This window comes from Strix uralensis, chromosome 3 (genome assembly GCF_047716275.1).
Source record: "Strix uralensis isolate ZFMK-TIS-50842 chromosome 3, bStrUra1, whole genome shotgun sequence".
Classification (NCBI taxonomy): Eukaryota; Metazoa; Chordata; class Aves; order Strigiformes; family Strigidae; genus Strix; species Strix uralensis.
In genome coordinates, this window is record NC_133974.1 from 46,191,701 (window position 1) to 46,335,879 (window position 144,179).

The window sequence follows — 144,179 nt, forward strand, 5'->3', positions numbered from 1 at the left end:
AAAGTGGCACTCATCCATTGACATGATCCAAAGACGCCATCACACATAATCACACTTTTAATGTATAATAAAACAATACTTCACACATTTATGGAGTGGAATAAAATCAATCTATTACTGGTACCTTTTAGTTTGGTTTAGTTTGCTCAAGAAATGATGACTTAATAAGAGCCCTCCTCACAGAAAGCATGCAGGTCTGAATTAGAAGTGTGAAACTGAATTTATGAAATAACCTTGGCAGTAAATAATAGCAGACCTCAAACTGGGATTCATCACACACCTGTGTGGCAGGGAATGGAAGTCAGCTTCATCACACATAGAATATCAATCACTCCCAGGATGCAAATTCCATGAGATACAGAAAGATTACTTTACATAACCTGCAGAAAGTAGTTGAATCAATGTAATAAAAGCTTCAGCACAGCATTGTACAGCCTACGAGTGTCCTTAAGAACACGCTTTTTTCATCATTTTACGTATGAACGGAAGTATGGTATGTAGATGGATGTACTAGCTCATAGCTGTGGAAATATTAGGCTTCATTCAAAAATTTATTTAAAGGCTTCAGTAATGAGTGTTGACTCTTCTGGTCAGAAGCCTCTCCTTCCTTCAAATTAGCAGTAAAAATCCCATGGCCTTCACTAAGGGTGGGTCTTCCACCATATGTGTATTTTTAGTGCTCTGCTTCTTTCCGACAACCTCTGGCATTCCTGAAGCGGTGCCCAAAGGAGGCTCAGCCAGCAGGACATGCAGCCCCTTCCATGTGTGTCTACCATGCTGGTGGGACTGCTGCTTTGGAAGTGTCCCCCAGAGCTGGAGACCACTTCATGGACTGCAGCTCTCCATAGCCCTGCCCCTGTCTGTTCCTGCATAGGCACCCAAAGGAAACATCTGCATTTCCAATCAGCCCAGCCTAAACTCTTCTGAAAATCCAGTCCCTGGATGAGGTATATACATAAAAGTCAAACTCTTTTAAAACATCTGTTCCAAGAGGTTGGCCAAACCCTTCTGAACTGCTGGCCTCGGTGGCTGTGCTGGGTGCTGGAGCAGGTGGAGCCGGCATGGCACGGTCAGCCCAGACGCCCACCACTCAGTGCGGTCTGTGCAGCAGGCAGAACAGCAACCAGGTGTTCTGCTGTGGAAGGCAAACACCACAAGCCAGAAGGAGACAGACTGTCTTTTTTCCTTCTACTACATAATATTATACTTAGGTTCCATTTACTGTAGGTACAATCTCCTATTTACTCTGTTATTTGGTAAAACTGTGTATCACAGTAAAACCCTGTATCATGTATATTGCAAGTGATTTTTGACACCAGGATACCTTAGAAAAAAAGATGCATAGAAAATGCGTAGGAGAAAAAAATGAAGATCTCTTTTTCATTCTCATATTTTTTACTGTCATCAAAGAAGTATAAACATGTATACATAAAAACATAAATCTTAAAGCTCATTTTATATGCTTTTTATATATTAAACAGAACTGGTTACCTTCAGTTTCTTATTTTATTCCTTTCGAAAGAGATTAATATAAAAAAGTTTTAAAATGAGGCATTCCACTGCCACTTCTTTTCTATTGCACTATTTATTACTGGTTTGAGACTGCAGAAAAGAAAAAGGATGCAAATGGCATTTATTTCATGAGTCTTTGGGTCTAACTCAGCTGCCTACCATGCTGATCAGATTTCCTTTTTTTAATTTTGGCAAGGGCTAGATGTAACCCATCTTCATATTAGATTTTGTAATATAATCCTTGCTATCTAAGCCCATCTACACCTGTCAGCATACAGCTTTTGATTTTTCTTTTCTTGTCATTTCTTTCGTTCTTTTTTTTTTTTTTAGATTCACACATACAATCCCCACCCTAACTGATGTATAAAACATCAGGGTAAAAGATAATAAACTTGTTTTGCCTGTATAAGCATTTCAAAGTGAACTGATTCTTATAGGGGTATCTTTTTACTAAAAGAAAAAACATTGGAAACAGTTAAAATGTTATGTTTAACACTGACTTACTATTTAGCTTTTTATAACTTCAAATCCTAAACAGCATGCTGAAGAATTACTGGAGAGGAACAAGAGCTCTTCCAGCCCGAGAGCAATCAGATTCAGGCAGCAGTTCTGCAAAGCCTGTGAGGGAGCACGGGGCCGGAGAGCTGGGGAGATTCAGGTCCTGCAGTCACATCCAGAGCTAATTGAAGTCACTGCCAGCCTCAGTATAACACAACTGGAGGTCTCAATTCAGCAAAAAAAACCCTTACAGACGTGCTTAATTCAGGGCACATCAGATCACCGGCATCATCCACCTGCTGGAAATTAGGCACATATCTAAATCTTGAGAGGAGCGTAGCATTCGTTGCTATTACATTTCCACTGGAGCAGGGTGCCGGGGGAGGACGTGGGGGCTGCATTCCGGAGCACAACGGCAACATTCATAACAGCCTTCATTCCTCCGCAATAATTCTTCCTCCTATGTTATACAGAACAGTCATTTAATATTTGTTTCTAGGTAATTAATTTGGGAAATGCTCTTCATTAAAATTGAACGGATTGCCGTGCATTTTGCATGTACTGCAAGAACCTGGGTAACATGGGGCTTATGCTGTGCAAAGATGGAGATAAAGAAGCTATAAGTAGGATGGAGAGAATGCAGATTTATAAGATTATTTTTAAAATGTGAATGAACTGACAAACCTAATTTTCCTCGGTGCAGCAATGGTTTGTCTCTACTTAAGAATTAGTAGATGCAGAACAGTCTGTTGAATATTCAGTATGCAACAAACACTTCTGCCTTTGCTTGCCCTCACTGAAAATTATGAAGCTTATAAGGCCAGAAAAATAATAAAACTCTGTTCCCAAGAGTTGCACTCACTCTACCCACCTCAAATTGTCATTTTGCATCTTTATTGGAAAGCGATTGAGAAGGAGGAGGAAAACAGCAGCCAAACCAGGGCCCTGGCTATAAGGCTGCTGCAGCTGCATTGTGCCCATTTACACGGACAATCATAGAATCATAGAATACCAGACTGGAAGGGACCTCAAAGATCATCTGGTCTGACCTTTCTTGACAAAAGCAGGGTCTAGACAATATGGCCCAGCACTCTGTGCAGCTGAATCTTAAAAGTGTCCAATGCTGGGGAATCTGCCACTTCCCTGGAGATTATTCCAATAGCTGATTCTCATTGTGAAAAATTGGGCCACCAGAAACTTCTCCAACCTATTCCAGCAACCTCATGTCTCAGAGAGCCAGGAAGGTCAGGATGAGCACCAGCCATCATGACAGGGAAAAATATAACACTAACTGGTGTCCATGGCTCATCTACACTGAGAAGTTTTGGGGCACCCAGTGAGGAAAACTCAGCATTGCATTGCACAATGCTGTTCTCTATTCTCTCCCACAAAATAAAAAGGTAATGGTTTCTTTCACTTCCAACCAGAAGACTGAGGGTAATAAACTTGTGTTCCAGCAAATAACAGGACAGATTTCCTACCCTGGTGAGGGCTAATTTTCAATGACGAATGAAGTGTTCCACCCACATTATGAGGGAGGCTTTGGGATGAAAATAATGCACACACAATGTGGTTATTATCTATCATTGCCATATGCAATTAAAACCTTTTTAAAAGCATTTGGTCATTTGATCAAACCCTGCGCGTGGGATCACTCAACTTTGGATGTCCAGTCTTAGTCAACTGAAGCCAGATATGTGATCACACAAGCACATTTTAATTTAGATGCACAACAGAAGAAACTTAATTCTGGCATGCTGTAACTTTTGAAGGCTCCATTATTCAACCTTCATACCCCTCAGACAGATGGAATTCAGGAGGAGGAAAACTTTATTACTTGTTTTAAAATAAATGTATCACTGGGTAGGAGAATTACGTCCTCCACTCACAATTAGCTCTGTGGCACCATTCCTTGTTTGAAATAATGGCAGTAAGAGGCTGTTGTCTTTTATGTGGTGCTCACCAGAGGCTTATGGGAGCACATGCAAGGCTAGCACGTCCACTGTTACTTGCAAGTCAGAGCACGAAAGCTGAGAGGTGGCACTCTCGGATCCTGCCCTGGGTCCCTTAAGGAGCTACAAGCCCTTTGGCCTCTCTCCCTTTATCCCCTTTCAACCTCATATTCCATCCTACTTTGGGCCCTGATGCTTCCCTTGTCCCCTTAATCTCACCTTGTTCCTGCTCTGCTTTTCCCTTTCTCCTCTTTTCCGTTGTCCGAAGCCCCATCCTCCCTCCATCCTTCCACACTGCTAGTAGTTTTCCCCTCTCTGTACTCCGTCCTCATCCCATGAGATGTAACATGTAAGATCACAAAAGAGTGACCCTTACTCGCAGTTCCCCTACCCAGAAACACAGTAACATAAAGTCACCACAAAGAGAAGTTGCAGGGAAATCCTTCTCCACCCCACTCCACCCCAATCTCTTTCTCCATCCACAATCTGTTAAATGCATATGGAGCCTGCAAGGACTGTATCTGGCCCGGGCTAAACAGGCAGCTGTAAACTGACATTTTCAGAAATATCAGAGTTTGGTTAAAGCCGCTTCCCTGTCCTACAAAATTTTGAGTTTCTGTACCAAAGCATGTTGTGCTAGATCTTCCCAATGAAATAATTGCAATAATTCTTTAGGATGTTCAAATATATCATTTTCCCTTAATTTCATTCACTGGAATAATTGAACCATGAAACTGACTGCTTCCAGGATAGTTTGCCTTGAGTCAGAGACTAGCCAGAAAAAAACCTCTTTCATTGTTATAAGTTTGGCAAAGCTATAAACAGTACTGCCAGTCCTGAGCATTAAGAAACTACAAATCAGGCCATGCACAAAAAGCCTCATAGATTATCTGTAAAACCACATTTTTTTCAAATAGCAGTAAAAGCAGGCACCTGCAGTTGAGGTGGTTTAGCTTTCTTACTGCATTTACAAGGTTTCACTTGCAAACTTTGCAACTTTGCAAACTCAACAAGCCTTTCATTTGAAATGGAAGATGGGCTGCTTATATTTTCACTTGTCTCCTGGATCTTGATCTGGATGAAAACATCAAGCACTGAAACACTCAAATCAAGACAGATGGCAAAACGATATAAGCAAGAGGAAGCAGCATCTTATGATGAAAAGCATCAAGGAACGTATCTATAGGTGATAGCACCAGTGTGTCTATCATGCTCCTTGTATCTTTTACAATAAAATTCCAGCCAATGAATCTCAACTCCATGGTAAGTTATGTGCTGCTTTCCACTGCTTCAGATAAGATTTCATGGCATGACAAAGCACACTATTTAGGGGTAGTAGTACTCAGTAGAGCAAGTATAAAGTTCTGCTCCTTGCCCTGATCTTCTTCCTCCCTTGGAGTGTGTTTATTTTCTTACCTAAAGGTATAATAAAAAAGTTGTAACATTTCCAAACAAGCAGCTCCCCTAACAAGTCCTAGTGAAGTTTGTAAGTGTGCACATAAACACAGGGATCAAGGTTGAGTCAGGAGCTTACATGAGCAACCACTGGGAGGGGTCACACCTTCTTGGGGCCAGGCTCCGTGGAGATGCAAACAGCAGCAAATGCACCTATGTGCAGGCCCGAGCACACCAGGGGCTCTCTGGCAGCTCCAGGCTGCAGCAGGGACAAGAAGTGCACTACTGTCTACCATGTTTGCAAGAAAGGATGCTGAGGAGCTTGCCAACGAGCTGCCTCCAGCAATGCCACACCTGGCTGCCCCAGGGAGCAGGGTGAAACTCCCTGGAAGACAGGTCACAAAGGGATGTCTCCCAGGTACGTTCCCCTCCAGTCCCACACTCTTGCTCTCCAGGGCCATCACACTAGCTGCTATGGGCACTTTTGCCTCTGCTGACTCTTTTCCCAGAAAGTGAACGTAATATGTGCTGACTTTATATCCAGAGGAGTTGTTAATGAAAAAGACAATTAGACAGATACTTGTTCCTGTACTCCCATATTCCTGCAGCTTCCAGAAGAGTTTCCTGAATGTGTGTACCTAATCCCCTCCTGGCCCACTTTCTAAATGGCACACCAACTTTGGCAACAGCAATGCAAGGATGCTCCTAATGCATCTGAAACTTCCCAGAGCGTATATTGCATGGACCTGCTATCACTACCAGCAGGATATAGGGCAGAGGTCTGATAATAATAAACTGAGCTATATGGGCATAGAGATGGAAAGAGAGATGCAAAATGTACAGGGCAAGAATCCCAAAACTTCTTTTTTAAAAAAAGAGGAACATTTCAAAGCAAGTATCAGGCACCTGTTGTTACATGCTAAAGGGGAAATCTTTCCACCAAATCCACAGGGCAGGTCTGAGATAAGCAGCTGGAATGATAAGTTATCTCTGTTGCAATTCAGGAAATATAGATGCTTCAGGTGCTAATGGTGTGTCAGCAGGGAAACAGACACACAGCGGACTGGGGTTAAGTAATCCTAGGAAGGTGTTTATTCATGTATAACATTTGCAGAGAAGGTGACTCCCTACCTCGCTCCTGGCTGCCCAGAGGAACTGCTTATAACCAAAAATATGCTTGGAGAAGTCAAGCGGAAAGGTTAGGCGGGGCGGGGGGCAAATCCCAGCCGTGACAGCCCTCCCATCAGCGCTGGCGCTCCCCGCCGCCACGCGCGTCCCGGGAAGGACGGCAGCCTGGCCATCTGCGCCTGCCGACCACTGCACCTCGGCATAACCCAGCCAGGCTCCTGCGCTGGCGCCGGCGGAGGGGGACCACTGCCAGCTTTCAGAGAGCATAACGCGCTGCAGCTCAGAAGAATTAGAGGTCAGTTGTGCATCCCGCATCCTTTTGCACTGGGCTGGATCGACTGTAGCTGAACCATTCCCGGCAGACATTTGTCCAATCTATTTTCAAAATCCTCCCACTGCCACTCTAGGCAATCTATTCTTGTGCTTTCCAACTGAAAGTTAGAAAGCTGTTCTTAATGTCTAATCTAAATCATAAGTCAGCTTTAAAAATGACAAGTACGGTTAAAAGTTTCAAGATTTTTCCTAATAATAAATGTGGTTTTCATTTTATTTCTCTGTTGGTTGCTGCACATTCAGGGTACTTTCAAATCACTTTTTAAAGCTTCCCTCTAGAATCATGATGTATAGAAACCGTATTTTTTATTTTTCACAAGAGCTGAGATTGTCATTTAATTACATAAATCCAGGAGTAGGAGATTTAAGGAGAAAAAAAATTGTGAGAAAGTCCTGTGAGAGATGCCAACACTTAATTTAGCTGTAAAAGCCTTTTTTTTTTTATCCGTATGCCTCACAGACCCATTGCCCAAAAATGTTCTGAAGTGACAGCAATGTCAAGCAGAAAAGACATCTCACCCATAACTAATAGAGAAAAATATCTCAGGTGTGGGAGACACGTATTCCTGTGTATATGCATACATATTCCTTCATTTACCTCTCATCAAAATCCACTTTAACTATCCCAATCATGTGAACACTGCCTTTCAGCAGACATTTCGCAAGATCCCATTCAAGTAAGTTAATAGCAAGAGAGGTAGTTTCCTCCTGCCTCACCAAAGATGAACCCATTGAAAACTGCCACTTTGCTCTGGTGCTTGAATTCAAAAATTCAATTAAATAAATAAAAAATAACTGGACTAACTTTCTGCTTCAAGATTTTTGAAAGAGCAGCCTAGGGTTGCTTACCAACCCCAATGCAAATGCAGAAACGCAATGAAAACACAAATAGGAGCTCTGATCTTTTATGTCAACAGAACCAGATATGAAGGAAAACCACACTGCCTCAACTTTTAGATACACATGGCTGGGCACTGAGTTGTCCCTGGAGACAACCACATTCAAAATTTACGTCCTCAAAGCTTGTTATTTATCAGTGGAAATGCCTAGCTCTTTAACCCGGGTGTCACATTAATTTTGCTTAACTTTAGCATCCATGGTGTAGTCAGCTATATCTGAGTTACCCTAGGCACTGCATTTCATCCCAGAGCAGACACATGAACACAGCAGATGAGCTGTGCCTCCTGTTGACTGCAAAAGGCCCCTGCATGTGAAGTTAGGTGACATGATCCTCACCCTCGCCGCCTGTGCTCTTCTCTCACAAACTACTCAGGGAAGAGACGAGAAGAGAACAACTCTTGGTAAGAGAAGAGCAACTGCCTCTGCTTACCATTTTCTATCAGCAGCTTGAGGCCAGCCAGCATGCTCCTTCTGAGGTGCCCATTTAGCAGATTGTAAATAGATAATCTGGAGTCTAGTTCCAAGCTGAGGATTCCCTTGGAAAGTGGGGTATCTAAAAACCAGGCATTGCAACACTGAGCTTCAGCCCCCTTCTGGGTATCTGGCCTAAACTGCATTTCTAGTCTTTTTTCTGTACGTTCAGCAAACATGAAGGAAAGAAGAGGGTTTGTGGCTATCCACTCTCCTAGGCAATTTAACTAGTATTTTTACCACACCACATCTAACCCCTGGCATGCAGCTACCATATTTGCATGTCTCTGAATAAATAAATATATATATTTTTATATATGTATCATGTGTCTTTTTCTTTATGGACATAATAGCAAGTTACACTAAAATCAAAATGCCCTATCTATGGTCTTGTCTTTTGTAGTACTAACCTAAGACAATAAATATGGTCCAATGCGAGGTCCAGGAGAGTTATGTTTCCAGAAAAGAGGAATAATCATTTCTATTCATTGCATTAACAACGCACTTACAATCTGAAGGTATGTAATTTCCCAATGGCCCCCATTTCTACCCTCAGCATGTCTGCAGGACATATAGCGTCATACTGAAAGACCTCAGCTATGTCTGGAAGAGCTAGTTCTCCATCTGAAGTACTTACTCCATCTGAAGCCAGTCCCTCTTAATCCGTTCCCCACTCCTTGGACTTTTCTCTTTGCTCCACCATAGATGAAAATTCTGCCTGTGCCTGCTTCCACATCGTGTCCCAGTCCTCCCTGCATGGCTCAAGAAGTCTGAGACTCTTTTACCCACTCAGCCCTAGGTACTCCAGCTCTCCACACAGCTTTCTGCTTACTCGGAGTGCCCTCAGTAAGCTTCCCTTTTGTCTTTCAGACAGGTTCCTTCTTCACCCAGCTCTAATTTCTTTGTCAAACCATTCCTACCCCACTTTTCTCATTTTCAGCTCTCACTCCTAACCTGAAGGCTGAGTCATAGTTTCTCTCCCCCTTCCAACTTCAGAGGTGAACCCAAATCTGTGTCACCAACTTCTTTTCTCCCTTCTTTTTCACCCCGTCCTTCCCCTCCAGCTCTGTGCCAGGGGCTTTACACCTGGCCCGTGAGCCTGACAATAACGAGTCTCTCAGGAAGCAGCGCAGAGCAGCCAGGAGGGGAAGATGCAGCCTGCGTGTACCTCCTTGCGTTGCACTCAGTTACTGAGGGTGCGTGCATGCATGCAGAGAGGTGAGCAAATCCAGGCTTTTCAGGGAGGAGAGAACCTCCAAAGATGCCTGCTGCTGCTTTGCTGCATATCTACAAGCTGTTTTTTCCAAACTCGTTTTAACTTGACCAAATCAGCATAACAGCTTTTCTTTGCACCCTGGAACTTGAATGCCCTGATCTTTGTTCTGATTCCCAAAGCTCAGGTGACAACAGGAAATGTTGGCCTCGTTGATACAATCTAGCAACATTATAACTGAGATTTTTTAACTGGAAGTATCAGGCAACTATAACAAGAGGCAGCTCTCCCATTCCCACCTGTAAGGACCAGGATGAATCCAGATAGGAGGCAAAGAAAAGGGCGAGGTCTTCATCTCCTACCCTTAAAATCAAAGTATGCAGATTTTTAAACTTACTTATTTTTTCAGCAGCCATGAATATGGACATCTTCCAAAATCATGTATGAACACTGGATGTTGACCAGACTTTTCTGGATGTTCACTGGATAAATATGTTGGTTTAGTGTAAAAGATGGCTATAAGAAAAAGGAAGAAAGGAAGTAATGGGGGAGGAGCACAAGAAGCCCCACAAAAAATATTTGAGAGCTGATAGAAGTCACTAAAGCCACCAAATTCCCCTTGAGTAGTCCAACCTAACTGTGATGCACCAGACCAAGACGTTTGAACCAGCAATGCCAAAACTCTGGAGCAAAAGGACTAACTCAGAGACCCTTTTGGCCGTATAAAGACCTTCTCTTTCAAGAGGAGAGTGAGTTGTTAGTGGAGCCATGGCAGGGAAAGCAGACTGTCACAGGGTCCCCCAGGATTATCAACGACAAATGCAAAAGCTACTGTCAGCTCAGAAAATGCCTTACTGACACGTCAAAGATAAAAACTGTGTATTGCCAACCACCCTCACCACACATCCCAAAATGTGCCATATGGCAGAAAGTACTACAACTGATTTTTGCCATTCCTCAGGTTCTGGTGTGAATTGACAATGAGTCTAACGTATAAATTACATCATCTTTTAACTTTTTGTGATGTATAACATCAGACAGCTTTGTCTGGGACAATCCATCATGAACTAGTCTTGTTGACATTTTGGATTCTCTCTTCTGACCTTGTCCTTTCAGCACAGGCATAATTGTGCTTATGATAATTTTATTCCCAGTTAGGCAGTCATTTTGCACACCTTTGAGTTACAGAATAACTAAGAAGCCAGTTCTCTGTACGACTGCTGAAACGAGGCACCTTGAACCAATTTATGCTGAAGCGCAGTCCGGTGGTGTAACAGTAAATAAAAGTGGGTAAACTCACCTCTCTCGGTGCACATAAGTAGGTTAACTCTCTTTAGTCATATTTACTGTTGACTATACCACAGGTGCAATCTCAGCTGGGGGCTCCCTACTGAGGAAACACCAACCATATGTTTGTGCAGCAGTTAACAGGGCAGGGAGGGGAGTTGTACAAAGCAGTCCTCACGATATGAAGGGTCTAGCAGGCAAAGAGGAGGGATCTAAGCTCATTTCTGCCACCCAGCTCACGTGAAGAAAGCCTCACATTTCAGTCAGGGAGCTCTAGGTTCAGGAATTATCACTGATTTGTCCATATTTACATACCATCTTGGGGTTTTAGGGAATTTTTTTAGATATGTAACACTTTAGCAATCATCTAGGGTGACGGGCAAAGTTTTTTCTCGAAGAACTGACTGTTCAGTGTCATTTTAGTGGGAATATACAATTATTATGGTACATGAATTATTTGAGCTGTTCCCTGCAAAGACTGATTGCCTTTCCTGGCCTGTGTGTGGGAGCAGCAGAGAAATCCTTGCTGTTCTAACTGATGTCAGCACCCCCAGACAGTCAAGCATAGCTGCAGAAGTGTGACTATCATTTCACCTGTAGCAGTGCTCGAGCCAAAGTCCCTGCCCACCTTGCTCTCAAAACAAGAGAGTTGTTTAGCTCGTTTCAAACCACCAGATTTACACAGATGTGAGAAAATGTGATGGACCACAAATATTTAGAATTAAACTTTGAGCTGTCACTCACCACAGCAAAGAGAAAGGGACATCCCACCACATCCATGTCTGCGTTTTCAGGGAAGAAACAGTTATGTCAGCTGTAGTCTCCTTGCAATATAAAACTTCTAGGCTTATTAGTTTATCATAACGAATAGATTATTACACTCCCAGTCTGATGACTGGGTAACTAGACAAGTGCAGATGTGTTTTAGTTGAAGACCACAACATTGCCCACTCACTTCTGCCCACTTCAACACATTTTTCAGCCCCTTCGTTTCTGCCACTAAAGCCAATGGGAGGAGATGGAGGGACAGACATTGATTTGACCTGGGGAAAAAGTAACCTCCTACAGAAACGGTTGTAAAGCTGGAAGAAGTGATGAGCAGTGGGAGCTCTGCAGGCTGCTACAGGTTTTTGTTGCTTGCTACAATATTCTTTTGTGTTGTTCCTGGATCTGCTTCCTTTACATATGTTTTTGAACTGTTTCTGGCTGGAGGTTGTTGTTACTGGAGCGCGGATGTGTTGCTGGAGATGCTATTCAAGTTCACAGACTTCTTGCATGCTGCTAACTTCCACTGCCCTCGGCACTCTTGCCTCCTGTCAACCAGACTTTATTTGCCATCAAATTTAAAATAAAAGGTATTGGTTATTTAAAATACAAGCTATTTGTTGCTTATCAGAAAGACTAGCTCCCTGGGGAATAGTGACCTGGTTTTAGCATTGGTCTGACTGCATGGCCGAGGCTTCATACCTGAAGGTGAGGTGCTTCTGGAGCTCAGGGAGGCAGCCCAGGAACAAGACAATTTCCTCTTATCTGCTTCACAGCCTCCTCACCTACTCCGTTTCTGGAAGCTGTTACTTAACATAGTATTAAACATAATTGGTTATCAATCCAGTCCAGAAAGCGAGCAAGAGACGCTAATAGACAAGACATGGATGTTTTAGACAAATGCTGAAGCTCATGGAGGAGCAGTAACATCGCAATAACAGAAACTGAGTTTCAATTGAGTTGAAAAAGCAATTATGTGGTACTATGGAATGAAGTGAGAACAAGGTAAAATTTTATGATATTATGATTCCTCTTTCTCACAGCTTTCTTCAGGTGGGGAGGGGGTTACCATGACCTTTGCCTTTAACCCTGAGGCCACCAAAGGCCACCCCAGCTCTGCTGCACTCCTCCTCTCCCAAAACGCCTCTGGATGGTAACACTTGGTTTAATCCTGGCTCCCTCGGACTTTTCTTCGGGAGCTGTTCTGAAGGCTCAGCACAAACTCAGACCCGAGGAAGGACCGTCGAGGTGCCGCCAGCTTCCCCCCTCCCCCCAGGATGGGGACACCGGGGCCGCCTCAAGTGGGGCCATGCCCGCTCCGCTGCCGCGGCCGGCAGACCCCAGCATCCTCCGCCCCGCGGGTGCGCACCCACGCATCACCCTCCCACTCTCCCGCCTCTCCTTCTTTTTTAAAAAAAATATATTTATTTATTTATTTTCCCCCTGCAGAAGTCGAGGTTAAAACCCTGAAACCCGAAGCCCTGAAACCGAGCTGCTTTGGCCCCGCCGGTGGCACGGCCCCGCCACTCACACCCGTGTCCGCTCCGTGGCGCCGTCGGGATTCGGGAGGGGCAGGTGGGGGGGTGGTCGGGCGAGCGCCAGCAGCAGGCGGCTGCCTGGGGTGACCGTGGCCCGTGGGTTACGCGTGGGTGACCGCGGCGCTGGAGGAGTGACGGAGCAGGGGAGAGGGGGGTTCTCAGCGATTCCCTCGCGGGCAGGAAAAGGCAGAAACCCGTGTGTCTGCGTGGGGGAGGGACGGAGGGGGAACCGCTGAGGTTTTATCCTTGAAAGAAGCGATTAAATAGAAATTAGTTTCACTCACGCGGAGGGAAGACAGCCCTGTCTCTCCGTCCCTACCCCTTCGGGGCGAGCGGCGGAGGCAGCCCGTGGGCCCGCGTGGGTGCCCGGGCCCCGCCTCAGAGCAGCTCCCGCATCCCCACCCGCACCCGCGCACCCTCCGCGCTCTGCCGCCACGACCGGCCTCGCCGCCACGACCGGGGCGCTGGGTGAGCGAAAGGCGAGTTACAGGAGAGGCTGACCCGGAGCTGCTCCCCGGCCCCGCTTCCAGCCCCCGGTGAGCCCCGGGGGCCGGGAGGAGCGAGACGGGGCCGGGAGTTTTCCGTGGGGCCGGCGGGCACCCACGACCGAGCGAGCCTGGTCTCCCCAGCCTGCATTTTAATCCTGAAATCTGGAAATGGAAATTGTTTGATGTATGAGGAGACGTTATCTAATTAGGGCGTAAGAAATTTAATCTTTCCAGCAGGCAGGTCATATAATTAATGTTAATTTAACGCTCAAATTCTCAGTCATTAATTTTTATTCTCTTAAATGTAGTTTGGCAGGGCCCCCTGATCCATGGCAATGGATTTTACTGAATGTAAGAGCACACTTGGTCTTTGGAGTGAATTACTGCAGCCCTTCCTATCCCAATAACAAGATCACATCATGTATGCATTATTAAGCCATGTAATTGAATGGTCCATAGTTTGCATATCAGACTATTAAAGTAATGTGTTTTGCTTTTCTTCTAACACGTAATGTTAAAGCCTTTGCGAATATTTGGTGATTCTGATAATTATCACCAAATTACTACAAATGTTCTCTTCATTAACGTGATTTCTTTCAAGCATTTTTTAAAAATGTGAATAATGCATTAAGTGGTGGCTCGTAAAGTGGTTTTTTTTAAATAAAACTTGTCAACTACAATTCGAAAATGAGACCAAAAAAAGAGAGAGAGGGGGAAAATTAACAGTTGCACGGGGAGAGAACAATTCTCCTATAAGGTTGGAAAAGACGACTTGCCTTTTTTCCCTATTTCAGATAAGTGACTGTGCACCTTTAAAGTTTCACTTCATCGGGAGCAAAAGTGCATGCAATCTAAAGAACTGTCGATTGCAGATGATACAGAACAGATGGAGGAACAAAGTTGGAGCTTTTCCCTTTACAGGGAATAGATGGGGACATAGGCAGACAGACAGAGAGATTGATTTGAAAAGATACTGACCTCTCTCCTTCAGCTGCAATTTAACTTGTCCTGGGGAAAAAAAAAAAAAAAAAAAAAAAGTGAAATCTGCCTCCTCCCCTGCCTGCCTGCCTGCCTCCTGCCTCCCCCCGCCCCAAGTTCGCACTGTCATCTGAACAAACTGCTGCGCCGATCTCAGAAGGTGAATAATTCTCAATTAACTAAGTAACTAACTTTCTTCTTGCCATCTTGAGTCACTCACTTAACTAAATCTTAAGCCTTCGAGACCCTTCATTACAGCCTTCCCCCGCCACACTATTTTCAAAGTTCAATAGCAAGCCAACAGAAAACACTGCTGCAAAATAAGAGTCTCTTTTAACATTAAAGAGCTGATCATTTGCATCGGAAAAAGTTATTTCCCCCCCCCCCCCTCTAAATTATTTAGGGACAAAAAAAAAAAGAAAAAAAAAGAAAAAAAAAGAAAACAGCCCCAAACAACCCCCAAACCCCCACGCAGCTCGTGTCAGGACCAGTGTCACGGATGCTCTGCAGGGTGCGAAGCCACCGTGACCAAGGGAGCGGGCGCTGGCTCAGGTGTGCGTGGGGCTGTGGGACTCGGGGCATCCCGCAGCGCTGCGGCTTCGCTGCTTCGCCGCCAGAAGCGCCCGGGTTCCGCCGGGCCGGTCCCACCGCTCCGCTACCCGCGGGCAGTCGGCGGAGGATGCGCGGGCGCGGGGGCGGGGCGGGGGGCGCGCACGGCCGCTCCGCGGGGCCGGGGCCGGGGCCGGGGCCGGGGCCGGGGCTGGGGCTGCCGAGGCTCCTCGCCCCGCCGGGAGCCCGGGACGGCCCGCGGCGCGCTCTTATTTTGGTTGGGAGCGGGCAGCGCTGCCGGCTGCAGCCGGGAGAGCGGAGGGAGGCGAACTGTGCTTCTCTGTTTGGTTTGGGGTTGGGTGTTTTTTTCTTTCCCTTTCCCTCCTCTCTCTCTCTCCCCTTCCCTCCTCACTATAGCAACCAACGCCAGCCTGACAAAAATGCACCCTCTGTGGACAATGGCCCAGCCTTCCTGCTCGCCTCGCTCCTCTTCTTCCTCGCCGAGCGAAAGAAAGTTTCCAGCCCGCCCCCCACCCCCCCGCCCCTTCTCGCCTCTGTCCCCCGGGGCAGGCTCCTGCGCAAATCCCGAGACGCGCTGAGCCCCGCCGGGACCGGGCCGACCCCACGTGGGAGCCGGGGACACACACACACACAAGTCGCCCCCCAGCCGGGGACCCCGCTTGCCCCAGCCGCCCCGCCAGCGGGACGCCGATTTCTGCCCTGCCGAGGGAGGGGGGAGGGGGGGGAGAGGGGCTGCCTCCCGTTGCGTTGGGCTGCAGGGGTTTGGGGGGGCGATGCCGGGGCGGGGGGGCCAGCAGGACGCCCCTGGGCCGCCCCCAGCCCCGTGTCGGTGTGCGGGGCGGCCCTGCGCGGCGGGGGCCGGAGCGGCGCCACCCGCAGCCCCGGCGGGCCTCAGCCCCCGGCCGGCTCCCGGCTCCCGGGCTCGCCTCTTCGGTGGCGAAAAATCGCAGCCCCAGCCCGGAACGGCCCTTGCTTCGCCCCGCGAGGGACGGAGAGGGGCAGCGGCGGCTGAGAGCCCTCTGAGACGGCGCCTCGGGAGGGGAGCGGGAGTTGTACCCAAAAGCTGGAGGGGGGGAGGGAGGATCACGTCCCCCGGTGAAGCAGAGACACGATTTCTCTGAACTCTTCCCGGGGTGTCTGCTCGTCTTCATCAGACGCGATCACTGAACGAAACAAATAAAAAAGCAACTGTTAGGTTTGTCGGAGAAGACTGGGCTCTTTTCCCTCTCTCTTCTTTTCTTTTCCCCCTTTATTTTTTTTTCTTACTTTTTTCTTTCTTTCTTTTTTTTTTTTTTTTTTTAAATCTGTTGCTGTGTTTCGTCCTGCACAATTCTTCGGCCAGCGCAGGCTTTGGAAAGTCCCGGCTGAAACCGCTTTCCCGTGCCTGAGAGGCTGGCTCGCCGCCCCTCTCCTACCAATTCACCTGCTTTTCACGCCAGAAGAAACGCCCTTCCAGCTCCGTCGCGGGGCGGTCAGTTCCCAGCCAGGCTTTTGAACACTAAATTGCAAACTCCGCAGCACCAATTGCATCTGGGTCTGTCTCCGAGAATTCAATAAACAAGCTGTATTAACTCCAAACAGAATTTATCTCGTAGACTGATGGAATTTGTCTTTTTTTCTTCTGCTTCTTCTGCTTCTTTTCCCCCCAAGGCCTCATATTCACCACTCAAAATTTAGCAGCCTGCCTTTGATAAATTACTCAAAGTAATCCCTGCAACAGCTAAGTCTGACTGGTTGACGTTGTGTTAGAAGTCTTCATAGCGGTATCTGTCTATAAAATATTCACTTGCGGACTACAAAGGGTGGATCATTTTTAATGACAAGATTCAGAACTGGAGGATGAAGGGAAAAGATTAATATCCGTGAATTCAAATAATTTAATTTCAAATACTGAACTTAGAACATTATATCCGACTAGTTTAAACAGTGATGCAGATAAAATAGCAGTCTCAAATGAATGAAGGGGCCGGAAGAATAGAGTTGTGGGGAATGTTGGAAATGAACATTAATACAAACTTTACAGGAACTTTTTTTTTTTTTTTTTTAATTCTACACGTTTCTATCTTCTGGGATAATCAGTATTCTAGCAGGGCAAAAATGTATATGATATTACACATACGTGTGTGTATATCTATATATGCAGAGAGAGAGGTTTTCTTTCCCCTAGAGATAGGTGGAGAAATCTATTTAGATGGCGGATTTTAATTTCAATGGGTAATGTGAGCTTGTGCAATCAAAGTTATCAATTTCTGTCCTTTTTGTTTAGATTTCTTAGTTAAATGTGTTTGTTATATCTACCCCGAGGAGAAGCAACTTGAAAGTGTAGCTTTTGAGTCATCTTATAAATACATCCCTGAGGCTGCGGTTCTTGCAGCTTTAAGCAGTTTTCATTAAAGCAGCCAGCTGCCTCTTTGTGTAGATTGGATTTTTTTAAAGCAATCACTTGTGAAGCCCCGGCCTCAGTTTTGTCTCTCCGCAGGCCCTTAAAGTTGAAGTTTCATTCATGTCTTGGGTCTCTCCACCGAATCAGACTCCTTGGAGCAACACTGGAAAGAGCCACACGAAAGTGCAGGCTTGAATACCTCATAGAGAAAGGTTAAAAAGGAAGCAGAGATCAAAACAATCCCATCTCACAAAAGGTGCATTAAATGCGCCCCAGCAATAAGCACAAATCTTCCAAGTTGGCCTTTAAAGGGAGCACCAGGAGCCTCACGTTTATTGCACCCAGCAATTCTCTGAGCAACTCGCCGCGTCTTTGCACTCCTGGCGCATTTCCTCCTAAAACAACATCTAATGGGAAGATAATAGCGAAGCAGAAAGGAGGCGCGGGGGTTTCCCCCACACACCCCCTCCCCTTTCCTTTTAGCTGCGTGAGTCTATCTCAAGGCTTCGAGACCAGAGTTTAAACTAAGCTTGTCACCCCTAGACAGAAGGGGCATATGCAGTATGTGTTACCCGCCCCGCCAAGGCTCGCACCCGAAGGCAGGCAAGAGCGCCTGTTTGGAGAGCGCTCCCCCGGCCCCCAGAGCCGGGGAGGCTGCTGAGCTGCGCCTGGGAGCCGAAACGAGCCGTGCTCGTGTTTTGCTGCTGGAAATGCAGCTTTCCTCTCCGGCACGCACGGAGTTGAACCGCCAAGGGAACCCGACATCTCGCAAGCCGGAGCCCGCTGCAGCAGCCCGAGGCGGGTGGCGGGCAGGGAACCCCCGGGAGAGGGGGTGACGGGGCGTGGGGCGGCCGGAGGGCTCCCGGGGCCCGCCAGCGTCCCTCTGCATGCACCTGATGTGTATGCAGCACCTCGCCTCCCAGCCAGGAGAGAGCTCCAGTTAAGTGGCGCTCTATGTATTTTATAGGGAATATTCTCGAGTAGCTGCACTGCAATGAAGGAGATATCAAGGAGGCCTGTCAGTTCAAAGCTTTTGGGGTTGTTTGAAAATCTTCTTCACGTCAAAGTAAGCAGCCCTAGTATTTGAACAGCTGCTTTGAACAGTGAAAAGGGCTGAGCTGAATCAAAACACCGCAGTGTCTGCCCAAGACACCGCATCACCTTCAACCTGCTTTTATACGAGCAGAGAAAAGGAAAGAAAGGCTGGTGAGACCTCTAATCCCGCGGGGTCAGCTCCGCCAGAAAGGGGCCACATGACTGTCTCTTTCACATCCCGAGCGCCTCGGACCCGAGCGGCGGCCGGAGCCGGAGCCGGAGCCCGCGGGGCAGCGGCGGAGCGCGGCGGCCGGGCGCTCGCTCCCCGCTCCCCGGCGCTCCCCTCCACGGGGGCGGACGGGAGCGAAGGACGCTTAAGGAGCGGTATTAATGACAGGGCTAACAATGATGGGGAGGACGAGGAGGTGGAGTCTGCGGCGGCTCTGAATGCACCGGCCGCGCTCCTCGCCGCTCCCAGCTGCGCCTCCACAGGCGTGCGCTCAGCCGGGGAGGGGGCGGGAGGGACGGCAAGGGGCTCTGCTGCCGGGCTCGGGTTTTGTCCGCCTCCTAACGCCGTGCTGCTACTTCGGTAATTGTGTGATTACCGTTAGCCTTTGAGATCTGCCGCTGGGGCGGCAGGGGTAAGAGGCACGCAGGATAGAGACCGCAGGCATCACCTGCCAGGCGGCCGGGCAGGACCGAGGGCTGAGGGGGGGGGGGACGGGGGGGGGGGGGGGGGGGGGCAGTTGCACGACCGGGGCAGAGATGGGGAGTTCCCCCCCCCCAAAAAAGCGATGGCTGGAGCTCGCTGACCCCCGCCGCGTCCCGTCTCCTAGTCGTGGCGAGCGGCGGGGAGCGCGGTGCTGCCGGCACCCCCCGGGGACAGGCTGTCCGTGGGACGCGCGCACGCCGTGGGGCCGGGGCACAAGGGAGTTCCCACGGCCGGTCACGGGGGTAGGTCCGTGCTGGACGAGCACCGCGGGCTGGAGGCACCCGCGGGAACATCTAGCCCCGATAATGACGCGTGGCGTGGCCCCTCGCGTCGCGTCCACGCATGAACTTTTGGCAGCGGACCTGGGGGCGGGCTGGAGGGGAAGCCGCCCCCGGCAGAACCCCGACGGCCCCGGGAGCGGGGTGGGAGGGCTGGCCCGGGCGAGGGGAGCAGGGCGGCTCTCCCAGGACGGTCCCCGCGATGCTCTGGCAGAAGCCTGCTGCGGACTTGCCCTCTTGTTTTAACTCACTGGTCTACACCGAATCGGGAGAGAGACGAGAAAATGAGCATCAAACTCTAAAATTCCTGGGTGCCCAGTTGCTTCCACATGGGAAACAAAAGGCAGAGGTTCACTTCAGAGGCACTGACTTCCCTCCCCGCGACGCCCGCAGAACAGGCAGTATTGTTCTTCCCTTCGCCTGCACCTCGAAGAAAGGGGGAAAAAATTCTTCTTAAGAAGAGTCTCCACTCTTTCATGGACAAAGTTTGGTTTCCCCCCCCCCTCCTCCTCCTCCCTCCCTCCCTCCCTCCCTCCCCACCCCCGACAGAAGGAGCTCTTGATACGCCGCTAAACTAACGAAACGAGGTAACTCCTGCTGCGCCCCTTGTCTCAGGGCACTGGATATCCTGTTTATGCTGCTTCTGTGTATATGTTTATGTGCAGGAGCCCATCCCCCCGCTCCTCCACACCCCCACGCAGAGGAATATTTCCAGGCAAGGAGCCTTTCCAGCGCTCACGTTAAATACGATGATTTATAAACAACTCGCAGAAGAAAGCTGTTTCTTGTTAGTAGTAATAAATTCCCCGGTCCGCCCTATTGTATTATTTCGATGAAGATAGCGGGAGCCTGCGACGCGCACCTACCCCCGTGAGCAGTTTATTTTCGAGACAAAGCTATGGCTTCCAGCTCAAAAACGGGCAGTGAACTCTTTTCGCGGCGGCCAGCCCGGGCGCTGCTCACTCCTAGGAAATCCGGATCCACTTCCAGGGTCTCTTTCCTTCCTGTCCGGGCCGCAACTTCTTTTTTTTGTTTGTTTTTTCCCCTATCCCCCTTTTTTTTCTAATTTTTAGTCCTTCTCCATCCGCCCCCCTCCCGGCCCCCCAAATCTTCCGTACCCATGCAGACCCGCCAGCGCCGCCGGGGCGGACCCGCAGGCACCCCGAACCCTTGGGACGGGACAAGCCGAGCACTACCCGCCCCCCACCCCGCAGTGCCGAGGTGCGAAGCCCCGACACTCCCGGCGGAGCGGCATGCTCCGGGGAGCCCCGGGGGCTGGCGGGCAGGGAGGGGGCGGCCCGCTCCCCGCCCCCGGGGGCGCGGCGCTCCCCGGCCCCTCAGGCGGGGCTGGCTGCGGGGCGGCGCTGCCTGCGCTCGGCCCGGTTGAGAAAGTTGGGGGCGGGCGAGCGGAGGGGCCTCCCCCGCCCCGCGGCGGCCGCCCCGGGGCAGCACGGCTGGGCTCCGCGCAGAGACCCGCGGCGGGCCGCGAGCAACAGGAGCCGGCGGGCAGAGCGGCGGCGGAGGCGGCCTCCCGCCGGCGGGGCGGGGCGGGGCGGGGCGGGGCCGGCGGCGGAGCCCCCCCCCCCCCCCCCCCCGCTCCACACCTCCCTTCCCCTCCCCTCCCCTCCCCTCCCCTGCCGCCGCCGCCACCGCCCCCCGCCCCGCGACCGCCGCTCCCCCGCGCCCTGTTCCCCCTCGGAGTTGGGTTCCAGAGGGCGGTCGGGGGCGGGGCGGGGGGCGGGGCGCCGCCGGCGGGGCGCGCCAATAGTGGGCGGCGGCGGCGGCGGTCGCCAGGGGCGCCCGCGTCCGTCAGGGCGCGGGGAGCCAATGGTGTGCGGCGGCGGGGCGGGGCGGCCGCGCGTGCCTTCGCAGTGGGCCCCGCCGCGCGGGCCGGGGGGGCGCGGGCGCCGCGCGGCGCCCGAGGCGAAAAAGTAGCTGTCAAATGCGCGGCGCCTTTAACCGGCGCGATCAGTGCGGCTCGGCGAGTCATGGCGACCGCAGCCTCCAACCACTACAGCCTGCTCGCCTCCGGCTCCCCCATGGTGCACGCCGAGCCGCCCGGCGGCATGCAGCCCGGCGGCGGCTACCGCGACGCCGGCGCCCTGGTGCAGGCGGACTACGCGCTGCAGAGCAACGGGCACCCGCTGAGCCACGCTCACCAGTGGATCGCGGCGCTGTCCCACGGCGGCCCCGGCGGCGGCGGCGGCGGCGGCGGCGGCGGCGGGGGCGGCGGCGGCGGCGGCGAGGCGCCCTGGTCGGCGGGCGCGCTGGGCCAGCCCGACATCAAGCCGGCGGTGGTGCAGGCGGGCGGGCGCGGCGACGAGCTGCCGCCGCCGCCGCCGCCGCCGCCGCCGCAGCACCCGCCGCCGGGGCGGGCGCCGCACCTGGTGCACCACGGCGGCGGCGGCGGGCACCACGCGGCGGCGGCGGCGGCGGCGGCGGCGGCGGCGGCGTGGCGGGCGGGCGGCGCGGCGCACCTGCCGCCCGGCATGGCCGCGGCCAACGGCGCGCAGGCGGGGCTGCTCTACTCCCAGCCGCCCGGCTTCACCGTCAACGGGATGCTGGGCGCCGCGCAGCCGGCGCTGCACCACCACGGCCTGCGCGACGCCCACGAGGAGCCGCCGCCGGGGCCGCCCGGGCCGCCGCACCACGGCCCCGAGCACCCGCCGCCGCCCCACGGCCCCCACCCCGGGGCGGCCGGGCCGGCGCCCCCCGCCGCCGCCGCCGCCGCGCCCCCCGGGCCGCCGCCGCACCACGACCCGCACTCGGACGAGGACACGCCGACCTCGGACGACCTGGAGCAGTTCGCCAAGCAGTTCAAGCAGCGGCGCATCAAACTGGGATTTACCCAAGCGGACGTGGGGCTGGCGCTGGGCACCCTCTACGGCAACGTCTTCTCGCAGACCACCATCTGCCGCTTCGAGGCCCTGCAGCTCAGCTTCAAGAACATGTGCAAGCTGAAGCCTTTGTTGAACAAGTGGTTGGAGGAGGCGGACTCCTCCTCGGGCAGCCCCACCAGCATAGACAAGATCGCGGCGCAGGGCCGCAAGCGGAAAAAGCGCACCTCCATCGAGGTGAGCGTCAAGGGCGCGCTGGAGAGCCACTTCCTCAAGTGCCCCAAGCCCTCCGCCCAGGAGATCACCTCGCTCGCGGACAGCCTACAGCTGGAGAAGGAGGTGGTGAGAGTGTGGTTTTGTAACAGGAGACAGAAAGAGAAGCGCATGACTCCCCCGGGAGGGACGCTGCCGGGCGCCGAGGACGTGTACGGGGCCAGCAGGGACACGCCGCCGCACCACGGGGTGCAGACCCCCGTGCAGTGAACTCGCGGCGGGGGCGCCCGGCCCCTCCTCCTCCTCCTCCTCTTCCTCCTCCTCCTCCTCCTCCTCTCCTTCCCCCAACTTTTGATTGTCCTCCTTTTTTTCTTTTTTGTTTTTCTTTTTTTTTTAATTTTCTCCTATCTTTAAAAAAAAAAAAGACAAAAAAACAAAAAACAAAAAAACCGCGCAAAAAAAAAAAAAAAGAAAACAAAACAAAAAGCGAGCGAGCGAGAGGGCGAGCGCGAATCACAGCAGACAGACAGACAGACAAAGCACCTGCACCGGACTGTCCCTTAGACGGTAGCAGGTGCGATGCTGTATTTTGACCCTTACAGGCGAGTGCCCCTGCACCGGAGTGGAGTGAGTACGGCGCGCAGGCAGGCAGGCAGGCGGGCAGGCAGGCACCGGCAGGGCAGGCGCAGGGCGAAGCGGTTCGCACAAAACTCCCTTCCTCGCTGGCGAAAAAATACGGCGCTGCCCGGCCGGAGAGGGGGCGGGAGGGGAGGTGGGGGGAGGTGGGGGGGCCGCAGCCACTTCGGGTCCCCTCCGCAGCCCCCTCCCGCCACACAAAGGCAGATTGCATTGTGGAATGTCGCTCGGTGTTGGCACATGCTGCTGTGTTTATTTTCTGTGGATCCCCTGTAGGAATATATGAAAAAAGAAAAAAAAAAAAAAAAAGAAGAGAAAGGAAAAGCTATCCCTTTTGATGTAGACAGTATTTAACCGTACCAATTTGCACTGCAAGAAAATCGAAGTTTACATAAACAAATTCTTTTTTTTTTTCCTTCCTTTCCGACCTTAATTTTGCAAATGACTTGCATTTTCCACGGTGAGCGTTAGTCAACCAGTGACCGGTCTACAATATGTTACTGTGTTTTAGCCTTTGCTTTATGTGTATATGTGAACTTTTGTTATAAACGAGTCTTCTTAAATATGTGTAACGCTTATTTTCTCCTTTTACCGTAGCAAAAAGGATGCGTATATCTGTATGTATGTATACATATGCATGCGTGCATAGACGTACATATATACACATATATATAATCTCTATATATACACATATATATGCACCACCAGCTTCCATTCTCCAGAGACGTGACTCTCGTAATTGCTTAATATACGCCTTCAACGGCAAGAGTCGAGTTTGGAGAAGGGAGAATAATGCAAATCGACAAAGTAAACTTCATTTTCAGGCAGTGTGTCCGGGGGCCGAGGCGCAGCCAGAGGGGGAGGAAAAAAATATGTGCAGCCCTTCCAGATTGTGTCAGTGCGGGCGAGCAAGGCCCAGTGTGGGAAAGGCGGAGACGAAACAACAGATTTCCCGGAGAAAGTGGCACTTCCTTGAGAGGGAAAGGGGATTATTTAGCTTCACCCACCCCCCCACAACCCTCCCAGCCCCCTTCCCTTCCCCTCCTCCCCCCGAGGCTCCCCGTGCGTGCCTTTGGCATCCCCGGTTCCACTGCCCGGGCAGCCCGTGCCGATGTCAGCCCCCAAAACTTTCTTTCATTGAGCAGTTTCGCGTCAAGGCAGAGCCAGGGAGAGCCCGAGGAGCTGCTGGGCCCGAGGGGGGGGGTGCCCGGGCGCCTACACCTGCGTGTAAACCCACGCTGCCCCCTCCTCTCCGCAGAGACCGTGTGCGTTTGTTTTTCGCTTTTACTTTTCGTATTTATTATTTTTCTATTCGTATCTAGCCCCCCCCCCCCCCCCCCCCCCCCCCCCCGCCCTCCACCCCTTTGGTCAGACTGCGGTATAATTTATTGAAGGAAAGGACCAGTTTTAACTTGGGCAGCCTTGTGTCTTTCACTGGGGAATGAAATGAAGTGGGAAAAAAAATATGCCATTTTTCAATCCGTCTTTTTTCCCCCCTTTGTTAATAGTTTTAAAGTGCATTTCGTGACATTATCTTGATGGGAAACGGTTAACTTTCCAAAAAAAAAAAAAGAGAAAAACCCACGGGGACAAAAAAAAAAAAGAAAAAAAAAGCAAAACAAAAAGCTCTAAAGGGAAGCAGAGGAGCGGGACCTCGGAGCAGCGCATGTATGTGCGTGTGTCTGCGTGCGTGTGTTTGTGTACTTATGCACACACACAGCTATGCATATACATTAGAGGAACTTTAAACTATGATAGTTATAAATTCATAAAGGGATCATTTAGTCAGCACAAAGGGGTGCTATAGACAAAGCATTTTTATAATCTAAAAGTTTACTTAGTTGAGTGTTGGACAATTATGGAGAAAAAACAGTGAAGCATTCTCTCGCAGAACTCTCCTATAAATATTGCATTCAGTAGCTAAGGCTTTAGAGTATGTTTCTCATTGTCTTTTAAAGCGCCTGTGACATTGGGTTTTCTTTCCTTCTTTCTTTCTCTCTCCCTTTCTTTCTTTCTCTCTTTCTTCTTGGTAAGACAGATGATGATTTCTAAGAGGCACATGCATTAGCCTTTTTCCTAGTTTTCCAACAATTGTTACAAAGATACGGGCACCAAGCTTTTCTCTTTTCTTTTTTTTTTTTTTTTTTTTTTTTTTGATGTATTGAGCTGCTTGTTATTTAAAGTGTTGAGGACTAGCGCCTAGTGAAGTGAATCAGATCAGGGCAGATCCAGTGGTAAAGGGAGGAAATGAACTTTCAGACACTTATTAATACGTGCGTAAGGTCAGAAAACGGAGTCGAGAGGATGTTTGAGAAAAGCCTCAAACTCCAAATAGGTTTACTAAAAAAAAAAAAAAAAAGTTACCACGCAAACCTTACCACTATGTATATATGTTTAATATTTGTCCTTTGAAATGCAGAAATAGTTTCAATGTTTTCTTTGTCTATTTTTCTTTTTTTTTTTTTTTTTTTAATGCTACCCAGGGAAATATTTTCATATCATTTTTAAGTGGCCTGCCTCAATGTATATTTATTTCTTTTAAAGCAAACAGGTTCTGGAAACTGTTTTTCTGTAGCTTTAAATGAGTAGGTGAACAAAATCTATATGGGATGTAATTTTTTTTTGGTTCAGTCTCTTTAAAAATACTTTGTTTTGGTACATTTGGATGTGCTTGTGGGGAAAAATAAAAACGCAGAGATCCTTATATATTTATGTTAAAGTAATATTTTATTATCTACATAAAACAGAAATGCACAATACCTTCATAGTTTGTTCTAATTATTGAAATATCTTTATTTTATTTTTAAAGATAGCACAGATTTGCATAGTTCTTGAGATTTGGAGGGAGAACACCCCAGTACTTATACTGAGTTGAGTTCTGTGTAAAAGCACCGCCATTCCTTTATATTTCATTGAATTTTTGGAATAAATTTGATGCCTATACCGAGAGGTTCCACGCTCATAACTTCCAGGGTCTTGAAGGGGAGCCTCAGGAGCTGCGTTCATTGTGTCTCTCCGCAGATGAACCGCAGCCGTGTGTTTTGAAGCATTGATTTCTGTGCGGGTAGGGGTGTCCTGCTTTTGATACTGGTGGGGAGATCTGCTCCTCAAGTTAGTTGCATGTTCTGGCGGAAGGCATGGGGGAGAGGAGACTCTCCCTCTCCTCGTTCCCTTTTGATAATTTAAGGTCTGACTTCTAAAAAAAAAAAAAAAAAAAGAAAGAAAACAAAAAGGCGGGGCTTAATTATGGGGAGTACTGTTAAAAATAGGGAGGAAGGATCCGGCTGCTCCGCGGGGTGCGCACCCCTGGGGCGGGCGGGGGCTCCCCGGGCCGGGCCGGGCCCCGGGCCCGCGGCGGCGGCACCCAACCGGCAGGGCCGGGGCTTTCACGTTGGGCGTCTGCGGCTCCGTGTGTAGAAGGACCCGATCGGTTTTACCCAGAGGGGGTCCCGGCTGGGGATCAGCGGGGCTGGCGCGCTGGCGAGCGCCATCAGACTGAGCGGTGCTCGCAGATGCGGCGGTGTGCTCGAGTCCTTTCCGGCTGGCTCCGTTTCCTAAGTGCAATGTCCTGCTCTTCTCCCACACACCCCCCCACCCCCCACCTCCTCCTTCACCATAGTTTCTAGGCTTATTAGATTTAATCATCTTTTCTAACTCCTAGTCAATATTACACTCATCCCGAACAGATTCAGCTAAATGATCTTATCAATAGTTTCGAAGAGAAGTGACAGAAAGAAGAAGTGTTTTGTGACCGCAGACGTGCTGACGGGTAAAATGTTGAAGCCGGGTATGGATTTAAAAGTCCTTGGTCAATAGCCCGCGGAGCCGGCTGCGGAAAGCGGGCAGCCTCTGCCCTCTGCAGGACACTCGGGTGGGCGCCGGGGGAATATCGCGCCTTTGGCGACAGGGCCCTGCTATCGGCGAGCGCTCCCGTTGTCGGGTGGACAGGAGGTGACTCGGGTGGCCGGTGTCTTGCTCGGCGGCGGGGCAGGCCCGGCACCGCGGGGATGGCCGCCGGGAACCGGTGGCGGGGCGGCGCTCCCCGCCGCTGCTCGGGGCTGGGCCGCCCGCTGCGGAGGCCCCCGGGGCTGCTCCCCCGGGGCTCTTCGCCCAGCGAGAGGCTGACCGGAGAGGAGACACTTCGCTCCTCCTCCCCGGTCGGTGGCGGGGAGGCCGGCCGGCTGGGGCGTCGTTTTCCCTCTTTCCTTCTATCTCTTTTTTAAGAGAAAGAGGCGGGGGGAAAGGAGCATCCGTAGGGTGCGCTTTCTGCAGGTGGCTGTCGGGGTGCGCGGCAGCTCCATGGGGTCCCCCACCCTGACTCCCAGCAGGGAGTCCCTGTCGTAGATCAGATGTCAACAACAAAAGCTCTATTTCCTCTGCTCGGTCCCTCTGATGGAGGCCGAAACTGGAAGGCGGGAGGACACTGCGTATCCCGGGGCCCTTGAGTCGTGATTGCTTCCCCCGTGTCCCCGGCTCCGCGGGGGTGAGAGGCCCGGGCAGCTCCCGCCGCCGCCCAGCCCCGCCAGCTCTTCCGAGGGCGGGCAAGGGCCGCCGAGGCTCGGACAGAGAGGAGCGGCGGAAAGGGGAAATAATGCGGCAAACGCCGCAGGCTGCGGGGCAGGCCGGGGTGCAGGACCTCGCCGCGTGATGTTCTCGGGCAGGGCAACTTGCGAGAGCCCCGACGGGGGCAGAGGCCCCGCTCGCCCGCTGCTCCGCCTCGTCGTCTCTCTCCCTCTCCCTCGGGTGTTGTTGGCGGGAGATCGGGGTTCTCCCCTCCGTGACCACAGCCCGCTCCCCCGGGCGACCTTCCGGCCCGCGGGGGTACGGAGGGACGGGCCCGGCTGCTTGCGCCTTCCCGGCCTCCTGCCCCCCCTCGACCCCCCCCCCCCCTCGGCCCCGACCCCCAGCGTGAGCCCGGGCCCCCCCTCCTCCTCCGGCTGCTGCACCGGAGGAAACCGCCCTCACCCGGCTGCCTGACCCTGTCCGCCGGGGCGGCCCCGGGCCCCGAAGCTGTCCCGAGCCGCGTGGTTGAGGGTTTGATGGCTCTTTGTTCCGGTGCCGTCGGTGCGGGGTTTCTCCGGTGCGGGAGGAAGAGGCCGGAGTGACCCCACCCGGCCAGGGGGACGACGGCCCCCGGTGGGCGCTGGGCCTCGGCGGCGGCGGGGAAAGCGGCCACCGGCGGGCGGGCGGCCTGGGGCTTAGTCCGGCTTAAACCTCTGTGTTCAAAGCCACGGGGAGGGTCGCGTAGACGGGGCGTGGGTCCCCCCCAGCCCGAGCCGAGCAGCGCCTTGCGGGGCCGGGGCGTGGGAGCTGGGGGGAAACTGTCTGCGGCTTCTCGGCGGGCGGACAGGGCAGCGGCGGCCTTCTGCCGCCTCCAAAACGGAGGCTGGGCGTTGTGGTCCCCCCTGGAAAACGTGGCTCTGCCGCTCCCTCTGCTCCTGCGGGGGTTGTCTGTTTATTTCGTGTTTCGGAAGGGACGGGGGTCTGGGCTGCTGCTCCGGCTTTTACCTCGAGACGGAAAAGATTTTTAAAAAACGCATTTTTTTTTTTCAGAGTTGCGTGCTCTAAGTTGGTACTTTGCGCTCGGGGCATGGCCAGGTTGTCGTCGGGGATGCAGGAAGATGCTCCGGAGAGGGCGAGTTTCACCCTGGCTCGGCCGGGCGGTCGGGGCACGTGGAGGAGCGGGTACCTTTCCGGGGGAAATTAGTTACAGCAAAACCAAAGCGTGCTTTAGCAGGAACGGTAAAACGAGAAGCAAGAGCTCCTTCTCAGACCCAACTTCTCATCAAATTATAAAATAAATAAGTGGGCTTTCCGGCAGGCGAGTCCGAGCCGCAGCGCGTGGATTTCCACGCCGCACCCGGCCTCAGCCCGTGGCCTGACCCCACGCTGCAGGTCTCTTTCCTCGAACCGCAAATCCCTCCCTGAAAAGTCCGTGTCTATACCTCCGAAACTCCGCCAAGCGTCCCGGGTGTGCCGGGGTTTCACGGGGCCAGGGAGGCCGCCTGTGCCGGCGCGGAGCCCCTTCCCCTCGCACCCCCTCCCTCCGCCGGCGCCGCGAGGCCCGGACCCCCCCGCGGGGCGCAGGGGTCGGATCCCGCCCTCCCGTCGGCGGGCGAAGGATGCGCCGAGGGCGGCGGCCGAAAGTCTTTGCCGGTGCTGCCGGGAGGCGCGGCGGGGCGGCGGCGGGCGCTGCTCCCTTGCCCGGGGGGGCGGGCGGCTGGGACCGGGGGCGCCGGATCCCTTCGCCCCGGGGAAGGGGGCGAGTTTGGCGGGTGTGCGGCTGGCCCCGTCCGCGCACAGGGTCAGTGCCTGCGCCGGGGCAGAGCCGCTGCCGGGCCGGGACGGGCGGGCTGCCTCCCCCCCGCGGGGGGCGGCGGGGCCGGCCCGGGGGACCCCACGGCTCCCACGGCGGGGCCGGGGCGGTACGGGCTGGCCCGAGCAGCCGCCGGGGAAGGGAGGCGTCCCCGGCCCCGGCGCCGGGCTCCGGCTCCGGCCAGGCTGCGGCTCTGCCGGCGGCCCCGTAACATCCAGCCCGGCCGGGCTCAGCTGTGCCGCTCCGTGCACCCCCGGGCATGTCCGCACAGATGTCACTTTTAAGGATTAAAGAGAGAGTAGGCCGGTAGGAAGTTGGCGGCCGGTTTTTCTTCCCCTCCTCCTCGAAGGGCGGTAAATCCTGGCAGGAAAACCCGGGCAGAGGCAGCTCGTAAAAGTGATGGCGAGACCGCTCTCCCCCTCCTCTTCCCCGTCCCGTCCCCTCCCGTCCACGGAGTTGTAAGAGGCGCTCGTCTAAAAGTTAGGACTTGTTTTTAGCCAGCCTGACTCATTCATTAATTCCCTTTCCCTCCTTGATTCATTCATGTCTACAGTCATTCATTGCCAAGTCCATGGAGGCATCAGCTCCTTGGTCAGTAGGGGAGACGTACAAACAAGGATGGTGCTATTTATTTCCCTCTGCCTGTGGATTTCTAAGACGTTCAAGCAGGCACAATCATTAAACTAATTTGTATTTGATTGTTTGGGCGGACGGGGGTGAATTTTATTGCACTAAGCATTCAAGCACGCACGCATCGCTGATTACCAGTATACATTAAATAAAGTTGTTTGTACACATTGTCTTACCACATATAGGCAGTCTTATTATTCTAATTACTCTAATTAGTGCATTGAAATGTTTTCTACTTGATTTGAGGAGACAGTGATTAGTTCTATTACTTCTTTTAACTCTTATTTCATGGAAAACTGTTGATGCATGTTCCAATTACCTTGTTTTTCTCTTTAATATAGCGCAGGCCAAAAATATGATGAAATGATACCGTTGGCGGGTAGAAACATTCATCTATTTTCTCTTTTTAAAAGAGCTTCCATTTTTTATAGATCCCACCACCAGATAGACATTCCTCCCCCCCCCGCCCCCCCCCCCCCCCCCCCCCGCGTTCGCAAATAATTATTTCTAGCCAAAGCAGCACGTTTCTTCTTTACAATTTCTTCTGCTAGTGCTTTGGTACTTTATGGGTGTAGCATTTACCTTTTTTTTTTTCCCTTTTTTTTAAAAAAAAGAAGTCTGAGACATACTTGGTGCGAATCTATTTCATAAGTTTTAAATTAAGGTTACTATTAATGGATAAGATCGGTTCATCAAATATGTTACTTCGATAGGGAATTGTAATTAAAACCTTAATCCCGTTTGAGACTTATTTTTTTTCTTAAACAGTTTCTTGAGGGATTTTTTTTTTTCCCTTTTCCGTGGCGGTTGCCGTTTTAAGCACGGCGGAGGTACGAAGCGGCTTCCAGACCCCACCAGAGCAGAGAGGTTATTTCGTTATCAAAATACCCATCTTCACTATTGAGCCAATAGAGGTTTTGTGTCGAGTTTTGGGATGTGTGTGTGTGTGTGTGTGTTTTGCCTTTTGTGTTGATGTGCCGGCCACTTAAACCCAGCCGGTGACAAAGCAGGCGGCGGGGACGGAATCTCGCCTTCCTCTCACGTTACAGACAGGGAGACTGGCTACTTCTCGGTCATAAAAACACTGCTTTTATTGTTGGTGTCTCCCCCTTTCTCTTCCCGCTAGTTTGTTAAATAAATAGGAAGGGCTGGGGGGAAAAAAAAAAAAAAAAAAGGAAAGAAAAAAAAAAGAAAACGAAAAAAGAAACGCAAACCGTCCCGTAAATTCTTAGAAGTCCACGTCTGGAGGGAAATCTATGGAGTTACATAGGTAAATACTGGGCCTAGGCTGCTTATACTTTTAATATTTAAACTGGGATTATAGGGGATCTAAAGACGCCTTCCTAACCTTTGCCAATTGCCTATGCAAGGAGAGATCCCGCAAGGTGCACAAAGGGGCGAGACGGCTTCCCATGGCCTCTGACAAACGACTGGTGTGGCTGGGGACAGAGTTTCCCCCAGGGCCGAGGTGGGAGGGGGTGGGGGCCAGACGGGGACAGCAGTGGGATTTGCAAGGGTGCGGTTTTTTGGGGGGGAGGGGTGGGGGGTGTCCTGTTTCTCCTTCCCGCAAAGCTTCGTCTCGCCTCGCTGCGTGGATCGGCCTCAGCGCCCGCAGCGCTGAGGCCCAGGGAAGACGCTTCCAGCTCCGGCTCCTGCTCCGGCTCCAGCCCCGGTCCCGGCCCTGGCGTGTCCCCCCCCGCCCCCCGCCGGGAACCGGGACCGGGACCGGAGCCGGAGCCGGGGCCACGCGTGGAGTGCGGGCGCCCCCCAGCGGCCGCCGCCGCCGCGGCGGGGACACCCCGGGGAAGGGCAGGGGAGCACTACACACCCCCCCAACCCCCCCGCCCCGCTCCGAGACCCCTCGCCTCTCCTTGGCCGCAAGGACGACGGGGCTGGGCTCCGGGGCACCCGGCGGAGAGGTCGCGGTGCCTCCGCGGGGGGAAGAAAGTCCCGAGCAGGCTTGTTGTCTTCCCTTCGGTTTTTCCTGGTTTTTTGGTGGTTGTTTTGGGGTTTGTTTGTTTGTTGTGTTTGTTTTTTTTTTTTTTTTTTTAATATACACACAGCAGCATCAAAATCCCGCGTTAAACGTGCTGCTTCTCCCGCCGTCTGTCTGGGATTAAAAAAAAAAAAACAACAAAACCAACAAAAAATAACCAACAAAACCAGCGGAAAACCCTGGTTCATTCGCAAGCTCCCGAAGGCTGGGCGGGAGGATGCGATTCGCCTCCCCCCCGCAGGCGCCGGGCTGGGGAGATGTCCTGTTCCCCCTCTTCCAGCTCCGCAGTGCCGTGCTGGATAACAGGACAAACCCGTGCCCCGTCCCCTCCGCAGCGTGGAAGGGGCCCCGCGTGGTGCCCGCGCCCGCGGAGCCTCGCTCCGCCCCGCCACCCGTGGAGGGGGACACCCGTGGGGCTCGGCTGTTCCGACCGCGGTGCGTGGGGGCGGTGTCACTCCTTCTGCTGCCCTCAAGTTTGCTGCGAGGTCTAAGCGCAGGGCCAGGCACACCGCGGCCCGTGGGAGCCCCCCCCGCGCACCCACCCGCGCTCCATCCCGCTCGGCAAAGGGACGAGGGCTGCACACCTCTGTCAGCGCCTTCCCCACCCGGCTCCCTTCTTCTGGAGGGGGGGGCGGGGGGGGCGGGTCTCTAATCCCACCATTTCACCAAATGGCTTCTGTTCTTGCTGAAGGCAAATCATCCCAGATGCCAGACCATCACCAAAGGCCTCCAAAAGAAAAAGAGCAGCAAACAAAACAAAACCACCCATCCCAAAACCCCTTCCCCTTTCGGTGAAACCCCCATTTCCCAGGAATAGAGACCCGGAGACAGCCCCAGTCTCCCGCGAGGCCGTTTGGTGCTGGCTGGGTGCTCTCTCTTTTTTCACCCAACGCTACAACTCCCTCCCCAAACCGCCTGACAGCTGTTGGGGGTTCAGATCTTTACGGGACCCAGACCCCAGCAGCAGCACTGCCTGTTAAACCATACAGGTTTACATCTTGTGTTTATTTCAGTGCTACAGGTTTCGTAACTACCGCTTGCCACGCTGTGTAAGTAGGTGCTGAAAATGTTAAAATATTGTGAATATCAAGAAGCCAAACCATTCAGGCATTCTGCTACAGCAGACTTTAGTGCACTGAAAACAGATAAGTGACATATCACGATCTCAGAGTCTCTTGCTAACTCAACAAGCAAATTGAGCTGAAACAAAACAAAACAAAACAAAAAACCCAAGAAAGATTAAGTTTTAGAAGGAAATGAGCGTTCTGCACAGAGCTAATCACACTACAGCCAGCCAGTACTGTAGCACTGGGCAGACATGGGAGAAAATAACCTGTTTTCCAGCTGAACATCAATTGTGGACCTGCTCAGATAACGGAAATAAGATGCTATGTGTACGGCTGCAACTGGAAAGGTAAGCAGTGGCTACAACCTTCCACTACAGCCCGAGCCTGCGTCAGTCCTAACTGTGGGGGTAGCTCTGTTCACAGTGGGCAGAAAGCCACAATGAAGGTTCAGCCTCTAAAGGGAAAAGCTGGCTTTGTTTCAGGAACCCTTCCTAAACCCGCAGATAAGTAAGGATTGATTTATTTGCTAATAGGTCTGGGGAGCGGGATAACATCGACCTTTTGCATACTAATTTTGCTAAACAGCCTCAGTGTATAAATCATATCCCAAACCAGACAGTTTTAATTTTGGGTGGAATCTAGGCTCTTAAGTAGTCCCTTATTAAAATTGTGCACGTCTGGCCCCTTGAATTGGGCAAGGAAGAGGATGGACAACCCAGCCTGCCCGCATGCCTTGTGTAGCCGACTGAGGAGGGTGTTTCAGAGGACCCATGGAGGGGCAGCTGGTCCATTCGGCTTCGGTGCTGCCACACCTCCAGCTGACTAGTCAGAAATACTGGCCCACCTGCAGCAGGGGCCAGGCCACTTTAAGTCACCTGTCTAGAGGTGTTTAGATTTCACCTCCCTTCACTTCCCACAGACTCTACCCACAAGGCTGAAAACAATCTCCCTCTCCCCTGCCTAGCCCAGCACTGTGACTCCTCCACAGTGAAAGGGCCGAAGGGGGATCACCCAGGGTACCAACGCATAACCCAGTGGCTAAGCCTCAACTGCACCTTCAATCATCCCCCTCGGCTTGAATCCAAGGCTTCCCACATCCTAGTGATGCTCTACCACCAGACTCGGACCTAGCACTTACAGGTCAAATAAGGTTAGCTGCAGTAGATGTTCAGCACCTACTAGTCCTAAACACATGGCCCAAACACGTGGCCACAGGCTGTTACAGGCAGTGGGAAGCCCTGTCATTTAGATGTCCCAAACATTTTCTATTCAAGATTAAGTTTAGCAGTGTCCAGAGAGTCTGGGGTAAGAAGCACATGCTGTGGAGTTTGCAGGAGTCCTTAGAGGCAGCGGCTGTGACAGCAGCAGGCATTTTAAAACATGAGTAACAGCCTTATCGAAATGTCACAATCCCAACCTGTTACCTAATACAAAAAAGCATCCTGAGTGAATATGAGCCCTTTTCTTATTTCTGTTAGTTCTGAGGCAAAATCTAGCACTGCTATTTCTCAACCAGACGGAACAGCCCCTCTGCCTTCCCTGGACAGATTCTGCTGTTCTGTGAGAGCGGGGCCATGACAGGCACTAACTGTCCAGCAGACAGAAAGATGGCAAGAAGGAGCTGTGGTTCCCCCACTCTTTCAAATTTAAACTCATCAATCTGTAGGAGACATCCAGGAAGAAGAGTTTTTATAAGAAGACAATGTTATTCTGAGTGAAAAAAAAAACAAAAAAACCCCAAAAAAACCCGGTAGGGAGCAAGGTAGTATGTTTGCTTTCTTCCAAAGAGGAGAGTGTGCATGTGGTCACTTAGTCTCTTACAGCGTTTAGGAAAAAAACCTCTTTATTGATAAAACTGTGTTCAACATTTTTAGATGATAAATTGCAGTAACACTGAAAGTATGGTATGATACTTGCCACAGATCAAGTGCATGCATGAAGGTGATCCATCTGCTGGTGCATGGCACTAAACTCCTCCAACTAAACTCCTCCAGTCTGGAGCTACAGTTGAATACCGCAGCTCTAGCTGACAGAGTTCAGGTTTAGTTCCTGCCAACTGAAAGATGTAAAAACTGCTTAAGGACTGTATATTTAGGAAAAGGCAAAAAGGTGGGTTGTCACCCCACCCCCTTGCAACTGACTTCTTGCTATCAGGTGACATATAGCACCTGATCATTAGCTGGAGATCATTACTCTTGATCTGCGCCTCCTTTCTGAAGATCTGCCACTTTGAGCAGTGGAGGCACAGATGTGAAAGCCTCTGCACATTTTGGAGAGCAGCAGAACACCCATGGATCAATACTTTAACTTGAAAGCTGCTGTCATTCTCTGAAAAGACTGAATTATTTAAAAGCAAATAAAAAAAAAATTAGAGCAGCATTGTAGATCTCTAGGTTTGATCAGTACCCATTGTACTTTTCTCTTACAAATCCTTTCGCTTAGTCAATTCAAAGATAAAGATTTACTCTTGCATAACATTTAAGTTCTCCATGAATCTTATTAGTATGACATACAGTAAATATAACCGGATCATACACAGATGGAAAGTGAGTTACAAGTTTAGTAACTCGTCCCCAGGTCAATTGGCAGGGACAGCACTGACAACAACAGTTCAGGGTGCCTAACTAAAGGCTCCGTACCTACCCACCACTTTTTTTCCCTTCCCCAATCACTTAAAAAAGATGAGTATCTTATGCTCAGCACTAGGTAGTGGTTGCAGACCTTAAAGAAAAGATGTTTGCCAGAGGAATGAAAGTTACTGCAAAGTATCCTATCAAGTCTATCAATGCATTGCATGGAAAAAAATAAATATACAAATGCTGAAAATAGCACATCATCACCTTCAATGAACTCTCCATATGGGTCAGATAATTTGCACACAAACCCTTTGCAATTACTAAACAGAAGTGACTGCAAAAACGCAGCAAAGATTTCTCTGAACAGAGATAGTAAGGTCTCTAAAGTTCATCCCAAAGCGCACTCATTTTACGTATTTTCAAAATGCCCAATTAAGCAGTTTAGCACGCTGACATTTTGCTGTAGTCACTGCAAGGGAACAGCTGCTCCCAGCAGCAGCAGCATCCCAGGAACAGGTGTTGGGAAGTGATAGCAGGCACCAGACCCAACCATCTTCAGCAGTATCTTGAAGCAAGGATGAGAATTGCTTACATCAATCACACTTTCTTAGATGTAATGCAACTTTCTATTTTAATTCCCATTCCAGTTTTCATTAGCTCCAAGCTGCTTTTGATAATTTTTAGCAACTGTTAAAATGACTAATTTAGGTAAGGTGCTCTTGATCCTTCTATGAGAGGCCTCCTGTGCTAAACTAAGAGCTGCCCAAATTGTTATGTTTACTATCAGATACAAGTATTAGAAAAAATAACCTAAGTGGAATTGTCAATCGCATCTGTGGCATTCAGTGTAGTTTATTTAAACAGACTATTTTGTTCAAGCCCTGAGCTTGTAGCCAGTTAACAAAGCTAATTCTAAACATAATTTATCCTTTTTACAAAGGAACTGTGTGGAGTGTACCACTGGTCTCCAAAAGTACTTGGAGACCTACTGGTCTGAAGCTTGAACTTAAATTGTTTGTGTATTTACATCCAGAGAGATGGACATGACCTTGCTACAAAAACGCTGCTGCACTTATTTTAACTCCTAAAGACAATTGGCAGTTCAAAAATGCACGGTAACTGTGTCAGAGCATTATTTCTAGCTCTTTAAAACTGTGAGGGAAAGTATTACTTTAAAATGTTTGTAATAATAAATAGCTGCATTCTATATAATGACATTTGATTTTACCAGTGAATAAACAATTGCAGCATGCATGGTATCAGATCTACAGTGTTCTGTTTAAATTCAATTCAGATTGCCAATCGCATCTTAAAGTAAGAGACAAGTTCACATTTCTGAACGCTCTCACAGAACACTAAACTTCCCTCCCTCCCTCTGGACATATAAGACGTAAAATTATGGGAGTATGGAAAACATGTAACTGCTTTCACTTCCCCAAATAATAATGCACTCCTGCCAAATAATAATGTAATAAAGTGTATTAGAGGCTCTCAGACATTAAAGTCTGGAAATCAGAAATATTTTGAAATCTGGCTTTATCTGTGTGTTTTTTTAAACTGTTTGCATGATCAGAAGTGTCACACAGAGGAACAGAGATACCTGACAATTTTCAGTTATATGTGTGAATTTTCAATACTGTGAAAGCAGCACTGAGAAACAGTTATCTGTCAGAAACAGGGCAGTCAGAAGCGACGTCTGAAACTGTACTCAGCACACGTCGAAAGTCAGCTGCGTTTTGTCCAAGATGCTCAGAAGCCAGGTCCAGTCTTGTCCTTATGCTTCTCCATAATCAGAAGCACCAGCAGCTGTAAATTGGTGCTAGAAGGTAGTTTTAGCACGTTTGAAATGATACTGGCCTGAGGCAAAGTTGTGATACAAAAGCTGAACACTTAGGTAGGTGCTGAAGATTAAAAGTCTTAATAAAAGTTTCCTTAGAGATGCAAGAGAACAACTCAAAGCTTTGTATTTGTTTCAGGAGTGTTGTCTTGAACAATTAACAGTATCAGGCAAATCTATACTTAATAAACTTTGTCTAGAAGAAAATGGGCACTGATCAGGCTAACACCAACTTCTGAACCAGTAAACACTTTTAAAATAATTCACAAAAAAGGAGGACAAAGTCTGGCATTTCCAATTCAATACTGGGTTGTTCTGGACAAGTTGAGTCCAACCGATCACCTGTCCCCTTCTGGTTTCCATTTTGAAAGCTGCAGCACTCCGTAACATCTTTGCTAGATTTAGAGTTTATTACTTAAATTCCACAACATTTAAACACATCTATATTGCTACCTATATAATTAAAGGGATTAATAAATATGTTATGGTAACATAATTTGTGCTAGAGTAAGAAATTATTTTCAAAAGAAATTCAACAATTATTTTTTTCTTGGAGGTCTCTCTTGGGACATTGTAATCTCCATATTCCACTTTATATCCTGTCTGTGTATACACATCTGTTGTCTCTTGCTCTGTACATAGATCACAAACCATTTCAGGCAGTGAAGCATCTATTTTGTGTAATGCACCTAGTTCCATATGCTTTCACAGAGCTACAGTAAGCTAAATATTAAACAATAATACACTTTTCTAAAAAAAGAAAAGTTAGCTCACAAATTTGTATCTAAAAACATCCAGGGTGGCTTATTTCAAAATGAACAGTGATAAAAATATGATCAAATCATTCCTCTGAATGCACCATATTTTGTGTTTTATATCACTGGTTTTTAAAATGAATGCACAAAAGGTCAATGAATGTAGACAAATCATTTATTTTTGTTTTATTTATTCATTATTTTATGTACACTTGGTATTTTGCAACATAGTCAAGGGGAAACAAATTAAGTACAAAGCAAGATAAATATTATAGGTTGAATATATTTTAACACATTTCTGTCATCTCTGAATTAGCAGACACTGACAACTCAGTGAGAACATTAATTTCAACTTCTTTATACTGGCAGTAACAGAATAAAACTGTACAACACATTATGATGACATTTTAAGTGATCCAATGTGTCAGAATAAAACAGGCTTATTTTACTAAATAGAAATATTTGGTGTGTAAATATGTAATTAACTTTTTAAGATAAAAAGAAACTACCTTTGAGTTAGCAATATAAGGCATTAGATGATTCCTCCATAATAAATTCAATCGTTTATAAATATAGGGCTAATATCTCTGTTTTGTGTGTGTTCAAGGAAACCCTTACCTTGTACCACAAAAACACATTAAGTGGTATGAGTCAAAGGTATTCAAACGAGAAGGAGCCAGGTATCCATGCCTGAGCTGTGTCTGCATATGCAGAGACCTTTGGGTTTACACAGAGAGAGAAGATGGTAGTCAAATCTGAACAGAAGTTATACACTACTAACATACCTCCTGTTTCTACTGGTCAAGCAGAATACCGAAAGGTATATCCCATAATTTTGAAATGTAATCAAGTACTTGCATAAGTATTAAAAAAAAGTGCACAAGCCTCTGAGGGGAATATTAAAAACAAATACACAGAAGATGCTAAGGTAAACACTGCTAGTATACTAAGAGGAGCACAAAACAAAAAATGGGGTTAATGCTGAATGTGTATGGCATTGAAATGACCACACAGAGAACAGATTTCGGATCTAAGATTGTACATACAGACACAGCTCTTGGAATACTGACTCTGTTTAGGACTGCAACTGTGCAAAGTAGTGGATGTTAGCTTCATGGGCCCATGTAGCTTAACATCACGAGACAGTCCTGAAAAACGCATCCATGAACTGCTGGCCCCACCGCCCAGTTTTGGTTTTGCTAACCACTGCCTTCACCATGCTTTAAATATGCTCTTATTAGACTTTCTAATCTAAATCTTCCAATGTCCAATTCTCAAAGGACCTTAGGAAATTTGTTGAAGCCAGTTAGGACTTGCATGTTCTTGTATGTTCACAGTAGCATTCTATACTCTAGGGCTTGAACCACTATTATGAGGTGAAAATAAACAACCTTGGTTTGGACATCTTGCAACACAGTACTGCGATGAAGTATCTAAAAGTTAAGGAGCCCTGGAACACAATCAAGAGTGGCTATCCTCGTTTATGCTAATTTGAATTAAAACATTTGCACAACCAGCATGTTGCCACCTGCTACTTGTTAATTCTTTTCACTGAAGTTAAATGCCCCCTTCCTTCTGCTGGCTTTAATGCCCAACTTGGGAGAGTAAATAAACAAACTTCAAATTCTCAACTACTAGAAAACAAAAGGTTTTCTCATTTTAGCCAAGATGTTTTGTACGGAGCAATCAGATACAGTTCAACCAACAGAGCAAAGAAAGTGGTGGCCTCTGGCGGAAGCAAGAGAAGCTAGGGGACTAGTAGGGAGCACCCAGGGGTAAGCAACCTCTTACTCTGAATCCGCACATGCGAGGATAGCACATGTAGTTCAGGAAGCTAGTTTCCAATAGAAGTTTTCTGTGGTCTGCGTGGACCTCAGCTGCTCCAGAGCCCAATTCAAGACCTAAACTTAAGATTGATCTCCTGATCTGAATTATCCTGTGGAAGAACCTATCTACCCAGAGTGAAGGCATCCTAGGAGACTAGTTTCCTAACTGTAGTACCTACCCTAGATATTTAAAATTAGATGATACAAATACCTTGAGCTATAGACAATGTGCTTAGAGGCAATTATCCCTTTTGCCCTTCTCAACTTGTTACTAAAAAGGCCTAACTCGCTTCTGGTGCTTACTGGCATAGCATGCCTAGCAGAGCTATTTACAGGTAGTGTCTGGAACTGTTCCCTCAACTGCTGCTCTTCCAACTTTCACAGAAATTAGTCCCTTTAAAAAGTAACGCAGTAGGAGTTTGTTGTAATATTACAGAAGATGGAGCATACTATTAAATCATAAATACAGCACAAGTATTTTGTTGCTGGTTATTTGAGGGAGGGCAGGGAGAGACCTATTATTTTTAAAGGAATCCAGGTGCTGCGTTCAGCTATTCAAATTTGAAGGCCTGGAGATGCCATTCCTTCTCATCTGCACGTAGGAATAAATGTGAGCAGGAAATTTCTCCAGGCAATTCACGCATCTCACTTGCGGAGGTCAGGCCAGTCTCGACACACCCCAACTCCACTATCTGCCTGGTAAGGAGATGAATGCAAAACGCCACAAGATGCTAAAGAGCTGTAGTGGCTTTATGCTCACTAGGAAGAGCCAGAATGAGACCGTCACATCGATTTCACTAAGATGGCTCAAGGGACAGCTGGTAATTAGGACTTGTCTGTATGTGAAAGTTAAATCAGAAAGTGCAAGGTCCCCCTGAGAACACACCAATTCCTGGTTGTTTTAATTCACTTTCAGTAACTACTCCAAAATAACTCCAATATAGACTAACCATTAGTTTCCAAATCACAACCAAAACAGCTGTTTTTCATTTGCCTCTATTAATTTCAGAACAGTGTGTATGTGCAGAAATCTGTGGCACCGCCCTGAAGAAAACAAATCTAAAGAGACCAAGGTCTGATGGAGAGAACCCATCCCCTGACGGTAAACAGAGGACTGTACTATCCAACAGCTCCTGACAATGGTATAGTAAATAATACACAAAAGATGGGAATTCAGCACAAGTATACACAGTATCTCCCCAAAATGCTCAGACAATTCAGTGTTTCATAAACTTTGTCCTCTTTTTCACCTGAATTCAAATTTTCATGTTTTTACACTATGAACAGTTGACCACTATACTTGGTTTCCAATAGAGTAAGCAGAAAAAACTGGCACCTAAACCAGGGTAATCCCAATTAAAATCTATGTAAACAAATACTAAAAATATGCAAACTAACCCGTTCCTAATGTATTACTGAGAACTCAATTTCTAAACAGAAACTATTGTCAGTACCCAAAAATGGGGGTATTTGTCTTAGTCTTTGGTCTAGCTTTCAGGCTTCAGAGTGACAATAATACTCCTGTAAACTAATTGTGTGTTTTGTACATTACAGAACTGTATGTCAAAAACACTACCAAAATTTAATTTTAATAAGTTACATTTAGATTCTCCTACTAACCTAAGCCAAGAAAAATTTTAATCCTCTTAAGATAAAAAAAGCAAATGAACAAGATTGTTGTTACTGTTCTCAGCACTGCACATTTCTTAAAATAGGTATTATTTCTTCTTCCCTCCCTACTATCCTCTTCAATCAGTACACTGAGGCAAACAGAACCAAAGGGCAAGCCTCAGATCACAGAACCACAGCATGGTTGAGGTTGGAAGGGACCTCTGGAGGTCATCTACTCCAGCCCTCCATTGCTCAAGCAGGGTCACCTAGAGCTTGTTGCCCACAACCATGTCCAGACAGCTTTTGAATATCTCCAAGGATGGAAACTCCACAGCCTCTGTGAACAAACTGTGCTAGGGCTTCGTTACCCTTACCATAAAATGTGTCATCGCATGTTCAGATGGAGTCTCCTGTGTTTCAGTTTGTGCCCCCTGCCTCCTGTCCTTGTCCATGGGCATCACTGAGAAGAGAATCTGTCTCACTCTTCTTCATTCCCTGCCTCCATCAGGTATTCCTATACATTGATAAGACTTCCCCTGAGCCTTCTCTTCTCCAGAGCCTTCTCTTTAATGTTTTAACCCCCAAAACTGCAGTTTGTCCTCAAAAAAGGACCAATTGCAAAAATCCTAAGTAATTAAGTCTCACATGAATCTGTGTGTGCATGTACAAAATCGTTTCAGAGTTTAACAAAAAATGCAGCTGGGCAGTGATAGGTGAAGAAAAAAATATTTCTATGTAGTTCATAAAAGTGAAACAAAGAGACATCAGGAATTACTGCACAAGCTTGTATACGAAAGGTCAATATTAAGAGCATCTAAATGCTAAATCTTGACTTAGAAGTATGAGCATGTGAAATTGTATGGTAAACTAAATTTCTGGGAAAGATAACAGCTGATCTAGAACAATGCACTTACTTTCCTCATGTCTATAAATAGCTCTGGCTACCCTTTCATGAGTTTCCAGATAAATCTGGGTAAGTGCCCTTTCTTTCTTTTCTCAACTTTCTTTACATTTGCATTTCTTCAGTATCCAAGGAAAAAGGGAGAGCTTTCAAATAGTTGAGGCGTTTTTTATTTGCCTGTTTTTGGAAAAGGGGAACAAAACATGCAAGAGAAAATCCTCATTCCTCACAAAGGATCCCCTCCAATTTAGGATGTCTGTCCTAACTGTGCCACTTATCATTCTTAAATGAAAATGAGACAGGGAGAGACTAGAGCTACGTAAGTCAAACTAAAATAACAGTACTTAGTCCCGTGCTAAAAAGGAAAATCTTGCCACTACCTGCTATTACTGGGGCTGAATCTTGCTGAGGGCCTTCTTTGAATATCGTGAGGATCTAAAACACACAAGACTTGTGCCTCAGCCCTTCCTAATGTCAGTTATCACAACCTGTCCCATGCCTGGTAATATTTAATAAAGAGCCCTTCTTGGATTTCATTATTAAGTCAGAAATCTAAAATCACAAAAATCATCTCGGTGAAGGACAAATGCCTTCATTTGGGAAAAATGTTAACTGTGTCTAACACAGCATGTACAGATGCATTAACCAGAAATTTCTAGCCTAGTAATTTCAAAAGCTACAACTTCTGAAATCATTGCAAAAGAGTAATAATGAACATGTAAATCAATATATAAAGTCACCCCTGTACTCCATATAATAAAATGCTACATTTCATCTAGTTTTTGTAAATTTAGTAGTCCTGCAGATGTGACGTGGGAAACATATCCCATCAGATGGAGTAAGTACACACGGTAAGAACCAGGACTAAACACACGATTTTTGCAAAAGCACAGTGGGTAACATTTCTGATGACAGGAGAGCAGTTAAACTAGTCATAGTCTTAATTATAGCAATATGAAAGATTATCAGAATAGCTGCAATACATTAATTACATCTGCCCATTAATTTCATGCATTTACACAACTACACATATAGCCACATGAGATTTCAGAACAGGGAAAGGGGATGCATTTCCACTAAAAAAAAAAAAAAACCCACAGGCATTGGCTACTGGCATGGGACTCAGGGGCAGAAGTAGATCCTGGCATTTAAAACACTGATTTTTCAAGTTGTCAGCATCTCTTTAATTTGCTTCTTTCTGGATGAATTTTGGAGGGTTTTGAGGTTTGGGGATGGATGTTGTTCTGGTCTTCTTGTTTGCTATTCCAAGACAGGTAGTACAGCGCTGGATGGAATTAATCTCAGTTTAGTATTCTAAAGCCAAGTATCTGACCTGGGCTAAATCACAGCTTCCACAGTCTCCAGAGAGGCTCTCCAAAATATGATTCATTCCACCTTCCTTAAATATCTATCTTAGGAGGAGATTAATAGCTCTCTAGAGGTGCCCAGGTTCCTCCCTTAAACTAGATGTCTAACTTTCAGAGAGCTAACATTCAGTGAGATGAATTCTACTCACTGTGTACCATGATTACTGGACATCTTGTATCTGGAAATGTTGGCATGAGAGCTCCAAGGAAAGAATCAGGCAGTAAATACAAGGGTCATGGTTCTTCTTTTTTTTCGGTCTGAAATTTGGACCTCCACGTACGTGGGGATTATAAGGTCCAAAATCCTATGCAAGACTGTTCTTCCATGTATGTCCTGCTCACTAATGTACTTAACCATGTGCATAATTTAAACAGAAACCCCATCCATTTCCATAGAGCTATCTAGCCAGACAGCTCAGAATTATGAATACAAGTTAAGCACACTATTGAAGCCTTCAAGAGTTGGGAAGATGCTTTAAATGGTGAAGTTATCATAGCAATTTTTTTGAATGACCAAAAGAATGACATATCTACCTACACACCACCCCACACCAATTTCATACAGATAGTACAGAAGCCCTCCTTTAATTTAAAAACAGGAACACTTCAGAGCAAGTCTATTTTTTTTGCACGTTAGCAATGTTTTTTTAACATCTGTTGCCAAAGCACATCTTTTACAATGCCTATGACAGACAAGATCAAAGGACAAGATAAAAAAATGGAATATCCTTAAAAGCAGAATTTAGATAACATGACTGAGGGATGGTTTAGTGTTGGAAATAATGACCAATTCCAGAATAATTAAATTCCTCTAACTGAGGAATTGCTATTGTTCATTTTGGATTAAATGAAATGAGAATAAGTTTCCCTCTATATGACTGCTTCACAAGGAGACAGTCCACAGTAGTTATCGGACTTTGCAGTCACACTCTACCATACCCTGTAATACCGTTCACGTGTAGACAGACCAGAAGGCACTTCGGCAGAGCAACACAGGAAATCAGCACAACTCCTGCCCAGGCTTTTCCTGTCGCACTCAGTCTCCAGTTACAGTAGAACAACAGCTGAAAACAGAACTGCTATGAAACATCTTTTGCTATTACATTCTCTTCACAAAAGTAATTCCTACATGAAAAACTTTGAGATTTATACATATAAGTATGTACACACATACAAAGAATTTTCATATATACACACAAAGACACGTGCATATATATAATTTATACATACATATGTATAAATAGATATACACACATATGTATAAAATAGCGGAACTAAAAAACCAGTGACCTATTCTTGCTTCTTTGTGATGTATAAGGAAGGTCTAAAAGCATGTAGTTTTCTTTATCCTGGAAATACTAGAAATGTCAAGTCTGATCTATCCTCTCTTTGCTGGAAGACTTCTTGGACATAAAAACCCATAGCTAACAGAGCTTCTTACACACTGATTGAAGGTTAAAGTTTACAACTCTAGATGGAAGTCCTTCCCAATTATCTCAGCTATATGAATTATGTGTTAGCAACAGCTAAGTTTTAAATAGTCCAAATAAAAAGTAGACTTCAATTTATCTTTCAAGTGACAATACAGAATTCCTGACAAAAACAATTTCAAACAGAATGCACAACATAAGAAAAATAAATCCTTTAGTATGAACAAAATGTCAATTTAAACCTCCTTTATACTACCTAAAAAACAATAGAGAATGAAATCCTTTACACATACATGATTACAAAAACACTTATTTGATTCGCTGATGTTGTATAAGTGAAACTGTATTATTTACCGAGTTTACCAGTTTGAAGGCACAATGGCTATCACTTCATCCACATCCCATTCTATTTACAGTGAAAAATAAACAAGGATCTCTAAGAAAAAAAAGGAGATAAACACAGATGCACCCTGAGAAGTGAAATTTCATAACAAAAAACATGTTTTGAAATACTGTTCTTTGTAAACTCCCATTATCTGAACCTGTGTTCTCCTATAACTAGAACAATAGTGTTTAATACTCAATTACAATGAAAAATTATTACTTGTAGATTAAAAACTTAAAAGTTCCCAAAAAAATAAATCAACCCAAACCCAATTGAAAGAAATGAGGTCTCACACAGAATCACACCATAGCTGACATCTGTCAGTGTGGAAAAATAAAGTAAATCAATCTAGATTGTCCAGTTTTCTGGAGGAAAAAAAAATTAAAAATGGAATGGCATAATCTATTTGGAAATCCCATAGTGCCACCTGTGTCGAGGAAAAATCAAAAAGCCAACTGTGCATACACATCTTTGGATCTGGAATTCCCAAAAGATTCTGTAAAATTTTAAAATCTGAAGTAAAAGGTCTTTCTATAAAATCAGATAAATGTTCTGTAGCTGTTTCATGACACAGTTTATAAAGTATTGGCACCAGCACAAAGAGTTCAAAGCGTTCATTCAGGAGTCACAGAGATCGTCAAATTTTTAATGATTCGTAGCAGTCCTCTAGTAGCAGTTGGTTATTTACTACATAAACTGAAGTATTCCTTGCCAGTGATCTTCAGTGCAATAATGTACTTCTGCCAGACAAAATATTTTTCTTCTTATTCCAGTAGGTAGTAAGTGCCATCAGTACAAGAATAGTGGAACCAATATCAAATGACAGGCTATATTTCATGGTCCATACTCATCAACAATGGCTAAAAAGGTAACATTCTAAACTCAAGCTGTACTAGCAACATACACTAGCAGTGCTATTCAAGGAAAAAGAAAAAAGAACAACTTCATCCAAGGAAGTGCAAAAGAAATAAACCTCTAGAATTTGTCCATTGACACAGTTTTTCTTCTCCAGAGGCTAAACAGTGTTAAAGAGAGAGAGTGCAATAGTAGTTTGAGCAATCACCTCTGGGAAAAACAAAAAAAAACCCGCAAAACCAAAACCAATCCAAAACTAAGGTTTGGTGACTATTAAATCACCAAATCATATTGCCCTTGTTTTAAATCCACTGTATTTTCCTTGATGTTTTACTGAACAAAGATGTTTGTACACTTGACAGTAGATTTGATGCCAGTGTAAGGTACAGTTGCTAATGCATTACCATTCTTTATGGTACTCTGCATGATAACCAGATGTTATCATGTCATCTTGGCCATGTCAGAAATTTGAAAAGAAAACTGCTCTGGAGTTTTCTACACATTACCAGTTACGACACTAAGTACCTGTCTCAAACTTTAATATCAAGAAGCAGCTGGCAATTTTCTCTTTTGTTTCTGCTCTAAGTTCAGGCGGAAGGTTCTTGCATTTATTTGTTGCTTAGGCTGGACTGTAAAATATCACTACATCTATTTCAGGTGGAGGAAGGGTGAAAAATGTATCAGACAATTCATTGCCAAAAAAATGAAGACAACAAAGTGTCTTTTCAATTCATTCTTATACAAGCTTAAACAGGTTTTCAAACAACTAATTATAGGCCAGATCATAACAGCTTATGCCTGCAGGCCGAACTAGAATGCTACAGTATCTGTGTATGTATATACAAATATATCTGTATACATTTATATATACATACATAGACATAAAAAGGAAGCACCCATCTTTTCCTTACTGCTAAATATTGAACTTCTGCTTTCACCTGGATATTAACATAGTTTATTGTCTGTAACACCCTATAAAAGGGCATTTAAGAAGACATTATTCATTTTCTTCTCATTAAAGCCACACATATGGCTGGTATCTGAAAACATGCAGTGTGACCAATTAACACAGAGTAAAACAATTCTTAGGTACAATATCAACTCTTTAAGAAATGCATAATATATTTAAATGTGTTTTACCCATTTGTGTAGGTAATTAATACTTTCCACTATTTCATAGGAGATTTATATTCTTCTTCAAAAAAGTCAGCACAAATTCACAGGAAACAACTCTGTCAGACAAATTCCACAGCAGCATATGTACTGAGTCACTGGGTGAAACTCTTTTTTATGAACACATTAGGAAAGTTGGCATTCAGTTCTAGGACAACTCTATTATCAATCTGTGAACAGAAGGACACATCCAGTAAAGAAAGATCTTTACAAGACTCCAGCAATTTTCTTAAAGATGCAGGGCTTACCATCCTCGTCCCTGTTCAAAAACAACAAAAAAAACAAATTGTAAAGTTACTGAGAACAGTATTTATTTTTTTATTAAAACTGCTAATACTGTCATGAAAAATGCTACTATAATACATTTTTTATTTAGATTATTTCAATTAGATTTCAAATTAAAAGTTTCTCAGAGGCAGTGCAAAAATTTTACCTTTAAGGTGCTTATTGTATTTTCTTAACTCAAGTGCATAAATAACTCCATCATTTTCTACTGGGGGGCAACTTTACAACTTCAAGGTGAGTCTCTAACTACAGAAGCCAAGTACCCAAAGCCAGCAGACCTCCCAGTGACCAGATGCAGGGCTTTGGCAGCAAGCAATACAATATGCTACACTCATGCTCTCATGACTCCTGCTGACTGCACTGACCAGCACAGCACACAAGCTGTTGTGGGCTACTCCAATTCCAAACATATTAGCAAGGCTTCTAGGACTTTAGAGTGAGCATGGGTATTATGCACATGCAGGGGAAATTGTTCAAGAGACTACGAAACATACCTATATATATGCTAACAGTAACAGAAAACACACTATTTATCCCTGCCAAAAAAGTGACCACAGTGACTGAACTCTTAAGTGTCACACAAGGTCAGATCAAGTATGGGATTCAGTCAGAAATCAAATAAATAGGTGTTTATAAGCATGCATCCACAGACCCATTATAGCTGATTGAAATCTAGTCAGTATAGTCAATGGTGTGTAGCACATGATTCAGCTGACTGGGCTGCCTGAAGTGTCTAGTGCCCCTTCGGGTTCCTTCCACCATGTAGAACATCCACACAGAGCTGGCAGACAGGACACTGGAGCCAGAGGAGGAGACCCATGCCTTACTAGAATGGCTGGAAGCCAGACAGGTTACTCTGGGCACGTGAACCAAGCCTGGATGCCTACAGTGGGCTAAAATTGCTCATCAAGCTCTCCTGGCTCTAAAAAGAGTTTATACATCCAACATGACTGCAGACACCTCCTGGTAGACACCTCAACTTACACAGTTCCATCTTGAGCTGAACTGCACCCCAAAACGTCAGCTAGTCCAGGATTTTGTCTATGGCCAGGGACAGTCATGCTTACCAAAACAAAAAAAAAAAGCAAGACCAGATTTTTAAAGCAGCTTTTCACTGGTGGATCTTCTCAACTGCCAAAAATTATCAGTTTAGGGATTTCTGAAGCTACCTTTCATGAATGCTACTACTTCTTCAAGCTTCTTTATACTTATGGCCCATTCACATGAACTTCTACAGTTTAAATATATGTTAAAAAAAAAGAAAAAAACCAGCCTCAAACCCACTATCTATTAATTGCAATAACTAAGGGGCAATGAATCATAAAGAAGCAGTGAGAGATCATTCCCAGTTCACTATTTCCATATCATTCATAATCCTATGGACATCTCTCCTGTTCCCTCAAGACTGTCTGTTTTGCAGACTCTTCTGCATCTCAGATGATCCTTGTTGTCTTGCTTCTGCACTAATTTAGTACCTTCGAAATTGGATGACCATAACTCTACAGCACACTGAGGACAAAGTCATTAACTGTATAACAAGGTCTTACGGTGTTTTCTCCATTTCTCTCCTAAGGAATCCTAACTTCTTCTTTGTCCATTAGAATGATGTTGAGAAATGAGCTGATGTTTTCCAAAAATTGTCCACAGGATCTCTCTCCTACAAAATAGTAACTAATATAAAGCCACCCCCCCACCCCCACCCCCATATGCTTAGTTAATGTTATTTTGCCTCATGAGATTACTTAGCACTTCATGGTACAGTTTTCCTCCTGCTTTATCATCTGTTTACTAAGTATCATAAGATCATTCTATGATTTTTCACTGTTAAATTCTTCAGCTTAAGATTCTTCTACCCTGAACACCTGGGCATTATCCTCTGGTACAATATTATTCACCCCTTTGCCTGGATTACTCATAAACAGATCAGTACAGACTCTTGGTGACCACAGTAGTGACGTAACTTCATTGTGAAAAGAGACAATACGTTCTTGTCCTCTGTTGTCTTTGAAACACTCATAATCCGGAAAGACAACAGCTAGATTACAAAAGCAGAACCTCCTTGGCTAAAGCTTTTGAAAAGCCAAGCCTCTATGGACCAGATCAATGCTCACCTTCACCAAGAACTCCAACGAATTCTAAAAGACTATCCTCACAGGGATGCAGTTCTCCTTCAAAATATCATAATGGCGTTCATGCTGACCGACTTTCTTACAGTTGCAACTGGTTTACACAGAGTAAAAGACAATCGTACTGGTTTGTAACTTCTAACCTGCACCCTCTACAGAAAATTGTGCCATGTTTGTAACCCTTCATTCCTCTAGTGCTGAGGCTGATTTAAGTGACAGATCACAACAGCAGAAATAGGATTTCCACAGCCCTGTATTTGAGCTCATTTACAACCGCTGCATAAATACCATTTAGTCCTAACAATTTATTATAGTTCAATGTATTGATTTGTTCAAAAGCTTTCTGTATTGGCATTCCAATTTAAGGCAGCTTTCCAGGCTAATCTCCCGGAAAGAATGGCTCTGATGTAGCAGCCTATTTGATATCCCTCTTGCCACAAACACTAATGGCCAGACAACAGTCGTCCTGCAATGGCATTCTTGAATCTGAGTGATCCTTTACATCTGGAGTATCTACCAATCTCACTAGCTCTCCTGTAAACTTCTAACATATCTGAAAAACAGTTTTAGCATTTACCTTTAGCCAATGATTCCTTAAAATCACATATTGCTTTACTATGATTCTGTTTTACTTTCTGGAGTTCCTCTTCCTATTTTCCTTCTGTGAACAGGATTCATTTCCAGAAAGATGCCTCTGTTTTTAGCAGTCTCCTGTACTCTTCTGCATAAGCAAGGGTGTATCCAAGCGTGGTCTTCACTTCTTCCATGGTATGCTCTCAGATTAGTTGATTTGAGACATCATCGAACATCACCCCAAAACAGTCTTTGCTATCATGCCCCCAGATCTTACCTCACCTACTCAGAGGTAATCGAAGCTTGTCATTATTATTGTGATTTTTAACTCCATTATTCTTGTATGATCACTGTCACCACAACTATCTGGTGGTTGATGTAACAGTCCCTATGGCCAGACACAGAAATTCTGTAATACGCTTTAGTTATTCACTTCACTTGACCACAAATTTTACCAGAGTACCACTGTCCTACCATCATGATCTGCTCTACCATTCCAACCGAAACTCTAGGAACAAAACATTATGCTATCTTTTTTTCCACCAAGCCTTAAAATTGCTACTGCATCAGCACCTTCATTTAAAACCAGTCTCATTTACGCATCACAGCTTTTACGCTTCAAGATCCAAATGTGTGTTTCTACAAAAATGCTAGATCTAGATGCCTAGCCACAGATTTTTTTGTGTAGGATGTTCTTCATTCCTTCCTACCTGAACTTCAACAGTTCTCCTACCGTTTCATCTAAGACTAAGATTTTTAATGGATTTGTAACTAAGTAGGCCATCTTAAATTGCATGTTTTACCACACCTGTTTCCTTTTTCCTCCTCAGACTTAAAAATTTGTGTTAGGAAATACCTTTTCCTAAAAGCTAAAAGGGCCAGCAATCTGGTTGGGGTTTGCTTATTCACACCACAGGATAAGTAAACATCACCCACCATCTTACTTTCATTTATACAATGTACAATTAGTGATGTATCTTTCTTAAAAGCACATTCAAAAGCATTTCAGAAGTGTAATACAGCACATTTCCTTTGCTTTTGGAAGGCTGACAACTTATCCTGCTAGTTACCTATATAGTGCATTATTCTACAGTTTGCAGGCTTTTGAACCTTTGTTATTTACTGCAACTTTTTCTACATGAACTAATCGGCCATTTCTCAGAATATATACATAACCAGTATATTAAAATCTGCTCTTTAATTTTTGTTCAGTTTATTCTCTGGTATCGCCTTTGTAAAAGGCACTTTTGAGTAATGATTTCTTTGTTAGAATAATCATGTTTATCAGCTGTAAATTATTTGAATTATATCATATATCCAAGTCTTCAAATTCTAGAGCTGTTCAGGAGACCTGTGTATGATGGCTATATAAATTGCCAGAGCCCAGATTTCTAAGGCAAGAGATACTACTATACACCAAATAATATTTAAGAGTAGAGACCCTGAAAATAACTATCACTATTCCCTCAAATGTTCTTACTTTTCCTTCCCTCCCCTAGACCAGACAGATTAGCCTTTTATTCTTTACATTTTATTCAATCTATTGCACACAACTCAAATTCAGAATTTTAACGTGCTACACATTTTCATGTTTGAATTGACTAACTACGTGTTGATGCTCTCAAGATAAAGCTGAAAATTTTGACAGCTGGCAAGGGGGCAGTTGGGTTTTCTGTTGCTCAGGAAGGTGTGGGAGGTGTTGGTATGTAGATAGGAATACATGAATTTTGTGGTAACAAGGGTGTCTACTTTTCATTACTCTTTTTGTGCAGGACAGAGGCAGTCAGGACTTTTGGGAAGCGAGGTTAAGATGATTTATTCTTCATCCTTGACAGCAGTTGGTAGACCCACAGCAATAGAACTAAGCAGCTGATATGATGTACAAGAAAAGCTTTTGGCACTGCCAATTCAGGTTATCATCTGACTCGGCACATTGCTCAACGCAGATTTCAGTTTGAAGACTAGTTTTTAACTATAGGTCTAGAGGTGTCCACTTTTTTGATAGCACTGGATGATGTACTCCATTACAAAACTGTCAGATGATCACAGCCGGATCATTCCACTGCAGGGTGGAAACCTGCCACGTCAGTCAGTGGAAAAGATGTGGGCAGAGAAGGAAACGATACTTGTAAACAGGCAGCTCAGTATGTAATGGGTAAAAGAAATCTCAGAACTCAAACTTCAAGAAACACACCCTCATATACTCAGTGACACACTTACATCATGTTTCCTCTTCCAAATTGTGTTATAATACAGCAGATATGGATCCAACCCATGATTTCGGTATTTAAACATAAATTTACTTTCTGAAGTATGTTTTACACACTGCAAACACAGCTACCCATCAAACAATGCTTTACATGGGCTAATAAGTTTATGGAGCCCTTGAAAACTGGCAATTTTCATCTTCTGTGGAGTCCTCTGATTCTGTAACGAGGGAATTGCCAAATGATAGTGGAGAGGTTAAGTAAAGGACACATGGGTATCACGTTGCAGGATCTACCACCTGAAGACAGCATCCAGGGTATATATAACATTCATTTTGTAATACTTAAAACGAATGACACACAGTTCAACAAGATTTCTTTCAGAGGCTTGGACCCTCCAGTCCTGAAATTATTGCGATGATAAATAATTTATAACTGAAACAAGAAGTTTTCCCTGACAAGTTTATAAGTTCTAACAATTGCAGAGAGAAACCAGCATTGTCAGTGCTGGTACCTACAGTGCAAGACATTCTGATCCCTACTTAGGTAAGTGCCTATTTACAGCAAAAAACATCAAGCTTTTACACAGCTTTGTTGAAGCAAAGTAAGTTCCCTTACAGCATGCACTGCTAACCCAGCAGCAATACTTCTACACCCTTCACAATGCATGTACAAGCCAGACATTTCTGTACTTGGGAGATGATAAAGGATATAATGAGAGTACCTCTCATTCATTCATATCACAGAGAAGACCCACTGTTCAAGGTTACTCTTGCAAAGCTGAGCACTGACCTCAGGCCTCTAACAGCTTCAGACCTGTTGTCACACTTCTTCAAAAGGACAAAAACATATTAAGCATTTATGTAGCTTATAGTAACAGGATGGCCCTACATCAGCTGCCAAAAGTTAGAGCACATACAGAGATTTATGACTTTCTTGGTACTCCTGCACTGTGAGAGACTAGCTCTTTAGTTCAGACAACAGAGACTTCTGCACTTATGTGGGAACACCTGGCAACTCTACCTCCAGATGACCTGATGTGGTTCTACTTGACTATTCTTTCTTTTAACCACAGACTGTAATGGTTCCCATAGTCAGACAAATAAACAGTTTCCTTGCTGTTGCCAAAAAAGCTGGGTAACTCCTTCACATATATCATATCACCTCATACTGACTTGTTTACAGCAGACGACAACCTTTTTTCCACCCTACTAAGTATTCCTCTGAAGGAAGAAAACGAGGTCTGGAAGGTTGATATTAAGGTTTTTGGTAACATCTTGCAGATAATTCAACTGGATATCCCCTGGAGAGCATTTATCTAAACCCAACATGCAGTCTCACTAAGAAAGGTTTACTACAAATCCACTTGACTCAGGAATACTGTTAAGCACGCAGGGAAGAGGACAGATTCCTTTTCCACATTCACCTGTTATTTTTCCACAAACACATCAATAAGATCTCAAACTGAATTCAAACACAGATTCAAATGCTAAAGAAGTGTGGCAACAAACCTCTACTGCTGGCAGAGGGGCAACAGAAGTAGCAGACTATCTGTAGGCTTAACACAGCTGAAGTATTCATTGGGCAGCCTCTGGTGTAGTGAAAAGGTCAGACCACTTTGTGGGCAGACACAATGCCATTGTAATAGAAATGCATGGAAGTGGGTGGTCAGGAGACCATACGAGCTTATGAAAGACTTCATTCACTATGCCATTTGGAAATTTTTCATGTCCAAATAGGGAAATGTGCCCTTGATAATCTAGCTACAAAATAGATTCCTTTAAGGATACACAAAACACATTACCTCCCATGGACATATACATCAAGTCTCTACAATTTGTACTAGGTGGAGTTAAGTTTGTATCTGTCCATCCTCCTTTCCCGTGTTGGTCAGGAGGCAACTTTCTCAGTCAGAGATGAGTAAAACAGTATTTCACGATAGAAGAGTGTACTAGCTATACTGGAGTGACAATCTGAAGCCATATGGTAAATTTTTTGTAATGAGAAGTGCTGATAGCCTTAAACTTGCTTGGAACATTATTTGAGTTGAGGGCTTTCAGTTCTTTCCAGCATCTCTCTCAACCTAATTGTAGTATTTTCCTTAAAATTATTAAATATTAAAAATAGACAGTGCAGCTACTTTATTCCATTTCATTTAAATCTTCCTTTTTCAACTAACCCTGTCAAAATAAGTCAGTAAAAGCATGAAGAATTTTCTCCCACATTGATGTCAAATATCCCTCCTGTCCTACATTATTTTAAAAAGAGAACCTCATATTTCACTATAAAAAGAGTAAATTCAGTATCATGCAAAACTACATTTTTCAAAGTCCTTACTCAAGAGTCCAAAGTATATTTACTTTAGATTTCTAAAAATATTTTTAGCTACAGAAGCTGCAGAGGACTAGAAATTTAAGATTTGCTATGCTTTTTGCCCCTCATCACTGCCTTCCCACCTTACTAGAAAGTCCATTTTAAGTTTTTGCTGTTAATTACCTTTTCCTCTTTAAAGAGTCCAATTCACTTCCTTGTAAAAGTGACAAAGAAATTCAGTATTTTTTGGTGTATGTGTATTGCACAAAAGCAGGAATCTGTTTATTGATCACAGACTCACACTATAAATATACTGTCACACTTCATAGAAATAAAACAACAAAGGCAAAAGAAGGATAAGAAATTGGATCTTCTGATAGTCAAAAGAGAAAGATTTCAGTTAAAAAAACCCTAATGATCATGAAACTAAGAGTTACTGGAAAAATCTTGTACTTAAATCTCAGTTTAAGCAACTCCTACTAAGCAGTCAAATTACACAGTTGGTATAAATCCACTGAATCCTGAGTCAGAAACTCACTGCAGTGAGTAAAACTTCCCTCCATGGTTTTTTTATATGCTAAATCATAATTTTAATAAATATTTATTTTAAAGTATGTCTATAAGACAGTTATGTCTTAAGGACTCCTTTTTAACCATAAGACGTTTGAGACACAGTAAAATAAACACCAATATTCCTGCATTTTCTTACCCAATATATCCAGCTGCCGTAAATGCGTACAGTTAGCAGCAAGCTCCTCAATGTCGGTGTCACACACAGACCTGTTGGCTGTAAGAAAGAGCTTTTGCAAGTTTGGGAGTTTACGTGCAAGGTTTGTGAAACAGCCTGTACTGCTCTGTAACGTAGGGCACCAGCCAAGATCAAGTTCTTCCAAAAGCTGGCAGCCTGAAGCCAGTTCTGCTATTCCACTTTCAGTTATGTTTTTGCATCTCCACAAATCCAGACTGCGAAGCTTTTTGCATTTTGCTCCCATCATGCTTGCTATAAGATCATAGTCTTCAATCTGCAAGGAAAGCAAACACTTTGTCATGTATACCATCTTTCCAGACATACATAGGTGTTTCAAGGTTTGCTTGCTAACACACCTACAGATCTGTCTTAAGCATTTGGCATTTCTAAAGACCTCTGAAAAATATTCATTGTAGAGTACAATGAGGTCTACTTTTACAAAAGACAAAAGTAAAATAAATTTCCTATCAACCCCCAGATACAGGTGCTCTTTAAATTCACTTAATACTAAGGATCAGTGAAAATGCAGTGAGTTTCTTTTCTTTGAAAAGCCTTTTTTTTTTTCAGAGTTGTTTTTCCTTTAAAAGATTACTAAAACTGTTTTTATGACCATAGGCACTGCAACCATAAGCACATGCAGATTGAAGAATGTGCCTATTTCCATTCTAGTTCGATCAGTTGCTGCATCTCTTTATGGAGGTCTTATTAGTTACCTTGGGCAAGCCAAAGGGACTGAAACAGGGTCCCACTATACAGGCAGAAGGAATGAAATCGACTGTCAAAAACCACAGGAAGACAAGGACTGTTGGAGAAACAGTCACACTGCCTTCCTCTTCTACCCATGAGTCAAAGCAGGGAAGGCTGAGCCAATTCTGCTTTGTCACTTGCTTCTTGAACTACAAGGACGGTCAGTTAAGTCTCCCTGATGAGTGATCTGGCATGTCTACCACCAGGGACAGCAGCAAGCCAGGATCCCTCCACACACAGCTCTGGCACGCATATGCAATACAGCTCAGGTGAGTGCCCTGCTGCTGTCCCTGTGTTCACTTTCTTTAAATCCATGGGTGCACCCAGCAAGTCTATGACTCAAATGGCTTTTGCTGAAAGTATTTCTCCCATGGTTATCACTGTAGGGTCAGACAAGCGTTAATCTGCTAGGAACAATGATTTGGTCTGAATAAAACTAAGTAAGTCTTGATCATTAGTTTTGGAAAGAGAAAGTGATCATACATGTAAAGAATGACCAAAAATTTAGGAAGAGGCTGAAGAACTATGAGAAAGCCTACAAGCTATGTTTTAGGCCTACTAAACTAGTACGTAACCCTTAAGTGTATGACTAAGCTGCATTAATCTTGGACCTTTCAAGAGAGTATAGTATAATATCAACCTAGCATTTAACACATCTCTGTGAAACATAAACCCGGACTGAGTTCCAAAGCAAGCATGTGCACACAGACATACAACCCCCAACGAGTGGTGTACGTACTCACCATGACGCAGCTGCCCAGGCTGAGGTGCTGCAGCTCCGAGCAGAAGTTCAGAATACTGAGCAGGGCTGTTTGCTGCCACAGGGGAACACATCAGAAGGAAATATGGAAAGTGAGACAAAGAGAAGAGGTCAATTAGACATTAAAGGCTGTCACCACATTTCCTGAAATACAGCTCAAAACTCTGTTACAGACACCACAAATGCCACTTAATGAGTCCCTGGGTACTCTACCCATTGATTGGCTTAAAGCAACGGTAATCGTTACAAACCTTTATACAAGTCACTTTGGATGTGGTTTTGCATTGCCCTGAAGATACCTACATACCCACGACCTATCCGCTCATTTCCCACAGGAAAGCTGCTGAAGAAGTGTGGCAAGTTCAAATAACAGGGAAGGCCAGCCTGAAAACACAGAGGGCTGGTGACATACCAGAACAATAGCAGAGGCTCTGACATTCTCTGATCAACTGCAGCCTGATGGAACTGCCAATAGAGCTGTGCAGCATCAGGACCGGGCTGGTGACTTTAATGTCAAAGGAGTCTCCATGCTGACAAGGATGCTGACAACCATTGAGCACCTGTCACTACTAGCATGCAGACTGAAACAGATATAATGTGTATTTTACAGTCATGTTCCTGCCATTTAACATGGCCATTCTTTTCAGAAAGTACTGCACATTGCTCAGCCTGAAATTGGACTGGAACATCAGATGCATCTTACAAAATGTAAAGTACGCGGCTGTTCTGTTCCACAACACAGGAAACTTCACAGGTTTGAATTTCTGTTTCTAAGATACAAAAAAGACTCTTCTGCATTGTGTGTAGCCATATTTTGTTTTGCAGTTAGAAATACACACAGTGCAGAAAAGAACGTAGTCTAGGATTCACATTGCAAATAGCTGTGCATCATACTTCAAACATTCATCACTTCGTTAGGACTTTGTAATCTGTGTGAGCTTGAAAACAGGAGTAGGTTTCACAACGTATTAATGATAAAAGTCTCGATTTCTACAGGATATACAACAGTTTCTAGCAAAAAAAACCCCAAGCAATATACAAGGGACAAAATAATCTACTGCTAATAAGTAGAATTCCTACAAGAATACTAGTCAACAGTATTTGTACACATGGGTAGTATAATTTATACAGTTTTTTAAAAATATAAATTTACATGTTTTCAGAAAGTTTACAGTGAAATGCTTTACTTAGTTTCCTCAGTTTGTTCTAGTGTAATGAAACTTGGCAGGAACATGATCCTTTGTCATAGCACCGTGAAGAAATATTTGATCCCTTGCACTGAAAGGCTGGCAGACACAGAACAAGGACATAGCATGGGGTATTCATGGAGACCACTTCAGACATCTAATTTAGGTGTCTCCAGGGAGCAATTAGAAACACCCAACACTTGACATGTATGGAACCTCAGCTTCCAACTTGGCCTTCCAAGATTTGATTTCCCAAAGGCAGCCTAAAAGTAGATGCTATGAGTAAGCCTTCCTCACATATATCTTTGCAGAGGTCTTACAAGCCACTGTCTGCTTGCTTGCTTGACTTTCATTCATGTTTTTAAAGAAAAAGGTAGCTAGGGAATTAAACACAAAAGCATTAAAAAGTCATTATTAAAGACGTAACACTTAAGAACACTTTAAAGCTAGTAAACGTGTAAATATCCAATACGTTTTAAATAACATACTTATTAAGCAAATGCTTCATTTGGATCATTAAACCTGAATAAATAACTCTTAAGAGAATGAGCCATAATCTTTACTATTTAACACAGTGAAAGCTGTGAGCTTTAGAACCTACTCAGGTGCACAAATTAAAAGCAAAATCCCAAACCCCTCTCTACAAACCTTACATATCAGAGCTAAATAAATCAGTCTGACTGCACACAGAGTTCTACACAGGGTTTCTGCAGGTATTCAGGTGACTCCACAGGGAAGCTGAATACTTTGCTGCATTCCACCATGTTTTTTAGCAGTGGTTTCCAGACTAGAATTTAAACACTGGCCTGAAAGGACAAGAAGCAGAAATATCTTTCCTTAACTGACACAAATAGTGCAGAAGTGAACAGTCACTCTGAACAGCTTGTAGGATGTGATATCAATTCCATACTACTACTTCTTCAGAGAGGAGTGAAATAGGTAGACAGACTAATATTCATAGTTATCTTGATTAGAAAACTGAGCTACTTTTGTTAACTTAAACAGGAATTTGATGCATCTCTCAAAACACTTTTTTAGTCCCTCTCTAATCTGAGACAGTCCTTCCTGTATTGATGAGCAGAGTTCACAACGTATAAAACCTAAACTATTATTTCAAACAATTATCTAAAAAACCCAAACCATTTTAAAAAAGCACTAGGAATGGGGGTAATAGAAGGGAGCTTGGTAGAACACCATGTCATACAATCACAAATCATGCCAAATCAAGCCCAAGAGTAAACAACTACTTACTCAACATTAATTATACCAGCTATATTAATTCCTCTTCTGGGGCACATACATGCCCACACACACCAAATCAGATTTCTTTCAGAAGCAGTGTCTGTTCTTCTGGAACTGAGGTGGGGTTTGCATATGTCAAGAAAGAAGAAAAAACCCTTTGTGCATGCCTAGTTGTGCCTCAGTCAATTGAGAATCCAGGTGGCAAAGGACATGAAAATAGCAGGAGAGAATGGCAGCTCACAGAATCCATATGCACTACATATAGAAGGACTATCATTGTAATAACCTGTCTGTTTCAAACCATCTGTCTGTACAACTCATCTCTCTCTGACTTGCAATACAAAATGAGTGATAACACTCCTGTTTAAGCAAAGGAGAAGAGCAAGGCAATCACCCGACCCTGAAGCTGTAACACAGGCCAAACTTCAGATGTTAGAGTGCTTTATAAGAGGAGCTAAGGGGCCACCTAAATCCTGGATCAGCAAGCTTTAACCTGGAGAGAGTCTAATTTCACTTTCCCAGCCAAGCAGAGACAGTCAAATGAAAGACTACCCATGTAATACCATTCTTGAGCCTAGTAGCCAAGACATGTATAGTTTGGAGATTTTTTGAGTTTTCCCTGAACCAAAGGCAAGGTTTGGCTTAGCATCTGCTCCACTTCACAGAGACTGAGAAAAGAAAAAAGTGGATGATTAAAAAAACAAAACAACAAAACAAAACAAATACTCTGGAAACAAGAATTACTTTTCCTTTGTAGAGTAATGTATGGCATGGCTTCAGTGGTCTAAATTTCTACTGCCATCCATGCCAAAACAAAACCTACCAAAATAATTAATTTTTATAAGATGGCACAGACAACAGGAAGAGTCCAAACGGGCCAAATAGAATGGTCTACCCTATCCCTCCATTCCCAGGAAAGGTGTTTTCAGATGAGAAAAACATACAGTGCAGGAGTTGCTTTAAGAGAGAAGTCTCTGACATAAAACTGATCAGAAGGATATGATACTGCCACTAAACACAACCTTAGGGCACGGCAGTTAATCCTACACCTCAGAAAAAGGAAGCAGACTGCCTGAAGCTCTGAAGTCTTTTTGAGCAGGTCAGACAAATGTCTGCCAGAAAGGACAGAGCTGATCCTGTCTTGGACAAGAGAAGAGATGAGATTATCACTTGAAATCCTAACTTACTCCACATGAGACAGGTGAGAGGTCTGCCCAAACATGAAAGTGCTCCACTGTAATACAGGACAGCCTGGAAGACATTTATGTGCTGTGCATACTTCAACTAAATAGCTGATACTGGACTAACCTGTATCCTATATGTCTTTGTAAAGACATCACACTTACGTTGTTTTGACTTAGATGTTGCAAGAGTGTTGCTGGTTTGAACAGACAACCCATCAGTGGAGAAACCAAATACTGGTGCCAGGGTAATACACTTGGCAAGACTGCATCTTGCTTGACTTTTTTCAGGATTTTTTTCATTCATGATCCAGCAGGAAGTGCAAATCATTTCTGATGTTAGTATAAGGAAAGCATCCAACAGATAGCCTGAGCTCAAACGGAAAAACAGAAAAACCTTCTGTCTGTGGCAGATGTCACTTACCTGTGAAAGATGCACTTTGAATATTTGACCATTTACTCATTGCAGTTTCATTGTCAAGTAGTTCAAGATAAAAAAAAAAAAAACAACAAAAGGTTTAAAAACATACAAATGATGCACTATAATATGGCTATCACATAATGGCTGTGCTACAATAAAAGACATGAAAATAAGTGCCCCACAGTGTGCCTCTGGAAGATTAAAGGAAGAGCTTAAGAAAAACAGCAAAGTTTTACTTTTAGGGTTGAGATAGGGAAGAAACAGTCCGCACCTTTTCATAAACTTTCTTTTTATAGAGAAATCTTAAAAACTACTTTTAAATTGTTACTTTTTATGCTGGGAACAAACAACAGGCTGTTTTTTACCCTTCTCAGAAGAACTGTGTCTGACATAAGTTGGGAATTCTTCCAGACCCTCAATGAAACAACTTGAGAGCCTAAATCTTTTACACGACTTTTATTCTCCTGCAATTTTTTCTTCAAATTTTTCAATGAAGTCAATGCTAAAAGTAATCTTAAAGTCTCATTAAAAACTGCTTCCTCCCTTTTTGCTTGCTGCGCTTTTAATCACAGTTATTAATTCTCCAATGTCTTTGTTCAAGAAAAAATTGAATTATGCAGGACTTAAATTTTTAAAGCTAAAAAAATAAAATTTAAGGGTAGAAAAAAATTCCTTTAATACCCACCGACCCCCCCAACTGCATTGTATGAGAGGACAACCAAAGTTGTATTATTTTTTCTTATCATTTCCAAATGACGACCTCATCTCTAGCCCTCCCTGCCCTATTCCTGCCAAACCCTGTTGTCTCCACTTACATTCAAATACTTATATAACATTAGTTGCAGGCAGATATCAGATAACATGCCTACATTTGCAAGCTCGCCACAACAAGAATATTGCGTTTTCCCACAGTATCAAAGAATTAATATAACAACATTCCTAAAGACCACAATTTCTTTTTCATTTCAGTTACTTATCTCTCCATCAAAAAATGCATCTTGAAGAGTCTTTGCAGTGAGTTGCATTTGCATATAATTTTATGAGGTTGTTACGTTTAATAACAGGTTCTATCACAGTATTTACCCATGCTTCTAGGTAGCATTTTCATCTTACTCCACAGATCTATGTTAAAATATTGTAAGAAATATTTGCTTTTACGCTAGAATCAGGATCTTTAGAACTATATTAACCAAGTGTACTGGATAACATATTTAGACAAGCTTATTCCACAAACAATCACCTTTTCATAAGACACATAGGAAAAGCATCAAAAGATTTGATCAGCCAGCTAGTAAAGAATTGTGGAACCCTGAATATCCAGCACCCAATCACCAGCTGTCACATGGTGTTTGTGCATAAATCAAATTTATGCTTCTCAACACATTTAGCTAAAAGTTGATACAGCAATTAGGCAATTATTATAGGACATCAAACAGTCAGTATACATTTGATACTATGCGGTTATATTTTGGGAGCCTATTTATCTGACACAACACCTGACAATATTATTCCATTTAGTAACAACTAATAATCTGAGTGAAAACCCAAGACAGAAAATTCAACCTTGCCTGAATGAGGGACAAATGTGGCAATGAGGTGGTAACTCTGCAGGGTACTCTATTCTGTCCTCCTAATAAAGGTCATAATCAATGACTTCTGAATTAATTCCTTAAAATTCTTGGAACCCGAGAAGCAGACAGAAAGGAGAACTGGAAAACTACAGACTAAGGCCAGGCCAATGAAACCTTCAATGTCTCTGTTGGCCCATCAATCACATCCATATTTTCAGAAGCTGATCCTTCAGCAAAAAAGTCAGAATATTCTCAGAACTGCACAGAAAGGTTCCTCTGTTCATGATCTGGGCAGGAGCTTCCCTTTTGTTCCCAAAAGGTTTAAATTTACAGCAATGGGGGTTGGGACCAGCTGACTCAGCCAAACACACAACTGTGGGAACAGATTAGATCAAAACATCTCAAACTTCAGCACACACATCATGAGTGCTACTTCTACCACTACAGAGACAAACCCCTCCCTGCACAACTGCCTTGTCGTGCACACACATTACTGTGTACAAAATGACTTTGGGAATTCTCCTTATAGGTAATGCAAGGCCTGCAGCACACCAGACTAGAATTATCCTGTTGGAGAACCAAGTGAGACAAACCACACATACAAAAAGACATGAGAAGTCTGCATCGCGCCTTTCTACATGCAATCATAAAGATGATACAGAAATTAAGTTAACATGCCAAACAGGTTAAGAACTCCTTGCTTAAAATAATAATAAAAAAGATCTGCCAAGTTATCACAAGTAAAGCCAAACCTCTTAATGCTGAACATACATGCAAGAACCACCCCATGGTGAAACAAAAAGCTGACTATCAAGTCGATGGGAAAGCAGAGAGGAAGGAAACCACCACTTCCTTTAAGAAAACTACAAACAAGCTCTTGCCAAATCAAGAAGAGAAATTACGTGTGTGGTACTTACCACTTCACATTGAGATAATCATCTCACATAGGTCGTTTATTGGGATCAAATAATCTGAATCAAAAGGGGAAGTTTTTACAGAATGGACTGACAGAATTAAGGTCAAACTTTTTGGAATGGCAGAGTAGTGACTACAAATTTATCCCCTTCCCATTTTCACACCAACAGTTCAAACCTCCTTTGGTAAGATCCATCCTACTTAGCAGCTGTATCCTGCTTTTCACCAAGGACACGTTTCTGAAGAGTGCAATGGTTAGTGATTCTGTGGGCAGCAAAGTAGTTTTCCCCCATAAGAATTAACATTAACAGAAGGGGCACATGCAGGGACCTAAGAAATACATGCTGGTTTAATACAGACAGGTCGCCCATATGATGTGATCATCACCCGAGAGATGCGATGGCTTTTAAACTGGCTTTTAAACATCATCTATGTCATATGTGGTCACTGGGTATTTCAATGGTGTGTGTTAAGTCCCTACACACACATCCACTCTGAATTCTTACAAGAAATACTGCTTTATCACCAACCAAATTCAGGTGCTTCATTTGCAAGACTGAACACCTGACAGAAACCTCCTAAGGGGAACAACCTTGATGCCTCTTTCGGGGCAGTTACATCTCCATCATTATCACTATCCTCCTCAGATTACTCAAAGTCAGAAAAATCAATCAAAGGTGAAGGATGGAAAAACAGGGTAATAATGATGGCTAGCAAAGCAAAATATCAGGTGACTGGCAGCAGAGCTCAAGCAATAGCCAGAAAAGCGACAGACAGCAGAGCACTGCTGTAGCTGGGCATGACCCCACCACCCAGAAAAAGCAAGCCTTCCTGAAGCCCACTCACCTCCCTCGGGCAGGCACTCTCACACAACAGCTGGCAGGAAGAGTTTTCCTGCCAAGCCGCACATCTCTCAACACAAACCCTTCAGACAGAAAAAGGCTGCTGTGGTCTACTGCTGAGCCTCTGGAGAAAGAGCCCCTCCTCAAAACGCCAGCCAAAGGAAACATCCTGAACTGTTCTCTTTCATATGGCAGCTTCCCCTTTCTTTACTACAAATTGACGTATACAACTTTTGCCAAAATATTTCAGAAAATGAACCAAATTACATCTAATTTCAGGGAAAATAACTGAGACACTTGACTAAATGTTAATTCTGCTTTACCACTTCCAGAAAAACCTTAGTGAATAGCAACTGCTATGTGTTCCTATGTCATGTATTACTATATGTGACTAAGGTACCTTTGGAATGACAGTTGATTTCCATATGTAAAATGGCTAAAAGGAGGTTCTAGTAAGACTCCTTGAAAACTAAAAAAAACCAACAATCCTCTCCCCAATCACACAGCTCAGCAACAGAAAGTTCTTCCTTCCAATTTTGGCTTCTAGTAGCAAAAATACCGCAGAAACATTGTTATTGGTGATTTCCATCAACTATTTGAAAATATATAATTATAATTTATCACAGTCTTTATCTTAAGCCAGTGAAGTTCTATTTCATAGGTACTGCACTGAAAAGAGTTTTACCATATTAGAACTACCTGTGGTAAAAAAACAAGGAAAACCTCAGATGAAAGCAGGCGATTTTATTTCAATCTGACGGCTACTATTGCTATAAGTATTTTTAATTACAAACGCCTCATGCAAATGGAAAAGGTAATCTTGTTACGATTGTCAAAAGTAATTAAAAATCTATATAAATTCAGAATACTTATTTTTCTTCCCTTTGGCATTATGTAGCACAAGACGAAAGCCAAAAATCAACTGTTTGGGTGTGGGGCTTTTTTTTTGGCACAGTCTGTGAAAGAACTATGTCAGAAATTACATGGCATCTGCTATTCTAATACAATCATTAAAAAACACATCAGATGTAAAGCCAGAATTTTGTAAACTTCTGTTAAACCGTTCATTTTGAAAGGTACAACCGGGCAAATCAATTGCCTATAAAAAGGTAACAAAAAAATCTACTTCGTGAATTTCAAGGTATTGCACTTTGTCATCTAAAAACCAACCTACAATAATCCAAAAAAGCAATTATTCTCACAGAAAGAATATAATACAATAATAATGCAGGAAAAAAGGTATAGTAATGGTGAAATACAATTATTATCTAAATCTGCTCCAGCAAAGAAACTGTAAAATATGCTTCTGGTCATATTTTTTTTTTTTTTAATATCCCCTTCTCCAACAATATTTTAAGGCATCAAGATAATTTCAGTTATGTACTTGTTGATACTATGATACTTTGAAACAACTATGTTAAGGATAAAAGGGAATTTGGGAGGTTTAGAGAGATTAGATGATATGTGTGCTTATAAACATGAGAATTATTGGTTTAACCAGTTAAAGAACACAAAATTAATTTTAGATACTTATACAGCGCTAGCTTTAGTTTTCAGGGAAAGTTTTCATACCTATTGGCTTCCCAGAAAGCACTAATTTTCAGACTACTGCTAAGATTTTGAGTTTCAAGGAGAAATACTCATCTTCAGTATCTTATTTTTGACAGAAAGAATATGTCTTGGGATAATACACGAACATTCAGTAACACACAAAATACGTAACATACTGGTTTTGGAAACTAAAATTGGATCTAGAGGTCTACAAAGCTGTTCAAGTAGTTCACCTTTTGGTTTCATTCATTTTCACTTCTCTGTATGTTAGTTTTCAGTTAAATGAAAAGTTACAGAAAATGCCAAATTAGAACTAAATGGTAGCCAAACTTGTTTTACGCTTAAGTCCTTTGGTTTCCTGAGCTAAGCGGTGCCATTTCGTGAGGAAGCAAATAGAAGAGGTCACCTCATCCTTCACAAGGTAGTTTTTGCGGCCTTTAGGAAGAACAAGATACCCATGTAGTCCCAGAGATGACCACTGAAAGTCTCTGATCATTTACTTCACAGAAATACTTATACTCTTAAACCAGCTTTCTTTAGCAACTCTTTTCTCATTTTTCCCAGAGGAAAAAGGCTGAGCTTTTAACTAACTGTACTTCCTGCAACTTAGAAAAGCATGTCATCAAGGTACAGTATTTCAAGTCCTTATACACACCCCTCTGTAGAGTACCCTATACAGTACCATACGTACCAGCAAATCTCAAAGTCTTCTGTATAACTATCCTCATACCACAGCTACAAAATGAGAAAGTTGCTATTATGCAAATTTTACTGATGGGAAAAGTGTGGCATACAGAAACAGTGCATCTCACAACTGGCCATTGTCCTGGTCACAGATCAGGGGAACAAAGCTCATGAGTTAAGTCCTCAATTAGTGCCATCAGCACCAAGTCACAGATTCACAGAAGATCTGAGTGTTGGAAGGAAATTCTGGAGACTGTTTAGCCCAGCCCACCTGGCTCCAGCTCAGCTGGCCTCTCCAACCAGACTGAAAAAAGCTGTCAACAGATGTAGGAGCCAGACCCCTTCACACTTTCTCAACTGACTTTTGCAGATGGGGATAGCACCCCCACTCTGCCCTTTATTACCACAAGTGTATTTAAGTGATGTCTTCTGGATAAATTAACACAGACAATTTTCACTGACAGATTCAAAACAAATATGGCAACAAAAACGATTTACTCTACAATATAAACTGGCATTAGAACAGAAAGTCTCTTCTCCCTTGAGCACCCATCAGCTATCACCTTGGAAGATATAACATTGACAGAAACATCATGAAAAGGGTGAGAATTGGAATATATTTGTTAAACATCAGCTTCCCCCTCCTTACTTCCCCACCACACCCACACCATGTACGTGGATTATTGGACCATTTTTGAGATGAAGGACTGGACAGTGATAAAGCTTTTGCCTCCAAAACTTTTAAGACACGTGTTTAAAAACAGATGTAATATGAACAGTGTAGGAGCATCAGGTAAAAGAAGAATGAGAGTACATGGAAATGAAGGTGGAATGAACCTTAGTACTGAGTGCAGATGTAGCCTTTCAAAAATCAAAACACTTGCCTCCTTACAAGCAGGCACAACGTAATTTGCAAGCTGGGATTCAGGATGGACAGGGGCACCTTTTTGTTCTCTACAACTACTTGGCAGTGCCAGGGACACAGCAGGGACTGGGACACAGCAACACGGCAATTACTGAATTAATTCAATGAAAGTAATAGTCTCTGTAGCTAATTCAATTACTGTACTTTGGTTTTGCTTCATTTGGTCAAATTATGCCCTCCCTTATGTCTGCAAATCTGTTTTACACCTTCATTCTTCACCCCCACTCTTCACATTACAGGCTCAAATGACCACATTCAGACCTATGAGCCTGACACAGGATCAGAAGGCACCATCAAGGCCCTGTATTGCGTGATTATTTGTCTCCAGCTCAACCTCCTTCCAAGAACCAACTTTCTAGCTAGAGGCTTTCACTTTTTTCCACTATTTGTTTGCAACTCTTAATCCTAAAGATTTGTACCCAAGCCAATGAAATTTCGTCCAAGCTGAAAAACCTCAGACAATAGCTCTCAGAAGTATAACATGACCCATAACAACTTATTTCTAAAACCTCCGTAGAACAATTTTACGGCAACATTAACTCTTTCATTGCTGATGGCATAAGAAAATATGAGCTGTTACATTTACTGCTAAGATTCTTCTGCATCTAAAATTGCCAGTGTCCTCTCTTACAGCTGCCCAAGTTCCGAATTTGCTCTTGGTCAAAGGTATCAGAGGGAAAATACATAAATACAACACTTGCTTTAAAATGTGTGCAAAAAAAGTCCTTTGTCCATTGTAATTCCATTTAAATTTAGTTCATTTTGTATTATAACTTAAAAACTTCTTCACACATTACAAAGAATCCAGAATATCATGCAACATGAAATATATATTCTTACATTAAAATTTACACCCAGCAATAAAGAGACTGTCAAGTTCTCCTACTGTAATTGTGGCTTTGGTTTCTTTAAAATACAATTTTAGCAGCATTATTTATATGGATGAAATACTTCATGATACACACTAAATCAAGATAATATTCGTACTGAAACCATAAAGATGTGCATTGCCAATTACTGTATACAATAATACCTCTATTGTTCATTGTATTCCTCAAATGTATCATGACCAGCAAGTACTTAAATTATGCTGTGAACACACTCTCAATGAATAAATATTAAGGAGTCATGTATCAGTAAACACAAAATGACCAGCACAAAAATCCCGCAGGTACAATAGGGGTCTTGAGCAAGCAGAAGTTACAAGTATAAAATGCTGAGGTTAGTTTCTCAACACAAGTTACAAATTATTTCAAGCACATACATAATCAAACAACCTTTAAGAATGAAACCTTTAATAGTGAACTTAAAGCACTAGAAAAGAGAGCTGCATTTAGTGGGGAGGAGTACAGTGATGCAGGACAATTTTTTTTTTTTTTCCGCTTGTTTGGCCTGAAACAAGTTACTGAAAGCCAATGGACTTTCCTTCTTGTAACAGAGAGGTTGGAATAATTGTAGGATGTTGGAAGCTTCAATTCAGAGTTTTGAAACCAATTTTGTATGCAGAAACTTGTGCTCAATAAAGTCAAGGAAATAACATTATATATGGTCTTAAGAATCAGCAGGGTTAGGACCAAAGACCATAAACTCCTCCAGATAGTACAGCTATCTTCCAAAATAGCAATGCAGTGCAGTAAGTAGCAGAACATCAGAACTGCCCATTTCACTAAAAACATACACTTAAAAATTGGAGTTTTAATTACAGAGACAATAGGAATATTTTTAAATACAAAACCTATTCAAAGAAAACAACTAAAATAACAAGACTGTCATAGCAATTGCTCAGATGATTACATAATGTTGTCAATTTTATTGTTTCTGTTTTCTGCAAAATCTGTTTCCCTGTACCTAACACAAAAATCATTAACAGTAGTCAATTTTCTGCAGTGCATTTTCTCAGAATTCATCCATTAGTGTCACAGTAATCATATACACAGAAAAAGTACCACAAATACTTTAAATTTAAATGTTAAAAACAATTTTTCCTCTTTTTTTAGCATTAAAAACCAAACCAAAAAGGTATGAGTACTGCAATACACAGTCTGAGTAAGGAAATCCTACACCTGGGCAGGTACATGGGAGTTTGTTTTAATATAATCAAAATACCATTTCTTTTATTAAAATGTTTATATTGTACTTTTTATAAAGCATCATGCAAAACCAGAAACAGCTTTATCACGTACTGACAAAAAGAATGGAGAATCTTCATCCCATATCCTGTTATTTAATCACACACCCAAATTCACAACCAAAAGAACAAGTTATGCTATTTACCCGGATGTGCTCTAACACAATACTGCATTTTCAACAGAGATTGACAAGTGTGGAGTAGGAAAATGATCCCTTTTTCACCGGTATCACAAATAATATGCAGAGAGAAGCCCTCCTCTAAAAGTCAATTAGAGCATTAAGTCCTATTTTGCTTTTCTTGTTCTCTTTAGTGTTGCCCCTTTTTAAAAAAAACAAACATCACTTCACTTGAATTATTCAACTTAAGTGTTTACCTTGATCAGCTTTAACAATGAATTCATCAGACTGTTTACAAGCATAAAAGGCAGTCTCCCTCCTCATTTGACCTAATTCTACTATGCTTCAATTCCAGTGACTGCCTCAAATTGTGCTGTAAGATACACACAAAGACAATTATGATATCCCATTGAGAAACTCATTTTGGTGAACTTTTTACCTACTTGTTCTCTGCATATTCATTCCCTCTTCACATTTTGGCAATTACATCAAAATCTCCAGTAATATTAGAAGCATATCACCCCAATTTTACATCAAGGTGGTTAACAACAGATGAACAGGGATGCCATCCTTCTGTCACAAAAAATGACAACACACCGATAATTATGATAGGACCTGTACTTTTGCCATTCTAGAACAGGATGTGAGAAGAAAATTTAGATCAAGTGACTCGGTGCTTTATTTTGTTTGTTCTCTGGGCTTTTTTAAAGAAAAAAAGCAAACCAGTGGTTTATTTAGGAAAATGGTGGACTAAATGGAATGAACAGATTTTTCTTTTGGATTCTTTCTTTTTGATTTTGAGACAGAACTTTTACAGAGGACCATAACACACACATCAGCTCTATTCTTCTCACCTTCTTTCTTATTTTCTCTTAACAGTCAGACACTTGTTATCAGTTAGAAGTTTTCCTTAGTGGATTCACAGCCTCAGACTCTTTTCTCCAAGCAGGTCCAGTTGTCAACAATACAATGCCAAACTCTTGATTAAACATTAGCATTGTTCGGTTGTTTGCTCCTTAGAAGCTCCAACAATGAAGACACAGTAGTAGCAGAAATTTCATAAAGATCAAGAACACTATTACAGTTCTTTGACAAGTTTTATAGAAGTCTAAATCACTTCAGAGCGTGCTTGATCAATCTAGCCTGTCTTTGCATCTAGACACCAGTTACTACCTAGCAGCTCCATACCAGCTGAAGAGTACAGAAGGAATGGCAGCCTATTTTGTACAGAAAACCAAAGATTTGCATTAAGAGAAGCTAACGTTGAGAATGGTAATGTTATTTCTACGAATCTGTGACTTTTGTAACTAATATTCTAATTCAAATCCTGTGCTACATCTTCACTCTTCCCCTTTTACTTTTCCACCTGTGATGCACAACGTATATTAAGTGACTTCGTATTAACAAGTAACACAAAGGCATCCTCTCCAATTTACCTATTTAAATTTCTAGAAATTTCTCTTCCATGGTTTGTTAGGAACAGTGCCTTTTCTTTATACTTACATATAAAGTGGAAGCACAATCTTAAGTAAGCTTGATTATGAATGAATGTTCTTGTCAGCTACAAGCAGATGCATGTCCATACACATGAAAGGCACAAATGAATCTTCCCAATTTAAGGACTTCAAAGTCAGAAAATCTTTACCACTTACATTCAATCTAATTTCAAGCTCTGTTCAGCAAAGTGATAGCTGAGAAATGACAGTTACCAATAATTTTCAGAGTATACCTCAGCTGCTGCACTATTACAAGCATGAAGTCTCAAACTTTAGACGTTACCTGAGTAATGTAGCTAGTGAGAAAGAATGAAATCGCTTCTGATTCAAACTGCTGCATTTACTGGATACAATATTTGTAAAACGTAGTAAGCTACAACAGTCTTCTCAACTGTAGCATGTAAAACCATTCCATTTAAAATTCGAAATGTGTTGCAGCAAACAATAACAACCCTGATTTGGGAAGCTGAGTAATTGTATAAAGAAGTAATTTTTACACTGTAAATGAAAAGTATTTTCAAAAATTTGTGTTCCACATCTCAAATACTGCTAACGTACAAAGACAGTAGGAATCTAGTAATTAGTAAGTCATTCAAAAGGAGAGAATGCTGAGAATTACAGTAAGTTACTAAACATAGTAATTTCCAAATCATATTGATAAATACAGTCTGTCTGGAGTACACTTCAAAATAAGAGAAAAGCTTTCACAATTGTGATTTCACTACATTGCTTAAAACAGCTGGCGAAAAGTCACCAATCTTCCATGCAAGTTAAAACATGCAGGCTTTCTATTTATTTTTGTTAAATCTAGAAGCTATTTTGAAAATAATAAAAAAAGTATCTATGGTTTCTGAAACTACCTTTGAGTTTCCTGAATTCACCTTTGAATTTACATGCAAAATTCTAATTCACTTCATTAATGCAGAAAAAAATACAAATTTACCAGGATTGAAAGTATTTCTTGCAAAGGTTAAAAATACTTGTTCCTACCTCCACTTTTGTTCGGTAGAGAATGAGACGCTTTAGGCTGCCCACTTTGGCTATGTGGTTGAAAGCCTGAGGTGGTATTTTATCACATGATGAGAGATTTAATTCCTGAAGATGTGGACACATTTCAGTAATGACCTCCAAGCATGTTTCATTGAGGAAATGGCCACAAGACAACTCAAGACGTACTAGTTCAGAGCCACAAACTTTCAAGAACCTGTAAAAAACCCACATTTTAAGTGAAAAATAAACATACTTTCAGGTCAAAGTCTGAATACTGTCAAAACCTTAAGCATGTAAACCAGGAAATAGTTCCTTCCAACAACGAAAAGGCTACAGACCACAGTTCCTACATCACCTCAGTTAACTAACAGAAAACATTGGTTAGGTTAAAGAAAATTAATTATAATCACTCTGAAGAAGTTACTCCTGGATCAAATCTGTACCAATCCAGAAGAGACCAAACCAATTAGGTGTTGCATTAGAAAGCAATATTACAAAACCAAAGGTAGCCTGAGAGTCAAGACTGTTTCATCAATGTTAACTTGATACTGTACATAACCTAGATATTATACAATGTTTTGTACAAAGGAATATTTGACTACATTTTAAGAAGGCTATATAATGCTGTACATGGCATAAGAAGGCTAATGTCACTAAAGGAGTTTTAAAAAACAACTTTAGCTTGAAAACAAATTGCAAAAGAATCACTGGGGGTGAGAACAGTATAGAGAGAGCTTTTTATTAAATTAACATTAGTCTTGAAAACTCTGTTTCAGTTTAGAAAGTTGGAACATGCTTCATTCTTGCCGTTTACTCTGAGACAACGGAGCAGAGTACAACACAGATAATGTTTGAAATGCTTTTAAACAATCCTCAAAGCCAATTTTGACAACGGCCTGCAAGTTTCCACCAATAATTTCATATTTCTCTATCTTAGAAAAATCTGCAAATGTAAAAATGAGGTTAAACAAATACTTTTAAATGGATGAAATATTCAGGAGAAGTATTTTAAGACTTCTAAGAAAAACATCTCATTCCTTTCATTAACAAACAAGTCAAAATCAACACTTCATAGCTGTTCTAGAACACAGAGAGTCCTAAGGACTATTTCACATGACTTTAATTGAAATTATAAAAATTTAATACGTTAGAAGACAAAATATCCAAATTTAGAAACTCTGATGGTCTCTGCATGAATTACACGTTCTATCAGGGATACTGTGTCAGAAATTCAAGCTCTAATATATCTAATCCAAGCTTTAATTAAAAACACATAAGCTTTTGTCCAATTTTATTGCAATGATAACCTTCAAACTGTAAATCAATCTCTAGGCTTCTTCTTCTTCTTAACAGGGAAGAAAACCCCAATGTTTGCCATAATTGTTGTACTTTATTTTAATAGTTTTTTCAGTAAAAAAACTAAGTTCCTACCCTATGGGCTGCAATGAGTTCCCCTTGTTACTTCCCAGAAAAATGAAATACTTGTGAGAGAGCATGAATTAGTTTCTCATAATAAATATTCTGATATGCTCTATTACCAGTTCTATCCTACAAAAACCTTCACGTAGACAAAGCAGCTTTAGGTTCTGACACTTTCACTGCAAAGTTAGTATTACTTCTTGGGTTTAACTGATACAATAGAAATGCCAGAGAGACATGAGGCTTCTGCTTGCACAAAAACTCCTATTGCTACAACTAAACATGTATTGGCCTTCCCAAGACTTTGCTCCTGCTGAAATTTAGGATGAAATGGCTGCTGGTCTTAAAAGCAGACACGTTCAGGGATGCATTCCTCAGACACTAACAGTAGGACAGGACCTGAGTCTGTCTTTCAAGATCCAAGTTTTCAAACCTTCTCCTTTCCTTATTTTTTCATTACTCACTCAAGTCATACTTGTCATTCATCATCACCTTTCTGTATTCCTTTCATCTTGCACATTATGTGGCCTTAGTTTGATTATGCAGGTCCCATGCAATATGGAGCAGAAAGGAGATTCCAGGGTGGCATCTCCATCCCTGAAGGTTTCCAAGAGTCACCCAAAACCTTGACTGACCTGATCTAGCGTTGGGAACACTGGCACTTCAAGTGGGAGCTTGGAGTAGACCACCTTCAGAGGTCCCTAACATCCAACATTTCTATGAGCCTATGCAAACAGAAACAAAGAGAGGGTCTGAGACATGAAAGGGGAGACATAAGCCCCAGAGCCACAGGGGTTCTGCCAAGTATGGCCTTCAAATCTACTCTTCCACTATTTTTGTCTAACAGCAGTCTCTCTTTAGAATCTATTTTAGCCTGTAAAATCAGAGTTTAATCAAACACCAAGCACTTCTTTGCTGTTTTCATACTGGATACAGAGAATTTGCCTAGACTGGTAAGCCTTCTTATGGGAGTGTCAGAGCTGAAGTAACATGACCGTTCACAACAATTAACATCAGGTATTAAAACATTAACTGCTATTTTAGACTAGCAATAGAGTTCAACACTGCCATGGAGAAACACAGGATGGAAGTCCCCTGGAAATTAGAGTAGATACATATGGATTCATTGCTGATTACCAATTACCCAATTCCTCTATTTAATGAGTGCTTTAACAATACATTCACACAGCTTCTTTCAACAACAAATTATAACATTTGTTTGAATGGTGATATTTTCCATAAAATGTTGTCAATCGCCACTTATACCTCCAGCTTTTAATTTGCTAACAGATAAATATTTAATGAATTACTCCATTACAATAATGGATGTTAGGTTAACTGCCATATAATCTAACAGAGCTTGGCTATTACAAATATTGGTACAGATCAACGCTTTTCTCGTTCTAGGACTATTATATACTACCAGGTCAGGGAAACACTCCGTTAACCCCCTAGACTTGGAGAACTCCAGGCTTACCAGCTTGAGGAGTTGTTCTCCTCATAACATTTTATTTAAATTCGTTACACTTGAAACACACAAGCAGAGCAAGCACAGCAACAGCAGTGAGAATTGCACTTAATGGCTTTGCTGCCTTTTTGGAAAAGCTTATTTAGGAGACATTAAACAGAAAGGTAAGGGAAATAAGGGACATGCAGCAGAGTACAAGAATGAGCTGACAGGCCTGAAGTGATGAACAGAAAGTGGAGGAATTTGAGGAAATCACCAACCAGCACAGGGCAGAGAACATTAGGCAGAACTGCAGAGTTCTCTGAATGATTAAGACACCCCAATCTTTGTTGCACTTAACAGGCTGCTCAGGACAGAGGTTTTTGCTAACGTCTTCTTACATGGATCTCCAAAGCCACATGGCAAGGTAGAAAATGGGTTCTCATGGTTTCAGAACAAACGTAGCATGGCCTTCATACTTCTGAAACTTAACAGACACTGGATGCCTGGCTATGACTTAGCTCATGTGAAAATAAACAAATCCAAAAAAAGCACCTTCTACCCAAATCAACATTTCTTCACATACCTGTCCTTTAATCAGTGAGGACTGACTGGTTCCTGTTTTTAGTCTCTCCTCCTTTCTGCACAGTCATCCATCCCTTTAGCTTTGCTTTTATTATCAATATTTTATACGCACAATTTCTGAAGTGATTTCCCTTCATCCCTTCATGTTTGTTATGAAATTTGACTAAAGCTAGAATAATGTGAACATGTACATTTATTTTGCTAGACAATGGATTGGGCCTTTCTTTCTATATTTATCCTCATTCTAGACTACAGCATTTCAGGCTTTTTTTTTTTGGTTGTTTTTTTGAGTTTTGTTTTGGGTTTTTTTGGGGTGGGATTTTTTTTTTTGGTTGGTTGGGGTTTCTTTTTTTTGGAGGGGGGGTGGGGGGGTGTGTTGGGTTAGTGGTTTTTTTAATGAAAAAAGCAATCTCATTTTCCGTCACCTTCTCCTGCTCTCAAGAACTGCTGCTCATTTCACCCCACTTCAGCTTCAGGGAAGTAAGTTAGTCCTAGTGAAATCCTTCTGAAACACCAAATATTTCTATTAGCAGTTAGGACACCATTTGCCCATGCGGATGTTAAACCCATCATGATCATGGCATCACTTAGTCTATTAACAACTTCCAATCTTGTAATTCATGTCTGTATCGTAAGCATATCCCATGAGCCAAAGATGATCCAAAATTAAAATATCAAGGTACAAGAAACAGCAATCTTCATGTCAGAACTGGTTGCGTAAGATCTCCCAAACAAAATTCTCAAAATACCTTTAAATATATGCTTATGCAGGTACTGAACGCATCACATCTGCTCCAGTGGTTTCTAACGGAACTGCAATGGATCCAAAGCCTACACTTCACTGTTAGCATAATTATCCTCACTTACTCGATATCCCATGGTTCAGAGTTACTGAAAACTCTACAACAAGCAAGGATCACAGTCCAGTTCTCTCTCATCTACTCACCCGTCCTAAACAAATAGCTACTTACCTTTAGTACAACTATCCCAACAGGTTTTAATCATGCTGATTTTACCAAAAAGATTTTCAATGAAAATCTTAGTTACTCATTTTGTAGTCATTGACATATAAACCACTGAATCTGGTGTCCAAAAGTGGGGAGTGGGGAAGCAACTTCCATTTATGAACAACATAGGGCTGGATAGATTTTTTTTTTTCTTTAGCACTTTCTCATGCAGTGTTACCTTATGCTAGCATCCAAATCCATTACTTGACAGAAATAACATTGCCCCATTTGTCTAGCCTTCCTTGGTAGATCCCTCCTAGAATCAGTATTTCAAGCTACTCAGGTGTCCTGCTTTCCAGAGCCTGCCACCAGACAAGAATAATGTAAAAAAAACCACTTGGATTTCATTCTTCCTCATCTTACTTCTACGATCTTGAGTCTTCTCTTTCTTACTGTAGTTCTATCTATATGACTACTCACACAAACTCAGCAAAGAACTTCATAATCTCAACCTGTCTTGCAGTTACAGTCTTGTATTTAATCCAGTGGTTTGAGGAATTACATTTTAATGTAATTCTTAAGGTCACATTCAGGTATTTTTATATTCACGGTGATCCTTTTCCTTTCAGGACTGCTGTGTTACACAACAGCAGCAGCATCTAGTAGAGATAATTGTAATAAAAGTGTTAAGATTGGTATGACTGGAGAACAAATGGGTACATACAGGTCTAGAAGCACGAGAAAGAACAAATGGCAATACAAGGGCTGGTAGAGCAGGGTGTATTGGTGTAAGTCAGATTAGCAGGTCATCAAGATCCTTGAATATATGTATGTGCAGTTTCTCACGACACGCGGATTAGGAGATGAAGGACAGGCGGCACAGGATGGTGAGACCACACGCTAGACAAATCACTTTGGACACACATCTCAGTTGTCTTGGTGCATGCAAGTATGCATGCTTGAGAGAGAGACTGAGCAAAATAATTTTGCTTTTAAAATGACATCACCTTCCCTTCCTCTAAACTATTATAATTGTTACAATGTTAATTTCTACTCCAGCATGTATTACGCCTTTTTCCATTAGCAAACCTTAAAACACTGCATGCAAGTAGCGAGAATATTAAGTACCTGATCTCAGGCTTTTCTCAACATAGCTTAAACTATTTCAATAAAAACATGCACAACAAACATTACTACTTAATCTCAATTTTTCCTAAAAAACTGTAGAAATTAAAGTGAGAGACATGATTTTTAAATTGAGAATCCCTATAAAGTCACACATTACTCCTATTTTCTGTGACTGAGTATTTGATGTGTGTTTCAGTAATTTCTCTGACCTTCCTGCTAGTTTGATTTGTAGCAAAGTCTCACCAAGGTAAATGTTGTCAAAATACACCTCTATTAACAGCAACTAAAGCCCTCAAACATTAATAACAAAATTGTTTAAAGAAATATTCCTGGATGTGCTTGACATGCAAACACTGTGCCACTAACCTGAAAATAAAACACTGTTAATTCATTTTCACAGTATAAAATGTTAGAAGTAAATAAAAATCCTAATCGCTCAGATATTTCGAGCAGAAGAGTTTAACCAAGCTAATGACATTATCTGTGATAAAAAGAAATCTGCATGCAGAACTCTGTTTTTAAACTGTCATTGTCCTTGAGCTGTTCAAGCTTCAGAGCATTTATTCAGCATCTCGATATTTAGTATACATCCAGCCAACTTGCCTCACTGTTCCTATATAGGTCTTACCCTCCCACACTGATATTCCTCTGGCATGAAGAAACCCACCATACCTCTAATGCCAAGAGAAATGCAGCACTGCTTATATAATGCTTGCTGTGAAATCTTTGTTTATTCCCTGCCACTTTGCATTCCAGACACTTGAGACTGCACAGATACTCATTTCATTTGTCTTTCACTTTTCCGTATACTTCTAGTTCAATCTAAACGATAAAGTTTAGTTAATTTATATTATATGCTGAAATGAAAAATTTATGATAGTCATTTTTAGCCCTAAGGAGTAGATGCTATCAATAAGTTAAAATACCTTCAGCTTTGCCTCGGGATGTTCATATGCCTGAAGCATTTTATCTTCTCATGATAATACAGTATTTGCTTCAGTCACATTTCTTAAAATGACTCTTTTTAAAAATTTCCTACTTTAATACACTTTTGCAAGAAAATATATATTTTCAATTATTTCTTACAATCATGTCTATACGAACCTTTTAAAGCAACACACAAATTTACACAAGCTACTTCTTTTAAGACTGTCGTAAGAAACCACAGATAAAACATTTTTGAAAGATTTTTTCCAAAATAATATTCAAGCATGAGTAGCATTTAAACATGCCCTGACTTGCAAAAATCATAATCTAAACTGCATAGTTGTAAGAATGAAACTACCAGTTTTGAATTCAACAGTGCCAACTGTAACGCCAAATGCTGAGAAAAGTGCAAAAATAAAGAAAACAAAATAAAAACAAGGCCCTGTAAAAGTGAAATTCTGTTATCTATGAGAATAAGGTATTTTGGTTTTAGCATTTTGCCATTTCTATATTGCAGCAATTTGTAGTGTTTGTGAAGTTATTTACAAATTTCATTTAGCCAATGTTTTTTCTCCTTGAATTGGCAAATATAGGTTGACCTTTCAAAAACAATACAACAGAGTCCTTCAAATTGTTATAAATTATAGGCAGAATTCTCTACACCTCCAAGCAGTTGGCTTGACAGCCACTCCTGGTCTCTTATGCATCAACTTTCACAAAATTTATAAATCTGAAGTATTGGAACAAGCAGTTGAGGGTCATTTCAACTCAACCTCAAGTTACAAGTTTTCACCAATTAAATCCAAAATAAAACATGCACAGCTTGGTGTTCTACAGGCACACCGCATTGCCTTATTTTAAGATTTCCTTTGCAGAAAGAAATAGAGAATATCAAGACCAGAGAGGGAGCCAAAGAGAGCAGGATAAAGAGAAATCAACAAACTGATTCAGAAACATTCATGCAGTAGGCAGCAAGAGAAGATTTTACACTAATAAATGCAGTGGCATACATCATCTGTTAGGTATAGAAACAGACAGGAATACTTAAGTATTTAATTTCTGCAAAGGACAATTACAGTCTGAAAAGGTGATTAAGCTTTCAGTAACAGTAAACATCCACAGGTAACTGATAAAAGCAGTAATGCACTCTCCCCAGCCAAGTGAGAACCTCCACTGCAATACTCATTCTGAAAAATAAACTGGAAAGAAAATTTAAGTGTGAAACAGAATTCCTAGGAAAATCAAAGTACCTCCATGCTTTGGAAACTCTGTTTTGGGTATTATCACCCAAAAGTTCCTCCTGGCTGAGGAACATCTAGAAGTTCAACAGAAAAAATTATGGGAGTTCATGACTACATGTCCTGGATGCTGCAATATCCACATGGTGGTGGTATCTTAACAACAGCCAGGGCAACAGAACCAAAACATTAGTTGACAGATTTCTCCTTCGAGGAGCAGTATCGCTTACCAGGAAGCTATTTTTTGGAAGAAAGTTACTTTAATGCTTTTGAAAAGCAAGTGTTGTTCTAATAAGACTCCTGTATTAATAGATACTTCCATAGAAAATAAGCAGCAAAATTTCCTTTCCTGAAGGCTAGCAAATTTGACAAACCAGCTGATGAAGAATGTCAAAAGGAAAATTTCTGTTTGGAAATTTTGCTAGAAAACACACTACTACAAAACAAGGAGTTGCAAAATTATTTCTATATTAGGAAAAAGAGAACTTCCAAAACCAGACCTAGTTACAGTGGAGATTTTTGATTCAGAGTCAGAATTCTGAGCAGAAGTCACACCTGAAAATTATTTAGCTTACCACTTTGTTTCAAAAATTTACGACTGAACTGCATCTCCCATTCCCAGACTGCATATATTTCTTCCAAGAAATTTTTTTCTAGAAATACAGGTAACTTCACAATTGTATCAATGTCCAAGAACACTTTTCCCCCTTGTTACAAATAATTATCACCTGCTATAATGAACATAAATTGACCCTGTTTATTCACAGATTATTAATAGTCAAACAATGAATATTTATTATTTTAGAAATGCTGACTACATGTAAGTGCTGCTATCAGATCAGCACAGAAGTAAAAAAAAAAAGTCATTAGCAATAAAGACATTTTCAACTAACTGGAAGTCAGAAATGCCAGAACTGCAAGTTTGTAATTCTCTGGATTTGGACATTCACTTCATTAAAGACTACAAAAATTTTTAGCAGCACTGCATGTTAAGAAAAAAAAATCACGAACATTAAAAAGAATTACCATGAAGATGCACATACTTTAAGTTTTAAAAAGACAGATTTAATGGCTAAGCATCAGAAAGCAAGCACTTCACGATTTGAGAGTTGAATTCTTAATTAAAGCTGGCATATTTATCCTCCGCATAATGTATCTAATATGAAATCCAAATTTAGGAGGAATGTTTGTATCCCATCCAACAACTAGCTGATGTCTATCTCCTTTTTCTACCAAACAGCACAGAAGAGCATAGGGTGCTTGGATTATACTGGAAGGTCAGGAAAAAAGGAAGTGACATTCTCGTCTTGACAAAGTATTTCTTCAAATTATTTCACTTCCCCAGGGAAGGCACCCAGGCACCAAAGGAAAGAAAATGTTTGAATATTTGATTTAACCTTTCTATTCCAAAAACAAATGAGAGTTAGGACAATTTTTTTTAGACATAGTAAACATTTCTGTTTCTTATCAATCAAGTTCTGCTTTCACCTGTCATTGCTGATTACCTTAGTTGAAGCAGCAATTTTTGCTTAAATGAAATGCATTGATAGATGCTGTTTAACTAATGCAAACGAGCAAAGAAGCAAGAAACGATATGTTAAAAAAGCAGAGAACATGACTGTTATACAGAGAAGAATCCCTGTGAATTTGCTATTTTAATGACCTACTGCACAGTCATATTTTCAGCTTAGTGGAAGATGCACACGCAAACCCCCTGTTTCCCAACAGGGCTAATGTTCTAAATAATTTTTATGAAAATATTTGCATTTACATTGCACTCCAGTGATTACTTAGGGCCCATACCTTGTAAGCATGCACTGTAATCAGTTTATTACTGCAGCCTCTCTAATACAGTCCTATTGATGACTCATCTGTACAAAGAACAACCGCAAACATTTTCTTCGTGAGACAGACTTTTGACAGCTTGGTTCTAGTGGAGTCTTTTAGAAGCCCGGGAGAAAGCAAAACACTGGTCTCCCTGGAAGAAGTCTTTCAGCCATAAGCAGTTTGGCACACGCAGACTCCACATACTGAAATGGACTTCCACTGCTGTATCCAGTATCTCTTGCTGGTTTAACTGTTGTTTTCTTTCTACATCAATCACACACTTTTTATAGTAAATCAAAGACATTTCTTGTCTTTTGATAAAGTTTCAAATACTTAATGAAACTATTGTGCAGCAGCTCTGCAAACAGAGCTTGTCAAAATACTTCTGTATGTTTAGCACTGACCTGCTAAATCCAGAAACAGAGATGGCTCCCCTGTTTCCAGTCCAAGATAAATTCAGCCACTGGATGAGAGTGCAGCGAGACTGTAGGTATTCCAGAGATGTGTCATTAATCCTTGCCCAGTAAGGTTGTAAACTGAGATGAATGTACTGTAGAGGATCACAGCAATGTTGATATAGTAGCTTACAAGTTTGCGCTAGTCTACACAGGTCTGGTACTGTAAGGTGACTCAAAATCAACTGGATGAGCTATATTAAAAACAAAAAAAAGTCACAAATGGTCATATAGCACTTGAAATGTTAAGGAAAAACTGCAAAGGAATAAGAAAGATGTTCTAACTTCAAAGAAAAGTAAATCCTTTCACTTAAAAGTAACTTCTCAAATAAATCATTGATTAACTATTAAATAGGACTGCACTGCCTTCTCAATTTGACAACATATTAAACAAGAAAGGAAAAAGCAGATCAGCATATGAAAGTGACAGGAAGCTTTCGTATTAGAAGTTTCTTTACCCATGCTAATTTAAACAGTGATATATATGTAAACACTATGTTTACATATATCACTTCACAATGTCTACACTGTCGTTGATCAGAACACTGAATTGGCATTCTCTTTCTTTGGATTTGTTTTTTAAAATGGTAGCATTTTTGCACAGTACATGGAAACACCATACCATGTTCCAGTTTCCCCACACCTTGAACTGATTTCAGATTTATTCCTCTCTACCCCCTTGCTTTAAAAATCAGTGTTTCGGCTTCTACCTTATATCCTCTCTCATCCATGCTGGACTCTGCAACTAGGTAAAAATTCCAACATATTCAGACCTTCTTTTACAAAGTAATCTCCTTGCTGCTGTAATACTTTGAGAACATTTCTGTTCTATGCCAGAATCAAATCTGAAAGGCAAAACCCCCTTCTTCCTTTATCAGACTGAATCATCTCAGCTTCAGAATAATCACCAGTCCTTCTGATGATGAAACCACTATACGTGTTTTTGTAATGACTTATCTCACTCAGAAATTAAGAAATATACCCCATTTCCTATCATGCTGTGTTTTCCTTTCTAAAGGAAGATCACCACACAGACACATAAATGCTCGCTTTAGAAAATACAAAAATGCTCCATAAAAAAATCTCCTTTAGCTTAGAAACTGAGAGGAAAATGCACTTGAAAAATGAAATCTAAAAATTAATGTTTACCAGGGCAGTCTTTAACAGGTATAAGCACCTGCCCTCAAATTATGTAACCAAAATTGACTAAGTATTTTCAAGCAGAGTGGGACACAATAACTTGCTGAAATGAATCAGTGTAAATTAAAAAAAAAAACAACAAAAAAACCCACAAATCATCTTAAACTGAAGAGTCCTGTGGCCCTTTCAAAATACCATAATGTTTCATTTTAACGTTTTATAAGGATTCGTAAGACAAACCCGCCAAAAATCAGAATAAAATGCTTGACATAAAATGAAAACGAAGCTTTTCGTGAGATCCAAACAGATTGCACTTCCAATGTACCAGTTTATTATGCAGCTAGCTTCCGCCTCCCCTCCTCCCCCCTTCATTTTTGAAAGAGAAGAAATAAGAAAACAATCCAACTTCCTGCAAAATGAAAAATGTTACTTCCTACTCAGCTCCAGATTTAGTATTTGGATTTCAAACACGATTTACGACTCTTCAAAAAATTCAACTTCAACTCCAGTGCCAAAATACAGTGTTTGCATATACTCCAGTTTCTCTCAAGCTTGATTTCAAGCCTTCCCTCTTCCCTTCTCCTTGCTCCTCCTTTCCCCTAAAAACAGCCCAGGCTTTTTGTCTCTGCAGGTGCCTGGAACTCTCACCTCAGTTTGATGAAGAGAATCTGTGTAGACATTGCAATGAGACAGCAATATATATGAAAATATATATGCATATATAATAACTGCAGTTAATATATTATAATCAACAAAATTTCCTCCCAACTGACATTAAGGTTGTTGGCATTTTAGTATCTGAGAAAGAGCAAAATAGCTAGGAGCTAACATAGATATAATCCCAACTTAGTTATCTTGATTTTTGTTTGGCTCAGACCCACACTTCAGCTTAAAAGTTGCTTAACACAGTTTTGTTATTCTAATAGTAGATACCTAAACATATACCTATTTTTCTAAGACCATCAATTAACTTCAAATAATTTTAAATATTCTGAAAGACAGCTTCAAACTATTTTGCAGTCTTTCAGCTATTCCACACTATGTAAGCCACCTAAATACCTATTTTATGAATGTCTCTTTCCTCAGATTTTTCCCATGCTTATTTAGTAAGTCTTCTAGAGCAGAGAGCTCAGCAACAAAGGCTGCACAGCTAGCTAAATTTATGTCTACAATTAATGTGGTGTAATAATGTCTGATAAAAACAAAGTAACACAAATTTTGTTCAATGGAAAAAAAAGTTATTTTGTAACTTCTGAGCGGTAAAGATAATGGTGAATGACACTATAAATGCCTTGCCAGTGTCCCTCTGCACTAAATGATGACTTCAATGAGTATTTCATAACATATAGGATGCTGCAATCTTTCCACACCTGAGATGAAATCTCTTACTACATGAACATCTTAATCATAAAAAATAATCCTTCTTTATTTTTTACTGAAATTATACTACTTCATCTAGAATGAAAAAAATACAATGAAATGTCACTACTGTGACATTAAGATATAAAGTACTTTTTTTCTGGCTTTTGATTAAACAAAGATAACAGGTTCCAAACCTACAGGCTAATAGCCATTAATCACCGTTAATCTGGAGTCTGGTGTCTGTCAGAAATTTGTTTTTTATGTATGTGTATCCTAGCATAAAGTACAATTTGATACCATAATAAGTATGTGACATGATGTGCTGTATTGTGCTACATTGTGTTCATGGTGATTCCAAGAATGCTGCAGAATTATCTGCTTTGAAAACTAATTTTATAACACGGTTTCTCGCAAACAGCTGTTTTTACTCTGCATTTATGAAAAATTATGCAACCATTATTGTTTCACACTTTCTTATAACATCAGTAAAAAACACCCCAGATTATTGGAAAAGCAATACAAAAGAGTATAAAGAGGAAAACAAAATGTAATTTATACGACACTGATTGCCTTTTTAGGTTATGATGGACCAAAAGTACAAAAGTACCTTCCTCTCCTATTTCCAGGGCAAACATGGCACATAATAGCAGTAGAGGTGCAGTGAGATCAACATCCACTACACTGAGAACTTCCAAAAACTGGAGGTTTCCAAATCATAATTCTCCACAATTCAACAAATGGCAGTATACAAATTCATTGTGTGCTGTTTGAGCACAAAAATGATCCTGATTCATAACTGATCCACGTGTGTTTTATCATCATCATACTCCCTGATTGTAGCATCTTATATATACGCATATATTGTGAATTATCAATTAAAAAATGTAACATCTTAAAAAACCCCAGACATCTCACCCACTGCAAAGTTCACTTATTAGCTCAGACAGGATCTCCATCACACTCTTCAATACATGTGGTAAAACTTTACCAATGGCATAGCTCCTAATAGTACTTACGTACCCAAAAGCTTCTCTAGCTTTTTTTAAGCTTTTTTGCTGACTAAAAGCAAGCAATAACCATTTGTACCAAATAAAATACTTTCTGTGGCTAGAACACAATAATGCAGAACTTGCTTTGGTCAGAAAATAATGCTTGGACGCTGATCAAACCTAGAATATCTGCACTTTCTACAGATTTCCTCTTTCGGTTCTTCAACATGAGTCCCTTCAATATGAAAATATGTTGGCCTATACAAACCACTCATTCAGAAATATGCAAATGAATGACGTGCAATTTTTTTTCATTCTGCAGCTAGAGCTGCCACAGCTTGGACTCTAATTAGAATTGATACTAAGACATGTTCAGATAGGATATGCGCGCAAAAAGGCAAAGAGAGAAGGCAGGAAGGAGAAGATGGTATTCTTGGGCTTTTGACATTCCTCAACGTAGTTTAAGAGAACAGAATCCCTAGCTCCATGATCCTATAGCTTGCAGCAGCAAATACATACACATTTAATAGCCCACATGAACACAAGGGGATCTTGCAACTGTTTCACAAAACACAACTATTTAAAGTCTCTCTTATCTATATTCCACTCTGCTTTGGCAGAGTAGGCTTTACATCACCAGGCTATAGGTTCTGATCCTCTCAGCAATGGAAGGCTATAAAGGCTTTAAGCCCCTTCTTGAATCAACGAACAGAAAAGGATCCTACTGACACTGCACGATCAAATAACTGAAACTCCAGGAGGGCTAAAGCTGGAGAGATCTTCTCCATGTGTCATTGCTCAGAGTCTAGTCTGCTGTAGCAACTGGAAGTGTATTGGCCATTATCTGAAGGAAATCTTGTGCCATGTAGTTATTAGCTGTTAAGACAGCTTTTAAGACCCTCATGAGTTTCTCTTTCCAAAGAGAGGCATAAAATCTTGCTGATTATCTGGAAGCCTACAAATATTTGTTCTGTAAGAAGTTTACTGTTGAGGGAAAAAAAGTGTATGACACTTAAAAAATGCTCATGCTTATTGCTCCAACTCTTTTAAGTATCGTTTAAGGGATGCAGATCTTACATTCAAGACCCATTTTCCCAGAACATAGTTGCCAAATCCACATTTAGCGGTGAAATTCACTTCCCCAGTAGACATGAACAGCTCATAAATCTTGTAGGCAGCCTTAGGAAAAATTGGCTTCAAGGAATGACAAAGATGTCATTTATATCTTTTTATATCAAAATTTATATTAAAAAAAATCTTTTGGACTGCAGCATGCAGTATTTCTCCTGACTCTTCTCTATGAAGAACAAAAGTTAGGTTCTTGGTACCTGGCACATCTTGGTGAGTCTCAAACTGCGCAACAGGTACGTTGTGGCAGGTATTCTTCATCTTTCTCACAGGCTTTTAACTTGTTCATGCCTTCAGGTCTCAAACATTCCTGCAAAGTCTGCTAGGACTAAGGCCTTCCTCCTTCCACTTTACAAGCAGTACAAGTTAGTCAAAGGTAACTGGGAAGACACACAAGGATATGAAGTGTCTCCTAGAAAATCCTTCCTCAATTTTAAGGTAATTCTGGAGAACAGATGATAGTATAAGTACTTCACAGCTACTAACTGCTGGTTAACACTGTCCAGGAGCAGGGAAGCAAAATTCTCTCACCTAGTTCATCCAAGATTCCACTTCTAAGGAAATCTGTGCCCCATCAGTTGAGCATTTTTCTCTTTTGCTGGCAGGAGCACTCTGAACTCTTACAATGTTTTTAGAGCTCACACTGCAGCAAGCCATTCCTAATGTCATTCTGAAGAACAACACAAGTCTATGAAAGGATAGTCTACGGAAGTTTCAGAAAGACGACGAAGGCAAAACAAAGGCTGGAGGAACTGCTGCTTACTTTAAGATTAGCACAGAAGACCATTCAGCCTGTGTATTTTGTGAATTATGGAGGGTAGTATGAAAAAGCCTGAAACAGCTCAAAGAATAGGCATATGTATGAAGACTAAGGCCAGTTAAACGTTCACAGTCAACATGAACGTATAAAAAGATACAATTTTTCATGTAATGTATCAATCAAAACTGGAAGGAATCAGCGGTTGCCTTACTTCACCATTACAAGGTTCGAACACTTCCCAGAAAATCTGACACTTGTCAGTCTTGAAGACAGTATGCACAGTACTGTTCCCATATCTGATGTAGTAAAAAAAAGTCTTACTGCAAAGTACAACATTTTTGTTGTTCTGATACCCAAACCTTCCAGCTGGACCAAGAAAGTAGGAGACAGGGATTTCTGCTGTTACAAAAACAGTCCAGAAATAATATTTTGTAGTTTTCTGATAAATATTCCACCCATATTTTCAATTTCTTTAAATCAAAGCAGAAGAAAAAAAATGTGCTTGGTATTGATAGACCAATTAAATGCATTCATGAAACCAAGCATGTTAAAGAATGGATAAAAAAGGAAGCTGGTACACAAACAGGAAAGCAGAAAAGCACAATAAAGTACGTGGAGGCAGAAGTTCATAGGAGTAACAGGACTACACAAATACTTTCTAAATTATACCTTAATACATATAATCATGGAACAGAAAAGAGATTAATTAATCTCTCTGGTAGTCTACTGTACTACAAATCAATTTATCCAGCCTTTTCAAACAACACTTCCTAGATTTAAATCAAGTTTTCTCTATAATTAATTTATTTGAATGACTAAAACCAACACATTTTCAAAGTTTCAAACAGTTATACGTTTTAAGATGTTCTGGAATCAACTGCACCTTTGCATATGCAAAGTGCTTTCTTTACTTCAGCACTGACATACAAGCACTGACAGTAAAATATATTAAACACTATATTGACTCTGGGGAAAAAAAAACCACTAGAGCTAACGCAGGATGAAGTTAGTATCCTCATTTATTATTCCACTTCCAAAGAGAAGATAAATACACAGGAGGAAGATGGAGAGAGTTGTTACATTCTCTTCCTCTCTTTCCTCTTTCCAAGCACAGCAAACTTCTGCAGGTTACTAGGGCACATGGTCACTCAACCATGGCCTTCACATGCCAAATTGGGGTAGAGACAGAAGATGTGACAAAACCAAAATACTATTTGATTAAATCACGTATTTCTGAAAATGCCCTGAAATCCGTGACAGCATCTCTCACCATCCTCCCTTTGCTTTCAAAATCGAGTTTGAATTAAGCCTTTAAGCATTTGACGAGTTACCGCAGTAAACAAACACTTGCTTCTTTTGCCAGACCGCAGTACACTGAAGAGCAGGAACAGTCATGTCTCTGTCCAAGTCCAGAGGTCTGACAGGCAAGTAAAGGCTCCCTTTCACTATGTGCAAACCCAGTTTATTTCAGGAGAGAAGATGATTATTTCATGTCTCAAATCTTACTCTAGCTAGGGTACTACCCTCCATAAATGGCTACACCCCACTGAGAATTTTCTGGCCTGCACACAATATTCAGCAATCATACTTCACAAGCTCATTATACTGGAAATTACAGGAAAGAAAATATTTATCTACACAGACTCTGAGCACACTTGCAACTGCCCCACTGCCAGGGGATATGAAAGTAGTTTCTTCACAACTGTTTTCTGTGCTAATGATAGAACAAAAAGTAGCAAACATCAGATCAAGACAGAAGTCCAGCTATAACACTTTTCACCCGCACTATGAATCAGAACTTAGATGGAAGAAGCTTACTTCATAATGAGATGAAAATTTTATGGCAGTTTCAAGAACAAAGTTGTGGGTTTTTGTAAGAGAGATAACAGAAAAAGTAACTTTTAGCCTGTTACAAACTATTTCCACTCCCAGATCTTGGTTCTATCTTTTCATATCTCTTTTACACATCATCTTCATCAAGCACAAGGACTAAAACTGCTGGAAAACTGCCAGAAACTTCTAAATTCAACAGCTAGAAATCCAAGGCTAGAATAACTGGTGTAAAAACTGTTGTGTGAGTGGACAGATTCTTGAGAAATAAAAGTGCAATAACTATGCAAATACCAGCTAAGCAGCTTGCTAATATCCATCCATGGAAGTAGTCAGATTCACGTAATTCAGGCATAACTACAGTAACCACAGAAGATTCACAAAAGAATGCAGAACTCTTAACTGGAAAAAAAAAAAACAATCTTGACCAGTACCCTATAAAGCACCTTTGCACCCTTAACGATCAAGGCAAATACATTGAGTATAAACATGCTTTTCATACCTCGTAAGGCAGTTTATCAAAATATCCGTTAGTTGGCCATTCCCTGAGGGTAACAATGCTGAACTGTTTATTAAGGGTGTCCATTCCACAGCCATATTTCTCTTCATCCTCATCTTCATCAATATCATTCATGTCAATCATCGAAGTCTTAAGTGAAAGCACAGGTCTCTCTTTCACACCATGTAGTACTACAGCATCCAATTCAGTATAATAGTCCAGAAGAGAGCTGTTCACTTCCAGTCGGATTAAGTTTGTGGGAAAGTTTATCTGTTTGATACAAGGTGTGAATTGCCGAGCCTGAGGACCATTCACCTTTGTAGGTGCCTCGGACCAAAGGATTTCCCATCTGTGAAAGAAAAATTGCACACACAGACAGTATAAAGATGAAAATCAAAGTTGCTAAAGCAATTCCTGAACACAGTAAGAGTGGTTCTGTCAGAAGTATTAAACAAGTGAGAAAAGTGGTTGAAAAGACAATGAAAATTATGTTTTTCCTAGACTGGGTCAATATCCTAAGGATGAATTTAACAGGGCACCCTAATGCATGACCTCTGCATATTTTCTCTGCATTCCTAACAAAACAAGCTGTATACTCATAGTCACACACTTGTGTTAGAGTACTGTTATTTATGCACAAGTTGTTCTAACATCTCACAGGTAAGGCAATCATAACAAATGGATTACAGATGTCTTTACAATGATGGCATGTTAGTGTAAGTATGCAGGGAACAGTCTTGCCACGTAACCCAAATATACAGGCAGTTAGCCTCTCTTATTTCCCACAAAAGGTTTTCACAAAAAATAATTAAGTCAAAAAAAACCCCACAGCTCAGATTCTTTAACATCAAACCTGTTTAAATTGCAGCACTACAAATTATTTAAAAAATAATCTAAACTTTGTTTGTCTAGGTAAGCAAACTATTCTTTTTAAAAGTAATTCACTGTCAAATTACCAAAGAAAATAGAATCTTCAAGTTATTTTTGAAAGGGTCCTTTGCAAAAAACATTACAATTTCCAAACTGCTAAACTGAAAAGTTTTTCTCCTCTTTGGTCCAGTGACAGAAGGAGGTTCAGGGCATGCACAGACCTTCCATACATAAATCCTTACTTCCACACACAGACATCAAATCTCCTCCAGTAAATGACAGTGAAACTTGCTGCCAATTGAGTAATCTGGAGAATCAAGTCTTAGGTCTTCAGTGCTTCCAAATTTGCCAAAAGGCCTGAAAACAGAAACATGCTCTTTTTATCTGCACAGGTTCTCATCCAGTGAATGGATCTTAGAGGGCCTTCAGTCACTGATGCCCATCTTTTCCTCCCTCAAGTCTTAATTCCTAAAGAAGGAAGCCTTCAGCAGCACCACTGCTACTCCCTTTGACAGTACACTTAACAGCAATCTCTGTGTCCCATGGGCATAACCCAGACACTTCCATACTTACTCCATCTCTTCCCAATCACCCCAGCCCCAGCTTCAAGGATTTCTCTCAGGCTACTTGTCCTGTTACATGCATCACAAACGTTGTATCTGCTCCCCAGTACCTCAGCATCTCGGCTTTCCCTACCGCATACCACTACTCTGAACTTACAAGTATTGCTCAACACCGACACTGCAAAACACATGGGGAAAAAAAAATTAATTAAAAAAAAAAATCAAACATGCTTTATTTTCCAGAAACAAATGCTCAAACTTTGGTCATCATGACAGAAAGTAAAACATATACAAGGACCTTCATTAAAACATAGCACGCAGTATAAATAAGGCTTAGAAGCTTGATATTTGCTACTATTTCCAGGATAGGAAAATTAATCCATATCAACTGAAATTTCCATTTCATAATGGACATTTTCAGATATGCACAGGTAAGTTTTCCTATCCTACACCATGCCACTCTCCACAAATACCTTACAGTAGAATAGGAGGCCTGCAGAAGTCTTCTGTCAAAGGGAAAAAAAAAAAGTCATGAACTAAAAACAAACATGCAGGACTGGTGAATATATGGCACATCAGAAAGTACCAACGTAGGACAGTGGACAACTCTACCCTAAGTTTAACAGTTCTTATGAGAGACTTATTACTAAGAAAATATTTAATTAATTTAGGAAATGTCAACTTATGGCAAAAAGTAACAGATGTAGTTCCACTGTCACGCCCTCTCACACAGGTCGATTCCCTAAGCAAATACTTAATGTTGGCAATGTACATGACCTTTCTTGAACACATCCAGATCACCATCTGACATTTTGCTTAGACACTTTCATATACCCACCCAAACTATCGTTAGGGAAAACTCAAGGCTATTTTTTCACTAATTTGGCACATGCTAAATTAGTGAAAAACTTAGTACATCAACTTTTAACAGAATGTGTCTCAGTTATTGACTTCTCCTTTGGTGCCCTGGAGAGCGGATTACCTAGCAGTAGCAGAGCTCTGGAAAAAAATAATGCATCTGGAGGTCTAGGTTCATCAAATTGCAGAGCAATAACCTCCTTCAGCAAGCAGTGTCTCTAGTATCCATTCTTTGCAATAAACTAAAGACACACAGCATGACTTTACAATCTTGGGAAACTCCGCATCACATACCAAGTGCTGATGAACAAGACCCGTGACTGCTTTCCACTGCCATTGCCACACTGTTGTCTTTCCATCAACAGCCCACCAATCTAACTTTAAAGGAGTTAACTGTTGGTTTAGCTGGAATATCTCAAGTCTACCAGGTTGATTTGATGTTCTTCTCTGTGTTTGTGGCACCACACACAGAAACGGGGCATAGCAATTGCTCTGAGTCAGCACTGGTAAATTCCTGCTGAGTGTAGACATACTCTTAATACACACATTACTGCAATTGGAAGTGGTCTCTTCCTCTAGGATCACCGCTTTGACACTTGAATGGACTACATGTAATCTGAATGGGAGTAAAGACTCCACAGTTGGAAATGGATCAAAAAGTCTAAATTTCCAAGAGGTTACAATAAGAACCACATTTCTTCTGTTCTGGAGCATTTTTTTGTTATGGTCATCCATTTCAAAATCATTCAGAAGAAAAGGCATTTTGACAGTCAGTTCTGGTTTGAGGGTATGTACCAAAATCAGCTTCCCTAATAAGGTTGTCTGCATTTGTTCCAAGTTTAAGATGCTCAATAAACTGTTTAACCGAAAACAAAAAGAAATTGAATCCCAAAAGACACCTGCAAAGAAGTCAAAGGAATTCTTCCCACCACCTAACCCCTTTGAGTTAATTAGGTAGCTCTCAAAAAATAAAGCAGAATCAAATGACTGATGGTAGGACATTGTTTGTCTTCACGTCTTGCAGGTATACAGTAACAGCTGATCAAAGATGTTGCAATGAGAGTGCTTTGATAAGAAGGTTTCTCCAGCAATGTGCTAAAAAGCCTCAGTACACTGCCATGCAAAGCCTGAAAGAGAGGCAGTAACATGTAGTATTTTCTCCAGTGATTGAAGAAAATGAGGACTTTGAGTGAAGTTTTTCCATTCAGCTTTAATGGACTCAGTTTTCCCATTAGATTTCTCTCTACTTCATGAAGATAGCCAGGAACTCATTCTGTTCAGATTTCTGATACTATAGGTTCCATACACCTATGTGGTAAAAAAAAATTTCCATTCTCCTTCCCTCACCGTGAAGGAAAATACAGTCTAGTGACTTGTAGGTTGAGAAACATACTTGCAAGGTTTGTGTCATATGGGAGCACATATTTAGTGCTTGTTTAATTTTCTGTTGATCTAAAGCTGTTGGGAAGGTTTTTAATGGCTAAGATGATGCCCAAGTAGACCTGGTTAGTTCTGAAGAAAATATATAAGAAAGGTTCTTTGGAAAAGTGGCTCCTAGGAAAAGTAATCAGATTTCTCTCCAGCAAGACAAGATTAAACTTTGCCCACAATCTGCCGAGATTTCTTGCATTGTAAAATTGAGATTGGTGTAGAAAGTGAATAAAGCACTACATGCGACTCAAGCACAAAAAATAAATACCCTGTCCTGAGAAACTTATAGCTGTGTTAAAAGCCAAAAGAAGGCAAAATTTCAGATAGTCCAACAAGGAGAACATAAGTCAGAGAATAATATGACCACATCTTCACTGAAATTGCAACTTCTGCAACAATTATAATCATGATATGTGATTATAATACAACCCATCTGCTCTTATCCAAGCAAGTGCTCTGTAAATAATCTCCAGGCTACCTACAAGAAAATATCTCCTGCCTGCTAACATGCCAGGGATGCTTTGGCACACCAAGTTCAACATAACCTGGAAAGTGCACCCCAACCACAGCTGTTTGTTTATAAATACAACAGGCAGGGAAGACTGATCATGAGAACAATTTTAGAACCATTCAGATCAAGGCGATAAGCAGAGTTCACAGCAGTCTAATTAGTATGGGGGAATATGCAGCAGATTTCCACTTCCACTTTGAGAGTTCATTTCTGAGATACCAAAGAGAGCAGACAGGACTCCAAGAATGCTCAGGGCATTTAAAATAGCAAAACATATTTCAAGTAACTGTTCTGTTCACATGAGCTTTTTATGGGTTTCTCAAAAATGACTGTGCCCCATGAACCCAGAATTCATTCTTCTATTGCAGTCATCTGGACAAGAAAAAGCTGTTTCCCTGAAGATGTCAAAACAAATTATAAGTAAGGGCACAAGTGCCTAGAACTTAAACTGTGTGTTACACATAGGTGAGATACAGCCCTGAAGGTCCCTTATCACACTCTAATGTGTTGATGGTATCAACAGTGTTTTGGGTGCCTTCATCTGAGATTCACAGGGAACAAAAGGTAGAACGAAAGAACCATCCGAATGCCACTCTCTAAAAGCAAGAGACTCACAATATTTTACAATCAGTGCACCGCCTTTCTGGTTTCACTCCCTTTATCAGAACAGGAGATTTTTTTTTTCATCAAACATTTTGATCCCTACCCTGGACGCCAGCAAACAAAACCACAACATTCCTACCTGGATTAGCATTGTATTGCTGGTACAATGAACTTCCTAATGGAAGGAGAGGGAGCCTTTTATTTTGTCCATCTTCCTTAGCCTGCTCCTCTGGTTGAAGCAGCTTCTGCCTCTACAGGCTTCAAGGCCTTCAGAAAGAGAAAGGAACCTCGCATGCAGCAAACACCACTAAGCTAGGAAATGCTGAGCCAAGCTGCTCATCTGCAAATCAAACTCAGAATTTTACTCAAAAGAGCATCTAGCAAAATTCTAAATAACATGAAAGAAATTAAATTAAATAGAAATAAATGACGGGAACACACAAGGCAGAATGGAACTGCTTCCAGTCAGTCAAATGATCATGGTATCTCACCTGTGGGAAACAACCTAATCAGTGTTACACTATCTGTGGAAAACAAGAAAAAAATAATCATAAAACAATCTCCAATCTACTAAAGAAGCAATCATCACATAGCAGTAAGGACATATGCTATGAAACATCACCCCAAGCACTGCCACACATCCCAGACTAGTTAGGAATCTCTGGTTTTGAGCTTTTATAAAAGCACATGAATATGTGGTGTCACTATAATGTACATGAGATAAGAGAAACTGTCAAATTAAGTTAAAAAAAGACCATGACTGAAGAAGAACAGGGAACAATTTTTTCTTTTATATTCCAAATTTAAAAAGCAGAGTTATTTTTGTAAAAAGAAAAAGTTGAAAAACTTCTGAAAAAATAATTTCTGACTAGAAAGCTCCTATTTAAACACACACAAACTCTCCCTGTCTGACAGCAGCTAACTATTAGGAGTATCAAAATGTTTCAAAAGGGCTGATACCAAAGAAGCCATTAGGGAATCACCAAAAGTAAGCCTTCTGGGTAAATGAGGAGGAAAAACAAAACAGGAAAGAAAACATTTTTATCATCAGAGAATCTAGCTATAGCTTATCCATCAATCTAATCCACTATGAGAAACAAAGAAAATTCCCTTGGTTGGGTTCAGATCACACCACTATCAGGGTGTGTCATCCCCATCATGCCTGTGTGCAGCTCTGCCTCTTCCACTGGAAAAAGAGGGACTCATCATTGTCACCAAACCCTAAGTACACAGAATGTGCCCCACAGTACAAAATCTCAAGGCTACACTAGTATAATAATCATAGCAAAACACAATACAAGAAAGGGAGGGATTTCTTCACATAAAAATTGAGACTATATGCTACAATATTTTCTTAATCTCAGATTATTAATTTTTGCTTGGATTTTCTGCACTCAGATAATTCATGTAATAAATGTGTACATGAATACTAACATATGCCAGTATAGCTTGAGAAATTACCAAACACTTCTCACCAGTCAAGGTGTGAGTGGCACTAATGAAAAGCACAAAAGGTCTCCATGTGTAAAGACAGCAGTTTCTCTGACATTTATGATTTTTAAAAATTGTTTTATGCAGAGGAGAGTGATATAATGTCTTCTGTGTTTAAAGCACAAAAGATAAGAGAGTACAGAGAATCCTCAAATTGCTGGAAGCTGGTTAAACCATAATGAAAAAACTTCAAATTAACTGTCTTATTTTAACCATTAGAATTATTTAGGAAAAATTACATTCAATTCTGAAAAATAAATGCTAATTCCCATTCCATGAACAGCTGATCTCCAAAAAGACTGAGACAGCGTCATAGAAAGCTGTAACTGATAGCAGTATTCAGTGCACCAGCAACAGAGGAACACAACTAAAGACCTTTTTCTGAACACCTGCCCAAGTCGTTCTTTGATGCAACTGAAGCATAAAGCGAACAGCAGAGCAGTACACTGGCCAACTATGTGAGCTATAGCTGTTTTTCTACAAGAATAAAGTCCTCTTGAGCAAGGACTGTGGTATACCAAGTCCTTACAGAGCTTCCTGTAGGTTAGGAGCTTTTGCACAGTGTCCTGGTTTAACCAGGATAGGGTTAAGTTTCCCCAGCAGTGGGGGGGAGCTCTAGCCGGGTTATTCAGATACCATGGGACGTCACATCCTGGCAGGTCACATTTTCCTGGCGCGGAGCGCGGTGCACTCGTGGTTTTGTACATCGTGCTTCAAACTGCTGTATTTGGTAGCTATTTTGCTCTGTTCATTGCTATCACTATTACTGTTATTGTTATTGTTGTTGTTTGTTGTGTTGCTGTTGCACTGTTGTATTAAACCTTTCCTTATTTCAGTCTTGGGGCTTTGTATTTCACTCCCTTTGTGGGGGAGGGGCAGCGGCCGCGTGGTCTCAGACCCCGGCGGGGGCTAAACCATCACACACAGAGCAAAATCTTGGATGAACTGACATTTTAAATACTAAACAAAGGGAAAAAGATTACTCAGTGGGACTAGTATAATCCACTAAGCATAACATTACAGCAAGTCCCAATAGACCTCCTCTCAACAGTTTTGACTCCACCATTAATTTGGCCTTTTTATATCAAAGTAAGAACTGGTGAAAAGGAACCTTTCTAATGACCTGCCCTTTCTACACTGACATTCAGAAAAAAAAACAGATCCAGAGTCAGCAGATAAAGCAAAGCAGCACTTGAAGGTTTTTAGGTAATAAGGTGATTTAAAATTGAGTATCAAAATAGACAGAAGAGGAAAACAAGATTCTAAATGCCTTTCGAATAACTGGGACATGGCCTTTTTTAACAGAAGAAAACAGTATGGCAGTTCTTCAAGTCCAAAACATCAGTTAAACACAGAATCACCTTAGATTATCAGCAGCATTCCACCATCACAAAAATAATTCTTAGTTGGCATCTCAGAAAATTTTTGGAAATGAAAACAGGGAACCAAGAACTAAAGCAGAAAAGAGACTGTGTTCTTGCAACTCTTAATATTCCCCTCATAAAGGTGACCAGATGAACAGAGAAAAAATACTGCACACCTCATGTGGAGAAAGGGTTCCTTCATCTTCCCTTCAAGACACCATGCATGACAGGTTTGTTTCTTTCAGAAGAAAGAAGACAAACCAAACGTGCAGCTCTGAACAGACAAGTCCTGCTGAGGAAAGGTAAGCCAAAAGGAGAAAAAAAAAAGTCGCTCTAACACTTTAGCATCAAGACTGGCAAGTACTAAAGATGCAGAACAGACAACTCGTTCTAAGGCTCCCTGAGACAGCCTTCGTCTAACCAACAATGTTGTTAACCTAGGTAGGCAGCACAGAAGATACTCCTACCTACAAATTAAAAAGCAGGGTCCCACAGAAACTTCATCCTTTTTTTTGAAGAAGGGAAAGTCTGTGCTCTCACTCTGACAATACCCAGAGAGGAATCATAAAGCACATCCCGAAAAGCTTTGTATTAGTATTTTCACTTCCATCTTTTAGCTCTCTGAACAATTTTTTTTTAGTGCACCTTACTAAATAGCTCCTTTAGTTAACATTTCTTGAGCTTTCCTTCAACACTTCTTGAGCTTTACATAAAACTAAAAAATGTATTGTTTTAAGAATCAAAGCCTAAACAGACTTTTTTATAAAATTAGCATTAGCTTATTACTCAGAATTATATCCTTGTATTGCCCTGCAGCACACTATCTTACTATTACTCTAATGCAGTATTATCAACAGTTACAGAAATAATCTCTACATAAATCTGTGCTACATTATAAAGCAGTAAAATCTACATCATAAAATAAAAAAGTAAAATGAAAGTTCACAGGGCAGTTGGCCAAAAGTCATTTCACATTAGGTTCTAAGTTCAAAAGTCTTATAAGCTCCCTTCACCAAATACCATCCTATAAATAAGTCCTGCATTACAGTGGCAAACGCACTCTTACTTCTGAAGTTAGGCGGCCTATTATTATTAGCTTGACCTATCACTGTTCCTTGAATTCGGATGTTTACTTTAGAGCTATACAGTGTATATACTCATTAGAGAGCTGTAAAACAGACAACTGCACTAAACAGGAGATGACAAAAATCACACAGGATTGTACGACTGGGAATTTTAGAATAATAGTAAGAACCATCACACTGGGAATTTTGAACACGTAACATGACATCTGATTTTCTAGGACTTTTGAATAAATCAGATCAATGGCCTAGTATTAGGAAGCATGGGATACTAAGTTAGACCTAAAAGTATACTTTTTAGCTGTATCTGTAAAGGGCAGGACAGAGAAAAAACACCCAGCATCCAAGCTAACACTGCTTATATCGCCAAAGCATGCACTTTAAAGGAATATAGTATTTGTTGGCAAATTATTTTCTACAGGATACATGTTGTTAAGTCTTTCTTCTTTCAGTTCTCCTTTCCTTTATGGGTTTGGTATCATTTAATCTCTTTTTGATGTATATGGAATACTTTGTTTGCATATACTGATAGTTTTTCCCAATGTTTTCCCCACTATGTGCTTTTACCTGCTCTCTTTCTCCTTCCATTTCCTCACCTCCTAAGAGCCTCACACCTCATACACAGTGTTCTTTATTATCTTACCATACCCCAGGTCCCCATCTTCCTGCCCTCCCAACCGGAATTTCATCAGGAGTATGAGGAAAACCAACAGGATGAAATCAGCTTCTTTTAGTCTATGAAGCAAGGGTAAAAGCGAAGTGTGGCTCACACCCTTTGATCAGACCAAAAATAGAAGATCAGACAAATGGCATCACCTTTTGTCCAACCGTTCTGTGCTTCTGTTTTTGGCCTCATTTCCATATGAATAGTTATAGTACCTGATTGTACTATACATACAACATAAAGCATGTAGAGAGAAGAAAGAGTTTATGGCTACTTGAAGCAGGATGATACAGCAACCGTGAATCCTCAGCCTCTTCTACCCAATTTGTTTTTCTTATTGGAGAAAGAGAACAACTCAGCACTGTCATTTCAAAAGTGATTTTTTTACATACATAATAATTATCGCTCATAAAAATTCCAACACAAAAATTATCAATACACAAATCTGGTATTAGGATCTGCATTAATTCCTATGAAAAAAAAATCTACATCTCTGAACTTACTATAAAAACATGCCACGACAGTTTTAAAAACATGCAGAAATACAGAAAATGTTAGTGGGTCAGATACAAACCAAAGAAATACTAGGAAGTAAAGGTCACTAAACAGAATCACTTGTAGCATTTAGCACCTCAGAAGAAAGCATAAAGGAGAGAAAAAAAAAAATTACCTTACTTCAGCTGGTGGATTTTGTGAGTAAGGATTTGCAGAGCATGCCAAAATCCTGACTACAGCTCCAGGATGATACGTTTCCAGAATGTGCACTGCAGTGGGATACACTGGTTCCTCAAAAGCAAGTTCCACATAGTCCTGGCTACAGAAGGTGGGTGGTGTCCTCTTGAACGGCAGCCGAGCACTCGGGCAACGGTCCCACCAGGTCCCGTAAGTTCGAAAGACAGCAGTCTGAGTAAAGTCACCAGAACTAGGGTACACGTTTGGAATACCTGCTAAATTCCACATGGTATATGACATGCTGTTTTCACTACCATAGTGAGAGCTGAAATCCAACACTTCTTTGGCGTACTGAACTATTTCAACATTGATAGGTAAGGCTCGGGTGTTTGATTCAATAGCCCTCCGGCTGTTCATTTCTCCTCTTGTCGCTGTCCTAGCTCGGCGCCGAAGGCACATATAGTAAAACATGCTCAGAACTGTTAACATGGGAAACACTGGTGACATCTAGATACGACTTAGGAAGATGCAAAAGGTCAGGAGTCCTTTATAAGGTACAATAGCTGCTTGTGGTGTTTTGGAAAAGAGCTGATAAAACAGAATGAATAAACATAGTGAGCAGATAAAACATTCTTTGAAAGCAAAGTATACTCTTTCAAATACCCTCTTAAACAAAGTACTGCTACTAAAATAAAATAGTTTATTAATGTTTTAAGACAATTATTTAGTTGGAGGCTAATAAGTGTGGCTTCTCATTTACTGTGTTTAAAAACAGAAAGGACTATGAAGAAACGTTAGGCAAAACTAGCCCTCGAGCAACAAAAAGACTAATGGTTAAATTAAGCATTATTTTCAGGGATTTATCAAGAGACAAAAATCTTGCACTGACTTAGGGAAATGAATCAAGTGTGAAATGAAATCTGGCCCTTGCAGTAAACAACTGTAGAAGAGTATCTGAAGGTACAGCTAAAATTATCCATAGTGTAGTTTTGAAATACTTGAACTAAAACTGACTTCTAAACAAAGTACTCAGGTACCTAGTCAGGCTGCAGCAGTACAGATCAACAAAACCTAAGTTACTTCACTGCTTATATTTTGCAGTAAGACTGCTCTCAGACCCAAGTTATTTCATTTAAAGCTAGCTCAAGTATATCTACATTATATTATAATCTGGAGAGTAAATACACCCTTCAAAGACAGCTCACGCAGAAAGCTGGACAGCTACCCCAGCAAATTGGTTCCTCTAATTTGTTCCCATAATTTGTGAATGGTTTTAAGAGTGAAAAAAGCTAGCTTTGGGCAGTTAATCTAAACCAAAACTTATCCCACTGCTTCCTGTATCAGAGCACTAGCCTGAAACAGACTCATAAAATACCATCTTTACCCTTTGACGTTGTCCATGACAGCATTCACCAATGATAGAAGGGTCACTAGCCTCCTGAAGGATGCTCAGAATTCATTAACATCATCATCTTCCTTTAAGCCAAGCAACAAAGTAAGTCTTCAAGAGAGTCCTGGCATCAGAAGCAGAAGTCCTTATAGAAAGCATTTTACTTCTGATAAGAGAAAACATTTTCATTTATGTAAAAATTCAGTTAAACACAAAATGTACTAGTCTGCATACTGCCAGGCCACCTAAAAAATCAACACAAAACATACTAATAATCAAGGATACCAATGTGTTTTACACAGCCTACACCAAATCACAAGTAAAACAAGCAAGTAGGTTTAACAATTCGAAAAAGCCAAATTAAAGGTAAGTCTCTTTACTGAAGTTTTCTATCTACAACGGTGAAGAAATATTTATAGCTGAATGTTGTCTTCAGGACACAGAAAGGCTGTATCATATTCCCTACTAATAAAGATTGTCTTACATATGCTCGTCCCATATTTAGCCACTGCTCCATACCTGCATGATGTAAACCGTTAGATTTACCAATGCACAACGAAACATAGAACGTATTCTGATTTCTGCTAGCAGTACACAACACACTTGAGCAATAACACAGCACTCCTGAATTCACAGCCTGCAGTACCACAAACTGTTTCTCACAAACTGGTCTTCCAATTAACTTGTTCATCAGCTTTACTAGGAAAGAATAAGGAGCAATGCCCATAACCTGTTAAAAGCCCAAAACAAGGATGACTAAGCATGTCCCAAAATAAAATAAATGTTTCTTCAACAGCCTATACTGGAGTTGTCAGTTTATCACAGGATGCATACTGTGGAAATCACTGAACCAAGAGAGGCGACTCTTCTACTACAGAAGACACATCAAACAACAACTAACATGATGCCTCACATTGCCTGGCTGACAAACCACACATTTAATGTTTGCAGTGGGTACAAGTGAGACCATTCTTTATGGAGTTTTTGGAAACATAACCTTAAAGTAGAGTAAATAATTAAACAAATGGAGATGAACCAAAGCTACTTCTGTATGACTGTATATAAATCCACTGTGCGTGTTTCTTGGGTAAACTGCGTGTTTCCCATACTCACAAAACGCACATAGATGTACAAACAGCTCTCTTTCGCTTGAACGATGCCAACAAGAAGGCGCTTGTGGTAACAGATAAGGACAGGCTGCCCTATTTGACCCTCTTACTCGTGACAGCAAGAAAGTTTACTAACGAAGCCTTCACTTCTCACTTTCTTGCCTCTTCTATTATTAGCTTTTTGTTTAGTTCCTGTCCTTCATTCAGTTTCACATGTTGACATAGCTGTCAACAACATGAATTACTCCTGACATTTGGTGCAGAAGGGAATGCATAAGACGATATGCTGGATCTACTTTAAGCTCTCCTGGAATGCCAAAACCCAATAATGTCACATTTCCCCCAAACGTCCTGTTGAACCACCTTTTAGAAAAGGCACTGGAAAAAAAGCAGCACAACCCCCAATCTCTCCTCCTTAAAAAAACCACCCAAAACCCAAAAAAACCCCCGACTCCAAACTGAAAATTGTTATTTTATCTTTTCCATGTGGAGCTGCTGTAAGATGTAAGTGAAGATTACAAATAGATTCTCCTTCTGGATTTTTCCCTCTTAAAAAGAAAAATCTATTTACAGAATATGCCAACAGACATTAAACTTCAACAAACTTACTGCTGTCAAGCCCTGGAATCATGTGTAGACCAGCATATACACCAGCTTCTGACTCAAAATTTCACTGATTAACATGGTTTGAAGGTTGCTCCATGGAAATTATGGCTTTACAGAGCTCGATTTTAAGAATCATTCAGCTGGGGTGCTTCACGATCAGGAGTGAATCGCTTATCTCACATACACATCCTATACAACTTAACGGCCGCACTGCAAACTCCAGGCATCCTCTGGCCACAGCCCGGAGCTCTTATAGCACTGTTGTAAATCCAGCTGGTGCTCCCTATCAGCTTGTCAAAGAGCAGCGTAACCACTGGCTGGTTCAGAGCTGTACATCAACTAGCTGGCCGGTTTAAGTCAGGCCTAACAGAGCAGATAACTTGAAATCATGCTGCAGATTTTCCATTAGCAGAAACATTAATTTGGGTCATTGCCCTTCTACCAACTTGATTTTCATAAAACCTGTAAAAATTTGATAACCTTGACACTGATGCCACTTTGTCAATTTTGGCTGACATTGGTCAACAGGCTCAAAAGTAGGTTGGAAGAAACAGGGAAGAGCGTACAGCTTTCATGAAAATGTATTAGTCTAAACAATACAAGTGGAGGTAAATTACTTCTAAAGAGTTAAAAGTAATATAGGATTTAGTAGTTTATAAAAAGAGGAAACAGAAAATTATTATAAAAGAAGGATAAATAAGCATTAGGATTACAATACAAATAGGAACTCTTGGCATTTTAAAAGAAGCATTAAGAATTGTGTGGAGTTGAAAGACGAATGAAAAATTGCTCAGGAGGTTAATGGATAATAAGCTAGTGAAAGAATTACATTAAATACAGATCAGTAGGGCCAGATGATATAGAGAGATTTTTTCAGGACTACCACAAGTCAAGCTGATTTCCAATTAAAGGGATTTAACTTTGAAAAAAGATAATGCAGACTCAGGCCTATGCAAAGCATGAAGACAGACAGCTCTGGAGTGGTTCATATACATGCAAAGTTTATGTGGAAAGCTCCCCCCTCCCCCAAACTGGTTGATTATTTTTAAGAGACCCATTTGGGCCCATGCAACTGTATCTCCCAATCCCTGGCAGCATCTTTGGCCTGTGGTATATTATACATTTTCTTTTGTACAGGCATAATTATGTCAAAGTGAAGCTTAATAAAGGTTTCTTTTAAACGTATCTTATTATCCTCCTCCCAAGCAGCAGCCTTCTTTTCTTTGGTTTCTTTCATATCTTTTTTTTTTTTTTTTCCTGTCAAGAAACCATTACATGGACTGAAATGGTGCTGTTGAATACCAGGACCTTCAGCAGCCACCACAGACTAGCACAGAGGGCGTTAACGGTTCAATTAGAAATGGAAAGCAATGCACTATGAATGCACAGTGACATTGTGAGGTGCTGTCCTATGCCTATATGTCCATTTTGCACTTCCGGACTGGATCCCATCCTCAGCCCCTCTCGGGGCTGCCTGAGCTCTGCCTTCCCATCTCATGCCCCGCACAGACCCACCTCTCTCTGCTTCACAGCAACCTCTCCAGCCGGCACTGCATGGGGAGCCAGATGAGTCCTGGGGCTCAGCCAGCCACACACCAACCACTCTCACAAGCAAGTGTAGTTTTCAGTCTGTTCATCTCCCCGAACCAACTCGTTGACAGTCAACATGAAGTCAGTGCTGGCTCAAGGGGGCAGTTAAAACTGCAAGAGCCCCAGGTCAGACCAGCTCAAAGGGCCATGGAAACGTTATCTCTGGTTTTACAAGACAGACAGGACTCCAGAGAACCAGACTGGACTAGACCTGGAATAAAACTTCCCTAAGGGAGAGAGATGCTACCTTCTTTGAAAATACATTAAAGCCCATCACATTATTTACAACGTCTCCTATTCACGCCATTATTTAATTGACAACTATTTCAATTATATGGGCAAATTCCCTTTTTCTGTTATGATTAACCCTTCTTCCCTTTGTGCTATACACGCAGAAATCCTTCTAAGACTGTAATTCACTATCTCCTTCTTTCAAATACAACAAACCTTGATAAAGGAAAATGTCTTACGGTTTCTGTACAGATTTCATGGGAACAGGTGCTAATTAAACTAAAGCATTCAGAAGCACTAGATCTCTTCAGTCTTTTGCCTCTTTTTACAGGGAGTTTATATACACAAATCTATCTACCAGCTTCCAAGTAACCCATCCTGTTAATGATTATTGTACCTATTAATTTTGGTTGTTTTTGCAAACGTGGGTCCCCACTATTCACAATTTCATCCCAAGAGAGCAGAAACAGGATGTAGTTATATAGTTACATAGTTATTCACCAACCAGACTACTGAGAAAAGGTGGGAAATATAAAGAAAAATGCTGGGGATTTGAAAGGGCTGCAAAGCGAAGGATGTGTGTAAAAACATAACAAGTAACAGATATTAGACATAGGAAAAAATGAATGATGGCATATTTCATCCCTGGCAACACATGTGTTAGACAAGAGTTTGTACTACTTCAAGAGAAGCAAATGTTATATATACAAGTCATGTATACACCAGGTTTGATTTTTAAAGACAGAGAGGTAATAGTAATAATTCCTCTTTACACCAGCTTTGCTAATCTCACACTTGGGAGTACTGTGTGGAGTTTTCTTTCATTTGACTATAAGAGAAACAGCAACATTGACAAATTACAAAGAACGTATAAATGACAAAAACAATAGATTGTATTATCTCTGAAGAAAGATTAATGCAATTTAATATATGCGTCTTAGATAAAAGATGGTAAATGGGAAATCTCTTAATTATCTTTGTACATTAATGCACAGAGGGAATACTGGATCCTTACATTACAGGCTAAACCAGAGTATTTTTACCACAGGTTAGCATTCCTTGCTGTTAATTACCTAGATTATACCAACATCTACACTCAACTTGTTGAAACTAGAAGCTAATATTAATTAAAAATTAATAAACTCTTACAGCATACTTTAAACTCAGGCCCCACTTGCTGTGTTTCTTCCTGTAATGTGTTCTGACACTAAAACCAGACATTTTACACATTTGTAACTTATAAATTTACAGTTTGAAAAAATCTGGAGCATTACGAAAATTCTATCTATTTAAAAACTTGCTTGTGTTGCTGTCATGAGCATCAAAACATGCAAAATCTAAGAATTTCAGATTACTTCACTGATTGCCTGTTCCTTCCTGCTAGGACCAGAACTCGTTGTGTGGTTTAGCAGCACAGTGTAACAGAGACAAAAGTTCTTTAGGCATCTATTACGTGCTCCAGGTGACCACCCTGCCTTCTGGAGGCTGTCTTCACACATAAGAGAAATTGTTTCTCAATATGGGTAAATCATCAGGTAGCTCCTTTTTAAAAATGATTAATTCTACCCAAAGCCTGAAGTCACCAGCACTATACCATTTCATTCTGACCAACTGCCCTTCCAGCTATGGTGAAACTCTCCTCCTCATGCCAAAATATAATATGTATATCCCCATTCAATACTACTTTCAATAAGCAATTTGTCTTCTCATTCTTCTTTTCACAGAGTTGTACTCCCTCTCCATGCATGACTACTCTGTATAGCATTTACTCGCTGGTCAGCAGCCTCCTCACTGCACTGAGTGTAGCTATTAGGCCACGTAGTTCCCCCCCCCCCCCCCGCCCCGTCCATTCATCAGCCTGCACTGACAATAAATAACAATTCGCGTGAAGAAGTGCCCCAAAGTGCATACCTAAGTAAATAAATAAGTATTGCTAGTTAAATTCCTACCCTGCTTCTTCTTGTGACCGGGAAACTGGGGTAACAAGGTGTAACGCGTGTAACACCGCGGGGGCCACGCAGCAGTAGAGACACCCGTGGGGAGCCTGACGCTCCCAGAGCCGGCGAGGGCCGGGCAGGAGACGCTGCCAGCCCGTGTGCCCCCGCTCCGCCACCTTTGTCTGCTCCCGTGCCTGTTCCTCCCGCCCCGCCCCGCCCCACCTCCGCCCGACCACTCCGCACCCCTCGGGCACCCCCGCTCTCGCCCGACAGGGCCCTTCCCCTGGGGCAGGTCCCGCCGAGGCCCACGGGCACCGGTGGGGCACCCTCACCCCCAAGCGGGCGGGACCGCCGGGCGCCGCCGCTGGTCTCCGCGTCCCCTCCCTGACGCGCGGACAACGGCCCGTCTCGGCCCCGCCAACCGCAGCCGGGGCGCCGGCCCTGCGGCCCGGCCTCCGCCGAGCGGGCACGCACACACCTGCGGCCCGGCCGCACCCGCCGCGAAGGACCGGCACCGGGCAGCTCCCGGCCGCGCACGGGCCCGGCGGCGCCGCCAGGCCGGGCGGGGGCGCGGAGGGAGGGGCCCGAGCACCTGCCGCCCTGCCGAGGCAAGGCGACCCCCCGCCCCTGGCCGTGTCCCGAGGGGAGGGGCCCCGGTACAGCAGCGCGGCCCCCCCGCGCCCGAGCGGAGCCGCCACCCTACCCCGTCCGGAGGGCGGAGCAGCGCGGGCCGCGCGCCGCCGCCGCCGCGCCAGGCGCCGCCGGAAGCCCCGTACGGCGGCGGGGGCGGGGCGCCGGAGGAAGAGGCGCGGCGGCGGCCGGGCGCCGCGGGGGCGGGGCCACGAGCTGCGCGTGCCCGCGCCTCAGCGCCGGGCGCGGGGCCCGCGGAGGGCGGTGGCGGACGCGGCCCAGCGGGAGTCCCCGGTCTGGCGTCCCTTTTTCTTTATTTGAATTGCGAAATCAAGCGAAAGGCGGTGGCGGGTTACTGGTTCGTTAGTGTTTGTGACTCCAGCCCTCTCTGGGTGTTGCCGTTTTACCGCGAACGGCTGCGGTGCGGCGGCGCTGTGCGCTGCCCTCTGGAAGCCCACCGGCCCGCGGCAAGCCCCAGCCTGGCTTCTCCCAAAGCTCTTTAACGGGCGGCTTCTAAGTCTCCCCCTAGTTCCAGCCCAACCGGGTCATGCTCTTAACGTGGTGGTTTGAGTCCTCGGCGCGTCGTAAGGGCAGCCCTGATTTTAATTGATCTTAATGAGTACTTGCTCCAGAGAATTGTGGTGCCTCCTGGGTCCCTAACTGGCATATCGCAAAGGAAGTGTCACGTTTTGCTTCCCTACCCTTTAATTCGCTACGTGTGCCCAAACATTTGTGCTTTCTCTCTCAATCGCCGCTTCCATCTCCTGCAGCGACTGACAAAACCGCTGTCAGTCTGTCCAGTCTCCTCCTGTCTCCAGCGATGCCCCATGTCAGATGGTACTTGGGACAGTTCAGATACAGTAGAAAATAACGATGCTGACTTTGACTAGGTGGTGAAAAAATAATTCTAAAAATTCAGAAAAGATTCAAAATACTTGATATCTAAGGTACTTTAGGTATAATGCTTTCATATAATTTCTATACGTTTATAATAAATTCCAAATCTAGAAATGTATAAATCTAGGATAGAGTGCTTCTCTGTTGCTGACTGTAGTGGTAAGCAGGCCACTACACAACCCTGCTTTCCACAGGCAGGCATGCCAAGGTAACCGATTTATAAGCAATTCACGTACCTGCATGCGCATATGTGCGCACATACAGAAATGCACATACATATATATTTTTCTTATGTGCGTAAGATGCCACTGTACCCTTTTAAAATAACAATTTAAGCCTCATCTTTTAAGGCACTACTTCTACAAAGAGGAAGGTAGGCTCTTCAGGTTCCAGTGCCAGCAGTGTAACGCACCTTTCTGCATCATTTAGCGGTTAGGTGCTAGCTACAGAGTGTTTATAAAGGTGCTTTCAATAATCGCCTTCCCAGGCATTGGCCACCTCAAAATTTGAATTCATAATAGGAAAAAAAATGGAAATAAGATTATGAATATGTTTGCTGAGTCAGAAAATAGGTTCGGCATGAAGCTGAATTTTTGTTTTATTTTGTTTATGTTATTGTTTTCATTTTAGGTTTTGTACATATCATTCTATCCTCCCTTTCCAAATGAAATGAAGAGAAAGGGAACACTTGAAAGGCACAATTTATCTAACCCATTTAAGACTTGTACTTTAGCATTAAATGTATCACCCAAGACCAGGAACCTAGAAGTTTCTATTTCTGCCTATTGGCTATAAAGAAAAAGCAGGCAACTAGTTGAGATAGCTGTACAGAGGTCTGTGTTTGGCCAAATCATTCCTATCCTGTGTTTATTTTAAGACTGTACTGAGATTGATAGGGTCTGATAGGGTTATTCTATAATCCATGGGGAGACGTGGATACCTCCAGGCGATCCAGCCTATCCCATTCACTCCCATGACAGGTGCCTAAGGTACACAGAAGCTAGCGCTGTTTGGAGGCACACCTCTCTCCATTTAGCACAGACCATCCCCAAGCCTTCAGACAGCAAATAGCATGCGCTGTGTATGAACACATCCTTACCAAGCTTGACAAATTACAGAACCAACTTTGTTGTCCAATGGCAGGTAGCATGTTAAAACTGCAGAGAGGCTAGTATTTATTGAAGGGGACAGAGGACATTGGGTGACAGTGCTCTTTTTGTCTAGGCTGCTGTCTCAAATTCAAGCTACGTGCATTCAAGATGTGCTCCAAATTACTGTCAAATTGTCATACCACAGCCTCTGTAAAAATCAGTTGATGATCTGTTTTTATTTAACAGTTATCCATATCTGGAGCTGATAGACAATTTCCAGTAAGTTATGCCACATAAACTCTTTATACATATTTCTATATACACATCAGCAGTAAAACTAGGCATAGCGTATTTTCCAGACATGATCTTCTGTGTTGAAAGGAAATAAATTGGTACAACTACAGAAAACCTTCCATTTGTAAAATAACAGTGAGACTTATCTTCTGTGTGTTAATCAAACTTCGTAATCACCAAACTCATGTCTTAAGAGCATCCTGCTTCTCCTTCAGCTTTTGCTCATTATGATAAGCAGTGCTATGGCTTGCTCATTAAGGGGAAATCTTACTGAAGTCAGTAGTAATATAGTTATTTCAAAATTAGGTATAAAGAATGGAAAGGCCATAGAACTGGCATGGTTAAATGTGATTAAGTTATGTCTGTGTCTATAACAAAGGCACGCAGGGGCATGATATGGCTAGTGACATTTCAATTCCTTCTGACTCCCAAGACACGTGGCTGGGTCTTGGATCCACGGTCAGGTACTTTAACTCACCTGTCACCAAAAGGCACCATTGTGATGACTGATAAGAGGGAAACTTTCCAGAGGAGGAAGTAAAGATCCCACCACATTGGCTATTGTGTCTGGTGGTTCAAGATCCAAGGCTCTTTTATGTTCTTCACTCCCAGATGTCCAGATCCACTTTCCCAGGCAAGGTGGTCATTGAAAAAGCACATGTAGCAAAGGGATATTTAGTGAGAGCGAAGAATCCACTGATTAAGCAATGAAGCTTACCTGAGTCTTGGGTAAAGAGTTAGGAGACAGCTCCTCCTGAAAACAGGTAACGCTTTAGTTAAGTTTGCAAAGAAAGAGAGGCCTGTGTGCTATTTCTAACATATCGGTTGAGAAAACATTTTGTAAATAAACAAATCATGCAAAAAACTACCTGTCTTGTAAGTCACCAGTTCTTGCTCCCAGCAGGAAACTGATCTGAATTTTTTTATCACTTTGCAAAACTTTGTATTTTAAAGTGTTAAATTGAACCCTAAAAATAATGAAATAATTTTAATCAGTGAGTTATTTTTAATACAACAAACTTAGCCAAGTGTTAACTGCAAAGCAGCACTGAGTGCGTATGCACAACACCGCTGCCATTGGTGTGAGTTGTTCTCTCTGGCTTCCTCTGCATCCCAGGATATTAACCCAGCATGGGAAACATCTCACTGCCTCTTGGACCGGCATTTCTGCTTTTTGATATGTGAAATTACATATATTCTTTGAAGTGGAAGAGAAAGTCAATGAGACTCCTCACTGAGTAAATTTAAACATATTTGTAAGTGTTTCCATGAGCCAGGCCTAGCAAGTCATTGGTTTCTGTGTCAGCTTGAAATCTGTTTTTTCCAACAAAATTTTTTTATTTCCTGTGGGGTTTTTTTCCCATGCAACAGTATTTTGTGTAGCATCCTCTCTCTGCTATGCTCAGTGAAAATGCCATATTACATAGTTAATCATATTTGTTGCATTTTATCTTTATTTTCTCATATTTTTATTAAAAGATAAAGAGAAGAATGTGTCACAGTACAAGTATGTGCTTGAATTTTATACACAATTAAACTACTGTAGTATTTTATCTGTATCTGCTGCTTGGCGCTGGTTCTCAGTAGATGACAGAATTTAGACTATAGACTCACTGGGACAAGGGCAATGTCTTGCTATGTCTTCTGTGAAGTACCTATTATACATTATCAAATTATATAACAATAACAGTTTCAGCATTTGAATGGCTAAGCACTGCCCTTACTGTGGAAGCACTCCACAGGATATGTAATTAAGCTTTTAAGAAAAAAGCATAAAGAATGAGAAAATACTAATTTATCAAAATACAGCATTACCCAGACATAATGTGGTTAAAAATCTTTCCTTTTTCCTTTTCGCCTTTCTGAAGAAATACGGGCAATAATCTTAAAGCCTGGAAAGGATGTGCTGACTGAAGTCTTCATGAGGTTTTAATGAGGATTAGGGAATTTGAGATAGCAAAATCTACTGTATACAAGGAGGTTGTTGTGCAAGAATCTTCAGACAAGTTTTAAATCAGAATCCTTTGTCAGCAGCAGTAGGATCCAGTAAGGATAATATGCTAATTTTAACCAGCAATAGGCTTCATATAGGGATCTAAAGAGACAGAGATAGATAGAATCTTATTAAGGTTTTGTGTTGACACTGCACAGCTTGTTACTTCATTCAACTGAAATTTAAGAGAGGGAATGTAAAACCTGTATAACATTTTAGCAAGATATACAGTAACATTGAAACCTGAATAACAATTGAAAGAATAAGTAGGAAATTCCCTTAGCCCTTGGGCTACCACCATTTTTCTATTCCAGCAGACAAGTAAATGCTCTAGGTGTCTATGCCATAAAAACTTTCCCAGAGGCAATTCTGGCAAAGCACCTACTTTCTTCAAACCGGACTCACTGCTTTAACCTTCTGAATGTCAGATTTCTGAAGCTAAGTGCTTCTGGTGCACTGTCAGCTGCTTCTAGTCTCTAGGCTTTCCTTGCAGCCTGCTAGGAGTGCAGACGAGTATCACAGGCATGTATGCTTAAGGAACAGGGACAATTGATTCCTTCTTCACAACAACTAGAGAGCTACAAGGTACATTTGAACAAGGTCTTGTTGCAATTTCATGATGAAAGGAAAGTTCTGATAATTAACTGGACCCTGTGTTTTATCAGGTTTATGATATTGATTGGTAGTAATTGTTAATCAGCTCAAGTCTCCTTTATCATACCAGTACTTTTTCTTTAGAAATGTATCAGGCATTTCATATTTTCTTGCAGAACAGCTGTGTGATCTGACTGGCAGCAAGGAGCAGATTACTGGTAGTTTTGAGATAGACTTGTGTAATATCCACACTGTGCAGTTTTTTAGCACAGAAACCAAGGGAATAGGTACAGCTGCAGTGCAGTACTTCAGTGTTTGCAGATCTGGGCAACACTGATTTCAATAGAGATATGTCATCTAGCCTCACAAAAATACATTGTTAGCCTCTCATCAAGCATCACATAACTATTTTAAACCCTTCATAATATTTTCATATGACTAGAGATATTTTTATAGGTCAGTTGTGTTCCACAGCTACAAAACTGCCTGTGGCTCATCCACTGCTGCCACATTTCACAATGGCATGGTCAAATCAGAGCTCAGCAGAGCTGAAGAGTTACAGATGCTAAACATTAAGATGATTCCACCCAAGGGTTAGAAAACTGGAAAACTATGAAAAGTACTGTGAAGTTCCTATTGCTGTTCCAATCAGATCAATGTGAGCATTGTTATCAATGGCAGCAAATGAAGAGGTTTACGGTGGTGCTTTGCAACTGATGTCTTAGGCTTCTGACATGCTGACATATCAGATGTGCAAAAGTTTTCTTTCAGAAATAGCATGTGCATGCAGAAAAGCTGCTTTCAGCCATGTAAATATGCTAACAGTAAAACCATATGCTTATTTAGTACCTTTCTGCACTGCTAAAGATATCATGTGAGTGTAAAAAGTAAAAGTGATGTATTAAAAGACAATACAAGAAAATGTACCCATAAAAATTAAGAAGGCTTTAGTGCTAGCTGTGTTAAAAAAAAGAAAAAGAGGAAATATACAAAGCACATTGCAAAGCTTATTTTGTGATGGAGCAGTTCAGAATGTGTATTAGAATTCAGCACCTTATTTTGTTGCCTTCTAAACCAAAATTATTCCTGAATTTTAGTGAAGGAAACTGAGAGCTCTAAACATATGCAAGCCCTAAAAAGTCATGGGAAATCTACCACAACTTCGGTAGTTAACGACCTCTTAGTTAACCTAGTAAGTCCTCTTCAGCAAGCAAGGTGTCCTGGTTTGAGCCCAGAGGGCAGCTGAGCACCACGCAGCCATTCACTGACTCCTTCCCCCCAGCGCTGGGAAGAAGGAAATGAATCAAAAGGCTCAGGAATCGAGACAAGGACAGAGAGGGGTCTCTCACCCATTAACAGTCACAGGCAAAACCCAGGCTCATTAGGGGAAGAAAAATAATGTCACTTTAATTCAAAACACTAACGATAACGACACTTAACAGACAGAATGAGACAGTGAGAAGCGTTACCATATCTTAAAAAACACCTCCCCTCACCCCTCCTTTTCTTCCCGGGCTCAGCTTTGTTCCTGATATCTCTACCTCATTCCCCAGCGGCGCAGGGGCAGGGGATGGGGGGTGCAGCGAGTCCGCCGCTTCTTCCTTTAAACTGAGGAGGAAGCACTCTTCTGCATTCCCCCCCCTGCTCCACGTGGTGTCCCTCTCCCAGTCCTCCACAAGCTTTCTCTGCCATGAGTCCTCCCCACGGGATGCGTTCTTCTCCAGATGCTCCGGCGTGGGTCACCCCCACGTGTTGCAGTCTTCCCAGCGCCGAACCACAACAGTGGGGGCTGCTTCTCCCCTCAGAGCCCCGGGGGTCTTCCACAGACCGCAGGCGAATCTCTGCTCCTCCAGTGACCTCCATGAGTGGCGGGGGGTGTGGGCCTACCATCTCACCACAGGATACAGGGGAATTCTATGTTCCAGCGCATCTCCCTCCATTCCTTCCACCGACCTCAGTGTTCAGATAGACGTTCTTCTTGTAACTCCTCCTCAAAGTCCATCCACCCACCCGCCTCTCAGGTTTCTCTTCTTGTAGAGGCGCGGCCACCATCACTAATTGGCTCAGCCTTGGCCAGAGGCGGGTCCAATTTGGAGCTGGGGGAGCTTTCAAGAAGCTTCTCAGAGGGGACCACTGCTGTAGCCCACTCCTCCCGCTGCCGAAAAACCCCACCACACAAGGGCACAAAAAAGGAACCTGGCTTCTCCAAGAGATAAAGGCTGTTCATCAGCAGAAGTTCAGTTCTCCCAGAGTTGAGGATAAAGGGCTTCAGGTCATCGAGCTGAGTTTGTCATCAAAGCATTTTTCCAGAATGTAGAGCAAACCAGGAGAGTGGATTGAGAAAGAGGACTCATATTGCTAGGGCAGGGGTGTAAAACTGGCAAGAAGTCTTTAGTTGTGTTCTTTATGATTTTTGTTTCCAGCAGATAATGTGTAAGAAAAGAGACTGTCACTTCCCTAAATATATAAGCTTTTTGCAGCCAATTTCAGAAAAGACTTAATGAGCTTCAGCTTCTAATTAGAAGCTTGTAGCCACCTTCCTTTCCCTGCTATACCAACAGGTAAAAGTTGGAATTTTTTGCTTTAGTGAGCTGAATGCTCTATTTCTGTCTTACAGATAGTCAGAAACAAGTGAGCTGTTGTTATAAGCAGTTCTCCAGCCCTTGGGTCTTAGTTTATTTGGCTAGCTCTCTTCCATTTTGCATGTTTTAGCTTTTGAAATTATCTTACTTTCTTGCAGAAATTTGGCTGACTTCCATAGTTGATGAAGTAGGTTTGTGATCTATGTAATACTTACAAAGAGAGGGTGAATAGACAGCAGTATCAAGCAGCATAGTGTCATACTACTACACAGAGGAATCGTAATGGGCAGGACATCTACATGTATGTTCTCCATGCAGCATTGCCAGGGAGAAATACAAGGAAGCGGGAGTAAATGCTAGCTGATCCCAAACAAGAAAAACTAGGCATCGTTTAAAAATAATTTCTTTTCCACATCCACACGTCATTATTGCTTTGGAAGGAGGATTCATAGCATAATGGGCAGTGATGGTTCCTAGCTATGAAATTACTAGTGCTGTGAAACTTTAAAGATACAGATGTGTTCAGACTGAGTTAAGTATGATAGAGTCGCACACTGTTAAACCTTCATGGTCTGTGATTTTATCAGCTGTGGATTGAGTCCTGGTATGTTAATGAAGACCTGTGTAGAGTTTTCTTGATTAATGTAAGGCTTATAACTTGTTACTTTAACACTAGACAAGATTTAGTTTTTTGAGCTGTTGCATCTGATACCTCAATTATTCATCCTGAGAATTAATGTACAATTAGCATGAATTCCTGCTCACATGGAAATAGATGGTTATGTTAATTTGGATGCAGTTGCTGAAAAAATTCTGAATGATGAAAAGACTTTGTATTGGATACATATCAGACTGTGTAAGGAACAATTTTTTTAATGTAGAAATATCTTCACAGTTTGCTTTATTTGTTCCATTCTCCCTTCAGTTTCAGGCTATTCAGCACATCTGCCAATGCTTTCACATAATTATGACTGTTAAATTGTTTTTGACTGCAGATATATATAAAATATTTGGCCTACTTCTGTACTGAGTTGTTCACTTCTGAATGAGGGTAACTCCTTTGAAGTGACTGGAATTATCCCACTATAAAATTGCTTAAGGAAGATTATAGGTAGGTCAGTTCTTCCTGGAGCTTTTTCCTCACAATGTATCGTGCCTGAGATTTACCAGTGAGTTACTGGTACTGTAATTAATTAGTTCATCCAAAACCAGTGTGCGGTTGCTACGAACACTGGAATATGTTTTTCATAGTAGGGCGATTTCATTCTTACCTTTTAAACACAGCAGTTTCACCAGAAGAGCAGTGTTTGATTTGAATCTGGGTTTTTTTATGTATTGATTTCTCTGCTTCCTGGCACGAAAAGCTTTTCTTACTGTTTGGAGGACATAGCTAGGGATCATCAGTCCAAGCCTGAAGCTGTAGTGACATCTGCAGCTCCTGCACAGGTTAAGGAGGCTTGGGATGCACAGAAAACTGCTTATGTGCATGCAGCCCACTCACCTCTGAGATGCAGGGGACACCATTACTTGGAATAACTGGCAAAATGAAACAGGTTTTTTTGCTGCCTGCTGTTGGCTTCCAGTATGCATTAATGAAAGATACTCAGCGTTGTTAGTGAGATTTTTCCCTCTTCTATTATTATAACCTTTTAGACTGAGTGTTGTCCTGTCCGTGGCTTCCTTATGATCACTTATTCTGGGCACATAGTTAGTCCTGAAGGTGGCATTGTTATTGACTGAACATACTAACTGCTCGAGAAAATGTTGATTACTTCACATTCTTGAAAATTAATCCTGAAACCTTCCTGAACTATATTAATCAACTCCTTTAACTTTTTCTCCAGTGGAGAAGATGGAGGCCAGCAATGTCATTGAAGAGCAGGTGCTCCTCCCTCCCTCATTAGCACCTTGTCTTCTTCAGTTTCAAAATCCTGGAAACCAAGAATGCTATTTATAGCTTTTACAAAGCTCTGTTGGCCTGTCCTGTCTTTGCAGCTAACCATGTGTCTGCCTCTGCCACTGTGTTAAATCAGCCCCATGTGGCAGCACCCTCAAGACCTGCAGAAGCAACAGCTCTGGAATGACGTGGCAGGTCTGAAGGAGATTGGTGGCAGCTAGAATGGTGAACCGATAGGAGCATTTAAACACACCAGCTTCTGAGAGACTGAGGAAGAAATTAGGAGTGTGAGGATGATAGAAGGGGAATATGGGGGCATAGGAGGGAGGAGAAGCAGGGACTCTCATAAAAAAGAGCTGGCTTGATCCCAAGACAGAAGGGTAATCTCAAAATGCCTATAAAAAGGATGCTGGTAACAAATGACTTTTTGGTTTTTATACGAGTATTCAGACTACATTAGGAACAGAATGCAGGGGGGCACTTAGATCTAATAATAGAAGCTATGTTAGAAAAAAATTGGAATATTTTCTTCCCTGTATTTGCAATAATTATCTACTGACAATCATCTTTGCATGATGTCACAAAACCAAATACTACTGTTGGATTTTGTGATCAGCAATAATGTTTGTAGTCCTCTGTCTGTAAGGTATATCTCATAGATGTCCTTGTGGTTCTGGGATATCTGTGGAGGATTTTTCCTTCCATATGCAAGGCAGCACAGCCTGACTGGCCAAGGATATTACTCTGAAGCACCAGGCCAACCTGCCTCCACACACTGGATACTGGAATTAAGAATTATTATTTCAGGTTGGAATAGAAAATCCTGTATTTCTAAGGACAATAGTGATAGATATGATAAGTGATTTTTTTATGATGTTAAAAGGCAGGTACCAGAGGTATGCAGTACAAGTTAATGCTGTGGTGATCCATTTTCAGCACGTAGGAAATGTCTCTGTACATACTCCTAGCATACAGTAATAGCTATGCGCACAAGCGGAAATCAGATGCTCTAGGTAGTAACACCTAGGTCTGCTGGAGCCAGCTAGTGACCTTAAATATCTACCACCTATTTATGTATACAGATGCTTTCCCATCACAAAGGAGGATTAATGATGCCACTTCACAGAGCTAATGAGAAAATGAATCAGTTAATGTTTGATTCACAAGAGCCATAAAACATTGTATAGACATTGTTTGTTTTTAATTCCTCTCTCTATCATGCTAACTAATAAGCAGTATTATTCATATTCATACTATTATTAAAATCACATTATATTTTCCAGATAACGCAAAGCATCTTTCTGATACACTTTTTCTTGCTTCTTTTCCACTTCCTCTTCTAGGCTACCTGAACTGCAGAATCTCAGTTCAACAGTATGTATAGGTTAGAAGATATAGGCAGGTAGGATCATGTCCTACCCTGCACCCCAAAAGTCATGATCAAAGAGCTTTATTCTCCTCTTACAGTACCTAATGATCTCTCATTTTTTTCTCAGCTTCTCATTCTTGAGACCCAGTTTACTGTTCTGGATGGAAAAGGTTTAAAAGATCTGACTCAGAGTTTGTCCTCCTGGTTCTATAAAGCTGAAAGAGATCATTCTCAAACAATCAGTGTACATTCATATTTGGATAGAGCACACATGCCTTTTCCATCTGGTCCTTGCACCAATTAACAGAGGTGAAAAGACATCATTAGCAAATGATGTGAAGCATCATTTAACCAGGTGTAATTTCTTTCTTGTTTAATACCAGAGGACATATAATTTTGTAAATATTTATACAGGGTCTTAGACCACCTATATAATAATCGGTTCATATTCAATGATGACAGATCAGCAGCACAAAATCCTGTGCTTGTTAAAATGAACGGTAGCAAGAAATACACACTCCTAGCACAAATAAGAATTCTGATTTGTGTTCTTGTCTGCTTCCTTTTTGTCTGGTTTTATTTTTTTCAGTAATATTTCTGGTTATCAAACCATACATTCCTCAAACAAATCGGACTATATCCTGTCCTAATAGAAGCGTAAGTGTCCTAAGAACATAGTTTGAGGATGAGGCAGGTCCTGTTTAGATCTCTCAAATTGCTATTGTATTTCCTTTAGGAAGGAAAAAAAAAAATCACTCCCTTATTTCCTTCTGTTACAGGCTATTAGCCTTCCTGATGTGAGATGCTTTCTTGAAGCAACTAAGACAGCAGTTCATTCAAGCCTCCGTTAAAAACATCTTTCTACAGTACTGTGTGAGTCTTTCCAGTCCACCCAGTTAGAGAGTTTCTTTTTACTTCTAACTTTCCATCTGGATTCAGAGCATTCTGAAGAATCAGTTCTCACTCTTTCAAGGGTTAAATTTCTGCTAACAAATATGGACTATTTGATATGAAAACCATTATTGTTTGATATGTCAAATAAAACATTTGTCAATCAAAAGTCTTTAAGCACTGGGCTATGTGACATTTACTCTTTTATAAACCGACAAAGTCCCTGGTGGCATGCCTTTCTTCCTCTCATTTAAATAGTGGTAGGAGAACAAATCACACTTCAGGGCAAGTTGATAACTGCCAGTCACGATTTCTGCCTTGTTTACTATAATGAGGAGGGTAATAAATGCATCTGACCATTTCAGCTGGCATTTGCATAGATGAATGATTTGTCCAGTCAGTTGCTCTCCAGTGATTTGGGCCTTTTTGTCAGCACAAAGAGCATTCAGTCTCCCTGGAATTTACAGCAGCCAAGCTCTCATTAGCAAACATCCTTTACCATGAATGATTCAAATAATTACCACTGAAATAATAAACTGTTTCACAAAAACATTTTATTTGATGGCTCCAAACATCAACTTTTCTGAATTGTTGACATTCAAATAAGCCAGAGAGCTTTATTGTTGAGCAACAATGATCCCCTTGTAAAAGGGTGGGCATTGTTTTACCTCCAGCAGACCTTTAAACTTGGCCAGATATCAAATGTGTCCCTCAAACAGCTAGCCAACATGCTGGGTAATCAGAGGGCATATACCAGATGGAGCTATAGTAAAACTGTATGTTCAGGCTCCCAACTAATTTTCACTAGATTTACTTAGGATATTGTGAGCGTAAAATTCCAGACTAATTAGCAGCAAGTTATCTATTTGCATCTACAGGAGTTGTATAATTATTAAATGCTTCTGCTTACACTGAGCTCTCAGTTCTGAGTTCTCTTCTGTAATGATATTCTGTGTGTATAATTAAGTGTTATTTGATATAGTTTCAGAGTTCAATCAAATGAGCAAGCAACAGTTATATCCCATTATGATCTCCTCTAGTGCCTGGCAATAGGAATGCTGTCACTGCATTTCCAAACCCGTAGCGTGAGGCAAAAGGAATTTCCTGCTATCACTCTCCTTTACCCTTTCTACCATGCATAATTAGAGAAGTTTTATTAGTTAATTTAGAGTAGGGCTATTTACTACAGGTTTTCATAGACTGCAGGAATGTATTCAGTTTTCATTGCAGCATTGTTTGTATGGGTATGTGCGTGAAATTATTATCTTAATATCAACCAAACAGGATTCAATTGTACATTTTATGCTTCTCTTAACTGCAAGGAAACAAAACAAAACAACAGAAAGCGGAAATATTTCACTCATCCTAGCACATTCTTCATTGCATGATTTCACTTTCACATTAAGGTAGGGTAGGTAACAATAATCTCAAACAGCTTAATACCTGAGAACTTGATGTTCAGAACTAGAATAATTGAGCCCTGATTTTCATTTACAGACCCTTTATATCCCTCTGGCAAGATAAATTTCTTATGCTGCCAAGGAGAGGTAGAGAGCTCTTAAAATATGTGAAAGTCAGGCCAGTAAAATTAAATACATTAAAACACATGACTGTTATTTGCAAGCTATAAAGTGTACTTCTTAAAATATAATGTCTGATAATTGTTCTGAGCCAGGAAGGCAAATATTTAGAACCCAACTTTTCATACTTACGTATTTGCAATAGGAGGCACAAATTCTGCCTCATATTTATTCACCCAAGGATAATTGCCCATTACAACACCCAAATTTGGGACTATATATCCTGTTTAAGCACCAAGCTTTGAGAGCTGAATCCAAGTGAATAAAGTTACTTAGATAAATTGTACACCATCTTTGAGCTTTCCAAGTTTGTCCACAAGCATTTCTTCTTCACCCAGCCAAGACCATCCAAGTCCAGCCTAGTCCAGTGTTATTTTTTATTTCCTTCTGCTGCTCCTCTACACTGTAGTCAGTACCTAGATGAAATAGACTATTTCTCATTTTCCTTTTTGGCTCCTCAGATACAACATCAGAAGGAAATTAAGAAATCCCTTAACAATTCACTTTTGGCAGATATATTTTTTAAGATTTATAATCCAATTTGGTGTTGACAGAGCTAAGGAACAAACAAACAGAATTGTCTGGAGCCATGTACCAATGACCAAGTGTGAAGAATATTTTGTACACCCCCATGTTCCGATAGACTGAGAGGAGCTTGCTGTCATGCAATGAAGAACAGTAAAAGCTCAGTTAAAAGCAATGTTGCTTTCCAGAGCCATCCATTTTACACCTCAGCAGGAAGAGAACCTGCACACTAACATTTAATTCATAATTTGTTCTCTGTAGTCTTCTGTGGTAAGTAGATCACATTGTTACCATGTTGCCAGCGTGCCACAGGTGAATGTGCTGTTTCTGCCACCATCAAGCTAGACTTTAAATTTGACTTAATTAATGAGTTATTTAACCTCAAAACTGCATATGTCTTGGACATCACCACAATTTAGACAGCAATAAAAAAAAAAGTCTGGTTTCAATGAGAACAAAACTAACCAGAATTTAAACTAGAATTTGGAGTGGGATGCAGCTCTGGATATAGATGTATATGTTTAGATGTCTACGTAGGAGGCATGTATCTAAGGTCTTGTCTCAGTAAATAGAGACCCAGTCAATACTGCCAGGGGACCATGGAGAACAAACTCAGGTCTCCATTGACTGTAAAGAGCAGATCTCCACAGGTTACAAAGAAAGGTTAGATATCTTGATCACCTGTAGAAATCTCCATGTAGACACCTAAGGCTCAGTTTAGTTACCTAAATATAGATATTTGGTGTTATTTGAGACGTTCTGTAGTATCTAAGACCTCTGCACAGGGCTGTGAGCAACTTGCACCCTTCTGGACCAGCAGCTGGAGGATTAGTGCAAGCAAGATGCCACTAAAACCCATGTCTGCTTCTCTAAACAAAAGTATCTTAATATTGATCTGATTCCTTCCTCAAGTGTCTAGATCCACAAATGCTGAAAATCCCAGCTCTGACAAAACTGGAGCACCCTGAGCAGAGTTGGCTTTAAACATAGGCAGAATAGTTGTCTGCCTAATGATGCACACTGCTGCTGTCAGGAAAATAGCGCTCAAAGGACCATTTATGTATATCTCATCTTCTTGGTCATCTGGCACCTTCCTCACATCTCCCCATCCATCTTTCTCTGCTGCTGCCATTTCTACCTTGTAGTAGACTATGAGATCTGGTCTCAGTACAAGAACTATTTACAGAAATGAGTTTTATTTTATTTTTCCAGCTCACCTTGTTATGCTTAGACAAGCTACATGATTTAGTTCATCAAGCCATTACAATTCCTTGCAATTGTAAAATGCAGCTGTAGTCCATTGTAACATTTTTTTAAATTTCTTATGTATGTTTTTCTTTATAATTCGGAGACTTCCTACATTATTTATGACTGTTCTTCACTTCTGCAACAGACAACCATAGAAATACTGTGTAAACCTACTGAAATGAGTAAATCAGGCCAGTAGTAGTACTGGAAGTGCCATCTGTAAGTACCGGTATGGTGGATTATAAAAAGTTTCTTTAGATCACCTCCTGTATTACCCTTCATTGTGGCAAGGAAACCCCAGTTAGCACTCATAGAACAGAAAAATGCAACCTTTTTTTTTTTTTTTTTTAATCCAATGCTCTGGCAAGGTTTTTACAGGTAGGTTTAAAGTTCTGTAAATGTGTTTTGTTTGCAGTTGTATTAGCTATAGCAAAATTGGTTGATTAAAAATGGACTTGCAATGTACCCAAAAACTGTCAGTGTGGAACTGTTGGTTTAAGAGTTTAATTCCGACTATTTCAAGTCATATTTTAGTGAAGTAGCAATGATATGCAGCCTGTAATTTTATTGCAAGCAGATATCAAATCATTCTCTGTCCCATGTAAAAGGGGTTGTTCTGAAGATGCAAAGCGTTACAGAACAAACTACCCAACAAATCTGTTACATGACTTCTCAAAGGGAAAAAATACCAATATATATTAAGCAATTTCCTATCCTTTTAATTCACTGGGGAAGTTCTTGAAAATTGTATAGTATAATCACTTCTAGTTATTATGGCAAAACTAAATATTTCATTAGAATTACCACATATTATAATATCCCAAATTTCAGGCAAACACACCAGTTGATTTTCAGTGATATCCAGAGTAAGTTGTGAGTTTATTCTGACATACATAGTTTATGCTGCAGTAAATGCTTGAAGGACTTAAGGTATAAAGTATTGCACAGAATGGGAAGAATTTCAAGGTAGTGCAACTTTAGAGTTATCTTCCAAGTAGTCCATTGTATTACATCTTATTCCATGTCTGGCTATTTGTACTGGATCTTCACATTTTTATCAGTGTGGTCTTTTCCTGAACACTCTGGTCCTTCTCTAGCAGTATATTTAGAAACCATCAGAGTTATGAATACACTAAGTACATTAGGTGACTCAGTTTTGTGAGACTGCTCTCTACTTGACCTCTTTGGCAAAACTTCAACTGAAGAGCTGAGAGGAAAAGGAGACAGTTCTCATAAGAAGCAAACTCCTCTCTTTTGGGATGGATGCTTTCATAAATTATGCGTTTATAACCAGAGGCAATGCTCAGCTTGCCATCTTCATGTAAACAAGCATCAGGGTTTGTGATCTGAGCAACAATAAGATTCTAAAAACCTACTTTCTCTGCCTCTGTGGGTAAGTCACAGGAAGTGACCATTTATGAAGTCTGTCCTCAGACCTCATGAGTCTGAAGTCTATGTTCTTTCTGTATGCAGATTTACTGTTTAAGAGCTAAAAAAAGCTCAACAAGCCCTGAAAAATAAATAAATCCCGGATACTGAATTTCCTTGTAAGTCATGTCCTCTGAAAAGCTTTGTCTGACTCTTCCAGAGGTGAGTCATTTGGCCTGAAGTCTTTTTGTCAGCAAGCCAGATACTGGTTCCTGCCTTCTTTTATATTCCTCCTGCAGAGTAAAAAGCCTGTAATGATCTATGGCAATTCCCCAGGTGCAAAAAGAGTAAATCACCCCCATGGCTGTGCGTTTACCACAGGGCAGGTGCCCTCAGGTGCCCTTCTGGAGACCATCACATCTCCCTTGCTTCTGTGCAGTTCAGGCCTTGGTATGATGCTAAAGCAGATTAGGAGCTGGGAAGCACTCTCTGGTGCTGCAGTCTCAACATTTCCTACATTTGTACTGTTCTTGTGTCTGTGCCATATAGTCTCAGATGAACAAATGCAGCCAAGAGAGGGAGATGGTGGCTTATGGGTGGGAGAAAATGTGTTGAATGTGCTAAGTGTGCATAGTGGCACAGACCATAACCAGTGTGCAAGGTTGTCAAAGCAGAACAGCTACAGACGGCAGGGAGCAGAGGAGCCCCTGTGGCCCACAAATCAACCAGAATTAAGAAGATTAAAGTCAGAATATTGTTTATTTTCTTTCCAGTCCAGCACCCAATACTTTCTCATCAGCTTCTAGAGCTTTTAAGCTGACTCTGGAGTCACAACAGAACTGGAAAATAAAAGAGGAGCTATGTAAAAAGCTTAACATATTATGCTGGATCCTAAACAGTACAGAACCTGATCTATAACTGAAAATGCAGCCTATTAAACCTGCTGAGGCCTTCAGCCTCAGAAAGGTAAGTGCTTCCAGGGAGTCCTCCCTATCCAGCACCAAAGTCATAGCTGCTATACAGCTCCACTAGCTATTTTGCAGCAGTGAGAACGATGCTTTGTCTTTCCGGGACACAGCACTGCAAGCACAGGTAGAGCTCCTTCTCCTTCCCTCCCATCTGCCCCCTCTCCAGGAGAGCAGCAGCTGCTGGGCTTTCCCTTGAAACTTTCCCTTCCCCCTGAGCACCTATGCTGCAAGCTCCACAAATTTGACTTAATTTTACAGGAAACAGTAAGGAGTTAAACTCCCACTGTACTAAATGAAACTGTACAAAAAGGATGTGACACCCACATATCCCAAACTTTCAGATGCTGAGCATATTTTCTTGAATGAAAGCCCTTTTGGTGTTTTTCATTGGAGGGAAAAACTCATTTCAGAAGAATCAAAATCAACAAAGAGATTACAGATAGCAAATATAACACTGCACATATTATAAGGGACAAGTACAGTAAACATGGATGGCTAATTAAGGAGATTCTTAAGAATGTCTTGAAACAGGATTGCTATATACATTTTTGATGAGCCGTCCTTTAAAGGCATCGCATTCCAGAAGAATAATGGAAAATCTTGTTCTTTTCTACCAGAACTGCTTTATCAAAAAGCTAGCTTCTTTTGTATTGTTTACTAAGCTTACAGTAGCACTTAGAGTTTCCAGCTGTTAATCTAGCTGCTTAAAAAATATTGTTAAAGGTGACTGCTGACTCAGATTTCTCAGAGAAGAAAACAGAAGGAGATACTCCTTTCAGCTGTCTCCAGATCATCCACACGACGCCTGGGTCTCTTCTGGGCCAAGTGGTGCCTCTGCAGACTTTAGGTGTAATCATGACTCCCTCTTTGTATTTCTTCAATTTGAACTGCTGGAATAATATGAAACCTGTGCTACAACCTGCTAGAGTGGTGTTTTTACAAAACTGAGGGATTCACATAACATGTCCTGGAGGGTGATGTGAGGGTGCAAAGTGGGTGAGATAGTTCTGGAAAACTGTGCCAGGCAGGAGGAGCCAGACCTAATGCAATCTCCTCCATCCTGCCTTTCAGGAACAGACCTGGGAGTGAATTCAGCAGGGAAGGTACCTGTGCCTTGTCTGTGAATGAGTTGTCTGCAGTGATCCAAACCAAAGCCAGGAGTGGGAAAGCAATTAGCAGGGTGCATAACTGGGGCCTGGAGTGAAAACTTCTTCTTTGGTCCTCATTCATTTAGTAGTATGGACAGACTCCTATAGACATGTGAGAAGTTGCTGGGATAGGGCAGAAGCTGAAGCTGCATGTCCTGAATCTCAACCCTGTTACTCAACCACTGGATAGTCTCTTCCTCACTTCAGCTACTGTGAAAAACCATCATTTAAAAAAAAAAAAAAAAAAAAGGCAGTTCTAGTTTCTTATTTAGTGTTTAATGTTCTCAAAGGAATAAAACTCCTTCCCTCTTGCTGCCCTCACCACTTTTACCTCCCCATTTCGGTCTTTCAGTTACAGCAGAAAATCCATGCACAAAATGGAACCCCATTTCTCATACGCCAGGTATGATTTTGTGACAAAAAGCAAAGCGCTAGTCCTTTCCAGATATAAGAGGCAGGGACAAGGGGCATTGTAAGGACATTCTGAGTAGGGTATTTTGAATAGGGTTTGTCTGATTTCTCATCATAACTTCTGAGAAAGAAACACAAACATATACTTCTGAGGAAAAGACCCAGGACCATCTAGAAAAGAGCAAAATGTCATTATCAGAATCTAATGCACTCTGAGTATCAGCAAACATTTCTACTTATAGGATAACTCTGAGAATTTAAACTGGTTTGGGTTTACATCTGCTCCTAGCCTCTTTGACTCTAACAAATATAAGGTCCATGTAGCCCAAGACCCTGTTTTTAGCAGTGTCTGAGGGCAGATGGCTACAGAAAAGTATGAGAATAGAGAAAACACATAGTGATATTTCCCCAAAATACTCTCCTAGCAACCACAAATTTGCATCTTGAGAGCTTTCTGAGCTAGAGAAAGTGTTTTGTTTTTAACAGCACTTGGTGGATCTCTCTTCCATGAATGACTTCAAAACAAGAAACAAGAAACAGAGGAACTACATTTACCTGTCTGAATGCAGGACAGAGTCAATGAAGTGAAAATGTCAAGAAAAAATTTAAGCCCATTTTTCCTCATGTAGAATATGCTTTTTTTCACACTGACGGCATCACAGTACATACTCATGTGAAATTTTAAGTATGTTTTATTAATCTCCATAATGTGGATACACCATAAAAGTCAGTCTCTAGTAGTATAAATTACCAGAGCCTTCATGAGGTCATTGAGCTTCCCCACTCACACTGCCAGAAAATTTGGCTCACCATAGCTTCCTCTGCTTGAGATTCTCTTGATAAACAAGGCTGTAAAGAAATACTGCATGTGTTCTTGGGCTGCAGATATAAACGATGGAGGGTTTTGAAGAGAACTTGCTCAAAAAATGTCAAAGAAAAAGAACTGCATACTCTATGTCGTATTTAATGAAGTTAAAGAATATCTTGGATAGCCTTGTATGATGTTAGATAGTACACAATTTCATTCTGTTTAAGAAAGTTTGCTATCCAACTTTATCAGGCTCCATAAAATTTCAGTATGATATTTTAAAATCTATCTAAAACAGCAAGAACACAGATATGTGCAACACCATGAATATAAATGCAAGCCATTTAAAATATATCTAAGCGAGCAATCCAGGAACAGTCTGATCATGCAGGAGAAAACCAGATAATCTGAATTTGTCTATATCCATGTCTCTCTGTGTAAATATCTATCTATGCATACTCATAAATATTTCATCTGGATCTAGTTTGAATTTGGATTCAGCTCCTAACCTAGATAGGCAGAGTTCACAAATTGCCTGTTCAGTGATCTTGCTTTGTTTTGTAAGTGTGTAAGGATGTGACTCTCACAACCAGTATAGAAGCAAAACTCCTCAAAGAAAAAAAAAAAATACACCTGAAGGACAATACCTTCGGTTCTGAATAGTCAAACACCCTAGGTTCTTGCTGCAAGGTGCATTACGAAGGGTAGTCAATTCATTGCTCAATTTCATATTAGAGGGATTGAAGTGAGGGCCTGATTTCTAAATAGCTATTTCTATTGACCTTTGCAGAAGACCAGCCAGGGCACTCAGTTATAACACTTTTGAGCACCTCCCACAGCATGTTTATTCTGTGCTTGGAAATACTTCTTAAATCACGAGCAGTATCAAGAAGATATTTTTAGCCCCAGAGAGGGTTTTTTTTAATACCTAAAAATTAAGAACACCAGTGATGTTTTTCTATTTGCTTATATAAAATTAGTTTTCATCAGTATGAAATAAGAGAGAAAGAACTCTGGCCACATATCCTTAGCTCATCTTTTCTATAAGATTTTTCTTAAAAAAATTATCTGGTGCAACATATATGTTCAAACATCTGGATCCAGGAAATACAATGGTTTTGCCTATGAAAAGAAAGTGAAAATCACTGTTTTTCTATATTCTGTTAATTCCAAACTAGTTTAGGCTAAGAAGAGATATTTGAATTTCTTTCTGAAAGGTAACTTATCAGGTAGGTGGAAGTTCTTGAAAGCAAGAACTTTGCAATAACTGTCTGCTCAAACATAGTGACAGCATGCTACTGCAATGTTAAAATGAAGCCTTTCAACCCTACATGACCAACCTGACTCGGGCAGGCAGCGCCTGCAGTGCTGCCCTCCAACACGCTGCCTTGACTGAGCTAGTGCCTGCCAACTGTCACGCTGCTACCCAGGCGGAATGCCTCAACGGGAGAAGGAGACACCAAGTGGAAATGAGAATGTGCCTTTCCATTGCTTCAGAGGAAATAGGGGCTTCAAGGCTCAACACAGGACCATAATGGTGCTTTAGGCAATTGCTGCTCTTTGCCTCACTGTTCCTTGACTGTGAAGCTGGAGTAAGAGTGTCTAAACATTAGCATAAAATAAATAATGATCATGCTTACATGCTTTTCTCTTTTCTCAATTATATGATCCATCTGAGAAGTTGGAGCCACTCAGGCTGTGGATTTTGTTTGGGTTTTAGGGAAAGGGAAGGTGATACACAAAGACTACCTGTAAAAAAGGAATATAAATTCCTTCTTGTTGACTTAAAGGGAAATTCTGTTAATCTTGATCCTCATTAAACAAATTTTTCTGAAGACTTCCAGCAGATCTATTGTTTATGCATCACATAGATGTGTAACAGTAAGCAAAAGTATCAGTATCTGGAAAAAAACTTTTGTCCTCATAGAGCTTCACAGAGAAAAGCACTTCAAAAATTTTGCCCAGATGTCTTTTTATAGACCAATTTTTAATGAACTTTTTTCTTTTCTTACACTTTAAAACACTCAGAAACAGACTGTGTGAAATGTACCTCCTGTTACGTCGTACTACCAAGCTCTTGAATAGCTGAAATGACAGCATGCATGGGTAGCCGCAGCTCAGAGAAATCCAGGCAAATGTGCACACAACACAAATTTCACAAATTTAGGTCCCGATTCAGCAAAGTCCCTAAAACATGAGCATAATATTAAGGATACAAATAGTCCCAGTGAAGCTGGTGGAATTATGTTCCTTCTAGTTAAGCACTGTATTCTGAGGCACATGTGCACAAACAAAGCCATATAAATCCCCATCTATCTTTCAAATAGCTCCTGTTGACAGCTGCTGAATGTGGACAAGTATGCCCAATGCCATTCTGGCTTCTGCCGGTATTATTACTTGTGTCACCCCGGCGTTAGGCCAAGGGAGCACCGGCAGCTGCTCTTGAGGGCCAAAGGAGACTGTAATGAACAGGAGGGAAGCAGGCAGAAGGGCCACGTGGAGCTGTAAGGAGCAAGGGAGAGAGATGTGTTGGCTGCAATAAATTCCCTCGCTGGAGTCATAAAACTTGGATTTTCCCCTTAATAGGGCTCTCAGTTCCTCTGTAATGTGATCTGAAAAAAAATTACAGCATTAGAGATGAAGGAAAGGAAGCTTCTTGAAGACCTAGGCTGATTCAAACTAATTTGACCAGCCTGTTTCTTCATTAAGACTATATTCTCTTAAATCCACGAGAGAATATTGATTCCAGTATTCTGTTCCTTTTAAAAGCGTATGGTCTACTCCTGAGCTCATCTATGTACAGTAAGAGAGGAGGACTGGAACAAATATCTATCATAGTAATCCGTGAAGAGATACTTGCTGTAGGGTTGTAATTCACCATGGCATGGAGCAGTTACCCAGGTGCCTCTAGCATCCCTGTCCCCTTAGGGAAGAATTAGATAAGACTGCAAGGGCCTCTGCACTCAGGCTCAGTCTAATCTTAAGATTGTAGATATATGTCTTGAATGTATAGTGTGAAGAAGCTCTATCCTTGCTGTATTATCCTTGTTTTCAAAGGAAATATGTTGTCACACTCCACATTTGCATGTGCACCCACACCCTCTCTCCAACCCCCAGCACTTAATCTGAACTTAAACCTTTGGCCAGTTTTGACCCAATTTGACAGAGGGGTTATAGGCCCAAAGTCACAAGCTCCTGCAGATCTGTGAAAGCAGGCAGCTACCCAGAGAAGAGAGATCCACCTGAAAGAAAGGCAGGCATCCATGTTCAGCCCGTCTTTGACACAGGACAATCTGTGTGACAGAGAGAGGCTCGGGCTGCCCAGCTGTAGCAGAGGCTTGCTTGGAGCAAGCCCCTTAGCAGACACTTGAGAATTCAACCAGAGACACCCACTGGTCCATATGAAACCAAGCTCCCTTAGTCTCACTGGGCAGGGAACCACCCGGCTTTCAAAAAGGAGAGCAAAGCACCACTTGAAAGATAATGATACTTGTCCATTGGTTTAGTTTATTTTTACTGGTAAAATCTTAGCACTTGTTACGTTTGTAACTTTCTAAGGTAGGTCCTGGGATCCACCTGCCAGTGCTGTTCAGCCTGCCCACTGTACAACCGGGGGAAGATAAAAGCAAGCATATTCTGCACATCAAGCTGGTTCAGTTCCAGCGCCAAGCGTGGACCTGCCTGAGTGCAAGTGGAGCTGTCAGCTCGTACAGGCTTCACTGTCAAGGGCTGTGTCATCTGTCAGTGTCGGTTCCAGCTCACTGTACCACATAGAGGCAATGCACTGGTGCCTCCCAATTGATAACACGCTGCCAGAAGCATGTTACTTTCTCATCTGTCTTCTTGTAGCTGTCAAAACTGGAATCCATTAATTAGTTTGTTCTTGTGAATTTTAGTTGTTCTGAAGACATGTAAATTTCAAAGTAATACACACAAAAAAAATCCCCCAACAAACCACCAGGAAGGTGCCAATAGGGGGTTCACAAATCCTTAGTGGCAGTTATTATGAACAGTAAGTGCCGGCTACAAGAACTCTATCTAAGTGAGTATAATGATGTGGCTAGTTTCACCACATTGCTTTTAATGAGAATGAGCTGCTTACAGGGAGCAGGATGCAATGACAGCCAAGGAAAGGGAAGAAAACAAGGCACCAACTAGTGAAGTCATCTGGGTCAAGAAAGCTCTGCTTGTTGTTTGTGTAGGTTTTTTTTTTTTTCTATTTTACCTCCTGAGTGGAGGAAAATTTCAACTGAGCTTTATTTCCCCATATTTTGCATCTCATGAAAGAAATACTGTGATTTCAGAAGGAGATTTTGCCAGCTCTGTGGGTTTAAGATGAGATGCTTCTCACTCTAGCACTTGAATGGACAGTACTGTCTCTAAACAGAACAGCGGTTCCATTGAAATTTCAAATACTAAATACTTATATTTTTATTTTACATGGGTACTTGCATCCACTCCCTTACTTTCTCATGGTGTCAGCAAAGAGACTGAAGGTAAAAGTTTCAGAAACTTCCTAAGTGAGTCTTCAAATGCAAGTAGGGGACTGGGGAGCCTGCATTGAATTGAGAATCAGTGGGACCTTAATGCAGCTATGTATGGTGTAGCAATCCCTGAAATGGCACCACCTGAGCACAGCCTTGAAACCAACCTTGCCAACAGGTATCAGAAGAGCTTGCTAGCTCCACCATCGCCATACAGACACCACCAGGCAGACACAGGCAGATGCCATTGCAGCCTGAGCTGGAGCAGCCATCAGGATTCTCCACACCATCACCAGCACACCAGCACACATGGTCTCGTGTTTCTAAGCTCAGTCACTTTCAAAAATGGGAACTAAGATCATGCACCACTTAGTATTTCTGAAGGTCCCATCCTAAGAAATTTCATGTACAAGCTAACTTCAACTTGACTGTCTTGCTGCCTACAAAACCCTATAAGATAGTTTATCTATAGGAAACCATGAACTAAAAGTTTCAGTACTGTAATTAGCAATTTGCTAATGCTCTGATTAGACATGATTTATTTCCACATTTTCTTTAAAGAAATGTCTGAATACTTCCCTAGAAATCGTCCTCAAAAAGCTGCTTCTCTCTGAAAAATCAAGATATGTCCTCCTTTTTGTCCCAAATTATGCTAACCAAGGACATACAAATATATTCACCCAGTGTAAAAGGTGGGACTATATATTAACAGATAAGACAAACCTGCTTCCAGGAAATCAGATCCTTTCTTTGCTTTTGCACTGGTTACAGAAAAGGAAATGAAGCCAAAATTTGCAATTCAAGAAGATTACTTCAGTGTCAATAAAATACCTTTCATCAACGCTTTATGGCCATTGTACTTGGATATCTTCATTTGCATGCATTTACCTCGTGTGGCAATGCACACTTTCCTAGGTACGTGTACATCTTTTTTAATATCCATTGAAAATTTGGCTCAGAATCAGCTGTTTAGTGGTTTAAGTTCATTCACTCACATAGGTAATCCATGGAAGAACAAGCATTTTAAATGCTCCTTGGAGAAATAAATAGCTGCTTTATGTGTGTTTTGGGCATTTTAGGTACTCACATAAAGATAAATAAATACCGTTTATGATCACTGGTTATATACTTGTAAAAACCCATTTCCGAAGCCCCGAAATCTCACAGCCTGGCACCAGTATTTCTATGCTATGTGCCAGAATGGAGCTCTATGCTTTTTAACAGTGCTTGAGCAATCTCAGAGCTGTTGCTGTTTTCTGTGGCTTCAAAGCCACCCAAATCCAGCCAAAACAGCATTTTGCACACACAGTCAGACACAGTGGAAGAAGGGGGCTAAAAAGCCTGGCTGCACCGTGCCAGGAGGGAAGGGGCAGCCACCTGCAGCCTCCTTGGTCCTGCTCTTTGCTTCTGCACTCAGGCTGTCACTGCTCCTCTTCTCGCCAGCAGCCCTGGAAGACAAAGAAAGTGCTTGCCTGCCCGTCCCCCATCCCCAGCAGCTCAGCCCCAGGCAGGGTGGGTGGCCGGCAGGCTCTGTCCTGAGCTATTCATCTGCCTGAGAGAGAGACCCAGAAGAGGCAGCAAGCAGCATCCACCCTGGTTGGGGGGGGGTGAGGGTTAACCCCTCTGGGTTGGAAGGAAGCACCAAGCACAGCTGGGAGGCTGTGAGCACCGAAAGGCCTCCCTACAGGACTGGCTAGACTTCGCCTGTTATAAACATCTACATTTTTATGTGCTGCAGTGATGATGTGGGTCCTCCTTATTGCAGGTGCTTGTAAAAATAAGCAAGAGCTACTATGGATATTTATTGCCTTATTTTGGGAATCTTATCTCTCAAGTAGCTGCAAACAGGGCCATTTGAATACAGTTGCTGGCTGTGATGCACATGAAATCAGAAGTGTTTGGTGGACAGGCTCTCTCTAATGTTAATAGCACAACAGAAGAGAGGGATGGGGCAGAGGTGCTCATGAGAAGTGGAGGTGCTGGTAGATGAGAGCCAGAGCGTGCATGGGGTAGGCATGAGGACAGGACATCTTACTTTGCCTCCACAGAGAGAGTCAAGTTTGTCAAGGCTTCAAATCTTAGCTAGATATCACACTGTGTCTAAATAGGCTCCCTCGCATTTAGGAAGCCAAACAGTCATTTACAGTGTAAACATCCTTTCAACCTGTTAGTGGACACTCACATCTCCATCTCCATCTGTCTGTGGGGAGAGAGTAGGACTGAGCAAGGAGAAAGTCAAGAGCAAGGCTGGAAGGAACAGATATCACCTCCCAGCACTGAGTGCAAACTTTTGGGTTCAGTTCTCTCTCCCGAGGTGCCTGGTTGTAGTTTGGGATACTCTGGGAACGTAACCTTAGGGACTCAGCTCTGTCACAGGCTGCCATAGCCAAACCAGGGACACGAAAGCTCCATCCCCATGGATATCCTAGAGCCTCCCATAGGTCTTGTGGGGATTCTGAAGTCTGTGACCATCTTCTTTGTCCAGAGTCAGTGTCAAACTTTACCTCTGTGTGCAATGGAAGATTGTAGAGAAAAACATGCTGGAAAAGTCCTCTTCAATGGGTTTTGTCCCCAGGACAGTCTGCAACATGGAAATGATAACATTTAGAGCTAGATTACAGATAATCTCTTCATGGTCAAATTGTATTACGTAGGTCAGCTACCAATGATATAACCAGTTGTTTTACTGTAGAAGGTGGAAACTAGATTGCCCTCAAACAGCTCCATCTTGCTTCCCCCAAGAATACAGAGGTATATGCACCCAGCTGTTAGTTTATAATAAAGTCCTTCAGGAGTACATTTGCCTATGAATACTTAAAGAAAGCTTCTACTTTCTACAGTGGATAGAAATTCATATTTTAATTCACACTTTTTTCTTAATGACCTTCTGCCATAAGAGCAATTTGCTTAGTCCACTCCAGGTGATTTTGCATGATTTGCAAATCTAATTTTTATCTGCATGTCTCACATTTGAAAATCTTTTGCCACCATATTAATTTAACATTTTTATCTTTTACCCACCAAGACAGCTCATCGTGACCTTTAAATTCACTTACAAAGGATAACCCATTGGTTAATCTGGACCAATTGGCCTCAGTTACACACTTGGTGACAAACCATTATTTCTACCCCAGTTCTTTAATTGGCCAGAATGCTCTTTTTTATCAGATATATTAGCTGTCAGAAGTGCCTGCTAGCCTTTGCGTACTTCCTGGATAGTGTCCAGGTCATTAAAGCAACATCTTCTGTTCAAGTCTGGAATATTTATCCTGTGCCAAAATCCTAACTTTCTCCCTGCTTTTAATTAATTAAAGCCTGAAGAATGCTGGATAGGTCATTCTACAGGCAAGCCTTTTGAAATGGGAAAACTGATATGAAATCTTTCATGCTTCTTTTTTTTTTTTACTCATTCAGCAGTTTTACTTCACAAATCACAATTTTATACTATTTAAATTTCATCTGCTTGAAGTATTTAACTTTTATTTCTGCTGAATTATTTTGCACTACAATAAGGCAGGCATAGTTTCATGAGCAGGGAGGAATAGCAGGAACCAAAGGGTCTGTAACCCCCAGCATATGATGGGGGAGCAGATATACCTGTCCGTAGTCATCCCCCGCATCTCTCCAGGGATGCAGTCTCATCAGGACTGCATCCTCTGAGGATCAGGATGGGCTTTTGAGAAAAAATAACACCCCACAACTATGGCCAGAGTTCTCACAAACCTCTACAGACCTGCCTGCAGGGAACAGCCAGGCAGCTGAATCCCGCCTCATTTGCTGCGGTGGAACAACTGATACAGCTCTTCAAGGTGCTTAGGCACTACTTGTACAACTAACATGCATGACCCACATCCCTTTCTCTATTTAATGTCTAACAGAGATGCTGGTAACATTAACAGTCCTTCGTCCCTTGCACTCACAAAGCAGTAACATCAGGATTGACTGCCTTGGTGCCATAAATATTCTATTCACCAGCCAGGAAGACCTGGTTAAAATAATCATTTACAATGAAAATTTATTTATTATTTTATACCACTGTGTTTAGTGCCATTCATATTCTGTATTCTCCATCAGTGACACAACAGAATCAAAGGATTTCATGAAAGGAGACATGGTAAGTGTGGTGATTTCTTTATATCTGTGTAGTAAAATATTGTTCATTAAAGACATACCTTGTAATATCTCTTGATAGCTCCTTTATTCCAGTCTTCAACATAAAATTCCAAAGTCATCCTATGATAAAAATGGATTTACAGTCTTCAAATTATTGTAAGTTTACTCCAGTTTTGTCAATGTTATGTGAATTTGAAAAAAGGCCTATCTCAGTGAAAATCTGTTGTGTTACAAATACTTCCTGCAGCTTCATGTTCTTCCAGCTTTAATATTAACACTCTATGAAGTGTAAGACTAATGTCTAAAGGTGTGCCAAATGGAGATGTTATTTGAATGGCAAATGATGAAAAATTAATGTAATATTTCTATTCTTGCTTCAAAATCAACGTATATTTAAAGTAACTTTTTTTTTCTGGATCTGTGCTTCCTGTGCATGTTCCTTTTCATAGTTATTTCCTATTTAGATTTGGATGATCTTTGAATAGCTGAAGAACATTTCTGGGAGAGCAATGTTCCTGCTTTGCTGTTTGATCAGGGATCAAACTTCACTGTTGTCTGGATTTTACCCACAAAACCCCCTGTTTTTCAGGCAAAACAACAACCCTTAGGTAAAGTCATGGGAGCTGCATGACCTGAATGAGGCATAAGGGCTCTACTAGATGTGCTCCCTATTGAAACCTGCAGTGTCACCTATCAGCAAGCCCTTCAGTCTCCAGTATACAGTATGTTTAAATGCTGTGTAAATATAGCTTTTGCACTTCCATTTATCTTTGTCTCACTTCTGCCGCGGTGCTGCCAAACAATGCTGGAAGCCACAGTGGGGCTGAGCGTGCAGGCTTGTACAGGAGCACATCTGCCAGCAGGCTGATTGAAACGTTCAGGAGGTGAACAACAGCCTTGCTGATGAAAAGCAAGTCCTGCAGTTCATGGAGTCTGTCTCAGCCAAACTGTGATAGGCTGCTCAGATTTTTAAGCCTACTGTATTTTTCGCAAGCTGAGGTCTCATGTTTGCAAAGGGTCACAAGATGCAGTGGCATAGATCCCATTCAGGAGGAGGTCCTTTACGTGCATTTATTCTTAAGGAGCAATTTTGCAGTAGCTCAAAAGAAACCGTAGCCTGGTCATGTGGGGCTATTTTTCTCCCATATGTTATTGTAAATATAAGTCTCTCACAACTGCTTTGCATTTTGGCATCTAAAGCTGGTGCAGACGTTTTTTCTGAGGATGTGGATTTTAGGTCTATTATGTTTTCTTCTTTTGTTAATGGACAGCAGTCTACTTGTTGCACAACCATTGAATGAGAGTATTTCAAAGGTGGGAAAATCAAACTCTAAAAAACAGGTTATGCAACAGCTGAAGTGATTGTTTGGAAAACCCTGAATATGAACTCATCATAGTTAACTGCAATAAGTGTTACTTGCATGGCTGCATTTTTTGCCACAAGGCTGATGCCAACAGATTTTGAAACATGCTTGTGTAAAAAAAAAAACCAAACAAGTCTCTGGTTGAAAAGCAAGAAAAAAACCAAGCCTCTTCTGCTGTGGAAGTGGTGGGTAGTGATGAAGCAGTGGATCTCCAGAAGAGATGGTTTCCAGGCTGTGATAGTCTTTTCAGTCCTCTTTGATGCCAATAGTGTTGCAAAAATTAAGTTTGTGTTTGGAACATGAAGATACACCCATGAGGAGCATCTTGCAAGTCATGAGAAAATCAGAAAATTTGCCTTTGGACCAGAATGTGAACAGCATTTAGAAAATACAACATATAGAAAATAAAGCATGCCAAACAAGGGAGAGGAAATTAAACTGCACATAGCTGCTGAAATAGCTGGTCGTCTTCACCCAATCTGTTATATTCATTGGGTGGGCAAGGGAAAATTAAGCTTGGGGTATTGCCTAAGTTTTGAATTCATAACTTAATACTCCTTCATATATTCTCCTTGGAAGTAAAATGCATACAACATGACTACTCTAGCCCAGTAGTACCTAAAGTCCAAATAGAGAATGAATAAAAAAGAAAATTAAGAAGTCACAAGAAAATCCCCATGTCAACATGCTTAATAATTCAGTTTTTAAAAAAGACTTGATATTAGAGGGTGTGTATTAATAGCAGATTTTAAAAGACCTACATGAGAGAATATTCAGAATAATTGCAAAAAACAAATTTGTATAGAAAAGTCATGCATCCTGCCAAATTTGAAGGCACCACTCCAGAGCATTTGCATGAGAGAGCTCTTCAACTAAATGAATTTTTTTAACACAGAAAAACAGTCATTTTACTAACCTGTCCTCAGAATCAGCTGAGTCATTTTTAATTGAATTCTTTCAGCTCAGCCATCCTGAAATATGCCATTGAATGAAAAATTTCCACTCACGTGGTTACAGTTTGTCAGCTGAAAACAGAATCTCTCCATAGAGAGGATCAACGTACCCTAAGCATAGCTGGGGCTTACACTGTTCTGTTTCTGCAGGTGGTGAGTACTCAGATCAGATCCACACGGCTGTTGGGATACAACTCCATTCAGCTGTCATCTCCAAAAGGGCTTTCTTCTAGAAGCTGAGGAACAGTGCTTTAAATGGTGGCACCTTTGCTTTCCATGGAGCTGAATGCAGTGCTGCATCTCTGAAACAAGAGAGGTGGAGGACTACACCTCAAAATGTCCATTTTTAGCACCAAATATGAAACTCAAGTTTTGACTCAAACCTAATAATTCATTATTTCCACTACACAAGCTGCTCAGAAATTGAATTGAGGAGACTCTCATAGGCAATTATAAACTATCTTCTAAATAATCTTCTTGCAAAGAAGGGGAATAAATCTCCTTCAGTGAAAGCAAGATAAAACCAGGGTTAATTTTATGTCAGCTGGGACCACAATACTTTATTCTTCTGCTTGTCAGCAGAACTGCTATGTTATTTGTAATGTATTAGTACTGCAGCCTCTCAGGATATGTATGTGCAATGTGCTGGTATTCCAGCACCACATTTGATATAAAACTGTCTCTGGATAAAACCAGCACTAAAGGTAGGGATGACAGCAGTGTTTGTCAGTGCCAAGCTCGGTGTCTACAGCCTCCTCAACATTGTTAGCTGTTGAGCTCTGCCTTGTTTGGCTGCTTTTTAAACATGTTCAGCCTATGAACTCTTCTGGATATCAAATTACAGCCGATGATCTGCCACTTGGAGCTGGAAACATTTGGTGGGATTTTACAGAGACCTGATGTAAGTAAAGTATCATGGAAATTAGGTGCAAACTGCTGACTTTGCCAAGAAAACAGCTTTAAAATCTATTGTAAGGCTGGGGGGCTGGTGTAATCTGGGGACAATCTTTGTCCATTTCTCTGTTTGTCATTTCTGATCTGTATTAATATTCATCTTAACCCGGCCCCAGTGAGAAATTACTATGCATTTGCTCTAAATCGGTCAAAACTCCTGAACCAGCCATATGGTGTGAATCCCTGTTTGTCTGGTAGCACAGAGTCTATCTTTCACAGCCCTGATGCACATACAAAACTGTCTGCTTTCACTGCTTCGTAGCAGTGTTGTAAATATAACTGAACTTGTGAAAGAAACAAGGTGTTAATTGATGGTGTACATATTCGCCCTCATAAACGTCTGCTCCTAAACTACTTTTCCCCGTTTCTAAGGAAACCCTTATTCCTTAAAACAGCCAAGGTTCTCACTCACAATACAGTTTAAATTCTTAATCATCTAAAGCATTTTTCACTGTGAGGGGAAAGGTGTAGATACGGCCCATCTGTATATTCAACAGTTACTTTGAACTTGGAGGAAGGGAAGATTTTTGTCGGCGCTGACTGTAGGAAACCATCAATTCGCACATTATGGGAAATGTGATACCGTATTTTCAACTCCAGCTCCTGACTTCCTTAATTAAGACTGTGCTAGACATGCCAGAAGAAGGGGTCTGTGTGTCTGATCATGTGCAGGCAGTTAAAAACTGTTGCCTGTGGTTGCTTCACTCGTTGTACCCATTTGTTTTATAAGGCTATAGCGAGATGGGTTAGCATCACATAAAGAAAAGGCCATTGCCAATAACTTCAGTGCCCTCCCTTCAGTCAGGGCTCGTGTCACTTTGCTTGCCCACCACATCCCACAAACCAGGTTGAAGCAGCGCTATCAAATCCAAGGGATCAAAGCTGGAGGCCAGCTGCCTGTTGATGCACCCCTGGACAGTGAATCTTCCTGTTTTTTTCCCCAGCCTAAATCACACTAATTTAAAGTAACTCCCTGGGCTAATGTTCTTTTTCTACAAGACCGATGGCTGTGTTGGTCAGAACAAGATTAAGGTTTTATAAATAAGAGCATGTGTCTATTACACTGTGCTTGATTTGCATTTTAAAAGTATGCAGAAACCTCTGTAACTCAGAGAATTCAACCACTGTACCAAAAGCCACATCAAAAAGAAGCCCAGATCTGAACAGACCTGGGAGGATACCTGAGCTGATGAGTATGTGAGTCATGTGCCTGCTGACTTACGCTCTGCAGTGCAGCTATCTGCCCCTCTCAAAACACTGCCTGTCCTTCCAGCTACTTGTACATGTGCTGATCCCTTCCCTTAACAGGGGCAAAGGGAGGGATGCTGGGGAGAGCCACTGAGGTCTTTCACTACCCAAAAGTGACCATTCCTGTCATATCGATACTTCTCCTCACAAAACTGCATGACACAGTCTAAGAATCTTCTCTTTATTATTGCAAGCAAAACTTTAGAAAAAGAATATGAAGAACTGTGATTTTGTATTTCCAAATCACTACTGAAAAAGCAGACCTGTGGGTCTGCCAAATCCTTGGCTCTGCTAATGCCCTTAAGCTTCCCAGGGCCGTACAAGGGTGAGCAATGCCTGCTGGCCCTCAGAATCCTCACAGCTTCGAGGCATAAAATGAGATGCCCTGTATTTCTGAGGCACAGAATCCAACTGGCATTGCTTTATTATTCCCATACACTGCCACTCCTTCCCAATTCATCTTCAGATTAAAAAGGAAATAGGTAGTATGTTATTTTTGCTGTGATTATGTTTTTTCCCAGAAAGAAATGGGAATTGTCTGGACTGTATTGTAATGTCTGAGTCACTGCCAAGGAGGTTACAAAACCATGTGGATAAACCTGCCTGATTGCAGGTGGACAACTTGCTGTTGTTATCAAATAACTCTCCATCAGTCCTGTCTTTCAGCCTCCCCACTCAACAACTGCCTTGGTAGAAATTACTGAACACATTTTCACTGCCATAAAAATTGGCCAGAGCTATATTTCTGGATTCCAAGAAAGCTTTTGACAGCCAACCATGATACTTTATGTAATAAGTTGTCAGCATACTGTGTATCACCTAACGCTGTCACTTGGCTTAGGTCAAAGCTGTCAAATTGCCAACAAAATATTGTTACTAGAAGCACTAAATCTTCTTTTCAGCCTAGTCCTGTTGGGGTCCATCAGACATAGTCCTTGGTCTGTTATTGTTTATGCTGTGTATAAATGACCTACTGCATGAATATGCATGAAAAACAAAGCTTACATATATGTAGACAACATTACCAGCAGATGCTGCAGTCAGATTTTAAAAAGATCTGTGAACTGGTAGGGGAGGACTGCTTGTGGTCTGCTTATGGTTTTAAAAGCACACATAAAATGTTTCAGATCAGGGTCCAGACTTCGAGCTTCTCTGTTATACTTGCAGGTTACATTTACGTTGTACATTAAATTAACAACTGAGTTATAGATTTGACCTTTTGATTATAAAAGCCCCAGATGAATTGTGAAAAACTCGTGCAGCCCTGGGGTGAGAGGCAAGAGACGAGAGGCAAGAGAGACACCTGAGAGGGGGATTTGGGAACTGCCCTGCCTGAGATGCAGCTATGAACCACCCTGATGCAGCTGATCTCTGAGGACTTGTCCTCTTTTTTTCCTTTATTCTGAGATTTGTAACTTTTGCTCAGCTGACCCTAGTGGTGGGGAAAGGAGGGGAGGTGGAGGGAAAGCATGTAATCAGGAGATCTCAGTTGAGGGGGTGAGAACACAAAGCCTGAACTATGGGTGTGATGCTCACAGTGCAAAGCTGGCTTTGATAAACAGAAACAATTTTGTCTCTGTTATATAAAAAGAAGACTTAAAGGGACCAAAGCAGTGCATTGTCTTCTCTTTTCTCAAATATTTCTAATCACAGATCTCCTAAAGCACTCCACACAAACAAGTAGTCTCAGAATCATGGAGGTGTTTTAAGGATGTGCACACGTCCGTCATTGCCGATACACCCCGCATAGAGTGCAAAACAATATCGCGCTGTCTTGCCATCAGTTTGACAGCGAGTACAGGGAGGTGAGTACCAGCGCCAGTGTGATTTCTTGTTGACCCCTGAAACTCCGGCTGTCTGCTTCTAATTTCATGTGTATTGATACTGAAAATTTACATTGATGAAACCCCTTTACCATTAGTGGGAGTAATTCTTCTTTAAACTAGAATGAGCAAGAACTGAGTCAGGCTCTTGCAGAAAGTACTGCAGTGAGAAATTCTTATATACCACAATGATATATCATATAGTAAGAGAAGAGAGCAAGCGAGCCAGAAATTCAGGCTAGGCATTTCAAAAGTAACCAATGAGTTAAGGCTTCTCAGTTTCTAAATGCCTGGTGTAATTCTCTATAACGGGTCTTAGTTTCCATAATGCTGAGCATTAATAGTGTCTGAAAATTAAGTTCAGTTAAGACATCAAAATTAAGTACTGAAAGTCTGATCTAGCTTAAAAATATATATAAAGCTCAGACACCTTTGCAAATGGGACGAGAGGGCTCAGTGCATCACCTTGCACCAGTTCATGTGCCCTTGCAGAAGTATCCTTCATCTGAAATGTTTACACTCCTAGTCACAGCAGCTGTATCTGTACTGCTAAATTAAACAGGTCCAGGAGCTCTTTGGCTCTGTGGCTCAAAAAGGCGCAGGCTTACCAGCTGCATGGCACTAGGCTCTGGCTCTCCCTTGGGCCCTGTGGGATGCTCCTACAGGCCTAGTATATAAATGTGACATTCTGGCTTTGTCATAGCTGTATTTGTCGCTGAATCATGAGGGTCTGCAGCACATGACAGTGATGTTTTCCTAGCTGGAGCCCCAGGCTCTGTGCTGTGACTGCATGGGGAGAGGCATTGGAGAGAGAATCCTGGATGCCCACAGGACAGAGGGACCCAAATCTGGTGTGTCCTCTCTGATAGTGCCAGCCAAGTGCACGGGCCAGCCACATCCCCGTACTCCCGAGGGAGAGAAGCTGACACATATGCCGAGGTGTGAGCTAACAGCTAATAGCTAAGTAGCCTGGATGGCCAGCAGTCAAGCTTGCTCCCCAGCCTTGCTTTATTTAGCAACGCAGACACAACCTTTGACAACTTGATTTTTGCTTTGAGAGCAAGCGCAAGGCTCATGGAAACATCCGTGGGGTGTAACGTGTGACTGCGGTTCCCGGATCACTCTGCTAGTGTAATCTAGGCGTGACATGGCCTACAGTCCCCTCCACTGCTGCCCACAGCTTCCCGAGAGCCCAGCCTGACACTTGCAGTAATTTGTGCCTAATCCTGAGGTTGCTTGAGAGATGAACAAAAGGATGAAAACATCTTATTTGGCAGCTTTGTATGTGACTGGGAGGAAAAAACCCCAAACTCCAGTCCCTTTTTTCCCTTTAATATAAAGCAACTGTTAGGACCATTTACAGATCTATACATTTAAGTTTTTATTGCTTTGGTTAATGATTTGATTTAAATGGCAGCACAGGTTATTGATTATG

The 144,179-nt window shown here is 42.1% G+C and overlaps 2 protein-coding genes across 8 annotated transcripts; one reads left to right on the plus strand and one right to left on the minus strand.

Moving 5' to 3' along the window:
- Positions 1-21,424: 21,424 nt before the first annotated feature.
- POU3F2 (POU class 3 homeobox 2) lies at positions 21,425-23,685 on the plus strand. Its single transcript, XM_074864739.1, has one exon. It carries the CDS (start codon positions 21,425-21,427, stop codon positions 22,754-22,756), a length of 1,332 nt encoding a protein of 443 aa, XP_074720840.1. The 3' UTR covers positions 22,757-23,685.
- Positions 23,686-38,460: 14,775 nt separating this feature from the next.
- FBXL4 (F-box and leucine rich repeat protein 4) lies at positions 38,461-108,283 on the minus strand. 7 transcript variants are annotated; one of them, XM_074862128.1, is made up of 10 exons: positions 105,269-107,381; positions 103,757-104,215; positions 102,033-102,204; positions 100,647-101,236; positions 90,543-90,888; positions 82,781-83,025; positions 72,859-73,072; positions 57,590-57,661; positions 56,061-56,373; positions 38,461-48,106 (listed from the first exon to the last, which is right to left on the minus strand). In XM_074862128.1, the coding sequence occupies exons 4-10, from the start codon at positions 101,153-101,155 to the stop codon at positions 47,943-47,945; spliced, it is 1,863 nt and encodes a 620-aa protein (XP_074718229.1). In that variant the 5' UTR covers positions 101,156-101,236; positions 102,033-102,204; positions 103,757-104,215; positions 105,269-107,381; the 3' UTR covers positions 38,461-47,942. The 7 variants fall into 7 exon arrangements, with proteins under 7 accessions (XP_074718229.1, XP_074718226.1, XP_074718232.1 ...); XM_074862125.1 differs by lacking the exons at positions 103,757-104,215; positions 105,269-107,381 and adding an exon at positions 108,215-108,283; XM_074862131.1 differs by lacking the exons at positions 103,757-104,215; positions 105,269-107,381 and adding an exon at positions 108,215-108,267 and having other exon boundaries at positions 102,033-102,162.
- Positions 108,284-144,179: the final 35,896 nt, after the last annotated feature.

What these genes read in the sequence shown, in the direction of transcription:
- POU3F2 (XM_074864739.1), top strand. Translation starts at nt 21,425, where the DNA reads ATGGCGACCGCAGCCTCCAACCACTACAGCCTGCTCGCCTCCGGCTCC.
- FBXL4 (XM_074862125.1), bottom strand. Translation starts at nt 101,155, where the DNA reads ATGTCACCAGTGTTTCCCATGTTAACAGTTCTGAGCATGTTTTACTAT. An exon ending in AATCCACCAGCTGAAGTAAG is followed by an intron (nt 90,889 to 100,646) that starts GTAATTTTTTTT and finishes TTTCTTTCACAG; the next exon opens with ATGGGAAATCCTTTGGTCCG. An exon ending in ACGGCAGCTGGATATATTGG is followed by an intron (nt 48,107 to 56,060) that starts GTAAGAAAATGC and finishes GTTTTTGAACAG; the next exon opens with GGACGAGGATGGTAAGCCCT.